Source organism: Symsagittifera roscoffensis, chromosome 9 (assembly GCF_963678635.1).
Source record: "Symsagittifera roscoffensis chromosome 9, txSymRosc1.1, whole genome shotgun sequence".
Lineage (NCBI taxonomy): Eukaryota > Metazoa > Xenacoelomorpha > Acoela > Convolutidae > Symsagittifera > Symsagittifera roscoffensis.
In genome coordinates, this window is record NC_087070.1 from 26,851,095 (window position 1) to 26,995,273 (window position 144,179).

General features: G+C 35.8%; 6 protein-coding genes across 6 annotated transcripts; 3 read left to right on the top strand and 3 right to left on the bottom strand.

Annotated features, from left to right (window-relative positions):
• Positions 1-2,352: 2,352 nt before the first annotated feature.
• Positions 2,353-5,170, top strand: LOC134854568 (bifunctional heparan sulfate N-deacetylase/N-sulfotransferase 1-like). The gene has a single exon (XM_063870874.1). The coding sequence runs from the start codon at positions 2,355-2,357 to the stop codon at positions 4,938-4,940; it is 2,586 nt and encodes an 861-aa protein (XP_063726944.1). The 5' UTR covers positions 2,353-2,354; the 3' UTR covers positions 4,941-5,170.
• Positions 5,171-28,388: 23,218 nt separating this feature from the next.
• Positions 28,389-31,869, top strand: LOC134854477 (DNA replication ATP-dependent helicase/nuclease DNA2-like). Its single transcript, XM_063870738.1, has one exon. It carries the CDS (start codon positions 28,513-28,515, stop codon positions 31,741-31,743), a length of 3,231 nt encoding a protein of 1,076 aa, XP_063726808.1. The 5' UTR covers positions 28,389-28,512; the 3' UTR covers positions 31,744-31,869.
• Positions 31,870-32,114: 245 nt separating this feature from the next.
• Positions 32,115-34,381, top strand: LOC134854100 (cyclin-D-binding Myb-like transcription factor 1). The gene has a single exon (XM_063870209.1). The coding sequence runs from the start codon at positions 32,122-32,124 to the stop codon at positions 34,270-34,272; it is 2,151 nt and encodes a 716-aa protein (XP_063726279.1). The 5' UTR covers positions 32,115-32,121; the 3' UTR covers positions 34,273-34,381.
• Positions 34,382-39,701: 5,320 nt separating this feature from the next.
• LOC134854142 (uncharacterized) lies at positions 39,702-44,803 on the bottom strand. Its single transcript, XM_063870266.1, has 4 exons — positions 43,307-44,803; positions 42,576-42,728; positions 41,643-42,260; positions 39,702-40,325 (listed from the first exon to the last, which is right to left on the bottom strand). Exons 1-4 carry the CDS (start codon positions 43,497-43,499, stop codon positions 40,192-40,194), a joined length of 1,098 nt encoding a protein of 365 aa, XP_063726336.1. The 5' UTR covers positions 43,500-44,803; the 3' UTR covers positions 39,702-40,191.
• A 2,791-nt stretch (positions 44,804-47,594) lies between these two features.
• Positions 47,595-53,006, bottom strand: LOC134854913 (uncharacterized). Its single transcript, XM_063871313.1, has 4 exons — positions 51,214-53,006; positions 50,483-50,635; positions 49,549-50,166; positions 47,595-48,232 (listed from the first exon to the last, which is right to left on the bottom strand). Exons 1-4 carry the CDS (start codon positions 51,404-51,406, stop codon positions 48,099-48,101), a joined length of 1,098 nt encoding a protein of 365 aa, XP_063727383.1. The 5' UTR covers positions 51,407-53,006; the 3' UTR covers positions 47,595-48,098.
• Positions 53,007-53,841: 835 nt separating this feature from the next.
• On the bottom strand, positions 53,842-83,988 carry LOC134854789 (protein sax-3-like). Its single transcript, XM_063871147.1, has 20 exons — positions 83,142-83,988; positions 77,955-78,443; positions 72,196-72,327; positions 71,735-71,914; positions 70,941-71,495; positions 69,403-69,515; positions 68,916-69,087; positions 68,275-68,601; positions 67,898-68,060; positions 67,270-67,433; positions 65,454-65,623; positions 62,538-62,700; positions 62,218-62,376; positions 61,647-61,829; positions 59,975-60,140; positions 59,486-59,706; positions 58,746-59,145; positions 57,746-58,117; positions 54,363-54,679; positions 53,842-53,915 (listed from the first exon to the last, which is right to left on the bottom strand). Exons 2-20 carry the CDS (start codon positions 78,049-78,051, stop codon positions 53,842-53,844), a joined length of 4,128 nt encoding a protein of 1,375 aa, XP_063727217.1. The 5' UTR covers positions 78,052-78,443; positions 83,142-83,988.
• Between the last annotated feature and the right edge of the window lie 60,191 nt (positions 83,989-144,179).

Below are 144,179 nucleotides of genomic sequence, written 5' to 3' on the forward strand. Positions count from 1 at the left end.
TAGCCCTTTTCCTTCCGCATCAGTACAAAAATTCAAAAACTATCAAATAGATATTTCCAGATTTAGCTGGTCTTTAGTAACAATTTTCTGTTGGCTATCTTTATAACCTCTTTTCTAAGGACACTTCAGCTCTCTTAGCTGTTAAACCATTTTAAAGTGGTATGGATTTCTTGTGTACAAAAGCATTGCTGATACATGTTTTGCTATTCACCGTGGTAAAGCTGCCGTTCAGATATGATGTGTTTTCTTTTGTAGCCAGCGTGTTTTTTGTTTCCAGAAAGTTTTTTTCACTTCAAAGATAATATCTTTTCACTTGTAATTGTAATCAAGATTTAGAATTTTTTGCGACAACAATTTTTTCAAATTTCTAAGTAATTCCTTCTGCTTTATGAAACAGTATCTTCCAGGCCTTTTTCGCTTGGTCTAGGGATAAAACACGCGCCTTTGTGTCATAAGGTCTTAAGTTTGAGTCGTAGCGGGACCTTGTTTTTTTCTAATATGTAGAAATTTGAAAAAGTTTTGGAAAACTTGAGTTGCCGACTATCGTTTTTATATCTGCGTACTTTCTTTATTTTTTCGCTCAAATGGTTTCCGCTAATGTTATGTCGGCTTAATTATCTCATTTTGCGTGGTTTGGAAGACGAAAACATACTGCTATGATCTTCTGTCAGGAGTAAAGATGCGTAAAGAGGTCGAACTTCAAAAAACTTACAGCTCAAAGATTTTCTTTGTCATAATTTTGTTTTCGGCTCAAGTGGCCTGTATTCAATTTTTGTCGGATTAGTTGCCGCACTTTAATAAATTTTGCATGCGCATTCATTCTCTGTGAATATGCTTTTCGCCTCGTCGTGCGAGATGATCATATGTATTTTTTCATAGATGTAGCTTATTTTATATGTTTCTACGACACAGCGGCTTGTATCTCATGTTCTTTCCGCTAGTTTGCAATGCAAGGTTTGTTTGTGTTCTATCACGAGTTTCGCGGAGCTTCGCTTCTGCAGTTAAAATGATCTCAATCATTTGCTATATGAAACGCAAACTAAGCTCTCCGATAAAAAAAGTGCTAGTCGCCGAAACGATTTTCAAAAGGGGTTTCAGTTTTGTAATATCAGGCGAACAACATCAACTATGGATACTGTTTTCTCAATTTGGCTAATTATATCAAAAAGTTTCAATCCTAAAAGATTCTTTAAATGCAAAAGTTTAAGATCGTACATTTTTTTAGAAACTCTAAAATAACAATTTGAAATTTATTTAGTTTTTTTTTTAGAATAAACGAATCGAGTTTATATTTGCGCCGTGATTTTTCTTCAGAAACAAAAATCTTTAAAACTGTTCACGCTTCAGTTTGATTGTTTGTCGCTTGAATTCTGATTTCTTGAGTTCTTTTGACGCCCGCTGATTCACTCAAATTAATCATAGTTTGATCCCATTTTCCAAATTGAGTAAGTTTTTCAGAGAAATAACATTCATGAAATTCCTTATTTTAATGCTCCTTAGGTAATTGTTGATTTAATTTCTTAGTTATTGTTATAGAGCGAAGGGTTGATGAAAAGCGAAGACCAATTTTGTTAAAATATATTGAAAATATCATTTAATACTGTCATTAAGCTGCTACTGAATTGGTCAAAAAGATGAAAAAACTTGAAATCCACGATTTTTTTGAATTGCTTCTTTCGTCTAATCATATGTTTCTGCCATGTTACGACATCCTGTTTTTAGTTCGTGGTGTGAAGAAAAGATCTAAGCGAAAGCCTAGAATCTGCTACAAGTTTTGTTAATTAGGCATATTCTCCAGGGGTCTTCATCGAAAAGTTTTTTCGTTCCCATGAAAGCACTGAAAAATTTCTAATACAAATATTACTGGAATGGAATAAATTTTCGCGACTTAAATGAAAGCTTATCGCCCGTTATAAGCCTGCTCGCTTGATGTATTTGCTCGAAATTAGAATAAGAATCAAAAATCTTAAGCCGGTTTTTCTCGGCTTTGAGAAAACTTTTTAGGTATTTTAATGTCTTTCGATTCACGAGTGAAAGGGCTTTTATATTGTATATCACGCTACTCCTTCCGATTGTTCTTTACTACCTAATTTTGCGTAGAAAAAAGTTTTAAAAAACTATAACTCCCGAATTCATAAATCCTCCCACTTCTAGAATGTTTTAGAATAACGCTTTTGAAAATACGCGTGATGCGTGAAAACAATCAGAATGCTAACACCGCTGGTCGAAAAATTGAGCTTGCGAGTTAAACAAAAAAAATGAGCACTGGGAAGTAAGTGGCTCGCACGTTTCTCTTAAGATGTCAGATGAATAGAAACGTTACCTGAGCATAAACTGAAAATTCTCAGTTTCAGATGTTTAATGTTAGCAGGCGCTTCAAGCGTCTCCTCTACCTCTTATTCTTCCTTCTATGCATCCTATATGTTAAATACCTTCACTCTGTATACCTTGAAAATGAATCATTCAGTAGCGTAGACGTCGACTTCTCGGAACTGAGACGGTCCACCAAAGAAAATTACATCTTATCTGCGGATTATATTCTACTTGTAAAACGATGCACCACATCGTCCAAATCGGCAAGTCACGCCCTCTTGGCGTCACTAAAGCTACAAGTAAAAGTCAAGGAAATATCAGATGATGATGATTCATTCACGCTTAGTAAACCTCTGCCTTACTTGATAATTCTCGACGATAACACAATTGTGCATTTTCTGAAAGAGCCGATCTATCAAATTGCACGAAATGTCATTATAGCCAATTCTGTTCCAATTGTTGCGATATGTGCGAACTTTGAGCAGTGCAATTATCATGCTCGAGCGCTTCCACCCGCAATAGCTTACTACAAATCTTACGTGCGCACTTCAGATCATGAACTACTGGAGATACTGAAGCAGAGATTCGTGTACGAGAACATTAGCTCTACATCGCTAGTGTTTAGTTTGAGCCCGCAATCTAAGGAAACAGTAAATGGGATCCAGCCTCTAGTTGAAATTCCAGCTAACAATGTTGATCTGAATAAAATTCCGGAAAATATGCGAAGTGAGGTTAAGAAATCAAAGCTCATTTCAGCGTATTATGACTCGGGGAAAGTTGACTCGATTCCCAAAGTTGTGCTTGGGAATGACTTGAAGGGCAACGATTGGCTTTACAAAGTACTGTTCCTTGAAGCTTGCAATTACGTCACAAAAAGGAAACTATCTTTTGGATTGACTCGCTTAATTCAAGTTGATATAGATGATGTTTTGATGCCGGCAAAACTACGAGAGAATGCTCTCACAAAAACGGATATCAATGAATTGATTAAGTTCCAAAAAAGTGTGAGTAGTTTCATCCCAAATTTCGGTTTGAAGCTCGGGTTTTGTGGTGATTTTTTCACACGTGGCAGGCACCCTGAAGAGATCGAGGCCTTCAAGTACCTCGCAAGGAGTCGCAAAGATGAGTTCACATGGTTCCCCCATTTGTTCAGACATTACCAACCTCATAATCTGACCTTCAACAAGCTGCGTGAAGAGATGCTAGAAAACAAAAAGTTCGCTGCAAAATACGGCATAAAAGTGGACGGTTCTTACGCTGTGTCACCTCATCATTCTGGAGTTTACCCTGTAGTTCACATTTTGTACCAACTTTGGAAGGATATCTGGAATGTTTCAGTCACTTCCACAGAACAATACCCACATTTGAAGTCAAGTCATGGGAGAAAGGGTTTCATTTATAACGATATTTCAGTGTTACCTCGGCAGGTGTTGGGTCTCTACACAAGAACTTTGAGGTTCAATGATTACCCGGGTGGGATATTAGGCCTGGAAAGAGACGTCAGAGGGGGTGATTCTTTCATGACCATCCTTCTAAACCCAGTGGCTATCTACATGACTCATATAGGCAACTATGGAGCAGATCGCTTAGCTCTCTATGCATTGAGAAATCTGTTCCATTTCGTGGCCACAAACACTAATTTGAAGCTCAGATCTGCGTCGCCAGCTCAGATGGCACAATACCATTTCAATGTGTTCCCTGAACAGACTTTACCTGTGTGGACCATGCCGTGCGATGACAAGCGACACATGGAAATTGTACCCAAGGGATTCAAGTGTGACTCATTCCCGCAGATGATAATAGTGGGTCCTCAGAAAACGGGAACCTCGGCCTTTCAGTTTTTCCTCTCAGCTCATCCAGACTTCTCTACCAGTCTTCCCAGTGACCAATCATTTGAAGAAATCCAATTTTTCAACAATGATGGCTACTATTTGAAAGGAATAGACTGGTACAAAAGTCGCTTTCCAATAATGGCTCGTAGCAGCCAAGTTAATTTCGAAAAAAGTGCCAGTTATTATGATAAATATAAAGTTCCACACCGCATCAAAAGCCTCTTGCCTAATGTCAAAATCTTGATGCTCCTGCGAAATCCTATCGATCGAGCCTACTCGTGGTATTTGAACGAAGTTTCTAAGATGGAAAAAGTGTCTTTAACTTTTTCAGAGCTGATTCGTTCCAACCTGACAGATCCAGACGCGCCTGATTTCATTTTCAGATCCAAAGTTTTGACTCCTGGCTTCTATTTCAAACACATCAGAAGGTGGCTGGAAACTTTCGCGCTCAAATCCGTTTACTTTGTAGATGCAGACTTCTTTGCTGAAAAACCCGCGGAGGAACTTCAGAAGTTTATAAAGTGGTTCAGACCTGAAGAAAAGCCCGTTTTCAATTTCTCAACTATTATTGAGTTCAACAAAGAGAAGGGCTTGTACTGTCTTAAAAAGTCGGTGTCAGCTAAAAACTGCTTGGGGGCTTCAAAAGGGCGTTCCTTTAGTCAGTCATATGACAAGCTTCTTCCAGTTGATCGAGAGTTTTTGAGAAATTTCTACATGGCTGACATGCAAAATTTGAAACTTATGTTCGAAAAGAAGAATATTTCAATACCCACGTGGTTGCGAACTTGGCGTTAATTTTTAGTTAGAGCTAAGTTCTCTTTTAAAATGTTGTCTGATAACTTACTATTTTTATGCAACTTTTGGCTTTCGAAAGTTTGAGATACTACTATTGAGATACTAATATTGCTATTGTTGAAAAATTATCAGGAGCATTTTCATTTTGATTATTCTTAATTGCAGTTTCAAGCAAGTTTTGCAATAATTCTGTCAACTTTTTTGTTTAGTTTTTCTATTTTCACTTTGCAGCGTGTCAATTTCTTTTGATTTAATTTGATTTAAATTGATTTTATTTTTTGCAGTGTCAAACCTTTTATCGATTTTCTACTTTTATAAATATGTTTTTGTAATAGTCTTTTAACATAAATTGAAGCAAAATGAGCATTTAGGAATTGAAATGTCGGTTCGGTATATATTTTGGTTCGGTTCGGTTCGCATGGGATGGGTCTGCTAGTCGCAAATTTTTTACCCGTTAGAAAATTTTTCCATCCTGATTTTGTCCCTGATATTAATCCGAAGCTGAACAAGAATAACAGTTTGCTATAAACGACATGCAGAATATTCTGATCACAGCCACAGCCGAAAAAATGAGAATGATGAAACTTCCAGTTTTCCTTTTTTTCGGATCGCAAACTTAGTTTTTTTTTTTTTCATTTCAATCTATCTATCTATCTATCTATTATTTAATTGGCGTTTCACGTGACACATGTTTAAGAAATCCCTATGTTCACATGTTTAAGAAGTCCCTATTTTTGCATGTTTAAGTTTTTCAACGTATTATTTTTTGCATATTTAATGAAAATGTTTTTGCACGTTTAAGCTATACGGTTAAAATGCTTAAGAAATTTCATTTGGCTCATGTTTAAATCTGTTGGTCTGTTAAAAGGCCAAAAAATTGCAAGATTTGAAAATTTTATATATACATATAGTTCTATACATTCCTATATAGTGGGGTGCTGTTAGGGTATATTTAGGGGTTGCAAATCTGGCGTTCAAGTATGACTGCTCAAATCCTTATATTGTTCGAGATATGGCGCTTTTATGATTTTTGAGTTTTTTTTCGAAAAACCTAGAAAGAAAAAACCAACTGAACTTGAATTTCTCAACCCTATAGTGGGGTGCTATCAGGGTATATTCAGGGGTTGCAAATCTGGCGTCCAAGTATGACTGTTCAAATCTTTTTGGTTTTTGAGAAATTGCGTTTTTTATGATTTTTTTTTTCAAAAAAAATTAAATATAGAAAAAATTAACCTAACTTTAATTTATCAACCCTATAGTGGGAGGCTGTCAAGGTACATTCAGAAGTTGCAAATCTGGCGTCCAAGTGTGACTTCTCAAGTCCTTTTGGTTTTCGAGAAATGGTGTTTTTACGATTTTTTATTATTTTTTTTCTTCAAAAAATCTTATATATAAAAAATCAACCGAACCCCGAACTTCAATTTCTCAACTCTATCGTGGGATGCTGTCAGGTTACATTCAGAGGTTGCAAATCGAGAGTCTAAGTATGACTGCTCAAGTTTTTTTTTTTTTTTTTTTCGAGATATGGCGTTTTTTATGATTTTTTCATAATATTTTTCAAAAATCTTAGATAAAAAAAAATAACCGAACTTCAATTTCTCAACCCTATAGTGAGGTGCTATCAGGGTATATTCAGGGGTTGCAAATCTGGCGTCCAAGTATGACTGCTCAAATCTTCTTGGTTTTTGAGAAATTGCGTTTTTTTTTTATTTTTAATTTTTTTTTCAAAAAAAATTAAATATAGAAAAAATTAACCTAACTTTAATTTATCAACCCTATAGTGGGAGGCTGTCAGGGTACATTCAGAAGTTTCAAATCTGGCGTCCAAGTGTGACTTCTCAAGTCTTTTTGGTTTTCGAGAAATGGTGTTTTTACGATTTTTTATTATTGTTTTTCTTCAAAAAATCTTATATATAAAAAATCAACCGAACTTCAATTTCTCAACTCTATCGTGGGATGCTGTCAGGTTACATTCAGAGGTTGCAAATCTAGAGTCTAAGTATGACTGCTCAAGTCCTTTTGGTTTTCGAGATATGGCGTTTTTTATGATTTTTTCATAATTTTTTTCAAAAATCTTAGATATAGAAAAAAAACCGAACTTCAATTTCTCAACCCTAAAGTGGGATACTGTCAGGGTACATCCAGGGGTTGCAAATCTCGAGTCCAAGTATGACTGCTCAAGTTCTTTTGTTTTTCGAGAGTTGGCGTTTTTTATGATTTTTTTCATTTTTTTTTTCAAAAAATTTAAGATATGAAAAAATCGAACCGAACTTGAAATTCTCTACCGAATATTGGGTTGCTGTCAAGGTACATTCAAGGGTTGAGAATCTGGCGTCCAAGTATGACTGCTTAAATCCTTTTGATTTTCGAGATATGGCGTTTTATGATTTTTTCATTTTTTTTTTCAAGAAAACTTAGACATAAAAAAATAATCGAACTTCAATTTCTCAACTCTATAGTGGAATGCTTTCAAGGTACATTCAGCGGTTGCAAATCTGGCGTTCAATTATGACTGCTCAAATCTTTTTTTGCTCGAGATATGGCGTTTTTTATGTTTTTTTCATGTTTTTTTTTTCAAAAAAAAATTAGAAATAAAAAAATAACCGAACTTGAATTTCTCAAGCTTATAGTGGGTTGTTGTCAGGCTAAATTCAGGGGTTGCAAATCTGGAGTCCAAGTATGGCTGCTCAAGTCTTTTTGGTTTTCGAGAAATGGCGTTTTTTATGATTTTTTCATAATTTAAAAAAAAAAGCTTAGAGATAAAGAAACTTAGATACAAAAAACTAACCGAACTTGAATTTCTCAATTCTATAGTGGGGTGCTGTCAGGCTATATTCAGGAGTTGCAAATCTGGCGTTCAATTGTGACTGTTCAATTTCTTTTGGTTTTCGAGAAATTGCGTTTTTTGTGTTTTTTTTTTTCATTTTTTTTTCAAAATTTTTTTTCAAAAACTTCAATTTCTCAACCCTATTGTGGGGTGCTGTTAGGGTACAATCAGGGGTTGCAAATCTGGAGTCATGGTATGACTGCTCAAATTCTTTTGGTTTTCAAGAAATGGCGTTTTTTATGATTTTTTTTTCAAAAAAAATAAGATATAAAAAAATCGAACCGAACTTGAAATTCTCTACCTTATATTGGGTTGCTGTCAAGGTACATTCAGGGGTTGAGAATCTGGCGTCCAAGTATGACTGCTTAAATCCTTTTGGTTTTCGAGATATGGCGTTTTATGATTTTTTCAAGAAAACGTAGATATAAAAAAAATAACCGAACTTCAATTTATCAACTCTATTGTGGGGTGCTTTCAAGGTACATTCAGGGGTTGCAAATCTGGCGTTCAAGTATGACTGCTCAAATCCTTTTATTGCTCGAGATATGGCGTTTTTTAGGTATTTTTTCATGTTTTTTTTTTCAAAAAAAAGTTAGATAAAAAAATAACCGAATTTGAATTTCTCAACCTTATAGTGGGTTGCTGTCAGGGTAAATTCAGGGGTTGCAAATCTGGAGTCCAAGTATGGCTGCTCAAATCCTTTTGGTTTTCGAGATATGCCGTTTTTTATGATTTTGTAATTTTTTTTTCAAAAAAACCTAGATGTAAAAAAAATTAACCGAACTTCAATTTCTCAACCCTATTGTGAGGTGCTGTCAGGGTAAATTCTGGGGTTGCAAACCTGGAGTACAAGTATGACTGCTCAAATCCTTTTTTTTCTAGATTTTTGGTTTGTCTGTTTTGTGAAGACTTGGTTTTGTAGCACGGAGTTGCGATTGACGCGCTAGTTATTATTTACCTACGCAGTTGATCCTCTTCTACATATATGTGGGTTGCGACAATGGCTGACCACTTTTGTTCCGAGAACTGAAAGAGGGAAGGAACTTTGTCTTGGGTGTGGCATAGTTTTGTATGGGTTTTTAAATGCTTAATAACCGAAGTGGTTTATCATTTAATTAGGTCGCGTGATTTTTTTTTCAGGAAAAGTCATCTTTCTATATATCTATCTACACATTATTTAATTGGTGTTTCAGTTGACATTTGTTTAATAAGTCCTTTGTTTAATATTGACATGTTTAAGCTTTTTCAACGCATCATTTTTTGCATGTTTAGCTAAAGATTTTCTTGGATGCTTAAGGTATATTGTATATTGTAATGCTTAAGAAATTCCCTTTGCACATAAGTAAGAAATCGCTATGTTGGCCTGTTAAATGGTCAAAACAATGCAAGGGTTGAAATGTTAACTCAAGTCGACGTTTTAAAGTCTATTGGAGGGCGAATAACTCCTACTTTCGCAACGTATAATATTTTTTCTTCTTTCGCAACGTAAAACTATCACTATTTTTGTTTCACAATTTATTTAATTAAATTTCATTTTTTCAACCTTATAGGGCGGTGCTATCAGGGTACACTCAGGCGCTGCAAATCTGGCGTCCAAGTATGAGTACTCAAGTCCTTTTGGTTTTCGAGAAATGGTGTTTTTACGATTTTTTATTATTTTTTTTCTTCAAAAAATCTTATATATAAAAAATCAACCGAACTTCAATTTCTCAACTCTATCATGGGATGCTGTCAGGTATCATTCAGAGGTTGCAAATCGAGAGTCTAAGTATGACTGCTCAAGTCCTTTTGGTTTTCGAGATATGGCGTTTTTTATGATTTTTTCATAATTTTTTTCAAAAATCTTAGATATAAAAAAAATAACCGAACTTCAATTTTTCAACCCCAAAGTGGGATACTGTCAGGGTACATTCAGGGGTTGCAAATCTCGAGTCCAAGTATGACTGCTCAAATACTTTTGTTTTTCGAGAGTTGGCGTTTTTTATGATTTTTTTCATTTTTTTTTTCAAAAAATTTAAGATATGAAAACATCGAACCGAACTTGAAATTCTCTACCGAATATTGGGTTGCTGTCAAGGTACATTCAAGGGTTGAGAATCTGGCGTCCAAGTATGACTGCTTAAATCCTTTTGGTTTTCGAGATATGGCGTTTTATGATTTTTTCATTTTTTTTTCAAGAAAACTTAGATATAAAAAATAATCGAACTTCAACTTCTCAACTCTTTAGTGAGGTGCTTTCAAGGTACATTCAGCGGTTGCAAATCTGGCGTTCAATTATGACTGCTCAAATCTTTTTTTGCTCGAGATATGGCGTTTTTTATGTTTTTTTCATGTTTTTTTTTCAAAAAAAATTAGAAATAAAAAAATAACAGAACTTGAATTTCTCAAGCTTATAGTGCGTTGCTGTCAGGCTAAATTCAGGGGCTTTTTGGTTTTCGAGAAATGGCGTTTTTTATGATTTTTTCATAAAAAGTCTTTTTGGTTTTCGAGAAATGGCGTTTTTTATGATTTTTTCATATTTTTTTTAAAAAAAAGCTTAGAGATAAAGAAACTTAGATACAAAAAACTAACCGAACTTGAATTTCTCAATTCTATAGTGGGATGCTGTCAGGCTATATTCAGGAGTTGCAAATCTGGCGTTCAATTGTGACTGCTCAAATTCTTTTGGTTTTCGAGAAATTGCGTTTTTTGTGTTTTTTTTTTTTCATTTTTTTTTTCAAAATTTTTTTTCAAAAACTTCAATTTCTCAACTCTTTTGTGGGGTGCTTTCAAGGTACATTCAGCGGTTGCAAATCTGGCGTTCAATTATGACTGCTCAAATCTTTTTTTGCTCGAGATATGGCGTTTTTTATGTTTTTTTCATGTTTTTTTTTCAAAAAAAATTAGAAATAAAAAAATAACAGAACTTGAATTTCTCAAGCTTATAGTGCGTTGCTGTCAGGCTAAATTCAGGGGCTTTTTGGTTTTCGAGAAATGGCGTTTTTTATGATTTTTTCATAAAAAGTCTTTTTGGTTTTCGAGAAATGGCGTTTTTTATGATTTTTTCATATTTTTTTTAAAAAAAAGCTTAGAGATAAAGAAACTTAGATACAAAAAACTAACCGAACTTGAATTTCTCAATTCTATAGTGGGATGCTGTCAGGCTATATTCAGGAGTTGCAAATCTGGCGTTCAATTGTGACTGCTCAAATTCTTTTGGTTTTCGAGAAATTGCGTTTTTTGTGTTTTTTTTTTTTCATTTTTTTTTTCAAAATTTTTTTTCAAAAACTTCAATTTCTCAACCCTATTGTGGGGTGCTGTTAGGGTACAATCAGGGGTTGCAAATCTGGAGTCATGGTATGACTGCTCAAATCCTTTTATTGCTCGAGATATGGCGTTTTATAGGTCTTTTTTCATGATTTTTTTTCAAAAAAAAGTTAGATAAAAAAATAACCGAATTTGAATTTCTCAACCTTATAGTGGGTTGCTGTCAGGGTACACTCAGGCGCTGCAAATCTGGCGTCCAAGTATGAGTACTCAAGTCCTTTTGGTTTTCGAGAAATGGTGTTTTTACGATTTTTTATTATTTTTTTTCTTCAAAAAATCTTATATATAAAAAATCAACCGAACTTCAATTTCTCAACTCTATCATGGGATGCTGTCAGGTATCATTCAGAGGTTGCAAATCGAGAGTCTAAGTATGACTGCTCAAGTCCTTTTGGTTTTCGAGATATGGCGTTTTTTATGATTTTTTCATAATTTTTTTCAAAAATCTTAGATATAAAAAAAATAACCGAACTTCAATTTTTCAACCCCAAAGTGGGATACTGTCAGGGTACATTCAGGGGTTGCAAATCTCGAGTCCAAGTATGACTGCTCAAATACTTTTGTTTTTCGAGAGTTGGCGTTTTTTATGATTTTTTTCATTTTTTTTTTCAAAAAATTTAAGATATGAAAACATCGAACCGAACTTGAAATTCTCTACCGAATATTGGGTTGCTGTCAAGGTACATTCAAGGGTTGAGAATCTGGCGTCCAAGTATGACTGCTTAAATCCTTTTGGTTTTCGAGATATGGCGTTTTATGATTTTTTCATTTTTTTTTTCAAGAAAACTTAGATATAAAAAATAATCGAACTTCAACTTCTCAACTCTTTAGTGGGGTGCTTTCAAGGTACATTCAGCGGTTGCAAATCTGGCGTTCAATTATGACTGCTCAAATCTTTTTTTGCTCGAGATATGGCGTTTTTTATGTTTTTTTCATGTTTTTTTTTTCAAAAAAAATTAGAAATAAAAAAATAACAGAACTTGAATTTCTCAAGCTTATAGTGCGTTGCTGTCAGGCTAAATTCAGGGGCTTTTTGGTTTTCGAGAAATGGCGTTTTTTATGATTTTTTCATAAAAAGTCTTTTTGGTTTTCGAGAAATGGCGTTTTTTATGATTTTTTCATATTTTTTTTAAAAAAAAGCTTAGAGATAAAGAAACTTAGATACAAAAAACTAACCGAACTTGAATTTCTCAATTCTATAGTGGGATGCTGTCAGGCTATATTCAGGAGTTGCAAATCTGGCGTTCAATTGTGACTGCTCAAATTCTTTTGGTTTTCGAGAAATTGCGTTTTTTGTGTTTTTTTTTTTTCATTTTTTTTTTCAAAATTTTTTTTCAAAAACTTCAATTTCTCAACCCTATTGTGGGGTGCTGTTAGGGTACAATCAGGGGTTGCAAATCTGGAGTCATGGTATGACTGCTCAAATCCTTTTATTGCTCGAGATATGGCGTTTTTTAGGTCTTTTTTCATGATTTTTTTTCAAAAAAAAGTTAGATAAAAAAATAACCGAATTTGAATTTCTCAACCTTATAGTGGGTTGCTGTCAGGGTAAATTCAGGGGTTGAGAATCTGGCGTCCAAGTATGACTGCTTAAATCCTTTTGGTTTTCGAGATATGGCGTTTTATGAGTTTTTCAAGAAAACTTAGATCTAAAAAAAAAAATAACCGAACTTCAATTTCTCAACTCTATTGTGGGGTGCTTTCAAGGTACATTCAGGGGTTGCAAATCTGGCGTTCAAGTATGACTGCTCAAATCCTTTTATTGCTCGAGATATGGCGTTTTTTAGGTCTTTTTTCATGATTTTTTTTCAAAAAAAAGTTAGATAAAAAATAACCGAATTTGAATTTCTCAACCTTATAGTGGGTTGCTGTCAGGGTAAATTCAGGGGTTGAGAATCTGGCGTCCAAGTATGACTGCTTAAATCCTTTTGGTTTTCGAGATATGGCGTTTTATGATTTTTACAAGAAAACTTAGATCTAAAAAAAAAATAAACGAACTTCAATTTCTCAACCCTAAAGTGGGATACTGTCAGGGTACATTCAGGGGTTGCAAATCTCGAGTCCAAGTATGACTGCTCAAATACTTTTGTTTTTCGAGAGTTGGCGTTTTTTATGATTTTTTTCATTTTTTTTTCAAAAAATTTAAGATATGAAAAAATCGAACCGAACTTGAAATTCTCTACCGAATATTGGGTTGCTGTCAAGGTACATTCAAGGGTTGAGAATCTGGCGTCCAAGTATGAATGCTTAAATCCTTTTGGTTTTCGAGATATGGCGTTTTATGATTTTTTCATTTTTTTTTCAAGAAAACTTAGATATAAAAAAAATAATCGAACTTCATTTTCTCAACTCTATAGTGGGTTGCTTTCAAGGTACATTCATCGGTTGCAAATCTGGCGTTCAATTATGACTGCTCAAATCTTTTTTTGCTCGAGATATGGCTTTTTTTATGTTTTTTTCATGTTTTTTTTTCAAAAAAAATTAGAAATAAAAAAATAACCGAACTTGAAATTCTCAGGCTTATAGTGCGTTGCTGTCAGGCTAAATTCAGGGGCTGCAAATCTGGAGTCCAAGTATGGCTGCTCAAGTCTTTTTGGTTTTCGAGAAATGGCGTTTTTTATGATTTTTTCATAATTTTTTATAAAAAAGCTTAGAGATATAGAAACTTAGATACAAAAAACTAACCGAACTTGAATTTCTCAATTCTATAGTGGGATGCTGTCAGGCTATATTCAGGAGTTGCAAATCTGGCGTTCAATTGTGACTGCTCAAATTCTTTTGGTTTTCGAGAAATTGCGTTTTTTGTGTTTTTTTTTTATTTTTTTTTTTCAATTTTTTTTTTCAAAAAGTTCAATATCTCAACCCTTTTGTGGGGTGCTGTCAGGGTAAATTCAGGGGTTGAGAATCTGGCTTCCAAGTATGACTGCTTAAATCCTTTTGGTTTTCGAGATATGGCGTTTTATGATTTTTTCAAGAAAACTTAGATCTAAAAAAAAAATAACCGAACTTCAATTTCTCAACCCTAAAGTGGGATACTGTCAGGGTACATTCAGGGGTTGCAAATCTCGAGTCCAAGTATGACTGCTCAAATACTTTTGTTTTTCGAGAGTTGGCGTTTTTTATGATTTTTTTCATTTTTTTTTTTCAAAAAATTTAAGATATGAAAAAATCGAACCGAACTTGAAATTCTCTACCGAATATTGGGTTGCGGTCAAGGTACATTCAAGGGTTGAGAATCTGGCGTCCAAGTATGAATGCTTAAATCCTTTTGGTTTTCGAGATATTGCGTTTTATGATTTTTTCAAGAAAACTTAGATCTAAAAAAAAATAACCGAACTTCAATTTCTCAACCCTAAAGTGGGATACTGTCAGGGTACATTCAGGGGTTGCAAATCTCGAGTCCAAGTATGACTGCTCAAATACTTTTGTTTTTCGAGAGTTGGCGTTTTTTATGATTTTTTTCATTTTGTTTTTCAAAAAATTTAAGATATGAAAAAATCGAACCGAACTTGAAATTCTCTACCGAATATTGGGTTGCTGTCAAGGTACATTCAAGGGTTGAGAATCTGGCGTCCAAGTATGAATGCTTAAATCCTTTTGGTTTTCGAGATATGGCGTTTTATGATTTTTTCAAGAAAACTTAGATCTAAAAAAAAAATAACCGAACTTCAATTTCTCAACCCTAAAGTGGGATACTGTCAGGGTACATTCAGGGGTTGCAAATCTCGAGTCCAAGTATGACTGCTCAAATACTTTTGTTTTTCGAGAGTTGGCGTTTTTTATGATTTTTTTCATTTTTTTTTTCAAAAAATTTAAGATATGAAAAAATCGAACCGAACTTGAAATTCTCTACCGAATATTGGGTTGCTGTCAAGGTACATTCAAGGGTTGAGAATCTGGCGTCCAAGTATGAATGCTTAAATCCTTTTGGTTTTCGAGATATGGCGTTTTATGATTTTTTCAAGAAAACTTAGATCTAAAAAAAAAATAACCGAACTTCAATTTCTCAACCCTAAAGTGGGATACTGTCAGGGTACATTCAGGGGTTGCAAATCTCGAGTCCAAGTATGACTGCTCAAATACTTTTGTTTTTCGAGAGTTGGCGTTTTTTATGATTTTTTTCATTTTTTTTTTCAAAAAATTTAAGATATGAAAAAATCGAACCGAACTTGAAATTCTCTACCGAATATTGGGTTGCTGTCAAGGTACATTCAAGGGTTGAGAATCTGGCGTCCAAGTATGAATGCTTAAATCCTTTTGGTTTTCGAGATATGGCGTTTTATGATTTTTTCAAGAAAACTTAGATCTAAAAAAAAAATAACCGAACTTCAATTTCTCAACCCTAAAGTGGGATACTGTCAGGGTACATTCAGGGGTTGCAAATCTCGAGTCCAAGTATGACTGCTCAAATACTTTTGTTTTTCGAGAGTTGGCGTTTTTTATGATTTTTTTCATTTTTTTTTCAAAAAATTTAACATATGAAAAAATCGAACCGAACTTGAAATTCTCTACCGAATATTGGGTTGCTGTCAAGGTACATTCAAGGGTTGAGAATCTGGCGTCCAAGTATGAATGCTTAAATCCTTTTGGTTTTCGAGATATGGCGTTTTATGATTTTTTCAAGAAAACTTAGATCTAAAAAAAAAATAACCGAACTTCAATTTCTCAACCCTAAAGTGGGATACTGTCAGGGTACATTCAGGGGTTGCAAATCTCGAGTCCAAGTATGACTGCTCAAATACTTTTGTTTTTCGAGAGTTGGCGTTTTTTATGATTTTTTTCATTTTTTTTTTTCAAAAAATTTAAGATATGAAAAAATCGAACCGAACTTGAAATTCTCTACCGAATATTGGGTTGCTGTCAAGGTACATTCAAGGGTTGAGAATCTGGCGTCCAAGTATGAATGCTTAAATCCTTTTGGTTTTCGAGATATGGCGTTTTATGATTTTTTCAAGAAAACTTAGATCTAAAAAAAAAATAACCGAACTTCAATTTCTCAACCCTAAAGTGGGATACTGTCAGGGTACATTCAGGGGTTGCAAATCTCGAGTCCAAGTATGACTGCTCAAATACTTTTGTTTTTCGAGAGTTGGCGTTTTTTATGATTTTTTTCATTTTTTTTTTCAAAAAATTTAAGATATGAAAAAATCGAACCGAACTTGAAATTCTCTACCGAATATTGGGTTGCTGTCAAGGTACATTCAAGGGTTGAGAATCTGGCGTCCAAGTATGAATGCTTAAATCCTTTTGGTTTTCGAGATATGGCGTTTTATGATTTTTTCAAGAAAACTTAGATCTAAAAAAAAAATAACCGAACTTCAATTTCTCAACCCTAAAGTGGGATACTGTCAGGGTACATTCAGGGGTTGCAAATCTCGAGTCCAAGTATGACTGCTCAAATACTTTTGTTTTTCGAGAGTTGGCGTTTTTTATGATTTTTTTCATTTTTTTTTTTCAAAAAATTTAAGATATGAAAAAATCGAACCGAACTTGAAATTCTCTACCGAATATTGGGTTGCTGTCAAGGTACATTCAAGGGTTGAGAATCTGGCGTCCAAGTATGAATGCTTAAATCCTTTTGGTTTTCGAGATATGGCGTTTTATGATTTTTTCAAGAAAACTTAGATCTAAAAAAAAAATAACCGAACTTCAATTTCTCAACCCTAAAGTGGGATACTGTCAGGGTACATTCAGGGGTTGCAAATCTCGAGTCCAAGTATGACTGCTCAAATACTTTTGTTTTTCGAGAGTTGGCGTTTTTTATGATTTTTTTCATTTTTTTTTTCAAAAAATTTAACATATGAAAAAATCGAACCGAACTTGAAATTCTCTACCGAATATTGGGTTGCTGTCAAGGTACATTCAAGGGTTGAGAATCTGGCGTCCAAGTATGAATGCTTAAATCCTTTTGGTTTTCGAGATATGGCGTTTTATGATTTTTTCAAGAAAACTTAGATCTAAAAAAAAAATAACCGAACTTCAATTTCTCAACCCTAAAGTGGGATACTGTCAGGGTACATTCAGGGGTTGCAAATCTCGAGTCCAAGTATGACTGCTCAAATACTTTTGTTTTTCGAGAGTTGGCGTTTTTTATGATTTTTTTCATTTTTTTTTTCAAAAAATTTAAGATATGAAAAAATCGAACCGAACTTGAAATTCTCTACCGAATATTGGGTTGCTGTCAAGGTACATTCAAGGGTTGAGAATCTGGCGTCCAAGTATGAATGCTTAAATCCTTTTGGTTTTCGAGATATGGCGTTTTATGATTTTTTCATTTTTTTTTTCAAGAAAACTTAGATATAAAAAAAATAATCGAACTTCAATTTCTCAACTCTATAGTGGGGTGCTTTCAAGGTACATTCATCGGTTGCAAATCTGGCGTTCAATTATGACTGCTCAAATCTTTTTTTGCTCGAGATATGGCGTTTTTTATGTTTTTTTCATGTTTTTTTTTTCAAAAAAAATTAGAAATAAAAAAATAACCGAACTTGAAATTCTCAAGCTTATAGTGCGTTGCTGTCAGGCTAAATTCAGGGGCTGCAAATCTGGAGTCCAAGTATGGCTGCTCAAGTCTTTTTGGTTTTCGAGAAATTGCGTTTTTTGTGTTTTTTTTTTTTTCATTTTTTTTTCAAAATTTTTTTTTCAAAAACTTCAATTTCTCAACCCTATTGTGGGGTGCTGTTAGGGTACAATCAGGGGTTGCAAATCTGGAGTCATGGTATGACTGCTCAAATTCTTTTGGTTTTCGAGAAATGGCGTTTTTTATGATTTTTTTTTCAAAAAAAATAAGATATAAAAAAATCGAACCGAACTTGAAATTCTCTACCTTATATTGGGTTGCTGTCAAGGTACATTCAGGGGTTGAGAATCTGGCGTCCAAGTATGAATGCTTAAATCCTTTTGGTTTTCGAGATATGGCGTTTTATGATTTTTTCATTTTTTTTTTCAAGAAAACTTAGATATAAAAAAACTAACCGAACTTGAATTTCTCAATTCTATAGTGGGATGCTGTCAGGCTATATTCAGGAGTTGCAAATCTGGCGTTCAATTGTGACTGCTCAAATTCTTTTGGTTTTCGAGAAATTGCGTTTTTTGTGTTTTTTTTTTATTTTTTTTTTCAATTTTTTTTTTCAAAAAGTTCAATATCTCAACCCTATTGTGGGGTGCTGTCAGGGTAAATTCAGGGGTTGAGAATCTGGCTTCCAAGTATGACTGCTTAAATCCTTTTGGTTTTCGAGATATGGCGTTTTATGATTTTTTCAAGAAAACTTAGATCTAAAAAAAAAATAACCGAACTTCAATTTCTCAACCCTAAAGTGGGATACTGTCAGGGTACATTCAGGGGTTGCAAATCTCGAGTCCAAGTATGACTGCTCAAATACTTTTGTTTTTCGAGAGTTGGCGTTTTTTATGATTTTTTTCATTTTTTTTTCAAAAAATTCAAGATATGAAAAAATCGAACCGAACTTGAAATTCTCTACCGAATATTGGGTTGCTGTAAAGGTACATTCAAGGGTTGAGAATCTGGCGTCTAAGTATGACTGCTTAAATCCTTTTGGTTTTCGAGATATGGCGTTTTATGATTTTTTCATTTTTTTTTCAAGAAAACTTAGATATAAAAAAAATAATCGAACTTCAATTTCTCAACTCTATAGTGGGGTGCTTTCAAGGTACATTCAGCGGTTGCAAATCTGGCGTTCAATTATGGCTGCTCAAGTCTTTTTGGTTTTCGAGAAATGGCGTTTTTTATGATTTTTTCAAATTTTAAAAAAAAAAAGCTTAGAGATAAAGAAACTTAGATACAAAAAACTAACCGAACTTGAATTTCTCAATTCTATAGTGGGATGCTGTCAGGCTATATTCAGGAGTTGCAAATCTGGCGTTCAATTGTGACTGCTCAAATTCTTTTGGTTTTCGAGAAATTGCGTTTTTTGTGTTTTTTTTTTTTCATTTTTTTTTTCAAAATTTTTTTTTCAAAAACTTCAATTTCTCAACCCTATTGTGGGGTGCTGTTAGGGTACAATCAGGGGTTGCAAATCTGGAGTCATGGTATGACTGCTCAAATTCTTTTGGTTTTCGAGAAATGGCGTTTTTTATGATTTTTTTTTCAAAAAAAATAAGATATAAAAAAATCGAACCGAACTTGAAATTCTCTACCTTATATTGGGTTGCTGTCAAGGTACATTCAGGGGTTGAGAATCTGGCGTCCAAGTATGACTGCTTAAATCCTTTTGGTTTTCGAGACATGGCGTTTTATGATTTTTTCCAGAAAACTTAGATCTAAAAAAAAATAACCGAACTTCAATTTCTCAACTCTAATGTGGGGTGCTTTCAAGGTACATTCAGGGGTTGCAAATCTGGCGTTCAAGTATGACTGCTCAAATCCTTTTATTGCTCGAGATATGGCGTTTTTTAGGTCTTTTTTCATGTTTTTTTTTCAAAAAAAAGTTAGATAAAAAAATAACCGAATTTGAATTTCTCAACCTTATAGTGGGTTGCTGTCAGGGTAAATTCAGGGGTTGCAAATCTGGAGTCCAAGTATGGCTGCTCAAATCCTTTTGGTTTTCGAGAAATTGCGTTCTGTATAATTTTTTCATTTTTTTTCAAGAAAACTTAGAGATAAAAAAAAACTAACCGAACTTCAATTTCTCAACCGTATAGTGGGGTGCTGTCAGGATACATTCAGAGGTTGCTAATCTTGAGTCCAAGTATGACTGCTCAAATCCTTTTAATTTTCGAGATATGCCGTTTTTTATGATTTTGTAATTTTTTTTTCAAAAAAACCTAGATGTAAAAAAAATTAACCAAACTTCAATTTCTCAACCCTATAGTAAGGTGCTGTCAGGGTAAATTCTGGGGTTGCAAAACTGGAGTCCAAGTATGACTGCTCAAATCCTTTTTTTTCTAGATTTTTGGTTTGTCTGTTTTGTGAAGACATGGTTTTGTAGCACGGAGTTGCGATTGACGCGCTTGTTATTATTTATCTACGCATTTGATCCTCTTCTACATATATGTGGGTTGCAACAATGGCTGACCACTTTTGTTCCGAGAACTGAAAGAGGGAAGGAACTTTGTCTTGCGTGTGGCATAGTTTTGTATGGGTTTTTAAATGCTTAATAAACGAAGTGGTTTATCATTTATTTAGGTCGCGTGATTTTTTTTTCAGGAAAAGTCATCTTTCTATATATCTATCTACACATTATTTAATTGGTGTTTCAGTTGACATTTGTTTGATAAGTCCTTTGTTTAATATTGACATGTTTAAGCTTTTTCAACGCATCATTTTTTGCATGTTTAGCTAAAGATTTTTTTGGATGCTTAAGGTATATTGTATATTGTAATGCTTAAGAAATTCCCCTTGCAGTTAAGTAAGAAATCGGTATGTTGGCCTGTTAAATGGTCAAAACAATGCAAGGGTTGAAATGTTAACTCAAGTCGACGTTTTAAAGTCTATTGGAGGGCGAATAACTCCTACTTTCGCAACGTATAATATTTTTTCTTCTTTCGCAACGTAAAACTATCACTATTTTTGTTTCACAATTTATTTAATTAAATTTCATTTTTTCAACCTTATAGGGCGGTGCTATCAGGGTACACTCAGGCGCTGCAAATCTGGCGTCCAAGTATGAGTACTCAAATCTTTTTGCTTTTCGAGATATGGCGTTTTTCATATTTAAAAAAAAAATTTTTTTCAAATAACTTGGATTAAAAATCTAGCCGAAAATGAAATTCTCAACCCTCTGGTGGGGAACTGTCAGTGTACACTCAGGACTTGCAATTCTTTCGTCCAAGTATTATTGCTCAAATTCTTTCGGTTTTCGAGAAACGGCGTTTTCTATAACTTTTTTGTTTTTTTTTCTCGAAAAACTCAGATGTAAAAAATTAATTTCGAATTTGTAATTCGCCATCCAATAGTAGCGTGCTGTCAAGGTACCTTCTTTTACTTAGGAGTTAAAAATCAACAGTCATTTTATCATTGCTCAAATTCTTTTGGTTTTTGTGATATGGCGTTTTTTAAGACTTCATTGTTTTTTTCAAAAAACTTAGATTAACGGAATTTGAAAGTCGCAATAATATGGTGGTGTGCTGTTAGATTACACTCAGGAGTTGCAATTCTTACCTTCAAATGTGGTTGCTCAAATTCTTTCGGTTTCCAAGATAAGGCTTTTTTTAAAATATTTTTTCAAAAAATTTTGATGTAAAAAACTAAAAGAGCTTCAAGTTCTCAACCCCAAGGCGTGGTCCTGTCAGTCACACATTGGCATTGCAAATATGCCCTCTAAATATAAGTGATCAAATTCTCTTGGTGTTCGAGATAGGGCTAAAAAACTTGAATTAAAGGAATAACCGATCTTGAAATTCTGAACCCTTATGTTGCGGTTCTGTCGGGATGCATTCGAGAGATACTGTCAGGTCACAAATCTGGCATCCAGTTTTTACTGCTCAATTTGTTACTGCTTCTGAGAAAGGGCGTTTCTCATAGTTTTTTAAATACTTTTCAAAAAAACTTCAAAAACAAGTAATAGAATTTAAAAAAAAAAACAAGTAATAGATTTAAAAACAAGTAATAGAAATTCTTAACTGCATGATGGGATGCTGTCAGTTAACAACATAGGGTAGAAAATCTGCTCAATTTATTTTGGTTTTTGAGATATGGCGTTTTTATGAAAAAGAAACCCCTGATATTGTAGGAAGCTCAACGAAATAGTCAAGTGTGCCCTAGGCTCCGTCCACATTCCAGCAACCCTGGAGCCCCCCGGCCTCCTAAGATCCGACAACAAACGCCCAGATGGCATGTCACTTCTCAGCTTGTCCCGAGGTCAGTCAGTTGTATGGGACGTAACCGTCGGGACGCCTTGGCACCCAGCAGAATATCCAATTTTGCACCAGGAAAAGCCGCCGAAGAAGCCGAATCGAGAAAACGATCAAAATACACCGAGGTAATCCAGGCAGGGTACAACTTCATTCCCCTCGCCTTCGAAGCTCAAGGTCAACCAGGGCCCGACTCTAATAATTTCATCAAAGACCTGGGAAAACGGCTCATCGTCGCCACAAAAGAGCCACGCGCGGCTATGTTTTCAAAACAACGGATATCTATTGCTATTCAAACTGCCAATTCCGCCTGTATTCTGGGCACAATCCGAGAAGTTAAATCCCTAGAAGAACGTTTCTTTACTATATAACTCCTTCATTTACATGACCTTATATGACCGCGTATTTAATTTACTTTTTTTGAAGTTTGAGGAAGCTCTTTTACGTTTTACGATCTGTTTGAGGCACCGTAGTTGTGATTCATGCGCTAATATTTTTGATCGCTCCAATCTAATTTTTCACAGTTTGATTTTCGGTTTTTTTTAGCGCAAGTGGAACTAACGCAAAAACAACGTGAATGATTTTGTGTCGAAAGTGATTTCAATTTCAGAATCCCCTGCGGAATAAAAAATTACTTATTAATCCAGTTTTTCTCTAATTGGGTTAGTTTCATTTACCTTTGCGATCACGAAGGTTTTTGCAACCGGGTTTTGGACTTTTTCCCGTTAATAACTTAGTTCGCAGAACAGTCAATTATGTAGAATTGGTAACTTTCACGTGCAGAATTGGACTGCTGACATGCTAAATTTCTTGAAACATTAAATAATACTACCGTAATTTAGATTATTTTTAGGTGGTAAATAATTTTTCAAATAATTTTCCTGATGAAAAAAGTTTTTTTTTTGGATTCACGGTTTTTGTCCTAGCTCTTGTCGGTTCATTTTCCAATGCAGTTTGTCTTTTCAAAATAATATGCCGTAATCATTGAAATACCATTTATTGCTCGGAAATTTTTTGTTCGCTTATTTTCTAAACTAGGTTTTTTTTCTGTTCTTTATCTTAGACCGCATAGTTTAAGAGTACGGAATGTAGTGAAGACTCTTAAATAGGTCTTGCTGACTTTGTTTTTGTTTTGTCAGGAAAAAGTTTTAAAATGTGCATAAAAGTCTCTAATAATTACAGATGTGCGTTCATTTTTATTGATGCATTTATGAATGCTATTAGGTATATATTATGCAACGTAAAACTATCACTATTTTTGTTTCACAATTTATTTAATTAAATTTCATTTTTTCAACCTTATAGGGCGGTGCTATCAGGGTACACTCAGGCGCTGCAAATCTGGCGTCCAAGTATGAGTACTCAAGTCCTTTTGGTTTTCGAGAAATGGTGTTTTTAATTAGGTCGCGTGATTTTTTTTTCAGGAAAAGTCATCTTTCTATATATCTATCTACACATTATTTAATTGGTGTTTCAGTTGACATTTGTTTGATAAGTCCTTTGTTTAATATTGACATGTTTAAGCTTTTTCAACGCATCATTTTTTGCATGTTTAGCTAAAGATTTTTTTGGATGCTTAAGGTATATTGTATATTGTAATGCTTAAGAAATTCCCCTTGCAGTTAAGTAAGAAATCGGTATGTTGGCCTGTTAAATGGTCAAAACAATGCAAGGGTTGAAATGTTAACTCAAGTCGACGTTTTAAAGTCTATTGGAGGGCGAATAACTCCTACTTTCGCAACGTATAATATTTTTTCTTCTTTCGCAACGTAAAACTATCACTATTTTTGTTTCACAATTTATTTAATTAAATTTCATTTTTTCAACCTTATAGGGCGGTGCTATCAGGGTACACTCAGGCGCTGCAAATCTGGCTTCCAAGTATGAGTACTCAAATCTTTTTGCTTTTCGAGATATGGCGTTTTTCATATTTTAAAAAAAAAAATTTTTCAAATAACTTGGATTAAAAATCTAGCCGAAAATGAAATTCTCAACCCTCTGGTGGGGAACTGTCAGTGTACACTCAGGACTTGCAATTCTTTCGTCCAAGTATTATTGCTCAAATTCTTTCGGTTTTCGAGAAACGGCGTTTTCTATAACTTTTTTGTTTTTTTTTCTCGAAAAACTCAGATGTAAAAAATTAATTTCGAATTTGTAATTCGCCATCCAATAGTAGCGTGCTGTCAAGGTACCTTCTTTTACTTAGGAGTTAAAAATCAACAGTCATTTTATCATTGCTCAAATTCTTTTGGTTTTTGTGATATGGCGTTTTTTAAGACTTCATTGTTTTTTTCAAAAAACTTAGATTAACGGAATTTGAAAGTCGCAATAATATGGTGGTGTGCTGTTAGATTACACTCAGGAGTTGCAATTCTTACCTTCAAATGTGGTTGCTCAAATTCTTTCGGTTTCCAAGATAAGGCTTTTTTTAAAATATTTTTTCAAAAAATTTTGATGTAAAAAACTAAAAGAGCTTCAAGTTCTCAACCCCAAGGCGTGGTCCTGTCAGTCACACATTGGCATTGCAAATATGCCCTCTAAATATAAGTGATCAAATTCTCTTGGTGTTCGAGATAGGGCTAAAAAACTTGAATTAAAGGAATAACCGATCTTGAAATTCTGAACCCTTATGTTGCGGTTCTGTCGGGATGCATTCGAGAGATACTGTCAGGTCACAAATCTGGCATCCAGTTTTTACTGCTCAATTTGTTACTGCTTCTGAGAAAGGGCGTTTCTCATAGTTTTTTGAATACTTTTCAAAAAAACTTCAAAAACAAGTAATAGAATTTAAAAAAAAAAACAAGTAATAGATTTAAAAACAAGTAATAGAAATTCTTAACTGCATGATGGGATGCTGTCAGTTAACAACATAGGGTAGAAAATCTGCTCAATTTATTTTGGTTTTTGAGATATGGCGTTTTTATGAAAAAGAAACCCCTGATATTGTAGGAAGCTCAACGAAATAGTCAAGTGTGCCCTAGGCTCCGTCCACATTCCAGCAACCCTGGAGCCCCCCGGCCTCCTAAGATCCGACAACAAACGCCCAGATGGCATGTCACTTCTCAGCTTGTCCCGAGGTCAGTCAGTTGTATGGGACGTAACCGTCGGGACGCCTTGGCACCCAGCAGAATATCCAATTTTGCACCAGGAAAAGCCGCCGAAGAAGCCGAATCGAGAAAACGATCAAAATACACCGAGGTAATCCAGGCAGGGTACAACTTCATTCCCCTCGCCTTCGAAGCTCAAGGTCAACCAGGGCCCGACTCTAATAATTTCATCAAAGACCTGGGAAAACGGCTCATCGTCGCCACAAAAGAGCCACGCGCGGCTATGTTTTCAAAACAACGGATATCTATTGCTATTCAAACTGCCAATTCCGCCTGTATTCTGGGCACAATCCGAGAAGTTAAATCCCTAGAAGAACGTTTCTATACTATATAACTCCTTCATTTACATGACCTTATATGACCGCGTATTTAATTTACTTTTTTTGAAGTTTGAGGAAGCTCTTTTACGTTTTACGATCTGTTTGAGGCACCGTAGTTGTGATTCATGCGCTAATATTTTTGATCGCTCCAATCTAATTTTTCACAGTTTGATTTTCGGTTTTTTTAGCGCAAGTGGAACTAACGCAAAAACAACGTGAATGATTTTGTGTCGAAAGTGATTTCAATTTCAGAATCCCCTGCGGAATAAAAAATTACTTATTAATCCAGTTTTTCTCTAATTGGGTTAGTTTCATTTACCTTTGCGATCACGAAGGTTTTTGCAACCGGGTTTTGGACTTTTTCCCGTTAATAACTTAGTTCGCAGAACAGTCAATTATGTAGAATTGGTAACTTTCACGTGCAGAATTGGACTGCTGACATGCTAAATTTCTTGAAACATTAAATAATACTACCGTAATTTAGATTATTTTTAGGTGGTAAATAATTTTTCAAATAATTTTCCTGATGAAAAAAGTTTTTTTTTTGGATTCACGGTTTTTGTCCTAGCTCTTGTCGGTTCATTTTCCAATGCAGTTTGTCTTTTCAAAATAATATGCCGTAATCATTGAAATACCATTTATTGCTCGGAAATTTTTTGTTCGCTTATTTTCTAAACTAGGTTTTTTTTCTGTTCTTTATCTTAGACCGCATAGTTTAAGAGTACGGAATGTAGTGAAGACTCTTAAATAGGTCTTGCTGACTTTGTTTTTGTTTTGTCAGGAAAAAGTTTTAAAATGTGCATAAAAGTCTCTAATAATTACAGATGTGCGTTCATTTTTATTGATGCATTTATGAATGCTATTAGGTATATATGCACTTTTTGAGTTCAATTGAAATTCATCTGCCCTAAATTTCAATTGAAATTCAAAGTGACTTAAATAGCACCTTCCAAATACTAACGTGATCCAAATGGCGCGGAAAAAACGTGAACGATTTCTAGTTTCGAAAGTGGAGTTTATTTTTTCTAAGATTTACCAGCGGAAGAAAAACTTTACCGATTGATCCAGTTTTCTCGAGTTGGGTTAATGTTATCAAAAAAGCGCCAATCATAAATCGTTCTAGAACTTCAAAGAGCTTTAAGGGCATCTATTTTTTCTTTGATTTTCAAAAGGTGAGATTATTTCACCAAAGTTTTTTCATGTTTACTTGGTTCATTACTCTTTTCATCTTCGATTGGCTATGTTTTTATTGTATCGCAAGTGTTGCGAATCTTCGCTTCGCCTTTTCATTCAAAAATGTAATTTATAAAAGATGCCTTATTTTGAAAGAGCTTCAACGTGATATGTTTTGCCTTTGAAACTCGAAAATAGTTGAAATGTCTTTTTTTTCGTTTTCCTTCTATAATGACATGAGTGATTGACATGAATGGTTTGAGTGATATATCATATGAAAGCCCTTTCAATCGTGATTAGAACGACTTTAAAATTTCTAAAGAATTTTCTCAGTGTCCTTTGAATTTTTTGATTTTTAGTCTAATTTCGAGTGGGTAAAGTGATTATCGAGCAGGCTCACAATCGCTTGTTTATGCTTAGTTTAAGCCATGAAATTGTCGTTTTGCTCGAGTAAAGCTTGTTTTTGTAGTTTTTCAGCGCCATTTTGGGAATCAAACATTCAAACAAATTCTGCAAAAAAATTAAAAGATTTTTGATTTTTTCTGGTTTTGATTTTTTCGGCTTTTCTACAAAAACTGATTTTTTTCTTGTTTTTCTTTTTTGATTTTCTACAAAAACTGTTGTCGGATTTGCCTATTTTAAGATGACTGTCGAATATGTTTAAGTTCTAGTTTTTTTGTTAAGATCCTTCATCATATCACGCAGAGAAAACTACTCTAATTTGAAATAAAAAATAAATTTGTTAGGTCCTCTCCCTTCTACAACGCGCTCAGAATTTTTTGAAATTTCCAAGTAAGTGTGGTTGAAGAAAGTTCTGGCTCAGCAGCCGGCTACTCTTGTATTTTTTTTAAACCATTTTTTTACAAATTCAAAATTAAATGTTAATTGGAAAATTAAGTTGAGTATTTATTTCAGGTTTTTTTATTGAGGAATATAATTAGTTTTGAGATGCTGTTAGCCTGTATTTTCTGGGTATGTATTGCTGTAGTGATATCACGATGCCCCCAAAAAAATGGTTTTTAAGGAGACATTATCTTTCGTGTAAATATTTTAAATTTTTGATCGACTCGAAAAAAAAACTCATTTTTGTAGTTTCGACCACTACACGAAGTGGGAAGAAACCATTGCATATAAGAGTGTGTTTCTTTTCAGACGGATTTTAACTTCTTGAAAGAAAACTTGACGGTGGTTATGTTTTTTATCTGATTAAAGCGCTATTGCCTGTGATTTGGATTTGTTTATCGGACTAATTCGCATGCACGAAATTTACGGTTGATTGAACTCTCAATTTAATTCTACAGCGTTTTAACTTTAACTTAGCTATTTCCTCTCATTTTTGCAGCCTACCTCATTTATTTAGCCTTTAACTGAAAGCAAACAACAGGAAGTTAGGCGTAAAAATAAAAGGAGTTTCAATTTTTGTAAGATTTTTTCTTAGCTTTTATTGGAATCCTTACGAAGTGACGCGAATGAACTATCGATTAGCCTTTTTGCGCCTGATTTCGCCTACCTCAAAAACAGTCTGTACTTAATCGACTGTGGCATTTTAAAGTCCTTTCAGCTGTGATTTGGATTCTTAAAAAACAAAAAGTTGTCTCAGTTTCTCATGTTTACGTTTCTCATGTCTCAGTCTCGCAATGTTTACGTTTTACAGACTAAATGACACGAAGTTTACGAAATGGCACAACTCTCAATTCAATTTTCTAAAAGATTTTTACATCAAGTTAGCTATGATAACCTCTCTTTTTTGCAGTATTTTAAAGAAATTTTGGGGCTAATTAAAAGTTTCCTTAGTGAAAAATTAACAGACGATTTGCGCATAAAATTTTTCCAGTTTTTAATACAATTTCTCAGACTTTTGATTTTAGATCTTTGTGGTTTGCAAACTGACTATGATTTAAAGAAATTTCAGGGCTCAATAATCTGTTTTGAAGTACTGAAGGTGTGAGTCAGGTGCTAGTTGTTATCTGTGATTTTTTCAGTGCAATGTAATATGTCAGTTGATTTCAACCTGAAGTAGATTTAGTATGTTGTCCAATCAAAAAAGACCAAGAGAAAATGTGGACAACGATAACTGTTATGCATGGAAAGAAAACATGACGGAGAGTCACAAACGACAAAATATCGAACCTGGTACTTCAAATCATTTGAAAGATACTCTTTCAGTTCTGAAAGATCTCGTAAATTTAACAGATGCCGAAACTTCTGATGTTGAAATTGGTCAGGAAATTCGACACACGCGGTTCAAGGTTGAGAAATGTGACATTTTGTCGTATTATCATTTTGTGTTAACCTTGAAAAATGATGCAAACAATAATGATGACTTAGAATATACATTGGATGTTAAAGGCAGATGGTGCGACGGCATTTCATACGAACCCGGTGCTACAATATCTTTCCATCCTTGCAGTACACTTTTGAAATACAGAAAAGATTGCATTTCTAATGAAGAGAAAGACAAAGTTTTGATTTTATATCCCAACTTTTTAGTCAGTGGAACCACTATTGTATCAAGTCTCAGATGTAAAAGGCAGACTGTTTTAAACGAACTCTTCAAGAGGTCGGGTTTTGCCAAGCCATTACTGCTTGGGAATATTATGCATCAGATTTTTACTACCTGTTTTCAAAATAAAAACTTTTCGCGAAGTTTTTTCCTCGAAACTTACAAAAAGGTATGCCAGAATATTTCACACCTCGAAGCATTTTTTGCTCTTGATATGTCACCGGACTTTTTGGGAAAAGAAATTGAGCAATATATATCACCAGTTGCAAGATTAGGGGGAGCTTTAATGGGCAAATTTCCGAACAATTCACTTCAGGCGATGGGGGTTGAGAAATTATCTTGTGAACAGGTTGAACGAAATATTTGGTCGCCAACTTTGGGGTTGAAAGGAAAAATGGACATAATAACGGGAACCCAAAATTCTGACGAGAAAGTTGTGTTAGAACTGAAGACAGGTCGTGATACGAATTCAATCGAACATCAGGATCAAGTTAGACTTTATAATAAAATTTTAAAGTCTGAGGGTATTTTCAATTCGGCCAAAGGAGCTTTAGTGTATTTAAAAAGCGGAAAAATTTACCCGGTTAGCGATCAGTCGTTGTCAATTCGAGAATTGATCATAATTCGTAATACTTTAGTTTACTTTTTGACTCAATCTGGCTTAAAAATCAATCGACAGAAAGAATTTAAACCACAGTTTTGTATGAAACTTCCTGATTTAGAAGAAGATCAATTTAATTGCTCAAACTGTGATCAAAGATTTAATTGCGGGCTGTTGTCTCGGATTTCGGAAAGCAAGTCGACCGAACAAACCCCAAAGCTGACCGAACTTCATGCGGATTCATTTGTAGTTTCTCCAGATCATTTGAGATTTTTCTCCAAGTGGTACAATTTGTGCTTGCTTGAGTTTCCAATTTTACCAGAACCGGATTACTCGAAAATGTGGATGCAGACTTTCGAAGAAACCCGTGCAAAAGGAACAACAGAAGGAAACTTCGTTATCAAAACGCAAAAGCTATCGGAGCTTGATTCTTGTGTAGTTAACTTTGAGAAAGATGCTTCTAGTAATGAGTTGGTTTCAAACTTGATCTCTGGTGAGAGAGTTCTAATTAGTACTCAGTGTTTATCTGCAATTAATGTTGCCGCAGGAGTAGTTAAAAACGTCACTCAACGCTCAGCCGATGTTGCTATTGATCAACCTATTACCATGGACCAACAAAAGGTTAATGAAGATATGAAATGGAGATTGGACAAAGCGAACCAAGAAACAACAACGTCTTCTACTCTAAGTTTGATGCTTTCAAATTTGTCCCAATTAATGTCACAAAGCGGAAATAGCCGCGTGAAAAGATTACGTCAGCTTATTTTAGAAAACGAAGATGCTCTTTTTGAAGACACCGATAAACATTTAATTCCAATTGATTTGAGACAAGAAGCCAGAACTATACTTATGGTTTTGAATGGTCAACAAAAATTAGCTGTGAGAAAAGTTTTGATGTCGCACGATTACACTATAATACGAGGAATGCCAGGCAGCGGAAAAACAACTGTAATAGTCGCAGTGATTAGACTTCTCGTTTTATGTGGGCATCGAATATTACTAACTTCATTTACAAATGCAGCAGTTGATAATGTGCTTCTGAAACTGAAGAGCCTTAACGACAGTAGTATTAAAATAGTTCGTCTGGGGGTCAAATCTAGAGTTCACGCCGACTTGGTCGAATACCTGCCAGGTTCGAATGGACTCAGTTATGATAATGTTAACTCGCAGTTTATGACAGCAAATGTGGTAGCCGGTACTGTCTTTAACGTCAACCATCCTATTTTCAGCGGATCTAAAAGAAAATTCAACTTTTGTATTGTAGATGAAGCTTCGCAGATTCTCTTACCTCTGTGTATTGGGCCACTCTTCGCAGCTCAGAGATTCGTTTTAGTCGGAGATGAGAACCAATTAGCACCTCTCGTGTCCAATGAAAAAGCGAAACAAGAAGGACTATCAGAAAGTCTATTCGAATACATTGCCACGCGGAACAACAAGGCCGTGTTTTCTCTGTGTGAACAATACCGAATGAATTCAAAAATCATGGAGTTGAGTAACAAATTGAGTTACAGAGGTCAAATGAGAGCAGCTAACCAAAAGGTAGCGGAAAGAATTCTAGATCTGAAGCTTAAAATGAGCTGCACTAAATCTTGCTGCAGATGGCTAAATTCTAGTTTTGACCCAAAGAATGCTGCAGTGTTTATCGACACGTCGAAATGCGATTCAAAGTTTGAACAGCAACGAAACAATAGCTATTTCAATCTTTTAGAGCTAGAGGTTGTCCGACTTCTGCTTAAAATTTTGAAAAAATGTGGTCTTTCTATGGATAATGTGGGAGTAATTTGTCCATACAGGCAACAACTAGTTCAGGCCCAAACTAAACTTTGTTCAGCCGGAAGTGAATTTGCAGGTTTAGAAATACACACAGTTGACAAGTTTCAAGGTCGCGACAAAGAAGTCATAATTTTGACCTGTGTTAGAAGCAAAAGCGAATTGATTCAAAATTCTGAAGAAATTGAAGGTAAAAACCCGAATACTGAGTTATTGAACGATAACAAACGAGTTAATGTTGCGGTATCCCGTGCGAAGAGCAAAATCATCATCATTGGTGACTTGGAAACTTTGAACACTTACCAACCCTTGGCTGTGATAATTACTATTTTGACTTCTAAGAATTGTGTGTTTTCTTATAAGGAACATGAATCTGATCATTAGATAATTTTGCTACCGTTTCTTATTTGTTTAATTTTTAAATTTGTTTGTAAATGATTTTTGACTGTGATTTCTTTTTTTGTAGTGTTGATTGTTATTATGTGTTTCCTAATTGGATAAGTTTTTCAATTTTTTTTGTCCTCAAAAGTCAAATTACCTAAACAAAGAAAGCAATTTATCAGTAAGTTTGGAAAGCTGAAAATTTACGTTTTTTGTTAAATTAATAAACAATCGAAGGAATTGATGATAATGTAGCTGATAATAAAGGTGATAATATACTATTCCAGGCGGAAAATCTATTACATGCGAGATCACCTGAAATCAAAATCTTCATATATGGGAAGTTTTAAATTCAAATATTTTGTTTCAGTTTTGTTGATAATGAAAAGGAAATCGACTTTGGTTTTGAAGAAAGAAGCTTCATTGTTAAATCAAATAGATGAAGTAAACCATCAAACAACGTCTTCAACGTCAACGGCAACCGCCCCAGTCAAAAATATCCGCAAGAGAAAACATCCAAATTGTAGTATAATAACTCCCTCAGCATCGTCGAAGAAACGCATCAATCACGCACTGCCTGACATCGAAACACTGTTACTATGTCCGTCGGAAGAAATACAAAATGCATGTGAAGATTCAAATTTCGCAGAAGTGAACGAATCGATCCCTTCGAGTTCTCTAGGTGGACCACTATACGAATCGGATCTATTCTCACTGACAGAAGAAGAGCTATCAACTATTCAGAGTCAAGCTGCAGAAGTGGGTTTTCTACAACAAGCTGAACCTTCAGATGAAATCGAGATTTTAGGCACCGATTCCAATATCGACAGTTGTTATAATGTACACCACAACTGCAACAATCAAGTGACATTAGATTTGAGTCAAAATTCCAGTTCAGCTTTTGGTGTCGACTACTTTGCACAGAGTCTAATATCCGAATCGGTGATTATAGAAGAAGGACAATTAAGTCAGCATGATTATGTGCAATTGGCGTCTACTGAAACTGATCAAATTTCAGCTAAAGATAATTGCCATCAGAGTCTGGCAGATATGTCAAAATTAAATCCAGAATCTGAAACAGTTCGAGTTACAGGTGAAACGCAGACTTCACGCGTACCTTACGTTTTGATGGTGGAGTCGGATCCTTTAAGTGGCGTCTTGCCTGTAGCTCTAATAGATGAATCATCCAATATGCTGAACTGTGACGTAACTTTACCGCCGGCACCTCAAAACTTCTCGGAAGAATCGGAAGATCTTTTAGAGAGGTTCGAGTCCAGTGCAAACAATAGCAGTGTAGACATGACGCTAGGTAGTAACAGGGACGAACGTCAGGCTAGAATCACATATCTCCTGGAACCCTCTGAGCGACAGCGAAGAAAAGGAACAATCAGTGATCAATGGGAAAAATGTCCTCGTGGCCGAAAAACCCAGGGTGCTGAGCTAGGCGATAACCGAAAACCGAAAACATTCACGTCTCAATGGTCAGACGCTGAAGTGGAATTACTAAAGGCTAATGTTGAGAATTGTGCTGAAATTTACAAGTGCACTCCGGAAGAAATAATCCATTCATGGGAGAAAGGAACAAGAGGCGATTTCTACAAAATAGTTTCAACTGGTCTGAATAGACCTTTGAATTCAATATACAGGAAAACATTGCGACTTTTTCCGAAGAAGAAGGGAAAATCGACCAAATTTACAGAAGCTGAGATTGATCGTTTAATTGAATTGCACAAGAAGTTTGGAAATAACTGGGTCAAAATAGGGAATGAAATGAATCGAGAATCTGAATCAGTTCGAAACAAGTTTAGGTGTCTGAAGTTAACCAATCATAATTCAGGACATTGGGCCGATGATGAAACAGAACGACTGAAGGACGCCATTAGCTCGATATATGGTTCTGATGAAATTCCGAGTTTGAAAATGGACTGGACCAAAATTTCAAAACGAGTCAAAAGTCGAACCTCAAGGCAATGTAGATTCAAATGGATACATGGACTGTACTCTAAAGTAGCAAATAGTGAGAGTTTTCCCAAGTGGTCGATTGATGATACATTAACGGTGCTAGAAAGTTTGATAAGCAGCGGTGCTAATAACGAAGATGAAGTCGACTGGTCCAATTTATGTTCCCAGCTGAAGTTCAAAAGAACGCCTCAATGGTTGCGTAGGTTTTGGACTGTGAGTTTAAAACGCATGATCAGCAACGGAGCAAAAATTCAGTTCCAGGAAGCCGTGAATAAATTGCAGAAGTTTTTCCGAGAGTGTAATCAATTATTTCAGTCGGGCTTAGATGTGAGCGAAGAAGATTTAATATCCAACTACACTTCTTCGATTCTAGATTACGAAAGTCTAAATGAAGTTTTGCTCTCCACTTCAATCGAAGAGCAAGAGTGTTCCAGCATAGATGTTTCCAGCCATACGCGGAATGGTTCGATTGGGGTGACTGAAAATGAATGCGAACTTCAGCTCATGATGTACTCTGTGGACGGTCATTCTGAAGAAATCATTCCCTGTGAAACTGTAAACTCCATTTAAAGATTTCTAATTTTTTAATTGCAATTTATTGTTTCCTGCTTGGTGATGTATTGAAGCAAATGTAGTGCGAAACGAAACTCTATTTTTGATATAATAAAAAAGGTCACTACTTTTGTTTTCACCGGAAAGATATACAGGGGAGGATCTAGTAGAATGCAAGCACATCTTCAACTTGCGTGACTACAGAGGATGTAAGAAGGCATTTTATTGTTCCGCCCATTTCATTCGAAACTTGATCCATGATTCTTGAATTGTCAGAGTTAATTTTCCTGATTTTGAGCCATGAGAACAATGGACACGCTATGGAAATGCTTTTCTCTGAGTGGTATTTTGTATATTAACATTTTAGGATTGTGTTATGTTTGTTCTGGTCATCGAAAATGGGGAGGAACTTATCTTCGGGTGTGATTTAGTTTTTCTTTCCAATGGGATGCTGTCAGGGTCTCCCCAGGTGTTGCAATTTCGGCATCCAATTACGAATAACCAAATCCTTTTGGCTTACGAAATACGACGGTTTTTAATTTTCAGAAAGCTTTTTAAACAAATTCTTGGAACCTCAATTTCCCAACCCTGTAGTTTGCTACTATGAGAGTAATCTCGATAGTTGCGAATATTGCCTCCAAATATGACTGCTTAAATCCTTAAAGTTCTCCAGATATGATTTTTTTATATGATATTCAAACTTTTTCAAAGAACTTATATATACAAAATGTCACACAGTTTGAAGTTTCTATCTCTATAATGAGGCACTGTCAGGGTATTCTCACACGTTGCATGTGAATGCTCAACTTATTTCTAGTTTTCGAGGTACTTTTATTTGATTTCAAAATTTTTCAGATAAAGTAGATTTGCAAAATTTCTCAGAAGTTGAATTTCCCAGCCCTTCAATTAAGACATTTGAAGTTTCTTTCTCTATATTGAGGCACTGTCAAGGTACTCTCAAGCGTTGCATATGAATGCTCAACTTATGTTTCGAGCTCTTTTTTTAATGATTTCGAAACTTTTCAGAAAACTTAGATTCGAAAAATTTCACAGAAGTTGAATTTCCCAAACCTGTAGTTGGGAGTTGTCGAGGTACTTTTAGGAGTTGCGATTCTTACCGTTAATTGTGGTTGCCCAAGTTCGTTTAGTTTCCAAAACATGGCATTTTTCAATATTTTTGAAAAGTTTTTAAAGTTTTATCTAAAAAAGTTTAACAAAGTTTGAAATTCTCACTACTATGCGCTGACAAGTTTTTCCACAGGAATTTTGTATGTGGATTCAAAATTTGACTGCTCAAGCCTTAAGTTTTTCTAGATATGACATTTTAATGATTTTTGAAGTTGTTTTAAAAGTGTTATATTTCATCGAAAAAAAAATCTTTTCGAAATTTGAAATTGTCGAGTCATTAGCTGGTTGAATTCAAATTACTGCCTGCAGTTGTACATGCGGCCTCCATCCTAATATCTTTGCAGGAAATGTTATGACGAAATTGACGTTTTTCTGATTTTCCAAAGTTTTTCAATCACTCAAAAAGTCTGTTGTTTTTAATTTATTTACGGTGGATATATCTATTGATGGCATCAAATGGTATACTTTCGGGCTCATGGAAAGAAAGAACAAAGTTCAAAAAGAGTTTCAAGAAACTTTTTTCGTGCCTTTACTGAAATAGAAAACCGCTGTTAGATGCCCCCGTCTTTTGTTGCAGTTGCGCTCACTTCGTGTTTTGATTAATTATATTTAAGCAGTTTCCACGTTTAGTAATCTGTTTGAAGCAGCAGAGGTGCATTACATGCTGATATCATATTAAAGCCCTTCCAGCCGTGATTCGAACCACATTTGAAAATCCCTAAAAAATAATTTTAGTGTCGAGAAAAACTGGTTCGAAATTTCTTATTTGTCTAATTTCGAGCGAGTGAGCAGGCTTACATTAGTTTGATTAGGCTCAATATACGCCTTGAAAATTTAGTTTTACCTAAGTATAGTAGTCTGATATAGTCAAAAAGATCAAAAATTTGAAATTTTATGTCTTTTTCCGTTTTTTTTTGTTTTCTTAGTACCATTGTTTCCTTCTTTGTGATGTAGTGAAGCAACTCAGTGCAAAATAGTTACTCTGTGCGAAACTAAACTCTATTTTCGATATAATAAAAAATGTTACTACTTCTGTTTTCATCGGAAAGTCAGAAAGGGTGGATCTAGTAGAATGCAAGCACATCTTCAGCTTGTTTGACTATAGAGGAGTTAGAAAGCATTTTATTGCTCCACCCATCTGATTCGAAGCTAGATTCATGACTCCTGAATTTTCAGAGATAACTTTCCAGATTTTGAGCCATGAAAACAATGGACACGCTATGAAAATGCTTTTCTCTGAGTGTTATTTTGGATGTAAACATTTTAGGATTATGTTATTTTTGTTCCGACTTGAAAATGGGGAGAAACTTTGTATTCGGGTGTGTTTTAATTTTTTTGTTTTCCACGCAAAATAAGGTGCCGCAAATAATCATTGGACTGAGTTGGGTGATATACCATATTACACTCCTTTCAGTCAAGATTCGAACCATATTTAAAATTTTTTTCTAGTTTCGAGAAAAACCGGTATGAAATTTTTGATTTTTTTATCAATTTCAAAAATCAAAAAATGAAACTCAAGTATCAAAAATTTTAAAATTGAAGTTTTTTACAATTTTTTTCCGTTTTACTAATAGTTTTTCCACAAAAACTGTTTTTTAATTTGCCTGTTTAACTATGACTGTCGAATATGCCTAATTTTTAGTTTTCTGTTCAGATCCTTTTATCACACCACGCCGAAAAAAATACAATAATTTGAAAATACAACTTTTTTCGTAGTTTTTTTCAAAGACTATGATCTACTTGCACAGTAACCGGTTATCCCTGTTTAATGTTGTATTGTTTTTTTTATATCCAATCTGAATTTACCTCTATCGCATGGCGAAATCAAGAAACAATGAAGTATCTAAAATAAAGATGGTACTTATTGAAAAGTTAATGACTATCAAAAAATATATTTGCAATAGTTTAGTTGCGTTTTTGAAAGTTTTGTTAAAATTGTGGATGTTGTGGGTGGTTTTTTATTTTTCATTCGTGCTTTTTCTAGCGACCCAAATAACATTTTTAAACTCAAATTTTATTAGGATGCTATTTTGAGTTTATGCTCGTAATCAGATGGCATTGGCCTATGTGATGATATTGCTCTAGTTTTCAGTTGAACACCTATTTCAATTTCTGCTGAGAATTTAGTTTGTTTCTGTTCTGCACCTCAATTGTTGCGGTTTAGGAGGAGGAGTGCCCCTCAGAGACTCGACCTTTTCGTCACACGAGTCGATTCAAAGCTTAGATTGATCGTTCAGCTGAATTGCATAAGAAGTTTGGAAAAACTGGGCTAAATTAGGAAAACTATGATACTATTTTACCAATCTATCTATATCTATCTATCTATATCTATCTATCTATCTATCTATCTATCTATCTATCTATCTATATCTATATCTATCTATCTATCTATCTATCTATCTATATCTATCTATCTATACTATATTTAAATGCTAGTGACAGCTATCTCCCATGTTTAAGCATATAAATTTTGGATGTTTAACGAAAGAATTTTTTCATGTTTAAGCTATATCATATATTGCCATGCTTAAGAAAACTTTTCATTTAGTTTTCCGCAAGGTCATTAATTTTTCAGTAATTTTTTTCGAGGCCAAATTAAGTCTGTCTGTCTGTATACCTGCTGTTTTAATTAATTTGATTATGTCTGTCTACCCGTCTCCTATTTTTTTTTAAACTTTCTTCTATCAAATCTATTATCTATTATATATTTAAATGCGGGCTTCACTATCACGACATGTTTAAACTTTTTCAACGTATTTTTTGCATCTTTAACAAAAGAATTTTTTCACGTTTAAGCTATATCGTATATTGCAATGGTTAAGGTTTTTTTTCGATTTTCCCGTTTAAATTCAGTTTTTATTTCATCAAGTTTGTAATTAGCAACCCAATAGTTGGATGTTGTCAGAGTTTTCCCAGGTTTTGCTATTCTGACCTTTATATTGAATAACAAAAATTTTTCAAAAACTTAGATTTTAAAAAATTCCAGTACGTTGAAATCATCAGTCCTGTTGTTGGTTTTTGTGAGGGTACTCTTAGGAGTTGCAATTTTTGCCTCCAATTATGACTGCTCAAATTCTTGTAGTTTTCGAGATATGACGTTTTCTATGATTTTCTCCGAAATTTTCAAAAAAACATGTTAAAAAATTCCAAAACGTTGAAGATCTCAATCCTGTTATTAGAATCTTTTAGGGTACTCTCGTGGGGTTGCAAATCTTGCCTCTGAAAATGTCTGCTCAAAACCTTGTAGTTTTCGAGATATGACGTTTTTTAGGATTTTCTCAAAATTTTTCAGAGAACTTAGGTATAAATTTTTTTTTATAAAACTTGAAATTGCTATCTCTGTAGTGAGGCTCTTTGAGGGTACTCCCAACTCCCAGGAGTTGTGAATTTTGCCTCTAAATATGACTGCTCAAAACCTTGCAGTTTTCCAGATATGTTTTTTGTGATTTTTAAAAAAAAGTTCTATGAAAATTAAATTAGTTTTTTTTTTCAAAGTTGAAATACCTAACCTGTAGTTGGGGGCTGTTAGAGTAATCTCAGGAGTTGCAAATTCGGTCTCCAATTAAGAATGCTCAAGTCTTTTTAGTTTAAGAAATACGACGATTTTTGTGATTTTTTTTGGTTTTTTTCTGAAAACTCAAATTACAAAATAGTTCACTAAAGTGAAATTCCCAACCCTGTAGTTGTGTGCTGTCAGAGTACTTTCAAAGATTGCAATTTTTGACATCTAATAAGACTGCTCAAATCTTGGTAGTTTTCGAGATGTGAAATTTTTTCTGGTTTTCAAAAAAAAAATACCTCTTTTTAGAAAACTTAAGGTGAAGTTTCTCAATTTGAATTTCCCAACGTTGTAGTTGGGTACTGTAAGAGTAATCTCAGGAGTTGTAAATCTTGCTTCCAAATGCGGCTGCTCAATTGTTTTTAGCTTCCCAAATGTGACGTTTCATAGTTCATTTTTCGAAGAACTTATATAAAACTTCACAAAATTTTATGGTTCATCAAAATTCGAATAAAAAACTTGAATAAAATCTTTGCAAAATTTGTAATTACGAACCCTGTAATTGGGTGCTGTCAAAGCACACTAAAAAATGCAGATCTTATTTCCAATATATGCGGTTTATCATGAGTACCGGAGGTGCGTTTTACGCTAGTCCATTTTAAGCCGAACTACCTGAAAGTTTTTCTAAAAGAGCCATTATAATCTTGTTTTGACTCACCAGCTACCCCCTCTCTCTCGAGAAAATCTGCAATCCTCCCCTGCATAAAATCTTTAAAGACAAATAAAAGTTGCGCGGGTTTAAATAATATATTATCTTGAATCCTTTTCAGTTGTGACTAGGCCCTTTATTTTTTAAGCTCTTCAATTCTTTACAATTACATATATTCAGACTTCAAGTTTGCATGTTTCTTAGACTTAAATGTCCCAAATCAGGAAATGAAATAAAGCATAGAAACACCACATTGTAAACGTCTATGGATTTCCATCTTTGAACAAAAAACATGAAATTGGTTCTCGCGTATTTTTTTTAAATTCTTTTTGATTATTGACTGCACAACTCATGAAAGACTGCGGTCGCAATAGCAAATGTTAAATACTATGTTCAGAAAGCTTCAAAAATCATAAATCTGTTTTGTTTTTAAAAACTTAAATCAATTCATTGTTTACATTTGATAATTACCTAAATAGAAACATAGTTTCGGCTCTGCAACTTCACGAATTTGAACGGCTGTAAATAGTTTCGTAGCTTAAAATAGTTCTTCAAATGATAGAAATTGAACTGCATTTGCGCCTGCATAGCATAATGTCGGCTAGCACACGTTGCCGGAGAACATGACTGCGCTTTTTGCGTTTTTGGCCTTGACGTCGACCATGTATTGGTTCTCGTAGCAGTTTTCACTGTGGATACTGGACTTCGGATGCCCATTAGCATGATAGTCAGATGCTAAAAATAGACGAAACTCTCAAATCAGGAACTTGCTCTCAATTGCGCGTTTTGAACCGGAGATCAGATTTTTTCCCTTAAATAACTGTTCAGAATAGCTAAAATTAGAAATTTAATATTTACGCATGTACAACCTTTATAGGGCTTGTGAGCGCTTGCTAAATAGGCGGTACATGTAAGATCTTACAACCTTTTTTCTACTTGTAAGCAGTTTTGGTTAATGTTCAGCCATTGAAAATAGGCTTTAATTCTGTCGTCGTAGGTACCTAATATTTTTTTTTTCTGCGGAGCGGTGGTTACATATAGTTCAAGTTTTTGTTTTTATATACAAAATTTTGGTAGTGAAAAAAAAAATGAAATATTGCAGGTCTCTCAGTATGTTAGGTTGATTGGAATTAGTTTCTAGCATCTAAGCATCCAAATTCTGTTGATAGTTGAGATAATTTGTAAATTGATTTAATGCAGGCAATGGCGCATCGAACTTTTTAAAATATCGGTAAAGTTTTTCAAAATAAATCAAAAGCTTCTTAAAAACATGTATATGAATTTCCATTGAACTAACATTTTTCTGTCAACAGGTATTTGGCGAGCAGATATTTTGTGACTCGCGATAAGCTAGCATTATTAAATCGGAACTTGAATGTTTTCAGGCTAACAATTTGCTTAACAGAATCAGTGAAGCATTTTACCCTTTTTTCAATTCAATGTTTTAAGCCAAGAGGTAACGCCCATTAAGCCAAGAGGTAATGGCAATGCTTGGTCATACAAGGCCTGATAGTCTAGTCTGGGTGAGACCTGTTTTTTTTTCGCGTTTAAGAAATTTTCTGCTTTTGGAAAATCTTACTTTATTATCATGTATTTGATTTTTTTCCGACCAAGTTAGTGACCAAGTTAGGGATATTTGAAAGAAAGCCAACTTGAAGTAAGCATTAAGGCAAAGTTTTGGAGATATTATGAGTTTCACATTTGAAATTTATTTTCGCTTTTCGAAGCCGTACTTCCCGATACAACTAACCGGATATAACAATAGAAACTGTTCAAAACACGAAACTTTTAATGCGAAAAAAATATGGCAACTTGGAACTCAGTTAGCTGCACCATGGAAAAATACTAAATTTGGCTTTCTAAATTGTTTAACAGCTTAAATTTCCAGCAAAGAGTGTGTTGAGGGAACTTGGCCGGCAAAAGATTAAATACATGATAGTGATGTAAGATTTTCCAAAAGCAGAAAATGTCTTAAAGTTGATTTCAAGTTTGGCTTTCTTTCAAATATCCCAATTTTTTAATGACCTAGTTGCAACAAGTTTTAGCTCCTACATTGGTGATAAAAGCATGAGCAACTATTGCATTGTTCCTCCAGGCCATGAACTGCTGCTGGTGCAGTCCCATTGGGCAAGGTATGAGGAGACACTTTCTCCACATCTGTCACGGACTTCACACTGTTCGAATTTGAATTTCCCACTATCGGTTTCATCACCTTCTTCGGAACACATTTGCTTTTCTCCCTTGGGGCCAAAATGGGTTCGAATCCGTTCAAGGGACTGTCCACTTTATTGGAGCGATCTGATTGGCTAGAATGGGGACTGCTGTTACTCAGTTTCGATTTGTTCACGCCGTTAGGCGAAGGCACAAACTTGGGCGGATGAGTTGCTACGACTGGTTGGTGTTGTATCGGACATACGTGTCGAGATGAACTGCTCTTAGACGAGGTTCTCGTATCGGCGGCATTTCGAAGATTGTCGCTGAGACATGGTTGTAAGTTGTCGTCGCGTGGAAACGCGGTCTCGTAGCGGTGGTTAGCACTGACACTGCTGCACGTAGACGCCATGAGTCCCTGGTCGCCGGCGCCTGAGAAGTCGTAGTCGTTGATGAAGTCTTCCTCTCGACAGTCGTACTCTGGCTCTGTTATTTTGTCTCGAGGGTCACTTCCACATACTGAAAGAACTATTTAGTTTTTCATAATTCATCAGCTCAAATGTAAACCAATCCTCTGCTCTGAATGCCTGTAGTCGAACGGTTTTCAATGGTAACCCAAAAAAAAACGTTCAAAAATACTTGAAATATTGCTCATAACTTGTTTTGAGTGGGATTTGAACGACAACTTGACCCGCTTTAGCACAGTTAAGTTAGTTCAAATTAAACACATAGCGGGACGCTTTTGCCCTTTGTGCGTTCATCTTCCCTTTCAGACCGTGCTTTCCTCGCAATATCACAGTAAACCGTAATTTCTGCGACAGATATTCTACCGACCTGAACTGAGTGCGATAGTTGATGCCTCATATAAGGACTCTATATCTGAAGAGGGGGGCTCTCCGAGAAGGGGAGGGGCTGCCACCCCACACGTGTTGTCCTCTCCGTCACTCAAGTTCACACCACCGTCTAGAGGGGGCGCCGACCCACTGCCTAAAATTACAATCTGTGTAAAGTTTGCCCAAACTTAGGACTTAGCTCTGTTGTTGGTTATTGCTTTAGTTAAATCTTTAAGCTCTAGTTAAAGCTTTGGTTGTTAGTTTAGGATTCTTTTCGGCGTCCAAAAAGCATTAAAGTCAACCCCACAATTCGATCTCTAATAACTCCATAGATAAACTTAAACACATTTATATCTGCCATGTAAAGGTTGAACTCCAATTTATGTTTTAGCTTAATTTAAATTAAGTAAAGCGAAACTTTTTTTCGACCTAGTTCATTTAAAAAGAAGCAAGCGAACATAGCCAACAGGCAGAAATTTGAAAATTAATATGCACTGTCAAAATTAGAAGTCGATCTTGTTTTTTGTGACCTTTACATCCGATAGTGGAGTTTGCCTTCCTTTCAACAAAGGAAATGAGCTGAACTTTGAAAAAAAATCATAATTGAAACCGCGAAGAACCAAATTTGAGCCTGAACAAATCTTAAGACTTTCTGAAAAAAATCATCGCGACCTATATAAGAGTCTGCACTACGTTCTTCGACTGTTAAAACTGGTCTTGCAAGGAACTTACTGTTACAGTGGTCTTGCAAGTGGGGGTTGGAAATTGCACTCTGCATCTGAAAAGAGCCACCGGGTGATCTTTGTGTGTAAGACCCCGCCCCCGATGGGGGTGTGGTGCGAGGGGGAGGGGTTGTCCTGGGCTTGGTGAGTATTGCGATTGGACATCCGAAATTGCGAAGGTTCTCCTCTTGGGATAATATCATGACCCTGTTGTTCTTGGGCTGTGGGGAAGGTCCTTTTCCCCCTTTTGACCCCGAGGGGCTCACGTGACCCTGGCCCTGTCCTTGTAGTTGATTTTGGTTGAAGGGTATTTCTGCATAGGAGTTGCTGAATTGAGCAGATTTTAAAATTAATTTACTTCTAATGAAACACGTTTCAGATAACGATCAGTCTGTGCATATAAGGCAGAGAAGTAGTTGAATAAAATATTAATAAAAACAATCAGAACATTTCTACCGTCAAAAATCAACAGCCAATTCGAAAACATGCAACCAAGTCGAATTTAATTTTCATAAAAAAACAAGACAAACATAAATTACATTTTCATGCGTTTTTACATAGCGCCCATAAATTGCTCGAGATGACACTTTGGTCCTGGACCATCGGAAACTGTCTTCGCTTAAGAAACACTTGAACCCGGCTTGAACTCAGAAGTTATCGGAAACCTCCTTGACTACTGGTCATCGGAAACCTCCTTGTTTTAAGATCATTACTGATGCCATTTTTTTGTGCCCCGAGAGGGCATGCATCCATGCATATGCATACAACCACCTAATTTCAACTAGAGTAATTGTAATCCAGCGCAGACCACGCACCTCGTGTTTTTTATTTTGCTCATCGCAATATGAGGCAGGATGTTGCCTATCATCACTTGCACATTAAACATTTAGAACATTTCTACCAACAATATTCAACAACCAATTCGTAACATCAGTTGAACCAAGTGACTTGTGATCATAACGCAATAGTGTCAGAGTTCCATAAAAGATTATTCGGATAGCTTTTCTATTGACCTTAAAAAAGAAATGAGATAAGCTCAAAATCTGCTATCTTTCATAGTATAGTGCCCATGAAATTGCTCGAACTCGCAGAACAAGCCCGTGCAAGAAAACTGTCTTGACTTAACTAAAGGATGATCATCTTAACCCATCTTGAACCCAAAAAATATCGAATGCAGCCTTGATTCTAGATCATTGGATCTGGCAGGATTTCATGTTTACTGGTTAAAGCGTTAACTGCAGTCGTCACAACCCGCCTTGGTATCTGGAACTACCGACACTATATTTAAGGCTGCGAGGGGGCATGCAACCATTCACATGAATGCTACCAATGCAATGTCAGTTGGAGGAGTTCCAATCCAGGACAGCACCTAATACTTTTTTTGCTCATCGCAAGTTGAGGCGTGCTGTCAAGTATTCCAAATAAGCAATCGCGTTCAACAAAAGCAATCCGATAATTTCTATAGCCAAATGTCAAAAACAAATTCGAAACATCAGTTGAACCAAGATTCTTGAGATCATGAAAGCAAAAATCGTATTATCAAAAAAGCATCATATTATCAAAAAAGATGTTTTTTAATTTGCCTGTTTAACTATGACTGTCGAATATGCCTAATTTTTAGTTTTCTGTTCAGATCCTTTTATCACACCACGCCGAAAAAAATACAATAATTTGAAAATACAACTTTTTTCGTAGTTTTTTTCAAAGACTATGATCTACTTGCACAGTAACCGGTTATCCCTGTTTAATGTTGTATTGTTTTTTTTATATCCAATCTGAATTTACCTCTATCGCATGGCGAAATCAAGAAACAATGAAGTATCTAAAATAAAGATGGTACTTATTGAAAAGTTAATGACTATCAAAAAATATATTTGCAATAGTTTAGTTGCGTTTTTGAAAGTTTTGTTAAAATTGTGGATGTTGTGGGTGGTTTTTTATTTTTCATTCGTGCTTTTTCTAGCGACCCAAATAACATTTTTAAACTCAAATTTTATTAGGATGCTATTTTGAGTTTATGCTCGTAATCAGATGGCATTGGCCTATGTGATGATATTGCTCTAGTTTTCAGTTGAACACCTATTTCAATTTCTGCTGAGAATTTAGTTTGTTTCTGTTCTGCACCTCAATTGTTGCGGTTTAGGAGGAGGAGTGCCCCTCAGAGACTCGACCTTTTCGTCACACGAGTCGATTCAAAGCTTAGATTGATCGTTCAGCTGAATTGCATAAGAAGTTTGGAAAAACTGGGCTAAATTAGGAAAACTATGATACTATTTTACCAATCTATCTATATCTATCTATCTATATCTATCTATCTATCTATCTATCTATCTATCTATCTATCTATCTATCTATCTATATCTATATCTATCTATCTATCTATCTATCTATCTATCTATATCTATCTATCTATACTATATTTAAATGCTAGTGACAGCTATCTCCCATGTTTAAGCATATAAATTTTGGATGTTTAACGAAAGAATTTTTTCATGTTTAAGCTATATCATATATTGCCATGCTTAAGAAAACTTTTCATTTAGTTTTCCGCAAGGTCATTAATTTTTCAGTAATTTTTTTCGAGGCCAAATTAAGTCTGTCTGTCTGTATACCTGCTGTTTTAATTAATTTGATTATGTCTGTCTACCCGTCTCCTATTTTTTTTTAAACTTTCTTCTATCAAATCTATTATCTATTATATATTTAAATGCGGGCTTCACTATCACGACATGTTTAAACTTTTTCAACGTATTTTTTGCATCTTTAACAAAAGAATTTTTTCACGTTTAAGCTATATCGTATATTGCAATGGTTAAGGTTTTTTTTCGATTTTCCCGTTTAAATTCAGTTTTTATTTCATCAAGTTTGTAATTAGCAACCCAATAGTTGGATGTTGTCAGAGTTTTCCCAGGTTTTGCTATTCTGACCTTTATATTGAATAACAAAAATTTTTCAAAAACTTAGATTTTAAAAAATTCCAGTACGTTGAAATCATCAGTCCTGTTGTTGGTTTTTGTGAGGGTACTCTTAGGAGTTGCAATTTTTGCCTCCAATTATGACTGCTCAAATTCTTGTAGTTTTCGAGATATGACGTTTTCTATGATTTTCTCCGAAATTTTCAAAAAAACATGTTAAAAAATTCCAAAACGTTGAAGATCTCAATCCTGTTATTAGAATCTTTTAGGGTACTCTCGTGGGGTTGCAAATCTTGCCTCTGAAAATGTCTGCTCAAAACCTTGTAGTTTTCGAGATATGACGTTTTTTAGGATTTTCTCAAAATTTTTCAGAGAACTTAGGTATAATTTTTTTTTTATAAAACTTGAAATTGCTATCTCTGTAGTGAGGCTCTTTGAGGGTACTCCCAACTCCCAGGAGTTGTGAATTTTGCCTCTAAATATGACTGCTCAAAACCTTGCAGTTTTCCAGATATGTTTTTTGTGATTTTTAAAAAAAAGTTCTATGAAAATTAAATTAGTTTTTTTTTCAAAGTTGAAATACCTAACCTGTAGTTGGGGGCTGTTAGAGTAATCTCAGGAGTTGCAAATTCGGTCTCCAATTAAGAATGCTCAAGTCTTTTTAGTTTAAGAAATACGACGATTTTTGTGATTTTTTTTGGTTTTTTTCTGAAAACTCAAATTACAAAATAGTTCACTAAAGTGAAATTCCCAACCCTGTAGTTGTGTGCTGTCAGAGTACTTTCAAAGATTGCAATTTTTGACATCTAATAAGACTGCTCAAATCTTGGTAGTTTTCGAGATGTGAAATTTTTTCTGGTTTTCAAAAAAAAATACCTCTTTTTAGAAAACTTAAGGTGAAGTTTCTCAATTTGAATTTCCCAACGTTGTAGTTGGGTACTGTAAGAGTAATCTCAGGAGTTGTAAATCTTGCTTCCAAATGCGGCTGCTCAATTGTTTTTAGCTTCCCAAATGTGACGTTTCATAGTTCATTTTTCGAAGAACTTATATAAAACTTCACAAAATTTTATGGTTCATCAAAATTCGAATAAAAAACTTGAATAAAATCTTTGCAAAATTTGTAATTACGAACCCTGTAATTGGGTGCTGTCAAAGCACACTAAAAAATGCAGATCTTATTTCCAATATATGCGGTTTATCATGAGTACCGGAGGTGCGTTTTACGCTAGTCCATTTTAAGCCGAACTACCTGAAAGTTTTTCTAAAAGAGCCATTATAATCTTGTTTTGACTCACCAGCTACCCCCTCTCTCTCGAGAAAATCTGCAATCCTCCCCTGCATAAAATCTTTAAAGACAAATAAAAGTTGCGCGGGTTTAAATAATATATTATCTTGAATCCTTTTCAGTTGTGACTAGGCCCTTTATTTTTTAAGCTCTTCAATTCTTTACAATTACATATATTCAGACTTCAAGTTTGCATGTTTCTTAGACTTAAATGTCCCAAATCAGGAAATGAAATAAAGCATAGAAACACCACATTGTAAACGTCTATGGATTTCCATCTTTGAACAAAAAACATGAAACTGGTTCTCGCGTATTTTTTTTTAATTCTTTTTGATTATTGACTGCACAACTCATGAAAGACTGCGGTCGCAATAGCAAATGTTAAATACTATGTTCAGAAAGCTTCAAAAATCATAAATCTGTTTTGTTTTTAAAAACTTAAATCAATTCATTGTTTACATTTGATAATTACCTAAATAGAAACATAGTTTCGGCTCTGCAACTTCACGAATTTGAACGGCTGTAAATAGTTTCGTAGCTTAAAATAGTTCTTCAAATGATAGAAATTGAACTGCATTTGCGCCTGCATAGCATAATGTCGGCTAGCACACGTTGCCGGAGAACATGACTGCGCTTTTTGCGTTTTTGGCCTTGACGTCGACCATGTATTGGTTCTCGTAGCAGTTTTCACTGTGGATACTGGACTTCGGATGCCCATTAGCATGATAGTCAGATGCTAAAAATAGACGAAACTCTCAAATCAGGAACTTGCTCTCAATTGCGCGTTTTGAACCGGAGATCAGATTTTTTCCCTTAAATAACTGTTCAGAATAGCTAAAATTAGAAATTTAATATTTACGCATGTACAACCTTTATAGGGCTTGTGAGCGCTTGCTAAATAGGCGGTACATGTAAGATCTTACAACCTTTTTTCTACTTGTAAGCAGTTTTGGTTAATGTTCAGCCATTGAAAATAGGCTTTAATTCTGTCGTCGTAGGTACCTAATATTTTTTTTTTCTGCGGAGCGGTGGTTACATATAGTTCAAGTTTTTGTTTTTATATACAAAATTTTGGTAGTGAAAAAAAAAATGAAATATTGCAGGTCTCTCAGTATGTTAGGTTGATTGGAATTAGTTTCTAGCATCTAAGCATCCAAATTCTGTTGATAGTTGAGATAATTTGTAAATTGATTTAATGCAGGCAATGGCGCATCGAACTTTTTAAAATATCGGTAAAGTTTTTCAAAATAAATCAAAAGCTTCTTAAAAACATGTATATGAATTTCCATTGAACTAACATTTTTCTGTCAACAGGTATTTGGCGAGCAGATATTTTGTGACTCGCGATAAGCTAGCATTATTAAATCGGAACTTGAATGTTTTCAGGCTAACAATTTGCTTAACAGAATCAGTGAAGCATTTTACCCTTTTTTCAATTCAATGTTTTAAGCCAAGAGGTAACGCCCATTAAGCCAAGAGGTAATGGCAATGCTTGGTCATACAAGGCCTGATAGTCTAGTCTGGGTGAGACCTGTTTTTTTTCGCGTTTAAGAAATTTTCTGCTTTTGGAAAATCTTACTTTATTATCATGTATTTGATTTTTTTCCGACCAAGTTAGTGACCAAGTTAGGGATATTTGAAAGAAAGCCAACTTGAAGTAAGCATTAAGGCAAAGTTTTGGAGATATCATGAGTTTCACATTTGAAATTTATTTTCGCTTTTCGAAGCCGTACTTCCCGATACAACTAACCGGATATAACAATAGAAACTGTTCAAAACACGAAACTTTTAATGCGAAAAAAATATGGCAACTTGGAACTCAGTTAGCTGCACCATGGAAAAATACTAAATTTGGCTTTCTAAATTGTTTAACAGCTTAAATTTCCAGCAAAGAGTGTGTTGAGGGAACTTGGCCGGCAAAAGATTAAATACATGATAGTGATGTAAGATTTTCCAAAAGCAGAAAATGTCTTAAAGTTGATTTCAAGTTTGGCTTTCTTTCAAATATCCCAATTTTTTAATGACCTAGTTGCAACAAGTTTTAGCTCCTACATTGGTGATAAAAGCATGAGCAACTATTGCATTGTTCCTCCAGGCCATGAACTGCTGCTGGTGCAGTCCCATTGGGCAAGGTATGAGGAGACACTTTCTCCACATCTGTCACGGACTTCACACTGTTCGAATTTGAATTTCCCACTATCGGTTTCATCACCTTCTTCGGAACACATTTGCTTTTCTCCCTTGGGGCCAAAATGGGTTCGAATCCGTTCAAGGGACTGTCCACTTTATTGGAGCGATCTGATTGGCTAGAATGGGGACTGCTGTTACTCAGTTTCGATTTGTTCACGCCGTTAGGCGAAGGCACAAACTTGGGCGGATGAGTTGCTACGACTGGTTGGTGTTGTATCGGACATACGTGTCGAGATGAACTGCTCTTAGACGAGGTTCTCGTATCGGCGGCATTTCGAAGATTGTCGCTGAGACATGGTTGTAAGTTGTCGTCGCGTGGAAACGCGGTCTCGTAGCGGTGGTTAGCACTGACACTGCTGCACGTAGACGCCATGAGTCCCTGGTCGCCGGCGCCTGAGAAGTCGTAGTCGTTGATGAAGTCTTCCTCTCGACAGTCGTACTCTGGCTCTGTTATTTTGTCTCGAGGGTCACTTCCACATACTGAAAGAACTATTTAGTTTTTCATAATTCATCAGCTCAAATGTAAACCAATCCTCTGCTCTGAATGCCTGTAGTCGAACGGTTTTCAATGGTAACCCAAAAAAAAAACGTTCAAAAATACTTGAAATATTGCTCATAACTTGTTTTGAGTGGGATTTGAACGACAACTTGACCCGCTTTAGCACAGTTAAGTTAGTTCAAATTAAACACATAGCGGGACGCTTTTGCCCTTTGTGCGTTCATCTTCCCTTTCAGACCGTGCTTTCCTCGCAATATCACAGTAAACCGTAATTTCTGCGACAGATATTCTACCGACCTGAACTGAGTGCGATAGTTGATGCCTCATATAAGGACTCTATATCTGAAGAGGGGGGCTCTCCGAGAAGGGGAGGGGCTGCCACCCCACACGTGTTGTCCTCTCCGTCACTCAAGTTCACACCACCGTCTAGAGGGGGCGCCGACCCACTGCCTAAAATTACAATCTGTGTAAAGTTTGCCCAAACTTAGGACTTAGCTCTGTTGTTGGTTATTGCTTTAGTTAAATCTTTAAGCTCTAGTTAAAGCTTTGGTTGTTAGTTTAGGATTCTTTTCGGCGTCCAAAAAGCATTAAAGTCAACCCCACAATTCGATCTCTAATAACTCCATAGATAAACTTAAACACATTTATATCTGCCATGTAAAGGTTGAACTCCAATTTATGTTTTAGCTTAATTTAAATTAAGTAAAGCGAAACTTTTTTTCGACCTAGTTCATTTAAAAAGAAGCAAGCGAACATAGCCAACAGGCAGAAATTTGAAAATTAACATGCACTGTCAAAATTAGAAGTCGATCTTGTTTTTTGTGACCTTTACATCCGATAGTGGAGTTTGCCTTCCTTTCAACAAAGGAAATGAGCTGAACTTTGAAAAAAAATCATAATTGAAACCGCGAAGAACCAAATTTGAGCCTGAACAAATCTTAAGACTTTCTGAAAAAAATCATCGCGACCTATATAAGAGTCTGCACTACGTTCTTCGACTGTTAAAACTGGTCTTGCAAGGAACTTACTGTTACAGTGGTCTTGCAAGTGGGGGTTGGAAATTGCACTCTGCATCTGAAAAGAGCCACCGGGTGATCTTTGTGTGTAAGACCCCGCCCCCGATGGGGGTGTGGTGCGAGGGGGAGGGGTTGTCCTGGGCTTGGTGAGTATTGCGATTGGACATCCGAAATTGCGAAGGTTCTCCTCTTGGGATAATATCATGACCCTGTTGTTCTTGGGCTGTGGGGAAGGTCCTTTTCCCCCTTTTGACCCCGAGGGGCTCACGTGACCCTGGCCCTGTCCTTGTAGTTGATTTTGGTTGAAGGGTATTTCTGCATAGGAGTTGCTGAATTGAGCAGATTTTAAAATTAATTTACTTCTAATGAAACACGTTTCAGATAACGATCAGTCTGTGCATATAAGGCAGAGAAGTAGTTGAATAAAATATTAATAAAAACAATCAGAACATTTCTACCGTCAAAAATCAACAGCCAATTCGAAAACATGCAACCAAGTCGAATTTAATTTTCATAAAAAAACAAGACAAACATAAATTACATTTTCATGCGTTTTTACATAGCGCCCATAAATTGCTCGAGATGACACTTTGGTCCTGGACCATCGGAAACTGTCTTCGCTTAAGAAACACTTGAACCCGGCTTGAACTCAGAAGTTATCGGAAACCTCCTTGACTACTGGTCATCGGAAACCTCCTTGTTTTAAGATCATTACTGATGCCATTTTTTTGTGCCCCGAGAGGGCATGCATCCATGCATATGCATACAACCACCTAATTTCAACTAGAGTAATTGTAATCCAGCGCAGACCACGCACCTCGTGTTTTTTATTTTGCTCATCGCAATATGAGGCAGGATGTTGCCTATCATCACTTGCACATTAAACATTTAGAACATTTCTACCAACAATATTCAACAACCAATTCGTAACATCAGTTGAACCAAGTGACTTGTGATCATAACGCAATAGTGTCAGAGTTCCATAAAAGATTATTCGGATAGCTTTTCTATTGACCTTAAAAAAGAAATGAGATAAGCTCAAAATCTGCTATCTTTCATAGTATAGTGCCCATGAAATTGCTCGAACTCGCAGAACAAGCCCGTGCAAGAAAACTGTCTTGACTTAACTAAAGGATGATCATCTTAACCCATCTTGAACCCAAAAAATATCGAATGCAGCCTTGATTCTAGATCATTGGATCTGGCAGGATTTCATGTTTACTGGTTAAAGCGTTAACTGCAGTCGTCACAACCCGCCTTGGTATCTGGAACTACCGACACTATATTTAAGGCTGCGAGGGGGCATGCAACCATTCACATGAATGCTACCAATGCAATGTCAGTTGGAGGAGTTCCAATCCAGGACAGCACCTAATACTTTTTTTGCTCATCGCAAGTTGAGGCGTGCTGTCAAGTATTCCAAATAAGCAATCGCGTTCAACAAAAGCAATCCGATAATTTCTATAGCCAAATGTCAAAAACAAATTCGAAACATCAGTTGAACCAAGATTCTTGAGATCATGAAAGCAAAAATCGTATTATCAAAAAAGCATCATATTATCAAAAAAGAAGACAAGCATAAACTCTACTCTCTTACTTGATTCTTTTTCTCTCAAAACTCGATGATTTGACGCCTTGCTACAAACGCATGTTATGCTGGATACATATGATGAGCAACGCTTACAGTAATATAAATTGAACTAAACCTATATCACACACAGGTGAAGCAGAGCTCCGCGCCACTGGCAATATAACTCAAGCGTCACATAGCAAGCTAGCGAATAGAAATTGAGACAGAAAACACTAGGTCGAAAAAAATTCTTAAAAATTGAAGTTTGACAAAATGAAAATTTCAATTTGAAAAAAAAAAACAGTAAAGAAACCGAACCACCGTTATTAATTAAGCTTTTATCTTCAATTGCCAATCAGCCGCTGCGCCGACAATAATTGAGAAGACGCACATAGAGCCGAAAAAAAGCCGTAAGAAATTGTTTTGACAAAAATTTTGAGATTAAATTTCATAACTTGAAACTTTTACAGACAACCGTTCTGGACTGTCTTTAAATAAAACTTGCAATTTTGCTTTTAAAATTTGAAACGACACTAAAAAGTGACTGAATCGATAAAACGTAATCCAAAACCATTATTATAAAAAATAAAAACAGAAAATCTTATTCAGAACCCGAGTTGGAAAGTTGACGAAATAACAAGACGACTGTCAAAAACAGTAAAAACTGTTTAAATCAGAAAAACTCCATCATTGCTCATTAAGCCGATAAAAAGCAGGCAAAAGAAAATCCGACAAGTCAGTTTCGCCTAGGAAAAATTTCAATAATTTATACTGAAAAAAACAAGGTCAGACCGCGACTCGAACCTCAGACCTAGGGTGAAAGGCAATGTGACACCTCTAGACTAAGTTGGAAGGAGCCTGGCATTTGTTAAAGTTCAATAACAAATAAAATTCAATTTCCTCCAGTTAGCATTTTTAACACAGAGGTGAAGCTGCGCTTCTCAAACATTTGCGAGAACACGACAGAAAAGCAGCTTTTAAGTGAAAAAAGAAAAAATAGAAATAAGCCTTGAGTTAGTAAAACGTTGCTTCGAATCGGATTTGGTCCTTCAACCTCGAGATTTCGAGTCTCACGGCCCACTCGCTAAGCCACGGACTCTTAACACCACACAATCGCTAGTCACAAATAAAGCAGCTACATATGCTAATAAATTGCCAATGCTCAGCTGGAAAAGTGGATAAACTCAGCTGATAAACTTAAACACATTTATATCTGCCATGTAAAGGTTGAACTCCAATTTATGTTTTAGCTTAATTTAAATTAAGTAAAGCGAAACTTTTTTTCGACCTAGTTCATTTAAAAAGAAGCAAGCGAACATAGCCAACAGGCAGAAATTTGAAAATTAACATGCACTGTCAAAATTAGAAGTCGATCTTGTTTTTTGTGACCTTTACATCCGATAGTGGAGTTTGCCTTCCTTTCAACAAAGGAAATGAGCTGAACTTTGAAAAAAAATCATAATTGAAACCGCGAAGAACCAAATTTGAGCCTGAACAAATCTTAAGACTTTCTGAAAAAAATCATCGCGACCTATATAAGAGTCTGCACTACGTTCTTCGACTGTTAAAACTGGTCTTGCAAGGAACTTACTGTTACAGTGGTCTTGCAAGTGGGGGTTGGAAATTGCACTCTGCATCTGAAAAGAGCCACCGGGTGATCTTTGTGTGTAAGACCCCGCCCCCGATGGGGGTGTGGTGCGAGGGGGAGGGGTTGTCCTGGGCTTGGTGAGTATTGCGATTGGACATCCGAAATTGCGAAGGTTCTCCTCTTGGGATAATATCATGACCCTGTTGTTCTTGGGCTGTGGGGAAGGTCCTTTTCCCCCTTTTGACCCCGAGGGGCTCACGTGACCCTGGCCCTGTCCTTGTAGTTGATTTTGGTTGAAGGGTATTTCTGCATAGGAGTTGCTGAATTGAGCAGATTTTAAAATTAATTTACTTCTAATGAAACACGTTTCAGATAACGATCAGTCTGTGCATATAAGGCAGAGAAGTAGTTGAATAAAATATTAATAAAAACAATCAGAACATTTCTACCGTCAAAAATCAACAGCCAATTCGAAAACATGCAACCAAGTCGAATTTAATTTTCATAAAAAAACAAGACAAACATAAATTACATTTTCATGCGTTTTTACATAGCGCCCATAAATTGCTCGAGATGACACTTTGGTCCTGGACCATCGGAAACTGTCTTCGCTTAAGAAACACTTGAACCCGGCTTGAACTCAGAAGTTATCGGAAACCTCCTTGACTACTGGTCATCGGAAACCTCCTTGTTTTAAGATCATTACTGATGCCATTTTTTTGTGCCCCGAGAGGGCATGCATCCATGCATATGCATACAACCACCTAATTTCAACTAGAGTAATTGTAATCCAGCGCAGACCACGCACCTCGTGTTTTTTATTTTGCTCATCGCAATATGAGGCAGGATGTTGCCTATCATCACTTGCACATTAAACATTTAGAACATTTCTACCAACAATATTCAACAACCAATTCGTAACATCAGTTGAACCAAGTGACTTGTGATCATAACGCAATAGTGTCAGAGTTCCATAAAAGATTATTCGGATAGCTTTTCTATTGACCTTAAAAAAGAAATGAGATAAGCTCAAAATCTGCTATCTTTCATAGTATAGTGCCCATGAAATTGCTCGAACTCGCAGAACAAGCCCGTGCAAGAAAACTGTCTTGACTTAACTAAAGGATGATCATCTTAACCCATCTTGAACCCAAAAAATATCGAATGCAGCCTTGATTCTAGATCATTGGATCTGGCAGGATTTCATGTTTACTGGTTAAAGCGTTAACTGCAGTCGTCACAACCCGCCTTGGTATCTGGAACTACCGACACTATATTTAAGGCTGCGAGGGGGCATGCAACCATTCACATGAATGCTACCAATGCAATGTCAGTTGGAGGAGTTCCAATCCAGGACAGCACCTAATACTTTTTTTGCTCATCGCAAGTTGAGGCGTGCTGTCAAGTATTCCAAATAAGCAATCGCGTTCAACAAAAGCAATCCGATAATTTCTATAGCCAAATGTCAAAAACAAATTCGAAACATCAGTTGAACCAAGATTCTTGAGATCATGAAAGCAAAAATCGTATTATCAAAAAAGCATCATATTATCAAAAAAGAAGACAAGCATAAACTCTACTCTCTTACTTGATTCTTTTTCTCTCAAAACTCGATGATTTGACGCCTTGCTACAAACGCATGTTATGCTGGATACATATGATGAGCAACGCTTACAGTAATATAAATTGAACTAAACCTATATCACACACAGGTGAAGCAGAGCTCCGCGCCACTGGCAATATAACTCAAGCGTCACATAGCAAGCTAGCGAATAGAAATTGAGACAGAAAACAGTAGGTCGAAAAAATTCTTAAAAATTGAAGTTTGACAAAATGAAAATTTCAATTTGAAAAAAAAAAAACAGTAAAGAAACCGAACCACCGTTATTAATTAAGCTTTTATCTTCAATTGCCAATCAGCCGCTGCGCCGACAATAATTGAGAAGACGCACATAGAGCCGAAAAAAAGCCGTAAGAAATTGTTTTGACAAAAATTTTGAGATTAAATTTCATAACTTGAAACTTTTACAGACAACCGTTCTGGACTGTCTTTAAATAAAACTTGCAATTTTGCTTTTAAAATTTGAAACGACACTAAAAAGTGACTGAATCGATAAAACGTAATCCAAAACCATTATTATAAAAAATAAAAACAGAAAATCTTATTCAGAACCCGAGTTGGAAAGTTGACGAAATAACAAGACGACTGTCAAAAACAGTAAAAACTGTTTAAATCAGAAAAACTCCATCATTGCTCATTAAGCCGATAAAAAGCAGGCAAAAGAAAATCCGACAAGTCAGTTTCGCCTAGGAAAAATTTCAATAATTTATACTGAAAAAAAACAAGGTCAGACCGCGACTCGAACCTCAGACCTAGGGTGAAAGGCAATGTGACACCTCTAGACTAAGTTGGAAGGAGCCTGGCATTTGTTAAAGTTCAATAACAAATAAAATTCAATTTCCTCCAGTTAGCATTTTTAACACAGAGGTGAAGCTGCGCTTCTCAAACATTTGCGAGAACACGACAGAAAAGCAGCTTTTAAGTGAAAAAAGAAAAAATAGAAATAAGCCTTGAGTTAGTAAAACGTTGCTTCGAATCGGATTTGGTCCTTCAACCTCGAGATTTCGAGTCTCACGGCCCACTCGCTAAGCCACGGACTCTTAACACCACACAATCGCTAGTCACAAATAAAGCAGCTACATATGCTAATAAATTGCCAATGCTCAGCTGGAAAAGTGGCAACAAAAACAAGACATAATTTGGCATGTATTAATTTGGAATGTAAAAAACTGAAGGCATCCACGCTAAATTGGCATGTAAGATGTAATAAATTCGAAACATAAAGCCAAATTTTTGGTTCATTTGAACAGTGAGATCTGCATCAACTGTGTTAACTTATAACTAATCGAATATCAAAGCACATGCCATCAAAAAGCTGTTGTAGGTCAGAAAAAAATAGTGATACTAACTATAACACTACCGCTTTAAAGTTGGCTAGTGTAAAAAACGGAAACGGAAAGGAAATAAACCCACAAATCCTATTTTTTTAGAGTTTTTAATCAGTTTTTATTCAAAAAATTTTCTAGGATGGTGTATAAAAAACGTTGTCATATCAATGCTGCTATATGACCTTTTGGAAAGAGCATGTTTCTTACTGATTTGTAAGAAATTTTTGTACTGGAAAAACATGTCTATTCCCCGATTACAAGAAACTCCCACAAATGTAAAAGCATTTATATAATATAGAAAATACAAACATACTCACAGTGAATACGAAATTAATTAAACAATAGTGAATAAAACTGGTTTGAGAGGTAACCAACAAACATTTTGTCTTCAATCTACCTAAACATGCAAGTAGTGTGAAGTTTCAGCCGCTACAAACCGTTGATCTGTTGAAGATTCAGACGAACAACAGTAATACACACTGTGCCGGTACTCGCCACTACTTCGCGACGCAGCCGAAGTTCGCGGACGCGTCCCAATGGCACTGCCACTTTGCGAGTTATTAATTGCATCTTCATCGCTAATAGGGGTTGTATAATTGCCCTCGTGAACTAACGAGAGACGTCGTGACTTTTTGGATCCCCGCGAGTAAGATGAACCGAGAGTGTTGTTTAGGGTGTATAGACGTTGGTATTTGTTTTCGGTTATCTGACATGGGTCTTCGTATAGATTGGTCTGTGGTGTTTCGACTATGGGGTTAGTGGTGAAGTCGACTTTGCTATGAGAGCGTGTTAGGTACTCACGAGTCCAGCTGCATGTTAATGGGACCAAACATTCATTAGAAGCAAATATTTGGTTTTTAAAAAGTGATAATGGTTTTGTTTTAAGAAGTTAATTGCACTCGAACACTCTGAATATGTTATACATATGCGAGCAAGATTAGATTGAATGGTTCATTAAAACTTTTCCGCGTATTAAACTTTTTTAATGGTAAGATGGGATATTTTGTTGACCTTTCTGATTGTTGTATACATTTTTTAAAATATTGTATAATAAATTAAACTCATGAAGTGCTTAATAGCGCGAGATCTAGTTTGTTGCGATAGCATCTCTTACTGCTTTGCTTTCTATAGAATAAAGAGCTGGGATCTACTTAATAATTTCCCCCTTTCTAGAAAGGGGAGGGAGGAGATTGTAAGGCAGATTAAATTAGTCGAATTTTCAAGTTATCAGAATGCTGCAAAATTAGTATTTTCAATGGAAAGCTATATTGCTAATTTACTGTATTTATTCATAGGGGTGGAGTTTCTTTAGAAGATACCATAGAGGATTGTTGAAAAGCTTTTTTGGTTACTTAACGGTTTTCCTAAGGTGAAACTGCAGCACCCGATTTGTCCGCATAAGTTAAGCTGGATTGCTTCTAGTAAGGATGTACTCACCCGAAGTTTGGATGTGACACTGTGTTTATTCTCGGGTGGTGGAAGTGCATTATGCTACTGTCGCTTGGACTCCCGGTTCCGGAAGATCCACGACTAGCCTGGCCGATGAGAGCAGAGGCAGAATTGTGGGGGTGAGGTATCGGATTAGTGGGGGAGTATTGGAAATTGTAGTTGCAGTTGTTCGGTGGTGTAGAGGTTCCGTTGTTGCGCACGACTTGGTTCGTTTTGGAGGAGTCACTGTACCTGGGAAGTGTCATGTTTCCCCCTCCCTCTCCCCCGGAATTGGATCTCCCTGTTAAGAAGGCAGTCGTTTGCAGCCCCCCTTGATGGTGGTCGTGTTGATGAGGGTGAATGTGGGGCGAGTGGTTTGTTTTCACTCCTTGTCGCAATAAATCGGGACCTGGAAAGTTCGTCAATTCAATAGAAGTCATATGAACTCAAGGTGTGTTTTTATCAGTGGAGTGGCTTGACTACAATCAATATCAATGCACTTAAAAAGGAAAGTCACCGAAAGATAACGCCGTTTTCTGAATAGCTTACTTCATTAGAACTCCAAGATAATGTAAAGCTGCAACTACAAAAAACCTGTAAAGGACACAAAAAATGTTTTTAAGTTGTCTTTAAGAGGCAAAATTATCGAAAAAGTACAGAAAATTAATGTCATTCAAAACGTGGATAAAAACTAAAGGTAAGTTAATTAGGTTCTCTGTGAAATCTTGAATGGGAAATAATTCACTTACAGTTCTGCATGTTCTGAGTGTTATGCTGTGCCACATGACCCCCGCATTGTGAGCAGGGTCTAGTACCTCCCCAATGAACAGATCCAGTCGAAGACAACTGGCCCCCTCCGCCCACTACCCCTGCACCCCCTAATAGTCTGACTCCATTGCTGTCCCTGCTATGCTCCCCTTCTGGTCCATGAAGGGCAAGTCTGTGTATGGAGCCAGACATGTCGTTGTTCCTGTGAACAGTTTTTCGTTTTTTGAATATATCTATATTTTAGGAAACACAGATGGTGTTGTCAAATCCATGAAAACAAATCTTACGAAAACACTGCCCTTCAAGTGATTTGTCTTTTTGTTAGTTTTCGTTTTAAAAGTTTATAGGAATTAGTTTTTTTAATTTTGGCAGCGAAGGCGTTGTTGCAAAACTTTTCTAGCCGGTCAGGCAAAAACTAACCTCGTAAAGCTATACTTAGGCTTCTTTTTGATTGCATAAAAGCAACATACTTGTTGGCGGCATTTGCAGAGTGACACTCGCTGTAGTGTAAGTATCTGGCCCTGTGGAACCTCCTGTAGAGCCAGAAGGCCACTACCATCAGTACAGTCCATAGTATGACCCCCACTGTGGCCACGAACCATGTCTCACTCCAGAACCCACTCTCCTCACCAAGTCCTAATGAAACAAGGATAGCTGGTTAATGTGCAAGTAACACAGAATGTTCCGACCATAGTCGTAAAAAATACCAAAAAAAAACAATTTTTTAGAACTTGGGCATATTCGACAGTCATTATAAAATAGGCAAATCGGAAAACTGTTTTTGTAAAAAATTGAATAGAAAACTAAAAACCATCATACAAAAAATCAAAAGGATGCTGGTACTTTTTGAAATTGAAAAAAAAATTTCTTATGTTTTTGATTCTCAAACTGGAGGAAACAAAACCAAAAATAAACGTTATTCGAGTAAAATTAACTTTTCACGGCTTAAAATAAGCATAAATAAGCTATTTTAAGCCTGCTCGGTTACCTTATTTGCTCGACCATAAATCAGACCAAAATTTCAATGTGTTGTTTTTCTCGACACTGGGAAAAATTTCTCAAAATTTTCAAATGTTGCTTGAGTCACGACTGAAAGAGCTTTAATATAATATCTCTCGACATTTTCTGATGATTATTTGTGGTGCCTGATTTTGCGTGGAAAACAACAAAAAAAGAAAATAAGGATAGCCGGTTAATGTGCACGCAGCAAAGAATGCTCCTATTATAGTCTAAGAAATACAAAAAAGTGTTTTTTTTTAATTGTGTCATTTTTTTCTGCGTGGTGTAATGAACGGATCTGAACAAAAAAACTGGAAGCTAGGAAAATTGGACAGTCGTAGTTAAATAGCCAGACTGTAGAAAAATGGCTAACAAAACAAAAAAAAATGTCAAAAAAACTTCAAAAAATAATTTTTAAATTGGTTTTGCAGAACTTTTTTGGAGTCCATTTACAAATGGCGCTAAAAAACTCTGAAAACAACTTTACTTGAGTAAAACTAAGTTTTCACGGCCTAAATTTAAAAAAAAATAAGCTATTGTAAGCCTGCTCGCTCGCATTGTTCGCACGAAGTTGGACTAAAAATCAAAAATTTTAACCTTGCTTTTCTCGATACTGGGACATTTTTATGGAAATTTTTAAGGTCCTTCGAATCACGAATGAAAGGGTTTTAATATGATATATCTCTCGACCCATTCCCGAAAATATTTGTGCTAGCTGATTTTGCGTGGAAAACAAAAAGAAAAGAAAAAAGAAAGAAAAAAAAACTAAAACCCACCCGAATACAAAATTTTTCCCCATTTTTCAGATTGTCAAAAAACTTAAAAGGATAACAATGAATTTTTTTTTCAAAATCTGGAATCCTTGAATCACACTTTTCAATACTCTGCAGCAGGATATCCTATCCGTCAATCTATTTACATGCGACTTTCATTTACTGTGATTCACTATGATTGTACAAAATCTGTTTATACGCACAAAACCAAATGTTGAATAGAAATAACTAACAAATCTGGTGATACCTATATTTAAAAAGTTTATTTTTTTTGTTGAAAAACTATTTTTTTGCGATTAATATGCATGTTATAAATGAGCTGATGTGTTTTTGAATTTTCTAAGGAGTTACAGAGTGAGGTATTGTTTACCAATGTTGACTTTGACGATGGGGCTCTTGAGTCCGTGGCCAGGGACCTGGTTGAGTGCGGCTATCTGGAACCAGAGGTCGTCTATCTTGGGCAGCATCTGGTACGTGACCGAGTTGGTGTGGTTGTCCACTGTGTGGTTCTTTATGGTCTCCATCTCACTCGTGAACACCCAGATCTGGTAGCCTACACGCAAATGAATCATTTAGCACACGAATACTAACAAGGGAGTACTCAGTTACTGTACAAGCACCTTATAATATACCAATCTTATTTTTATGAAGTTTTTTTAAAATTCAATTAATATCCTTTGTTTGAGTTGTTGCTTTGACTTTCTAAAGAAGTTATGGAACAAAATTTGTCAAGTATCATAAATTATTCAAAACAAAAATAAAACATAGTTTTTCATTATTAGATTGGGGAAAATTGCATTGGGGAAGATTGGGGAAAATTGCAATAAGTCATCATTTTGCATATTTAGGCTTATTAAAAATATCTTTTTAAACGGTGTATTGCTCTCTTAAAATAAATCACGATTAATTTGAAACAATAACTAGATTCAATAATTAACTACCTGTAAGAAAATCTGAATTCCAGTACTGTTTCGGAGGCGGAGACCACGTGACCAGCAATGACGTCCGATTCTTACTCAGCACTGTTTTGATTTGAGTCGGCGACTCCGAGGGCAAGTCGGGAAGAGTCCTTGCATACACAGTTCGGGTTTCTTTTCCGACTGGAAAAGACTAGTGTTTTGTTCATCATTTTAGTCAAATTATTCATGGGTTGTAGAATAAAAAGATTGGCAAATTATAAATCAATCAAATTATCATGAAATATAGAATCAAAAGAAAAAACTTGAATTCGATGGTTTTGAAGTCAGTAGATCAAAGGAACCTGAATGATGATGAAGCATGGTGAAGAAAGCCTGCACACTTAGTTCATATTCTGTGAATGGTCTGAGGTTTCCGAGCACGTATGCCCTGATTATGCTGTTGTCCACGTGGGCTATTGACTTGGAGAAAGCACTGCTTTTTTCCTTGTACATTATGTAGAATCCCTGAAAATGAATCAACTTGTCCACCTGGAAATCCATTTCAACCAGTGAAGTGGTCTTCATTTTGATTCGTAAAATGACTGAAGCTTCCCATTAGTATTATATTTTAATCTCAAGATTAAAACTTTAATCTAGCTAGAACTCTGATTAAAATTAAATTGAAATCCTTCAAGTTCTTTGATTAGCGTTATATGATGAATAATTATGATCAAAGATACATTTCTAATTTGGCTTATAGTTTCTTCCACAACTTTCTAAAAAGTTTATTAAGTTTTTTGAAAATTTTGCAACTTCGCAAACGTTAGCGAGAAAGCGGCAAAAGGAGCTTTAAAAATTTAAATGCACAAAAAAGTTGCCAGTAATCATTTGGAGAGTAATAAACTAAAGGCAAAAACAATATCTTATTTGCATGTAATAAACTGGATTATATAAAAGCCCTTTGTGTATAAATTGTGGAGTTCAAAAGTCTCGCTAAACAGAATAAATTATGAAGAAAATTTTCTGATATGGAATTTTCATTCCGACCGTTAAAAAAGGGGGAAGAACTTTGTGTTCGGGTGTGTTATAGTTTTTGATCCGACCATTGAAAATGGAGAAGAATTTTGTATTCGGATCTGCTATATTTTGTTCTTTTTGTTTTCCACGCAAATCATGTACCAAAAATAAACCACATTAAAAAAACTTCAATTTTTATCTCATTTCGAGCGAATAAAGCGAGCAAGCATTCTTCTTTTAATTGCTTGAAAGCTTACAATAGTTAATTTAAAACGTAAAAACTTAGTTTTACTTGAGTAACGTCCGTTTATTTAGAGTATTTTAGCAACTTTTCAGAATCAAAATGTTCAAAAAATTCAAGAAACTGCAAAAATTTGTCGATATTTTTTTTTGATTTTTTTGGTTTTCTTGTAATTTTTCTACAAAAATTGTTTTTCATTTTGCTTATTTTACTATGAATGTCAAATATAGCTACTCTCCACTTTTTTTTGTTCATCTCTTTTTTATCAAACCACACCGAGAAATAAAAAGACAATAATTTGAAAAAAAAAACTTTGTATTTTCTGAAGACTAAGGTCGGAACATTCTACTACAAGTATAACAGCAACCGTCTATCATTGTTTCTCTTTTTGTTTGTTTTTAATTTCCACGCAAACTCAGGTGCGATTTTTGATTTTTCGTCTAATTTTGAGCGAGCAGGCTTATGATAGAAAGATAGTCGCAAGCTAGCATTAAATAAGCCATAGTTTTTTCTCACTCATGACGTAAAAAATTTTACAAAATTAGTTTTCAAAAATTTTTAGCGCCATTTTGGAAATTAAAATTTTTGAAGGAGTTTATTTTTCAATATACCTAATTTTACTATGAAGAACGGAAATGCCTAACTTTTTGTCTTTCATTCAGATCCCTTCATATCACTACGCACAAAAAAAACTGAAATAATTTTAAATTTTTTTTTCGTAGTTTTTCATCAATATCGTCAGAACATTCTGTGCTACTTGCCCAGCAACGTGCTAATCTTGTTTTTTATGTTAATGTAAAAAGCAAACGCTTTTTTTGGTTCAGTTAATGAATTAAAAGGCGTCATCTGTGTTAAATGCTTTTTCGGTTGAATCGAATTTAAAAAAAGCAGAGCCTGCTATAAAATTTTACTGCATATGAAATTAAATTGCCAATGCTGCATGATCTGCAGAAAAGACACCAAAAGCAGACAGCTAGAATTCGCGACTTAGGTTGGGAAAAAGTTGCCATGTATTTTTAAACTACACTTCACTTGTGTAAACCTTAGTCGTTTTATCTAGAACTTTTTTTAAAGTCTTGAAATAAAATTCAGAAAATTTAGAAGTTTCGTCATTGTATTTAGAATTTTTTACGCTTGCGATTAGTAAAATTTATCAAATTGGAACTTTTTATGTGAGCAAATTGTTTGAGCAAACCTCCGAATCATTTCGTCAACTCTTTTGTCCGGTTTCGTCAATTCCGAACTTTGGCAACTCCGATTTTGTAAAATTTCATTTTTAATCGCTTCAAAAAGTTTATTCGACCTGAACGGTTGCGGTGTGAAAAAAATCGGCTCAATTACCTCATTTTCCTCTTAAAGGGTAAAAAAAAGAGCTTCTTTTACATGTATGTGATCTTCGAAAAACACTCAAAACTTTTTAAACTCGACGCGTATGTCTGCCCAACTATTATCGGCTTCGTTTCTTCTGTTTTAATGCTAATTCTAGCTGGCAATTAATCTCCTTGAAAGTATTTTCTCGGTATAAACAAGACAAACAAAGTTCAACTTCTGAAAAAAAGTTGGTTTTTTGACACTTTGCAAAGTATTTGTCCGATTAAGCGGCTTTATCTCCTGTTTCTGTTGGCTAGATTGCCATTGCCATGATGTATCTTTACTGCATCAAACTGGTACCAAGCTCTGATTCGCTCTCTGCGTATAATCTTGGTGTCTATCGGTGAGCCAGTGTGAATGCACCTTTTTCTTCCGGTCGCGTCATTGAAAGTGACCGGAGAAACTATGGATTAGTTTTTTTCGTTCAATTTTGACTAGCGCAAAAAGAGCTGCTAGGGGTTCAAATGAAATATCATTTGCAATTTTTTTTGATATTGATGTCGAATCGCATTAAAAATTTCAAAACCGTTGTCTGATTGTAAAAACATTTGAATGGAATCTTTTTCATCTTTAAACTTTTTGGTTCAATGTTCTGTGCAATTTGCACAACAACCGGCCATCCTTCATCCGAAATCATTAATTCGCATACCGTGATGTATTGTGTGTTCCTGGCCACATCCCAGGCCAGTCTGACTGCGGTGGAGTTGAGTGGGAGTGGTTCTTGTAGTTCCACCCCCGCAGACAGAATCTGTTTCTGCACCAGTGCTGTGTTGTTGTACATCTGGTGCTGACCCAACTCCGCCTCCGACTGCGGGATGTCTAGAAAAGTTTCAAAATATGATAAAATGTGCCAAAAACTTAGTCGACAAGGCGAATTTAAGACAAAAGTTTTCGTTGTTAACAACGTAAAAAACGCTCAGTTCAGTTGACGCATCTTGTTTACCCTTGCGATAAACAAGGGTATTGCAACCGGGTACTTGACTTTTTCCCCGTAAATAACTTTGTACACAGGACTCTTTTCATCTGGACTCATTTTCTGGAAGAATCTTAGCTACAAATTTACCATGCTAAAAATATTTTGTGCTTGTTGTCATTTTAAATTAGTGTCATGTTCAAAATTATCTTTTTATTTAGTTAGTAACTTTACCAACTCGACTTGTTAAATTTTTTTCTTTATTGTTCTTTTCCTTTTTTCCGGCTTGATAGATTTCGGCTTATATTATATCGGCTTAGTCGCCTCATTTTGCTTCGTTCGATGAGCAATTTTTTTTGAATTTTCTGCAGCTTATTTTATATATTTTTCTGGCTTAATAAGTTTCACCCTATATTATATCGGTTTTGTGCCTCATATTGCGTCGGCTGAGAAGCGAAAAAGCTTTTGTCTGTAAGTGGGTGGCTTTTGAGGGTGAAGAGGACTTAATAACTTTTTATTAGTCTTAATCTTTTTGAATGTTTTTTTTTTGGCTTTTTGTTTTTCTTATTTTTTTGGCTGAATAGGTTTCGTCCTTATGCTTAGTGGTCTCATATGATTTTAATTTTCTAAAAAGTGTGTGTGTGTCTATTGAGGGTGAGGGGAACATATTAAAGTTTTATACGCCTGGGTCAATTTTTTCCAGCTTAAAGGGTTTTTGCTAAGGTATTTTCGGCTTTGTTACCGCTTGGTAAATTTTTTTCCTAGCTAACTTTACATCTTATTGTCTTGGCACGTTTTTTGTTTCTATATTTTCCGATTTTTTTTACTTAGCGACTTTCTTCTTTTGTATCACAAGTGGTGCGAAGCTCAGCTTCGCTTCTGTGTGAATCATTTATTTTGTCATTTGTCATTATTTTGTCTTTCTCACGGGTTTGAACCTCTCACCAACCAAAGGGTCCCCCTTGGTATTATGTTATGACATCAATTTCAGACCGAACAACGCAAAAATTTTCTGAAGACGCCTTCGGCGTCAATATATACAAACTTTGAAGGCGAGTGTGCTGAATTTTTTTGGTCAAAGTTTTCCAAAAAGTGCTCAAAAACAGCTTTTCCGAAACAGCTTTTCCGAAAAAACAGCTTTTACGAATATATATTTTTAAACTAATTCTGCAGCTTTAAATCATTTGGACTTTTTCCCTTACATGTAAAAATACAACTTGAATATAAGAAAACAAATTGTAAAAAAAAATCAATATACCTTTCGGTTTTTTCTTGAAGAGATTTTTTATTAAGTGCGCAAAAACTTTTGCACAGGGTTCTGATTTATTTAATTGTTACAAGTGTGGTCGGAGCATTGTCTCCACACCCGCACAGCAACCGGTTACTCTCGTATTGCAATTGAATGGTTGCCTTAACTTTGAACATGCGCTTCGATGTTTTCTTCGGATTTTCACCTTGCATTGTCATTTTTACTCGTGGAATGATTTTAGACTCCCCTTACAAAACTCTGTTTGAGGAAACCTTATTTCTTGTACAAATTGTGATTGCTTACGAGCGAGGAACAGTCCCTCAGATATCTTGCTGGGTGTGCCCACTCCGAATCTGTTCTGTGCCCTGACAAGGAAGAAATACTTCCTGTTGGAGGAGAGGTCTGCCAGAATGGCCCTGGTAGAAGGAGAGTCAGTCTCCACCACCTTCCACGAGTCAAGCTCATCACTGCATAAACAAAAACAAACATGAGAGGGTTGATTTAACTTTAATTATCTTAAGTTGTTCTGTAGAGCTTATCATTCTTTTTAACTTTGAGATATTGTTCCTAGCTCAATATTGCTAAGGGTCACATCCAAGTAAGACTCTCAGTAATGTCACTAATGCTTCACTTGGTGAAATATGAAGTTGGATTTCAAGATGAACTTGCATCTAAATTTCTTACTGTGTCTAAATTCTCGAACAGCAAGAAGTCTAAGCTATTATTCATAAATCACTGCTAATTTATGGTTGTCAGGCTTAGATCATTTATCCAACATATCCAATGGTCCAACATATTTTTCAGCTTTGAACGGAGAACCGCTGCTAAAAACGGTTGGATCCTTTTTTTATTAGCTGCGTTTTTGGTGATAAATGGTAAATGATGGTAACAATTGTATCATTTGGCAGTTGCCAATGATGATTCTACTCACTGATAGTATTCTATCCTGTAGATGGGGGGCTGTGAGACGATGATTTCATTTGGGGAGGGAGGGGGTCTGTTCCACTCCAATAAGATGGCACTGCTGTTTATCACTATCCCGAGGGGGGCTGACGGCTCCCCAGGCACACGCGCAACAGGGGGACTGTAGCGGTCTGAAAATTTACTTTAACCAGAGATCAGAGACTTTGAGTTACAAATAGAAACTTTACAGAACCGGCTGTTGTGTTAGTCATGTGGTGATTTTGGTATGTTCAAATACACAGGAAAAAAATTTTAACGTAAGTTTTAAGAAGCTTTACATTAAAGCATTTAAATATTAATTGAATTATCGCAAAGTTTTGATCGAAAGTGTACAGTTATACTAACTGAGAGGCGAGTACTTGATGGTGGCACTGCATTCGGCATGTCCATATTCAGTTGTCGCACGACAAGTATAGACCCCATCATCCTCGCCCGTCTTCTTGAACCGAAAGATGCGCAGTTGGCTGCTCGTTTTGTTATTGGACACGAGAAAGCGCATGTCAGTGGGCGGAAGCAGCTTTCCGTCTCGTAGCCAATCAAATTTCACCTCTGAGTCTTGGTGTTTGGGCTGCTGCACGAGTGAACAAATGGACTCCCAGTAGCTGAGCTGGCTGGAGGTTAAATTCGCATTCGTGGGACACACTTTGAAAATCGGTGGGAAGTTGGGCATCTCTGAAATTATGCAATGGTTCATTATCATAGGAGAACTCTGAGCATCAATGATTAAAATTTCCTATAACAAACGTTTTGATTCAGTCCAGATATCAAGTCGCTCTCGTTTTGATCAAATGCTGTAAACCTTCGTCAACTTGTCTGATTGGACGATAAACATTGATAGTCAGAATTATTTTTAAAAAAATAGTTAATTAAACTCTTCGTGCAATTTTTTCCAGTCGTTTGTAGCTGAATGGTTTTAACAGCAGAGAAATGAATTTATTTTTTCTACTGAAAGTAGTGACTGACTGTAAAGGAAAGTAATTACTCACTTTTTACAGTGACCTGCACAGTGGCTGTGAGTTGTCCGTGTCCATTATTGCCAACACACTTGTACTTGCCCATGTTGTTGGGTTGGAAGTGGGAGATGTGAAGAGTACCGTCTGCATCCACTCTCCTGTTCCCTGCCTCCTGGTCCATGAAGATGATACTGCCCTCGTTGTCCTGCAAACAACCACGCAACCCCCCTTTAAATAACAGACTATTTATGCCAATTAATCCTTCTACAAATCAATTTCAGAACAAAATAAACGTTTTCTAGATTTATTACATATATCAGAAAATTAATTGCCAAATTTGACACTTTTCAATTTTCAATTGACAGGAAAGGATCCAAGAACGGAGCATTTGATCCATATAAATTAATAGGATCTTTATATTTCCAGGCAGCGGTTATCTCGAATACATGTTATTGCAGCTCCTAAAACTAAAAGCATTTGAGCTTTCAGAAAACTGAAAATTCTCAAAAATGATGCTTGCCTCCCAGAAGACATTCACGGTTGGACTGCCCTCCATCTTGCACGGGATCCTCACTGACTCATTCACTGACAACTCTTCAGAGGCAGGTGGCTCAATGATGAATCTAGGGGGCTCTAAACAATCCAGATATTAATTATTCGGCCACAGCCTGGCCGATTTCGGCTGCTATAATGGTACCACGTCAAAGTTTTAGAACGACAACGACTTTGTGTCGCAAAAAAGCATCGAACATCAAATTGACTCACTCTGGAATAAAGGGAAAAGAGAAAAGACAAAATCACCTACCACAATGATTGGACTGGGTTGAGTGATATATCATATTAAAACCCTTACAGTCGTGATTCCAAGCACATAAAAAAACTTTCAAATAAATTTTCCCAGTGTTGAGAAAAACCGGTTTGAAATTTTTGGTTTTTTGTTTTATTTCGAGCGAATAAAGCGAGCGAGCAGCCTTATTTTAATTCCTTGAAAGCTTACAAAAGCTTAATTGAAAACGTAAAAATGTAGCTTTACTTGGGTAACGTTAGTTTACTTTGAATACTTTAGCGATTTTTTATAACCAAAATTTTCAAAAATTCAAAACAATGCAAACAATTTTTTGATTTTTTTGTTTTTCTAATTTTTCTACAAAAAATGTTCTTCAATTTGCTTATTTTGGCATGACTGTCGAATATAGCTAATCCTCAGTTTATAGTTCAGCTCCTTTCATCACACTACGCCGGAAAAAATGACAAACATTTGAAAAAACTTCGTTGTATTTTTTAAGACTATGATGGGAACATTCTGTGCTACTTGCACAGTAACCGGCTATCCTTGTTATTATTGTTCCGACTTTCGATACGAAAGTAACCGAATATTTGTGCTCGGGGTGGGTTTTTTTTCTTGAAACAAATTTCGACTTTTTAGTTTGCCATTTTTGACGGAATTTTTTTTATATCGATCGAAAGGTGTTGTTGTCCTGAGCTTAAATTTGAAAAGATACTTTACCTGTGATCATTTTTCCAAACGTTATGGGGGTTTAAAGATTGGCATTTTGGCCAATTTGGGACAATTAACGCGCGATAAATTTCGCGCTATTAACGCGTCTGCGGAGATTTAATCCGTTCTAGAAATCGTTCCAAATTGGTTGAAATAAGCTTAATTGATTGTTACTAGCAGCAAAATCTATTCTTTTGTGTTTTATATGGCGTGTGGGGGGATGATTTTCATAAAAAAGTTCAAATTTCAGAAAAAAATTTCATTTTGTTTTATTCAATGTTTTCATGTTATTACTGCTCCATAAACCTTAAAAGGCAGTCGGAACATTCAGGGCTTCGCCATGATACGAGCAGTCTTGTTAAGTATTCGGTAAGATATCGTTATTCATTGCATTTTATTCCTTATCAATTCCGCAATTTCTGCTATTAAGTCGATTTTTTCAGCATTGAATTGAAGTTTTCTTTTGCCAGAACTATCTACCGTGGAGAGGTCAGTGAGTTGAAAAAAGAGTTGAAAAGGAAATATGGCTTAATCGTTTTGGATTTGAAAGTGCAGTTTACCTGATACGACTATCTCTATTTCGATTGTAGCTTGGCCGACAGTGTTGTTGGCATAGCAGATGTACTTCCCATTGTCACTCTTGTCAGCATTGTCTATCTTCAGAAGAGCATGTCTGTCTTTGGACCCAATCAGAACCCTCTCCTCATTCTTCCTCTGCCACCACACTTTTGGTTCTGGTCTCCCATTACCCAGACAAAACACTTCCAGACTTGATCCTCGGTCTAAGTTAAACCCACTCGGCGGGTCCAGCACTATTTCCGGTGACTCACCTACTGTGATTTGCGCGGGACCATTGACGTATTGACCGACACCACTATTTACGACACATTTATACGAACCGGCGTCCGATTCCTCAATGTCGGAGATCAGAAGCGCTCCGTCGTTGAGAACCTTGAGTCTGGGATCTTTCCCGAAGTTCATCGGTCGGCTGTCTTTGAACCAGTTTCTTCGGGTGTCCAGGTCACCGTCGTCCGGTGAAGTGCAATGCAACCGGGTGTGTCCTCCGAGAGGTATTGCTTGGTTTTGCAAAGACGAACGGAAGTTTTTGACAGGTCCTAAGCAAAAGAATTATGATGCTCAAATAAGGACATGGAAAAAAACTAATCATAAAACAATAGTTATTTTCATATCATTTTGTGGCCTAAAGCAGCAGCAGCAGACAATTTTAAGTTTTGCGACCCAAAAACTAAGGAAAAAAGTATGAATTTGCTCAATTGTATTTTGAGCATGTCTGAATCCTTAAAAAACTAATTTGATGGAAGTTCTAATTAAGCAGAATATGAGTTGAACTAACCGCTGAGTGAGACATGTGCCACTTGTGACCTGTGGCTGCCGTGTTTGTTACTGGCGATGCAGAAGAACTCCTCTACCGTCTCCTCCGCTGCTCCCCCTCCCACCCTGGGAATCACAAGGGTCTGCCAGTTGGGGGCATCGTCCACCAAGTCCAGTCGGTAGAACACAGACGGGAAAACAACTGAAAGTACAAAAGTATATTTTTCTCCTGACCATAACTGAAAGAAACGCAGAAATGCTCAATTGCTTTTCTTCAATAGGATTGACAACACAAAAAATGGTGGAATAGATCATTGCAAACGTTTGTACTCTTCAAACAGTTTTTATGAGTATGAGGCTACACAATACATTCGGAGTATTGTGTTATTATTCAACTGGACTAATTTGGTGACTCAATATCTTTGGTTCAAAACAATCAACGTTTAGAGCGAAAACCGTGATTATAGAATCCGGTGTTCGTACTTCTCTGCTCGTTTCTGAACCAGACGAGGGTGGGTATGGGTTGTGCATCTGCTCGGCATTCCAGGGACACTCTGGATCCTTCTAGTGCACTCACATTCTGTGGTTGGATCACAAACACTGGAGTGGTACCTTCTGAAACTAAAAGGTCGAACTAAAGGGGCAGTTGTCAAAGTGAAGACTTGCGCAAACGAAGATGCAATTAATGATTGGTCAACTTCATTATTTTTTTTCAAGAAAAAAGCGTTTACCACAAAAATTCAGATACTCTTCGCCAAAATTCAACATTGGCTTCTACTATTTATTATTAACCAATTTATATTGCTCAAATGAGGAATTAGCTAGAACTGTTAGCGTGTCTCAATTAAATTTGATTATTTGGATAGATTTCAGAAAACATTTCAACGCTGCTTTAGCGTCTTTCAAAAAACTGTCATTCAAAAAACCAATGAATAGCCAATTTTCTTAGATTTTTTTTCAGAAGCTCATAACGTCTTTTACCATAATACTACAAACTAGAGAGTCATACTACTATCTAACGATATTCAATAATATTTTTGCTGAAATTTATTAATTCAAAGCTTTTGCGTTCAAACTTTCCGAAAGAATGAGAAACCTAACTTTGATTTTTTTCTCAAAGCAGCTTTGAATAAAACATTAGCTCTTCACGATAGTTTTGCCGGTGACACTTTATGATGATTTGAGTTCATTTTGCAAGCCTGATTTAAGCAATTGGGGGAAGGAATAAAAATGGACACTTTCAACGCGATTTCCTACATCGTTTCGGCATTACACAAAAAGTGATCGACTAGAAACAAAAAGTTGCTCAAAACTTCACGAGAATTGATATGATGCAATTACTTTTATAGAAACTGAAAACAAAATTTCACCCCAATGCTGAGCCTCATATTTAGCCCAATAAAATAAAAAAGTGATTATCTTTTAATTTTTGTGTAAATAAGTATATTTTTGTTTGATAGTCAAAACATAGCCAACAGACAGTTGGAAAAGAGTCAATGAACGCAAGAAAGCAAATTTGGATTTACTTTCAACTTAGGATTTATAAAATGAAAAATAAATGGCCTTAAATTTCTTAGAATTTCAAGAACTAATTATCATAGCATTTTGTTTGATAAAGTTAACCTAATTTGAGAACACTGGATTATTTGGTAAAGGTTTTTATTCCGCTGGGAAATCCTAAATTTAAATTCTTTTTTTTTCGAATCTAGAATTCGATCACGTTTTTGGTGATCCTTACTCTTTTGCTATGTGATAGTGGAGTTTGTCTTCTTTTTACCAAAGGAAATGAACTGAACTTAAAAGGAAATCAAAAGTCAATTCGCGAAAACGTAAGTTTGAGCCTGAAAAAATTTAAAGATAAATTTTAAGCCCGAACAGATTTCTTTCCTGAAAAGAAAAACAAAAAAAAGCGACGATTTAAGAGTCTGAACTAAGTTCGTCAACTCTCAAAAACGTCATCATCACTAATGACTGCGCAATTCTTTTAAAATTCTAACCTGGTTTAACCTTGGTGGGGAAAAGAGGATTGGCTTTGACCGAATAGATAGGGGTAAATCTCGATTGATTGAAAAAGCCAAAAATGACCCAATTTTAGGAGTATATTGGATCCAAATTTTGCAAAAAAAAACTTAATCATATCAAATCAGCTGAAATTTTTAGCAACTTTGTGTAGACTTGAGGCAATTTTGCTGCAATATTATATTCGCTCAACAAATCTGGTGGATTTAAATTAACCTTAAACTGCTTATTTTGGATACTGGTTCTAGCAAAACGAACTGGTTCGAAATTTTCACAAGCCTAAAGCGCACTCGCTATGTTATGGCTGATTAGGAAGCTCAAGGTTTTCGATATTGTCAGTAATTTGGTTAGAGCGTTTTTGGAAAGCTATTGTTTTTAACATCGCTTATTGGCACCAATTAAATGGTGAACATGGATTATTTCTTTTTTTTTATCTTATTGCAAGGACTAAAAATAGCAATAGCCCCTGAGCAAAAAAGGATGTGTCGTATGAGAAATAATGGACTGAAGTGTGGAACCACCGGAGAAGCTACTACTAGTTATGTGGTCGATTAGAGACAACATAAATAGTCTCTTGGCGAGGAGTGTGGGGAGTGTGGTGAAACGTGAAGTGTGTTTGGTGTGAATATGTCCAAGAGCCTCCGGCCGCTCAATCGCCCATAACGCTCATTGAATGACCACATTCTTCAAATCAGTTTAGCCGACACTTGATTTAGACGAATTTCGTGACCAAGTATAACGCAAGCAAAAATAATAATATTTTCGAAGAAGGTTTCCGAGCGACTTCAGTTTACCCTTTTAGGCCTAATTACGAGTCTGCACTGTCAAATACTAATCGAGACCACAATAATCAGACTAAATAAACTTTGCGTTGTTATCACAAACAGCCTCTAGCCAGCCAGGAATGATTTGACTGAAGTTTATGATGGGAGAGTAGGCATTGTGAGGGTGGGGAGGGGTACAGAGGAAGAATTAGAATCTCGTGGGGGCCGACTGAACAGCGTCTGGTTTGTTCTTTTGTTTACAGCTGTTTTTTCAAAAAATGCTACTGACCACAAACTGAACTCGCTTTGAAAGGTCCGAGAGAGTAGAGGAAAACAGCTTCACATGCGATTTGTAATTTCACCATTTACGGAAATGAAAAGATAAATCGGGAAAATTAATTTTTTGTTTGGTCTGACTAATTTTTTAACTACCCAAGAAAGTGTCCGAGGAGTACAAATGAAGAAGCATTTGAAGCCGTTCAATTCAAATTTGGATTCTAGAAAGAACCCAGCCGTTTCCTACTACACCAATCGAAGAAACATTCAAAAACCAATTTGTTTAAACATTTCGTTATTTTTTTTTAAAAAACGAGGAATTGGATTTGATGAAATATGCCACGAATAAGCAGTAAATCATAGCTGATTTCACGTTAATTTTGGACTACAAGTAAGTTTAATTTAAAGGTCAGCAATTTAATTTAAAAGTCAGCCATAAATTCAGACCATTTTTTTTGACACTGAGACAATTTGTTGCATTTTGAAAAAATGGAAATCACGATTGAAATATCTCGCATTAAGACAAAGTTCTGATGGTTCGGACTGCGCTTTTACGTAATTAGTTAAGTATTTGGCAATAAAAGAAAAAATGCTGCACATAATGGTTTCTTTCCTAAATGTACCTACACCCTCTCCCCCACACAATGTCATATCCAAAACGATAAGCTAAATCAATATTTGTATAAATTAGCTTGCTTCCAGTCAAATTGCATAGATTTCTGACACATTTTAATCTGCTGCTTATGTTACGCGGTAATAGCGTGGCAAAGTTTTCCGCGCTTAAAGTTTCTGCGAAATTGGTTTGAGACAAATTAATTGGTCATATTTTTCCCTGTACGAGTCAGATATGCAGCCTTTACTTTTTCAATCGGCTGTAGAAGGAAAATCAATTAGGGTCAAAACACATAATCTTTTTGCAAGGTGTTTTCAAAACGCGACTTTTTATGAATACCATCTTTAATTTGCAGAAGTGTCAAATTGGAGACTAATTCGCAGAACCATGAAATTGAATCAAAACAAAGAAACAAGGAAAATTCTACCACGGCAATATAGTAAATCAATTTTAAAAGAAACAAAATTTAGTAGAAAACATAAAAAATATAGTTTCTTTTCTTTTTTCTTGTTTTTATCTCAAGTTTGTGCTAGTTGGTTCACTTAAAGAAAAACCTATCTGACAAACTTAAATGTTTGTGGCTGGAAAAACGATGGAAAATAACTGCAGGAGTATAAACAGCAGAACTCAATAGGATGTCACCAATTGAATCATTCCAATCAAAGTGATTTTAGCGAAAGTTGGTCGAAAAATAGAACAACTCAACTCACATTTTCTCGAAACTGAGAAAATTGTTTAATTTACTTAGCAGTCCAAATTAAGACTAATGTAGTTATGAAATCATACCACACTTAACCCCCTGACGAGCTGTCTTTGAGGTAGTCCATTTGCGTTGAGAAAACACACTCTAAGCAATAGTTCCTTCCCATTTTTTGGAAAACTGCAGACACCAAAGAGAGAGAGAGAGAGAGAGAGAGAGAGAGAAAGAAAGTTACAGGGACAGAGAGAGAGAGAGAGAGAGAGAGAGAGAGAGAGCACAAAAACAAACAAGACAGCTCGTACCCCGAATTTTTTTTACTCCATTTTAAGGTCTAGGGATCAGTAATAACATGAAAAAATTAAATAAAAAAAGTAAAGAGGATTTTTTTTAACTTTAGATTTCTAGTGAACATATCAATTATGGCAAATAAGCTTCATTCAAACAATTTGGAACAATTTCTAAGACGGATTAAATCTGCGCTTAAGCGTTAACAGCGCGAAATATATCGCGCGTTATTTGTCCCAATTTGGCCAAAATGGCATTTTTAAAACACAAATAATTTTACGAAAAATGATCACCGGTGAAATATATTTTTAAATTCAAACTCAGGACAACAATACCTTTTGAATGATATAAAAAATGCCGTCAAAATGGCTAGTTAAAAAGTCGAAGTTCGTCTGAAGAAAAAAAGTCTACCCCGAGTACAAATATTCCGTTACTTTCGTAACAGAAGTCTGAACAAAAAGTAAAATGCCTCATACTTTTATATGTTTTCCTCTTGCATCATAAAAAAAACTTTTTTCTCCATAAAAACGGTCGTTATAACAATAGTTAAATTGGTAGTTTTTTAGCGAGCTAAAGCAAAATGTATTCTAAGAACTCCAGCATAATTGTCAAACAACATGAAAACAAAAATACTAAAGCTCAAAAGTAGTGAAAGGAAATCTATTGTGAATAGAATTTTTAGACAAACATTTTTTGAGACATTTTTTGAGACATTTATTCTGCATGTGCAGCAATTTCTCAAACAATGCTGTCAAAAAATTATCGAAAAATATATTAGAAAATACACAGAACGATTTCAAAATTACTTCTTAGATAATTGAACTGCGGCCACTTTTCAGTAACAACCAATTGTCGAATGGGAAATAATTATGGCGCAAAGTTTTTTCACCTGACTTTAGGTACATCAAAAACATTTTAGAGGCCATTGCTAGTATGATTATTACAAAAGTATTCTCTTAGTAATCAGAAAAATTAATGGTAATCAGAAAAACTAACAGACTTTAATATTAACAGCGTAAAAAAGCGACATTACGATACGATGATTCAAAAGCAACAAAAACACACCTTATGTTTGTCAAAAAAATTTAAGAACAACCGCACTACAATGAGAAGCACCAATTCTGAAGAAACAAGTGGAAAAATTTTTAGAAATTTTGCTTCTTCGGAATTGTTGCTTTTTTATTGCAATGCGATACTCTTTCGAAAATTTTAGAACAGGGGTATTCGGTGTTTGCTTAACTTTTTTCAAGAATTAAGAATTAATTGAATTGATATCATAAGCAACAGTTCTGAAGAAGTGAAGTGCAAAATTTTCTGCATATTTGCAAAACGGGGCTCAACAAAGACGTTTTCAAGCCGAACATGATTTTAAGAAATTCAAATATTTAAAAAAAATTTTTTAACGTCGATCAAATTGATTTATACGTTTTATGGCAATTTTTGAAATGCATTGACTAAATTTTGCACTTTTTGGCGTGAACCCCTAAAGGTTCTTAAATTTGGGCGCAAAACCCAAAAAGCGTTTTAGTATATTTTTTGCCAACCCACCTCCGTCTGATTTTAAAAATGTGACGAATAAACTAACCTGACAATGTGCTTTGAAAAATGACCAGAGTCAAAACCAAGGTTCTGCACCAAAACTCAAATGTCGTCATTTCCATTAATGAATTGAATAAATGCATAGTTTGTTCACGATATCGTTCGATTCGGTTAAAACTGCATTTGGGCGATGACCTTCAGCTGAGTAATGATAATAATAGGTGCAAGTTAACTGTCTTTATTTTATATCTAATAGATGATAAGAAAGATAAGCAACTGTCCCGGATGATAAACTGTGAATCATCGGAGTGTTCTGTTGCTAACAGTCTCGCTTCGTTCGAATCGTTGTCTTCTAGTTACGCATTTCCAATTCCAGCTTCAAAGTAATTAACCAGAAACTGTTGCTATATTTTTATAACCAACTAGGGAAATAATAGACTATACAAAAATGTCACCACATTTGCTAATAGGAGTTCGTAGGGAGCCCAGAACTGTTTTGTAGTTGACTGTTCCCGCATGAAAATCCCCTCAGAACCTGTAATAAATATGAGCTAATTAATTTACACCAGGTAGTCAGTCAAGTTTTGTGATGTCAATATTTTGAAAGATTTCAATTTCAAGTATGAGTTTTATATCAAAAAATCAAAGAGTTACTAAGTTAAAATCTCAAATAAGTGAAAGTTATGTAAACACGATTTCACTGGCAAGTTTTATTGTAACGCATAATTTAAAAGGTATTTTATTTTGCGATGGAACACCTTTTTTGGTTTACAAAACGGGTGTCGCTAATTTATTGAGCAAGAAACTTTTATTGGACACAACTTATGGCTACCAACTCCAAATCGGAGGCATTTGTATTTGTGAATAAAATTCAGATATGATTTGTTCAGTAGGACAAGCTACAAATTCATAATATCTCCAAAATTTATTGGAACTACGCTTACTAAAGGGCCAGTCTTTTTGGCGCAAATCAAGAAAGCCAGGCAAGCTGGATCTAGCTGGGCAAATTCACGTCCCTTTACAGTGACCCCTCCCCTTGAGTTTGAATTTTACACTTTGCCCACTTTTGGGCAATAATTCGGGGGCCTGATCGCTAAACCGGGCGGCAAGGAATGGCGCTGTAAATTGTATAAAAGTGTTAAAATTATTACAAGTCACTTGGTTGAGAGTATTACTTCAACTCTTGTTCTCATGTTTACCTAATTGTGTTACATTGAACCCCTTTTTATGAAGGACGGGGCTTAACTTCAGTAAACCACAAGTGTTTAAAATTCAGTACCCAAGTCGCTTCAAAGATTATTCCCAAAATAGTGGAGTAATTCCAGCGACTTAGAAAACTGAAGAATCCCGATTTTTATCCTGTCTGTACTGACTTGTAATAACTACAAACCAAGTTGTAATAAAGGGATTTGTGAGATATTGTTTACAAGTACAACACAGTTATTAAGTTTGTTTGTTAATAAATACCCCCTCGGGGCGAAAAAGTAAGGCGACAGGTATGGTTATAAATTTTAACACCTTAGCCGAGGAGGGATATAGTGATAACTATGGAATTGAATTTACAATGGTATGAAGAGATTTTAATCACTCCTAATTCTCCCCCAGGAGGCTAATTTCAACAGGGGCTACACCAGTTTAGACTTGTGACTAGTGACAGGGGCGGATCTAGGATTTTCACGCTCGAAAATTATGTCGATCTTTTTTTTAGGTCGACCGAATTGATTTTTTGAGCTCTCTCCCTCAGCACGGTTTAGTCCCTGTTTTGGCCAAATTTTCTGCGCCGTAGGCAAAATTTTGAAAAAATTCCAAAAAAGGCGTTTTTGAGCACTTTTTGGAAAATGTTGACCTAAAATCGCTTTTTTTTCGGCGCGCGCTCCCCCCTCAAAATTGGTATATATTGGCGCCAAAGACGCCACTAGAAAATTTTTAAAGTCGGTTGGCCAAAACTTGGATTTCTTAAAAAGTACCAAAGGGGGGACCCTTTGGGTCGGCAGGGGATCGAATCTCTGAGGGGTCGAATCCCCCTAAATCCGCCCCTGACTAGTGATACTTATGACAGGCTCATTTATAACTGAACTGTAGACTGGTCTCAGTGGTAATTAGAATTTATCCGAGTTTTGTTATTTTAATTTACCGGATCAAAAAGATCGCCGAAATTGTGGTGAATTTTGTTTGGCAAAATTTGAACAAAATTCAGCGGACAAAACCAAGGTGTAGAACTAACTGTTACCTGATACAATACATAAGATTGGCAGAGACAGATAAATTTGCGCAAACTGCTGACTTAATATTGCTGCCCAATAAAAGTGTCTCTATAAATCTCCTAGTGCATTTGTCTCAGTATCTGAAGATTTTGGCAGGGAGATACCAATTTAGCTTCATAAGTTTTTGATCTGTCTGATGAAAAATCAAAGAGTTTTATAGTCTATGATATTGGATGTTTGTAAATAAATTTATAAATAATTACTTGGCAAAGTTCTAGGAAAAACAGTCTGCTACATGTTTAGAATACGATCAGTTATCTGCTGGTAAAAGTTTGCATATCTGCTATCGAACAAATGTTTTAGTTTTGACCAGGTCTGACCATCGCTTAACATTAGTCTACAGTCTTGGCCACTCTCGAAAAAATATTATTTTTTCATGGAAGTTAATTCACGCAAAATTAGGTACTTCAAAGAACTTTTGCATGATCGTTTTTGCAGTCATGATTCGTTTCTCAAATCAAACTTTTAAAACGTTATCTCACTGTCAAGAAAACGTGGCCCGAAAATTTTCAGGCTCTGGGCTTATTAAAACAGTCACTCTCATTCTGTTTTGAAACATGTTGAAGTATTCTTGAAATCATTTGAAGCCAGTCTTCCGAAATAATTTCAGCTGACCAGGTAAACTTCAGACTTTAGAAAAAAGTAAAATTAACAAATTAGTTCCCCGATTATTTGTGGATTAGCATTGAACTCATCTGTGGTGCTACTTGAACTCATGTCCCATTTACGTGTCGGTAACAAGTGATACAAATATATAGTTCAAGGGAATGGTCACTTTTAGCTATTTTAGTAAGACAATTAGAATTCAACGCGTATAGCCCAAAAAGTTAGCCAAAAAAAAGTAATTTTTAACCACAGGCATAACGACGGGCAAGAGCTGATTTGCTCATATTTTGGTCCTTCTCCTTGTGCGTAAACCATCGCAACTAACTGCATTACTGATATCTAACTAATCTTCGATATCTTTTGTGTATAACTGATTGGATTCAATATTCAGAATTTTTTAAAAATAACCATGAAACATGAAAATAGATTATTGATTGAAAAAACTCCGACAAAAAACAAATGTACATCGTTCGAAGACTAGTTATCAAACCTCCAGAGTTTTGCGAAAATTATTGGAGGTAAAATAAATTTTTAAACGTGATTTAAGGGAGTTGATATCCGTATGGGGTAAAAAATTGTTTGTTAAAAACTATTTTTTTCGCCTCGTACAACCGATTCGATAGCCGAGAGAAACATTGACTGAGATCATGCTGCACTGCGGTTGCCAAATATTTAGGAAGGCAATTTCACTTTGTGTTTTTGTCATAAACATTGGAAATGGATTTTGGCAATTTGAGTGTTTTTTTTTCACCCGAAAACCAATATTCTAGATCAAATGCTTATTATTTTATTTGAATACTACTATAAGAACAAGGCTATGTATCTGCATCTAGTACGTATCAATCAAACCAATTAAACTGCTGCCCATTCAAACTGTGCTGATTTCCCAGCTATACTAATTCACTGTATTAAGGCAAAATATATTAATCGTCAATTATTCCGTAAAGATACTCAGAAATTGTTCAAATTCAAAAAAAATCTACCAAGTACAAATTTTTGTCATTTTTGTTTGGTAAATGAGCCAAAAAAAATTAACTTTATCAGTTCAATTTTGGAAACCTGTGTAATAAATTTTTTATTCAACATCAGTTTCAAGCGAAAAAAAAATGAATGTGAGAAAAAGGTTTCATCTCAACTGTCCAGAAAAGAACATTGTAGTTGAGCTCGGCAATTTTTTTCGTTCTGACAAACTTTGACTTTTTTAATGATATTTTTGCCAAAATTTTTTATGTATTTTCAAATCTTGAGATGTCAACTTAGCAATTTGAAAACTGCCAATTTGACCAATCCAGTTTGAAATAATTAACGTGCAATTTTTGTGCTAATTTTATCATTTCGACTTTTCATTTCGCCTTTGAAATTGTTCTCATTTTGAGCATGCTGTTTGGTCTTATGAACACGCTAAATGACATTTATTAATTCCCCTGAACTTGAATTTTCTCTAAGTTCAAAGCTTTGCCGTGATGAGTAGTCATCTTTTTCTAGAAAGACGATTGATTGTAAGATTGCATTTTAGTTTCTCAATAATCAAAGTGAAGGTCTTAAACTTTTCATTTATTTTATATGTTTCTCAATCTAAGCGTTTAAAATTGCTTGAACTACAGTATATGCCTTGTTTTAGACAAAAAATTTTAATAAAAAAATCAACTTCCAGAGAAAATTTGTTGCCTTTGTATTTCAAATTAGTAATGTAAAAAGTGCAATAATGAGAGGAAAGTGAGTTTTTTCAGCATCAAGATCCCTAAAATGGCACGAACAGATTGCAGTAGAAACTTTTATTAGGGCTGTCAAACTATTTAAAAAAACATTGCGCACGTTTTTTTGAGGGTCGTTGCAAAAAAGCGTTCAAATTGTGACACTGTGTTAAAACTAAAATGTCAAAATGTCAAAATAGTCAAAAACCTTCAGACGCTTTAAAAACTCTATTTTGATACCTTTTAACCAACTATGAAACTGATCTTCAAAAAAGCAACCTATTTGGCTATGATTGTCTCACAACACAGGTACGTACAATTGATAGAAAGTTTTGATCTGCATCAAGAACAATTATGAGAGGAGCAGCAAAACATGCTATGTCTAAGCAAATACAGCACTTAAATAAACTAATGAAATTCTCTAGATCCTTTTTGAATTTTTTTAAACGCTGTTAACTTGCCTCATTTGCGCTAACATAATTGGATTCTTCATTTGACATAAACTATTTGTACTTATTTGAAAAAAATGAGGCACTATTCATATTAGGTTACCTGTTAGTTTTTGAATTTTGTTCATCAAAACGTCTGAACAAAATTTAAAATGAAAATGGACATTTATAAATTGCATTAACCGTGTCAAATTTAAAAAAATTAAGCTTTTGTTTTTACCTGGGTATAACGGAGACTTCTACCTGGTAAGTTCGTAATAATAAACCAACTGAGGGAATCTCGTTATTCAATTGTCTTCTAAAATCAATTTGGAATTTTTCTATTCCTGTGTAGCCCAGGGAGAAGTGACGCTTTTGTTATATTTTCAGGTAGGGGATTCAATCACAAAATATGACAGGCAAGATTTGTGGTGAGATGAACATTGTACCATGTGTTTAGTGTGGTATTATTCCCCACACTTACGTAACAGTTAACCGGGGTTAATCCTTTACCAGGGATAGGTTAAACCCAATAATTGTCTGTCCAAAGTCTATACTTCCAGGCTCCGAATAACTAATGAACATTTTCAAGTACACAAATGAAAAGGCTGTAGTTCAGATCGAATAAGTCTTCATTTAGCTGGAGAAAAGTAACTTGCATGGATGTTTGGAACAAGTATGAATGAAGAGTATATGTAGTTCCTTCTTGTGAATCTAAACGATGAAGCTATATGCATAATTTAGCAACATGCCGAAACAATTGTTTTTCTTCATGATGTGGAAGAGTTATCTCATTGTAAGCACAAATTGGCGGAAATTGGACGCATGTGTGTGTCAAATGTCTTCTCACTTACAGAAATTAACCGAGGGAGCAATTATATCAGTTCAGGCCTAATTTTTATAACTGACTCCATAAATGTTTTCTGTGCTTGAAGATTTTTTCCAACTGATACTCTTATGTATCTCAGGGAAAAAATATTTTGCGGCAACAGAATCGATTGAATTGTGACGGAACGGAATATCTGAGTGGATTCATTCGCTGCTTTGCTCTCAAATTCACCGCCTTTATTTGGCTTAAGCTTCAACGAAAACAAGGGATTTACTTATTGTTCAGACAGGGAGAATAAATAATCTTGGTCAGGTGTAAATTTATGCCTCATTCATAGATCAATTGGCTTAAAGGCGCGGCCGCCGGACCACACTACACCACGTGAAAAACATACCTTCATGTGTGAGATGTCTTCATTCCGGTCGTTTGAAAAAATCCTTTTTTATGAAAAGCAAAAATTCCTCATAAAAGCGGCGGAAAGCAAAAACAGTAAAAGTGAATAGTGTTTGTTTTTGTCGATTTGTTGTTATGTTTGATGTTGTCGGTAAATCAGCTTTATCAACTGATTTTTTTTTAAAAAAAGCAAAGAAAAACGTCTTCAAGAATCTAAAAAACCGAAGACATATTCAGTGCACCAAATCATCAAGAATACACGCATCAATGTGAGCAAAGCGGTTTTTGTCAAAATACTTTTATCAGATGTGCAAAACTTGAGATTTTGTAATCAATTTAGATCTAATAATTAAACGAGTACCGCCAATCGAAACAAAGCTTCCATCTAATTCCAACAAAGCTCCAATCGAAACGAATCAAGTGGTTAATCAAAAAGAAAGTGGAGTCTTTTTATCAAAAATATCCATATTCAAAAACAGGGAAATCCTGAAATAAATCATTTCCACGTTCAGTTCCCAAGTAGATTTTTATCTGTCTAGACAAGGGTCTGAATTGAGCAGATAATGGGAGAATGGTGCGATTTTCGACACGGTCACTAACTACCCCACATTTCATGAATATAACGCAAGTAAAACAATTTTTATGACTGCGAAGCTTTTGGCTGAAAGACTAGCATTTTTCCATGGGTGAAAATCCAGTTAATTTGAGGAAAAAACAGATCAGTACCAGTTCTAAGTTTTATCAGATTTTTTTGTTAAAAAAGTGTCAAAAAGTTTTTGCAATTTTTTGCAAGAAGATTTTTATCAGTTCTTATGATTTATTCGTTTTCCATGAGAACAAAAAAAACAACCTAGAATCCATTATTTAATTTTTTTCAATCAAACTTTGCAGTTTTATTGATTAAATAGCCGTAACTTTAAACACTAGCTTCGCTCACACGAATAGAGATTTCTTTTGCATGTGTAAGTATCTCCATCTGACATAAATGAATGACAATCACCACTTGTAGATGAACCGACAAACACAAGTTAAAAACAACTTTCCTCTCAAAAAATTATAAAAGATTGCAGACAAATCCGAAATTTTGGAACTGAAATTGCCTGAACTTAAAAGAATTTTAGCAGCACAGAGACAAAACGAAGCTTCGCCCTATTTGTGATACAACATATGACTTGAATGACAAACTAACCAAAAAAAATAGAGATGGAAGCCCAAAATCGATAAAAGAGAAAATCAAAACAAACTGGAGCTGGTAAATTTGCAATCATCATAAATACCGAATTTCGAATTGAACGGGCATTCAAAATGCAAACCTACTCAAAAATTGTCTGTTCGTTGACGAAAGTAAGGATTGAGATGAACACTGGTTTCAATCATCCTCTTAACAAGGTAATTAAAGAAAAAGTCTAGCACCCTATTGCAAGGATTATTTGACAGCGCAATAGCACAACATTTTTTGTTATTCGGTCAAAATGGAACATACTCCACATATCTAGGACTGAAACAAGACTGCTCGTATATCAGGATAAAGCCCTGAATGTAACGACTGCCCATTAATCCATATCAAATAGTTTATGGGAAAAGAAATATTAAAAAACTATCAACATTGGACAATGTCGAAAAACAAGTGTGAAAATTCAAGATCCGAAATAAATCCGACTTATTAGATTAGCTAGCCTCCATTTCATTCGGAACGATTTTGTTGTGCGGGATAATTCTTCACGAATAAATTGTTCGCATAAGGCTTTCAGCATTATGAATAAAATCTTCAAAGAGCACATAACTTAGTCCAGAGCATGGTCAAGTTGACAATTGTCAAACCTCCAGAATTTTGCAAAACGATTGGAGGTGAAATAAATTTTTAAATGTGATTTGGGGGATGTGATATTTTTCATGGGGCAAAAAAATTGTTTATTTAAAACTATTTTTTCGACTCGTACAACCGATTCGATAGTCGAGATAAACATTGACTGAGGCCTGAGATCATGCTGCACTGCGGTTGCCAAAAATTTAGGAACCCAATATTACATTTGGGTTTTTATCATAAACATTGGAAATGGATTTTGGCAATTTGAATGTTATTTTTTCAGCCAAAAACCAATACTCTAGATCAAATATTTATCATTTTATTTGAATACTACTATAAGAACAGTGCTATTTATCCGCATCTAGTACGTATCAATCAAGTCAATTAAACTGCTGCCCATTCAAACGATGCTAATTTCCCAGCTTAACTAATTCACTGTATTAAGGCAAAACATATTGCTCATCAATTATTCCAAAAAGATACATAAACTCGAAAACTCGACCAAGTACAAATTTTTGTCATTCTCGTGGTATATGAGCTATAAAAAAACTAACTTAATCGGTTCAATTTTGGAAATCTGTGTAAAAAGTTTTTATTGAACATCAGTTTCAAGCGAAAAAAAATGAATCTGAGAATAAAGTTTTATCTCAACTGTCCAGAAAAGAACATTGTAGTTGAGCTCGGCAAATTTTTTTGTTCTGACAAATTTCGAATTTTTTAATAAAATTTTTGAAAACAGCTTTTTATGTCTTCTGAAATCTTAAAATATTATAAACTTAGCATTTTGAAAACTGCCAATTTGACCAGTCCAGTTTGGAATAATTAACGTGCAATTTTTGTGCTAATTTTATCGCGTTGCGGCTTTTCATTTCGCCTTCGAAATTGTTCTCTTTTTGAATAAGCTATTTGGTCTTATGAACAAGCAAAAAGACATTTATTAATTCCCCTGAACTTAAACTTTCTCTAAGTTCAAAGCCTTGTCCTGATGAACATTAATTTTTTGTTAGAAAGACGATTGTACAATTGTATTTTAGTTTCTCAATAATCAAAATAAAGTTTTTCAGCTTTTCATTTATTTTATAGGTTTCTCAATCTAAGCGTTTAAATTCGCTTAAACTATAGCATATGCCTTGTTTTAGACAAACAATTTTGATAAAAAATGAAATTCCAGAGAAAATTAGTTGCCTTTGTATTTCAAATTAGTATTTTAAACAGTGCAATAACGAAAAGAAACGGAGTTTTTTTTTCAGCATCGAGATCCCTCAAATGGCACGAACAGATTGCAGTAGAAACTGTTATTAGGGCTGTCAAACAATTTTAAAAATTATTGGGCACGTTTTTTGAGAGTCGGTGCAAAAAAGGGTTCAAATTGTGACTCTGTGTTTAAACTAAAGTGTAAATAGTCAAAAACCTTTAGTCGCTTTAAAAACTCTAATTTGATACCCTTTAACCAACTATGAAAATGATTTTTAAAAAAGCAAGCTTTTTGGCTATGATTGTCTCACAACACAGGTACGTACAATTGATAGAGTGTTTTGGTCTCCATCAAGAACAATTTTGAGAGAGGAGCGGCAAAACATACTATGTCTAAGCAAATACAGCACTTGAAAAATTTAATGGAATTCTCTAGATCCTTTTTAATTTTTTTAAACGCAATTAACTTGCTTCATTTGCGCTAATATATTTTGATTCTTCATTTGACATAACCAAAGCACTTAGTTGAAAAAAGTTGAGGCACTAATCATATTAGGTTACCTGTTAATTTCTTGATCACACTTGTGCCTACAGGAAGTCAAGAAGGTGCATAACAAGAAATCTGTCTCTCGATATTTCGTGCATTGGTTTTTTCTACTACTTTTTGCTTTCTCGACAATTCATACAAACGACTGAACAAAATTTTCAATGAAAAAAGGCATTTATAAATTGCATTAACCGCGTCAATTTAGAAAAGTTAAGATTTTCTTTTTACCTGGGTTAACGGAGACTTCTACCTGGTAAATTCGTAACAATAAACCAGCTGAGGGAATCTCGTTATTCAATTGTCTTCTAAAATCAATTTGAATTTTTCTATTCCTGTGTAGCCCAGGGAGAAGTGACGCTTTTGTTATATTTTCAGGTAGGGGATTCAATCACAAAATATGACAGGCAAGATTTGTAGTGAGAAAAACATTGTACCATGTGTTTAGTGTGGTATTATTTCCCACACTTACGTAACAGTTAACCGGGGTTAATCCTTTACCAGGGATAGGTTAAACCCAATAATTTTCTGTCCAAAGTCTATACTTCCAGGCTCCGAATAACTAATGAAAATTTTCAAGTACACAAATGAAAAGGCTGTAGTTCAGATCGAATAAGTCTTCATTTAGCTGGAGAAAAGTAACTTGCATGGATGTTTGGAACAAATATGAATGAAGAGTATATGTAGTTCCTTCTTGTGAATCTAAACGATGAAGCTATATGCATAATTTAGCATCATGCCGAAACAATTGTTTTTCTTCCTAATGTGGAAGAGTTATTTCATTGTAAGCACAAATTGGCGGAAATTGGATGCATGTGTGTGTCAAATGTCTTCTCACTTACAGAAATTAACCGAGGGAGCAATTATATCAGTTCAGGCCTAATTTTTATAACTGACTCCATAAATGTTTTCTGAGCTTGAAGATTTTTTCCATCTGATACTCTTATGTTTCTCAGGGAAAAAATGTTTTGCGGCAATAGAATGGATTGAATTGTGACGGAACGGAACATCTGAGTGGATTCATTTGCTGCTTTGCTCTCAAATTCACAGCTTTATTTGGCTTAAGCTTCAACGAAAACAAGAGATTTACTTATTGTTCAGACAGGGAGAATAAATAATCTTGGTCAGGTGTAAATGTATACCTCATTCATAGATCACTTGGCTTAAAGGCGCGGCCGCCGGACCACACTACACCACGTGAAAAACATATCTTCATGTGTGAGATGTCTTCATTGAAAAAAAATTTATGAAAAGCCAAAACTCCTCATTAAAGCGGCGGAAAGCAAAAAACAGTAAAAATGAATAGTGTTTGTTTTTGTCGATTTATTGTTGTTTTTGATGTTGTCGGTAAATCAGCCTTATCAAATGATTTTTTTTAAAAAAAAGCAAAGAAAAACGTCTTCAAGAATCTATAAAACCGAAAACGTTTTCAGTGCATTTACATATTCATGGGTGAAAATCCAGTCAATATGAGGAAAAAACAGATAAGTACCAGTTTTAAGTTTTATCAGATTTTTTTGGTAAAAAAAGGTCAAAAAATTTTTGCAATTTTTTTGCAAGAAGATTTTTGTCAGTTCTTATGATTTATTCGTTTTCCATGAAAACAAAAAAAAATAAACCTAGAATCCATTATTTAATTTTTTTCATTCAAACTTTGCAGTTTTATTGATTGAATAGCCGTAACTTTAAACACTAGCTTCGCTCGCACGAATAGAGTTTTCTTTTGCATGTGTAAGTATCTCCATCTGACATAAATGAATGACAATCACCACTTGTAGATGAACCGACAAACACAAGTTAAAAACAACTTTCCTCTCAAAAAATTATAAAAGATTGCAAACAAATCCGAAATTTTGGAACTGAAATTGCCTGAACTTATAAGAATTTTACCAGCACAGAGATAAAACGAAGCTTCGCCTTATTTGTGATACAACAAATAACTTGAATGACAAACTAACCGACAGAAATAGAAATGAAGGCCCAAAGAAGTTTTTTTTAATGAAACGCATGGAAAAATTTGATCTATCAAAACGGTAACAAAGCCGTCAACTATTGAGCAGACAAACGCTGTGCCAAAAAAAAACGTTTAACAACTTAAAAACTCAAAAACATCTCAGTACATCCCCAAAACATTTAGAAAATCATTTTTTACTTGTCAAGCTGCTCAAAAACGGGACTGTAACTAGATAAATTATAAACCAAAACCTTATAAAAATCGATTAAAGAGAAAAAAATAGAACACCAAAACAAACTGGAGCCGGTAAATTTGCAATCAACATAATTACCAAACTTAAAATTGAACGGGCATTTAAAACGCAAACCTGCGCAAAAATTGCCTGTTCGTTGACGAAAGTAAGGATTGAGATGAACACCGGTTTCAGTTATCCTCTTAACAGGTAATTAAAGAAAAAGTCTAGCACCCTATTGGAAGGATTATACGCTGAAACTACCTAGTTACCTGAAATTACCTAGCATGAGTTAGGACCCCGACTACTAGCTGGTTTTTGACTGGGATGGAGAAGATGTTTAACTTATTAAAAAGTGTAGTTGACAGACTACGGCTGTGCTTTCAAATGACAGTAATACAAAAAACAAGCCGGCATCCCGGCAGGACACGTTTTTGAATTTAAGCGATAATTAAACTACAAGCATTTCCCTGGAAGACTTAAAACGAAACTGGCTTGACAAGAATTTTGAGAAAAACAAGAGATTAATATCTGTTCCATCTATATAAAACAAAAAAATGAGTCTGAAGAAGGGAAAAAAGAGAAGGAGAAGCGAATGAAAGCTCGTAGAAGTATAGTCACTGACAGCTTATTTAGCATGCAAACAATATTCTAGAATCAAATTTAAAATTGAAATTTCCATGGATCAGCCTCGCATTCGAGATTATGTGCTGGCTGAGAGCTGGATGGATAAGACATCAGATCCATTTTATTTTAGATAACTGATAATCCGGCTCCTTAGAAAAAAAATTAAAGATATTTTTCTTGATTTCGGGCAGATTTTTAGATAGCTTCGTGGAGCAAACTAAAATTTACCTGAAGTTGAATTACATCACTTAACTTTCCACCATGTTTTTTTCTAGCACCTGACTTTCTTGAAAAAAGGCAACCTTTTTTCGCTTCGTAGAAATTTCAATCTGAATATACCGTGTCAACAAAGACACCAAATAATCAGTGCCACTCTTCAAAAGATACAGTTTGAGCTGCAGAGCCATTTGAACAAAAATCTACGAAAGTTTCTATCCAAAAAAAATCAGGAGTGTGAGTTAGGCCCTTGAGGTTAACTCATAGAGTAATTTCGGATAGGGTACACCGTCTGCTCGTCACGCTATCTTATTTTCGGCCGGATAGATTCGTACAACTTCTATGTCTAATACCAATCCTAATCTTACTCTTATATCTACTAGTCTCAGGGTGTTTAACTAGTCTCTGCTAGGCTCAATAGATCTGGAGTATACTGTCTTATTGCAACTGCTGAAGTTCTCTTGGAGAGGTAACTAATTTTTAAGTTAAATTCAAATCTCTCTGGTGCTGAAATTACAAGTAATTTCAGTACTTACAAATAAGTGGGTTGTTAGTTAGATGGATTATGATTGGTTAATATTAAATACTTTACAGTGGTAAAATATCCAATTTATCCAATCATAGAATATAGTTTAGATCAGGTTCCAGGTGTTTGGAAGGGATGCCTTGTAACTCGGATCTGTACGTATACTTGAGCATCGAGGTGGTCATTGGTCTAGTTCAATGAAGTCCTTTTCTGCGAAGTCAAGTCGTACTCTAAATACTTTGAATCGTGATTGTGGACGGCATGTCGGTTGTGTTTAGCCATTCTTTTGTTGTTCGAGTGTGATGGGATCATTTAGTCTTTGGATGTTGGTCTTTGTTGTTGTGTATCATCTATATACTGCAAAGTATGATTTACATTTTATAAATTTATGTTAATTCGATTTTTTAATCATGAATTCAGTTAGTCGTTTTCACAAAAGCGTTTTGTTTTAGTTAGGTTATTTTGAAGAGTTACTCACCCTTGAGTACCTCTTATTAAAAATAGGAGTGTGGTCACAAAGCGTGGATGTAGCGCGGTGGTTTAGGCCGGCTATAAGCATGCTCAGGACGTCCTTCTCTGGTGGGTGGGAGTGGGAGTATGATTGCATGCTGTTTCTTTGAGAGGTCCTGTTATGTGATAACGTTTTAAGTTGGTTTTTTCTGGTCTTACTTATGTTTTTTTGGTTGTGTCCTTTTTTTCAAAAATCAAATTGTTTTTGGTTTGGGTTTGTCTTGCGACTATTTCGTTTTTTTTTTAAATTTCTTTCTTAGACTTTATAATAGTCTTCAAAAGAATAAATTATCCAGTTTTAAACTGGGTTAATCCGGTTTGGGTACCGTTGGTTTTCTTTTCTTAGTCATGCTGTTATTTTATGATTTGTGGTGTTTAGTAAGCTGCGTTGGTTAGTTTGGTTTAGTATATAATTCCTTTCCAACCGGGTTAAAGGAAAGTTTGAAACTTGTTATCGTGTGTTAGAGTTGTTGATAGTGAAAGCTTGAAACTTAAAATCTTTATTTAAACAATTCTTCGTGGGCCAGCTGTGCGAGTTTGGATAGAATTCTTGTGCGAATGAATGAAAATATTGAAAAGGTTAGTACTGCTTTCTCATTTTATCAATTTATTGCATAGAATTTGAATTTTACTGTGTTTTGGGGAAGTTTAAAATTATCAATTTTTATCGTATTTCAATTTTACTGCTTCATGGGGAAATAATTATTAAATAAAATTACTACATTTGTTATGAATTTTACTACATTATTTAGTGCAAGAAATTAATGACTTTTAAGATAATTTAACAAGTTTGTATTTTTATTTGTCTTTTCTGTTTTGTAGATGATTGTGGTGTGAAGACTAAAAGAATGAATCAAACATTGATAGAAAATGGTTAGTACAAATTTAAATTTATTAGTTAAAAGTATTTTAATTGATTTTTACCTTAATCTTCTGGGAAAAAGCCTTGGGGGAAGATGTCGTGAATCATGTCTGATGTTGTTAGTAACTTGGCTAGTATGCGTATGATATTTTTAGTTTGTAGCAGTGGCCAAAGCAATTGAAGTGCTTGGATGGTGTTTAGTTCTTCTGTGCCTACTGCGAACTCTTAAGGTGTGTTTTGGATGAGGTTATAGATTTTATGATTATATTTAGTATTGTGAATGAATTCTAATATGGGTAGTTCAATAGGTTGGATAAATTCATGTGGGATAAGGAAGGGTCTTGATTCTTCAGCATTGAAGGTCTTTGTGATGGGACAGAATATATACATTTGGGTAACTGGGTCATAGTTGCGGAGGATGCCGTGAAGGTTAGTATCTTTAATGCAATATGTAAAATTAAGAAAAAATGGTGACGTGTATTTTGAGTTAAAAAACTGAAAACGATGGTGAGGTTGTCTTGATGGAGTGTGTAAATCAAAATGATTTTGTATAAAACGATAATTTGTATATGTGTGCGTTTGTTCAGTGTGTAATATAATATTGTGGGAACAGTGCAAAACGCGTTCCTGTGGTGAAAGAAAGTGAAAGGTTAGTGAAAATAACTGAAATTTATCCTAGAAGCTTTCGTATGCTTGAATATCAACTAGTGATTCTGAAATAAAATGATCATGCTTTCTATCAAAAATATTAAGTTTAAATACGTATGATGTTTTAATGAAAAATTTGTCTTTTAGTTGCGGGTTTGCGAAGCGGTCTTCATCTAAAAATTGATCTTGATTAGGGCGGATGATATTATGATCGTAGTATTCTATTGCAAAATCGTTAGCTTGGGGTGCGGTGAATGTTTTTAATAATTTTTTATATCCAACGTAAGTAAATTGTCGAGGTGTTAGTGTTATGGTGAGTCTTTATAACATGTTTTTGTTTTTCTCGATACTTTCAGTAGTACTAGCTAATTGTAGGCAGAGGGGGTTAGTATAATGATAATAAGCTGTCCAATGAAGTGTTGGCATTAAAACGTGCTCATCAACAAAAGTGCGCGTGTCGTTAGCAATGGTGGGTGTATTTAATGTATATTGCGGAAATGAGGGTAAAGTGATTTCGAGAAAATTTTTCGTGTTTGTGTGTTTCGGGTGATTGATATATTCGCGGGCTGTTCCGGGTTTGGTTGGGAATGGGTGATTTGGAAATTTTCGTTTAAAAGTGCGATAAGCTTGGTGAGTACTGGTAGGTGTTTCGGTGGATGTGGATGATTGTGCTAATGATGGAGTGTAAGCTGAGGAGGGTGTGGGGGTAGGTGGATTTGAGGATGTTATTGTGGATGATAGTTGATGTATTGTATGGGTGTTGGGGTGAATTAATTTTTGTTGTAAAGTAATAAAATTTTCAAGTTCTTGGGAAATTTGGGGGGTATCTGGGGAATTATTATAGGATATGTCGGAATGAAGTGGAGAATAGGTTGGGGTTACTTGGGAAGCATAAGAAGGAGTGGAAACGGATGGGAGTGGATGACTGGATGAGATGGGTTGAAAAGGGGGTTCTGAAAAAACTGAGGAGTTGGTCTGGGTATAGGTAGAGGGAGATGGTTCGGAGTCTGAAAATTCGCCGGGGGTTTCTACATTAGAGTTATTAAATTGTGAGATAGTATGAAAAACTGAAATATCTGAGTTAGTACCAGAATTCGTGCTTGATGGTATATTAATAATTGGAAAATCGGGTGGTGGGAAAGCAAAAAGTGGGATTATTGGTATTTGAGTTTGGAGGTTGGCTGGGTGGGAATTTGAGCGATGGAGGGATCCAAGTTGTCGGCTCATTGTTGGCTAAAAAAATGATTATTTTGAGATTGAAAAGTGGTGGTGTGAGGTTGTTCTATAATTTGTTCGTATGTATTATCATTTTGTGAATGATGTGTCATTATGTGTTGGATGGGACTTTGTGTTGTATTCGGTCTAGAATTTGGATTATTTGTGATTGCTAGGTTTCGGAAATTACGGGGAACTTATGATAATGGATGGTTTTGTGGGAAGGGTGGCAATGTGGTGCGGTAGGTGTTATTTCTATATTGTTATGTTCTTCGTCGTATGTGTTTTGTCTTGTTGATTTTTCTGTGTAATATTCTTTTATTTGTGCATCTAGAAGTATTTTGTTAATTGATGATGAAAAAGTTCCAAAAAATCCTGCAAATAGTATACGTGCTACACTTGCTTGTCGGTTTACTTGTGTGTGTATAGTGCATGTGTTATAGATTCCTTTTAACAGTCCGTTTAACCTTTTAATGAAACATGTTTAATCATTCTCGAATCATGATTTGCTTCTTTGTCAAATTACACAATTCTTGGACAGTAATTGCTTGTGGTTGCTCCATCAATTTTGATCGCAGCCAGTTTGGCATTCCTTTTATGAACAATCGTCTAATTTGTTCATTGCGATTATCATTTACTGCATCTATTCTTTCTTGTCTTTGTGCAGTTTCTCGATGAAATATCGCCGTGTCTGCTACTAATGGTGCTCCGTTTAATGCAACATCGATTGGGTCGACAGCTGGCAAATCTGGCGTTGGATACGCTCGTTGCGCTTTATTCGTTGAGTTCACCAAGAAGTTCTCGGGTGAATCGGTTTTGGGGTCGTACCGGAGCTGTTCTAACTTCAGTACGTGGACTTCCTGGAGCTGCGGATTGCAAAAGTGATCCCTTAGAGCTGTGAGGCTGTTCTCCACGTTCGCTCTGATTGCTGCTGGCAACGTCTGGTAAAACCGTAGTGCCGCTTCTCGTAGATGTAGTTGTAAGAAGTTCGCTTGTTGGCCAGGGTCGATTCCCGCTACTCCGATGTATCCTCGGAACAATTGCTCAAACTGCTGAAAGTCATCTGTTTCCGTTCCTCCGTAAGGTTCGACCAAAATTTGCGCGTGTGCCATTTTATTACAGTTGAAGGAATAACAAGTTTATGAAACAGTTGATGATAAAGCACAGCACTTAGTCAATTTAAGGGGAACACACAAACATTTTGCTAGACTTTCGCAATTTTGGATTATTTATACTTTACGCAGCTTTTGCTATTCTGTTTTTAGTTATAAGTGCTATCAGGTTTGCTAATATTTCCGTTACTTCACTTTTTTTTTGGTTGGTGAACTTATTAGTTACAATATCAACTTACTGCAATTGAGAGTTTTGAGTTTATCTGTTTTACTAACTATTTTGGCGTTGAAAACCTTTCATCTACTTCCTTTTCTGCCTTGGCATAAGCTCGCTTGACATACCATCTGACTGGAGCCAAAAGTGTTATGAAGTGTTGGCATTAAAACGTGCTCATCAACAAAAGTGCGCGTGTCGTTAGCAATGGTGGGTGTATTTAATGTATATTGCGGAAATGAGGGTAAAGTGATTTCGAGAAAATTTTTCGTGTTTGTGTGTTTCGGGTGATTGATATATTCGCGGGCTGTTCCGGGTTTGGTTGGGAATGGGTGATTTGGAAATTTTCGTTTAAAAGTGCGATAAGCTTGGTGAGTACTGGTAGGTGTTTCGGTGGATGTGGATGATTGTGCTAATGATGGAGTGTAAGCTGAGGAGGGTGTGGGGGTAGGTGGATTTGAGGATGTTATTGTGGATGATAGTTGATGTATTGTATGGGTGTTGGGGTGAATTAATTTTTGTTGTAAAGTAATAAAATTTTCAAGTTCTTGGGAAATTTGGGGGGTATCTGGGGAATTATTATAGGATATGTCGGAATGAAGTGGAGAATAGGTTGGGGTTACTTGGGAAGCATAAGAAGGAGTGGAAACGGATGGGAGTGGATGACTGGATGAGATGGGTTGAAAAGGGGGTTCTGAAAAAACTGAGGAGTTGGTCTGGGTATAGGTAGAGGGAGATGGTTCGGAGTCTGAAAATTCGCCGGGGGTTTCTACATTAGAGTTATTAAATTGTGAGATAGTATGAAAAACTGAAATATCTGAGTTAGTACCAGAATTCGTGCTTGATGGTATATTAATAATTGGAAAATCGGGTGGTGGGAAAGCAAAAAGTGGGATTATTGGTATTTGAGTTTGGAGGTTGGCTGGGTGGGAATTTGAGCGATGGAGGGATCCAAGTTGTCGGCTCATTGTTGGCTAAAAAAATGATTATTTTGAGATTGAAAAGTGGTGGTGTGAGGTTGTTCTATAATTTGTTCGTATGTATTATCATTTTGTGAATGATGTGTCATTATGTGTTGGATGGGACTTTGTGTTGTATTCGGTCTAGAATTTGGATTATTTGTGATTGCTAGGTTTCGGAAATTACGGGGAACTTATGATAATGGATGGTTTTGTGGGAAGGGTGGCAATGTGGTGCGGTAGGTGTTATTTCTATATTGTTATGTTCTTCGTCGTATGTGTTTTGTCTTGTTGATTTTTCTGTGTAATATTCTTTTATTTGTGCATCTAGAAGTATTTTGTTAATTGATGATGAAAAAGTTCCAAAAAATCCTGCAAATAGTATACGTGCTACACTTGCTTGTCGGTTTACTTGTGTGTGTATAGTGCATGTGTTATAGATTCCTTTTAACAGTCCGTTTAACCTTTTAATGAAACATGTTTAATCATTCTCGAATCATGATTTGCTTCTTTGTCAAATTACACAATTCTTGGACAGTAATTGCTTGTGGTTGCTCCATCAATTTTGATCGCAGCCAGTTTGGCATTCCTTTTATGAACAATCGTCTAATTTGTTCATTGCGATTATCATTTACTGCATCTATTCTTTCTTGTCTTTGTGCAGTTTCTCGATGAAATATCGCCGTGTCTGCTACTAATGGTGCTCCGTTTAATGCAACATCGATTGGGTCGACAGCTGGCAAATCTGGCGTTGGATACGCTCGTTGCGCTTTATTCGTTGAGTTCACCAAGAAGTTCTCGGGTGAATCGGTTTTGGGGTCGTACCGGAGCTGTTCTAACTTCAGTACGTGGACTTCCTGGAGCTGCGGATTGCAAAAGTGATCCCTTAGAGCTGTGAGGCTGTTCTCCACGTTCGCTCTGATTGCTGCTGGCAACGTCTGGTAAAACCGTAGTGCCGCTTCTCGTAGATGTAGTTGTAAGAAGTTCGCTTGTTGGCCAGGGTCGATTCCCGCTACTCCGATGTATCCTCGGAACAATTGCTCAAACTGCTGAAAGTCATCTGTTTTCGTTCCTCCGTAAGGTTCGACCAAAATTTGCGCGTGTGCCATTTTATTACAGTTGAAGGAATAACAAGTTTATGAAACAGTTGATGATAAAGCACAGCACTTAGTCAATTTAAGGGGAACACACAAACATTTTGCTAGACTTTCGCAATTTTGGATTATTTATACTTTACGCAGCTTTTGCTATTCTGTTTTTAGTTATAAGTGCTATCAGGTTTGCTAATATTTCCGTTACTTCACTTTTTTTTTGGTTGGTGAACTTATTAGTTACAATATCAACTTACTGCAATTGAGAGTTTTGAGTTTATCTGTTTTACTAACTATTTTGGCGTTGAAAACCTTTCATCTACTTCCTTTTCTGCCTTGGCAGAAGCTCGCTTGACATACCATCTGACTGGAGCCAAAAGTAGAGAAGTTGTAGGACACAACCCACATATCTGCTTCTGTAGATTGAGGAAATTGTCAGCCCAGAGATGTTGAAAAGTTGTGAGTGTCTTCTTTTTCTTTCTTTCTCTGTTAGTTGTTTAATTATTGTTGCTCTGCCGCCAACATCTGAGTATTGCTGTGCTGATCAAGCTGTTTTTCGCTGTTCTGCGTTAGCAAAGTTGTTGTCACTTTCTGCTTGAGTTATGATGTTTGGAATTGCCGATGACTGTTTTGAATCCAGAAGTAGAAATTCCCGCGAGAGTCACCATATAATATACCGTATCTGGCGGATGGATAATACGGGTATATTGTAGTTTGTGTAATGCGAGCTGTCCAATTGGTAATTTTATTTAGCGCTTTTGGCTATCAATTGTATTTAGATTGGATTCATTATTTTAGATATGTCTCGAGCGGTTAAGACCTATCTTGCTTTAAAGGATGCTGGTTCCGATTCCTAGCTTCTGAAATCTCGCAAGCTGATCGGCGCAAGTAAGAGCATAATTAGAATATTTTATTCAGTTGATTTGTCTGCAATTGATTTCTAGCTCGATATAAGATTCCAATAATTGTTATTAATTACCATCAAAGTTTACATAGTTAAATAAATATATGATGCAGCTCTATTTTATCATCAAGGTGAAATATGTAATCTATTTGGTTCAACTGATTATTTAGAATGAATGACATCATGAAGCGATGTCACGCAACCTCACAAAAAGAAGTCGGGTGGTTGAAGTGTTTCATCAGATACATTTACAATAATTCACATAATAATTTAAGACTACTTTTGATAAAAAAAAATATACGTTTATCAATAAGATATGTATCTATCGAAGGTTATTTCACATTAATCACAATAAGTTAGAAGATCTCATAGTAGTAGGAGCACAGGTTATTACTTCAATTTATAAAATGAGAGGAAACAAAATTCAATTTAATGGGAAGATAATTGAGTCGGGGTTTGGGAGTTAAAGTGATATATGATAAGGATAGATTAATGATATCATGATGTATTAAATTGTCAGCTGTAACTAAATTTGCACGGCAAGTACTGTCGCGTGGAGTAGCTGACTAGTTTTGGTCGTCGTTTCATTTCACATCTTGGTATCGCTGTCTTCGTTCGTTCGTTGCATGACATTCGTGTTGCTCTGTCGATGCTGAGGTCGGTGTTTGAGTTAAGATGAGGCTGTTAAGTTCTTCTCGTATCCTCAATAAATGCGAATTTGTTTTCAACAACTTAACATTGATTTGTTTTATTGAAATATTCACTTTGTTTTTGAAGCTTTTTAACTAGAAACGCAATTTGTACTCTGTTATACATGCTTATAATTTGATGCTTCGTCTTCTACTCGTTTTTTATTTTTGTTCCCTCAGAAGTCTTTTTGTCTTCTTCGTATGGGTGTTTTGTGCCTTTGTTGGCCTTACTCCCTGAATGAAGGTGATCGACTTTTTTATTTGAAAAAGTCAAAATTACACGTTTCAACGATGTTTTGCATTGGTCGCGATCATCGTATTTTGTGCAGTGTCTGGCTGTTTGTGTTTTCAATTCGTTTCTTCTACTGTAGCTGCACTTCACTCCAATAGGCTATTCAGGCAATTTGCTGGTTCGCCTGAGCAAAATTTGGCATCAGTTAGAATTAAAATTGATGAATTTCAGCTTTTCATCAAATTTGTTGATATTTATGATGTTCTAATTAGCTTTTAAAGTTCGCGTGTTGTTTTCCAGCATTGCTTGTAACCTTTCAAGGTTGTCCTAACAATTCCGTTGGTTATTTGCTGGCACATTATGTGTTGGATGGGACTTTGTGTTGTATTCAGTCTAGAATTTGGATTATTTGTGATTGCTAGGTTTCGGAAATTACGGGGAACTTATGATAATGGATGGTTTTGTGGTGAGGGTGGCAATGTGGTGCGGTAGGTGTTATTTCTATATTATTATGTTCTTCGTCGTATGTGTTTTGTCTTGTTGATTTTTCTGTATAATATTCTTTTATTTGTGCATCTAGAAGTATTTTGTTAATTGATGATGAAAAAGTTCCAAAAAATCCTGCAAATAGTATACGTGCTACACTTGCTTGTCGGTTTACTTGTGTGTGTATAGCGCATGTGTTATAGATTCCTTTTAACAGTCCGTTTAACCTTTTAATACCTGTTCATTGCCATTATCATTTACTGCATCTATTCTTTCTTGTCTTTGTGCATTTTCTCGATGAAATATCGCCGTGTCTGATACTAATGGTGCTCCGTTTAATGCAACATCGATTGGGTCGACAGCTGGCAAATCTGGCGTTGGATACGCTCGTTGCGCTTTATTCGTCAAGCTCACCAAGAAGTTCTCGGGTGAATCGGTTTTGGGGTCGTACCGCAGCTGTTCTAACTTCAGTACGTGGACTTCCTGGAGCTGCGGATTGCAAAAGTGATCCCTTAGAGCTGTGAGGCTGTTCTCCACGTTCGCTCTGATTGCTGCCGGCAGCGTCTGGTAAAACCGTAGTGCCGCTTCTCGTAGATGTAGTTGTAAGAAGTTCGCTTGTTGGCCAGGGTCGATTCCCGCTACTCCGATGTATCCTCGGAACAATTGCTCAAACTGCTGAAAGTCATCCGTTTCGACCGAAATTTGCGCGTGTGCCATTTTATTACAGTTGAAGGAATAACAAGTTTATGAAACAGTTGATGATAAAGCACAGCACTTAGTCAATTTAAGGGGAACACACAAAAATTTTGCTAGACTTTCGCAATTTTGGAATATTTACACTTTACGCAGCTTTTGCTATTCTGTTTTTAGTTATTAGTGCCATCAGGTTTGCTAATATTTCCGTTACTTCACTTTTTTTTTGGTTGAGGTACTTATTAGTTACAATATCAATTTACTGCAATTGAGAGTTTTGAGTTTATCTGTTTTACTAACTATTTTGGCGTTGAAAACCTTTCATCTACTTCCTTTTCTGCCTTGGCAGAAGCTCGCTTGACATACCATCTGACTGGAGCCAAAAGTAGAGAAGTTGTAGGACACAACCCACATATCTGCTTCTGTAGATTGAGGAAATTGTCAGCCCAGAGATGTTGAAAAGTTGTGAGTGTCTTCTTTTTCTTTCTTTCTCTGTTAGTTGTTTAATGATTGTTGCTCTGCCGCCAACATCTGAGTATTGCTGTGCTGATCAAGCTGTTTTTCGCTGTTCTGCGTTAGCAAAGTTGTTGTCACTTTCTGCTTGAGTTATGATGTTTGGAATTGCCGATGACTGTTTTGAATCCAGAAGTAGAAATTCCCGCGAGAGTCACCATATAATATACCGTATCTGGCGGATGGATAATACGGATATAATGTCGTTTGTGTAATGCGAGCTGTCCAATTGTTAATTTTGTTTAGCGCTACTGGCTATCAATTGTATTTAGATTGGATTCATTATTTTAGATATGTCTCGAGCGGTTAAGACCTATCTTGCTTTAAAGGATGCTGGTTCCGATTCCTAGCTTCTGATATCTCGCAAGCTGATCGGCGCAAGTAAGAGCATAATTAGAATATTTTTTTCAGTTGATTTGTCTGCAGTTGATTTCTAGCTCGATATAAGATTCCAATAATTGGTATTAATTACCATCAAAGTTTACATAGTTAAATAAATATATGATGCAGCTCTATTTTATCATCAAGGTGAAATTTGTAATCTATTTGGTTCAACTGATTATTTAGAATGAATGACATCATGAAGCGATGTCACGCAACCTCACAAAAAGAAGTCGGGTGGTTGAAGTGTTTCATCAGATACATTTACAATAATTCACATAATAATTTAAGACTGCTTTTGATAAAAAAAAATATACGTTTATCAATAAGATATGTATCTATCGAAGGTTATTTCACATTAATCACAATAAGTTAGAAGATCTCATAGTAGTAGGAGCACAGGTTATTACTTCAATTTATAAAATGAGAGGAAACAAAATTCAATTTAATGGGAAGATAATTGAGTCGGGGTTTGGGAGTTAAAGTGATATTTGATAAGGATAGATTAATGATATCATGATGTATTAAATTGTCAGCTGTAACTAAATTTGCACGGCAAGTACTGTCGCGTGGAGTAGCTGGCTAGTTTTGGTCGTCGTTTCATTTCACATTTTGGTATCGCTGTCTTCGTTCGTTCGTTGCATGACATTCGTGTTGCTCTGTCGATGCTGAGGTCGGTGTTTGAGTTAAGATGAGGCTGTTAAGTTCTTCTCGTATCCTCAATAAATGCGAATTTGTTTTCAACAACTTAACAATGATTTGTTTTATTGAAATATTCACTTTGTTTTTGAAGCTTTTTAACTAGAAACGCAATTTGTACTCTGTTATACATGCTTATAAATTGATGCTTCGTCTTTTACTCGTTTTTTGTTTTTGTTCCCTCAGAAGTCTTTTTGTCTTCTTCGTATGGGTGTTTTGTGCCTTTGTTGGCCTTACTCCCTGAATGAAGGTGATCGACTTTTTTATTTGAAAAAGTCAAAATTACACGTTTCAACGATGTTTTGCATTGGTCGCGATCATCGTATTTTGTGCAGTGTCTGGCTTTTTGTGTTTTCAATTCGTTTCTTCTACTGTAGCTGCACTTCACTCCAATAGGCTATTCAGGCAATTTGCTGGTTCGCCTGAGCAAAATTTGGCATCAGTTAGAATTAAAATTGATGAATTTCAGTTTTTCATCAAATTTGTTGATATTTATGATGTTCTAATTAGCTTTTAAAGTTTGCGTGTTGTTTTCCAGCATTGCTTGTAACCTTTCAAGGTTGTCCTAACAAATCCGTTGGATATTTGCTGGCACATTTGAGTGTTTTATTTCCGCATTTCCGCAAAGACATCCCTCGAAAGTTATTTTTCTTGTTTTTTTTATACCAATACATGGGAATGTTGAGAATTGATGTACGTCACCAAATTTTGGTCTGCTAGTGGACCAACTTCGTGCCTGTTCGTCATTGGTGATTCAGTGAGCCCAAAAATTTTGAATTTCCTTCGACTCGTTGATGGGGGGCGAAAATTTGTTATCCCTAATGTTAATACATGGGCAACAAGTGGATTTTTCGAGATCTTCATGAAGATGTTGCCTCCTAGTGGACCCACTTCGTACAGATTCCTCATTTGGGCACTGGCGATGAATGGCGTCAGAATTTTCAAAATCTACTCACAACTTTGGTGGGGGCACTAAAAGTATTTTATTCCTAATGTTAATACGTGGGCAACAGGTGGATTTTTCGAGATCTTCATGAAGATGTTGCCTCCTAGTGGACCCACTTCGTACAGGTTCCTCATTGGTGATCTAATCATCGCTGACAGTGCCGTAAGTTCGTTTAAACATATATGAAGACTTTGGTGTCACTTTTTCGGAAGATGTCGTAAGATGCTGTTAAAAACTGAATGTTCTTGTAATTTATCAAGTCCACATCCTATCTTGGGAAGTACGATTTGCCTTTTCCCTTGCGCGATTAGCTGCTTCTTCATGCAGTGGAGGCTGCGTGTAAAATCATAATATGACTGTTTTTTGAAATATTGCGATTTGGTCACTAGATTGAATATTGATTTGTTTTGAATAGGAATGCTCATTGATACTGAAGCTCCGACTTGTGGTGTTTCAATCGACCTCAACGTGGGCTGTAGTGGCAAATGTTTTGAACGCATGCATGAACGGTACTATCTGATATCCGGATTTTTCGTCATACATAAATAAAGATTTTGATGTTCGTTTTTTCTAAAATGTCGCAAATTAGGCTGAAAACTCTACTTTCTTTCAATTTATCGAGTCCACATCCAATTTTTGGCATGGCTATAGCGTTTATTCCTTTCTGCAAAAGCTGCTGCTTCATGCAAGTGAGGCTTCTTGACAAATCGTTGTATGATGGCTTGTCAAAGAATTGTGGTTTAGTGACTAAATTGAAGATTGACTTATTTTCCCAAGGCAGAGATACTGAAACTGATGATCCAACTATCGGTGTTTCAATGCTTTCAAGGGTTGGTCTGATACATGGGTATGCGCTGTTGATCTGCTTTGCTACTCCTTTGTTGATCTGCTTTGCAATTTGAAAGTCACTTGAGACGCAGTAAGCTATAGAGCCAGGGAACTGTAAAACATCACCTTCTCCAACAAAGATATTTGGCTCATAGATTGCATTTACCGAATCTTTGCTACTGCCTGGTCCATCTTTTCGTTTAATCAGTTGTTTCGCTCGCACACGCTGTCCTTAATAATATGCTTTTCGCCTCTCGTGGAGGAAAGTCTTCATTCGCCTCCTCCGCTTTCTCTCGTATATTTGCTTTATTGTCATTCTGCGCTGATCGTGGACTGAATGTAACTGGAGCCACTTCGTGTCCGTCAACGGTTCGGAGTCCATACCTTCGCGGTTGTTTTGTGCGGCTGGGTATTGAATGATATCGAACATCATTACTGAACCGAAGTTGGGCGTGAATTCGTTCTCTAGCTTCGGCTGCTGCTTTTCTTCGAGCAACTGGCTGTGTTTCGCGAAAGAATTCGTCGAGGTTGTATCCCTCGGGATCAGAGTCATTGTTGGGTAGTTTTTCATGAACCTGCTAATTAATGACAACCAGTGGTGGCGCAGCTGGTAGTTCAAATGGTGGTAACTCCGGCACGTGTATTGCTCCTGGGATTGGAGGTGGATCCGGCGGTGGTGGTATTACTTGTACTGGGACCGGTAGTGGTGCCACTATTGGTGCTGCTGGAATTGGCTCTGGAGCGGGTGCTGCTCCAACTGCTGGCGCTCCAAAGTGTACTGACAGTCTGATTCTAGCTGGTGCGGCTGGTTGATCGTTTTCGTCGATATTATCAGGAGTTTCTCATCTAAGAGTTTCGGCAAGTTTTCGTCGAAAAGTCCTGGTTCGCTTCGGTATTTCCCGAGTGAGGGATCCGTTTGGACTTTCGTTGGATCTATTGGATCGACATCATCTGGCTGAGGCTGTGGATCAACTGGTCTGAGACGAATTCGATGCACACATTGAGTGTAGTTAGTTCCAACTTTCCGAATTATGTAGTTCGAATTTGTTAACACTTTCTCAACTCTGTACAGGGGTATCCAGACTTGCATTGAATTGCTTCCAAAGTCTGATTGAGTAGTCAACAGAGGATTTAGTAGTAGACAAAATGATTCAACTTTGAGGGGCTGCGGAAGTGCCTTTTGATCGTAATAACCTCGATACTTGTGGTACGAAGAAAACAAGTTCTTTTTTGTTTCTTTGAACTTTTCTAGCATCGCATCTTGCATTGCCGTGACGAAGTCTGATTCTGCTATTACTGCTTCCATTGCTTTTGTCGAAAAGCGATGATCAAGTGATTTTGTCGGTTCTCTTCCATGAAAAATTGAGCTTGGGCAGCATCCAATTGATGAAGAGTATGACGTATTGTGAACAAATGTTGCCAATGGGACATATTTGTGCCAGTCTGACCATTGTTCATTAGTATTCAGCTTTAGGATCCTTTTTAGAGGTCCATGAGATCGCTCGACAAGACCAATTAATTGTGGATGTTTCAGCGTTCCATGGTTGATTTGGACTTCTAATAGAGTTGTCAATTCATGCATTAGCTCCGACGTGAATGTCGTTCCGAGATCTGCGATTATCTTTTTCGGTATGTAGCTGTGCATGAAAAAAATTTTCGTGAGTTCCCTTGCAACTGTATCGGCGCTAGCGTTCGTCAATGGTGCTGCAAACAAGTACTTGTAGAAGACATCGATTCCAGTTAATACAAATTTGTATACTGGGGACTTCAATGGTCCAACAATATCGATTTGCATCATGTCTCCTGGAAAACATTGCAGCGACGAGATTGGCTTCAATGGTGGAATTTGATATTTTGCAGATGCTCTTTTGAGTTGCAAACATGTTAAGCAATTTTTGATTGTGTTAGTTAAGAATTCAGTGAATCCTGGAAGGTAGAATCGTTTTCTGAACTCTTCTGTGGTTCTTGTCATTCCCAGATGTCCACCGGTTCGCGAAGTGTGTAATCGATACACGACCTCGTTCCAAAGATGTTTTGGTAAGCAGTATTGCTTATGTTTCACCTGTCCCGTGTCATCCTAGAAATTTCGATAAAGAACTTCGTCGTCAATTACCAGCCGATTGAATTGCTTGGCATACTTCTTCTTGCGGCTGCTTTCGTACGTGAGATTTGAAAATTGTTCATTGCGTTTCCAATCCTTAACTTCTACTATATCAGGATCTTTGTCTTGTTCATTTTTCAAGTTGAGTAATTGGTGACTCATATTCAGGTCACTGAAAACATCAGCAGGATCAGGGTATTGTACTGCTGCGATGATTGGTCTCGTTATTCGGACAAAATTTTGCGGTTGGATGGTGTCGCTAGCTTCCTGCGAGCTTAGCTCTCTCATAACGTTTTCATACAGTCCGAGTTCTAGCAATTGTGCTCTGAGGTTGTCATCGATCTTCTTCTTTTCGGGAAATGCCTCATCCATTGAAATGCCTTTTCGGGAGATGCATCCGGTACTTTCGCTGTGGCTTCGATCTGTATTTCTCGCACTGATATTTTGTCCGTTTATTTCAGTGACAGTGAAGCTGATGGGTCAGTTTGCATTCGAGACAAAAACTCTGCTGCAAAATTCGCTTTTCCAGGTATATGTGCGATAATGATGTTGAATGCCATGACGCGATCCAAGAAAATCCAGACTGAAGGTGGAATTGTCTTCGCTTGGAAAAACTGTGTTAAGCTTTGATTGTCAGTCAGTATTATCACAGACTTTGATGATCCCCAGATGAAATGAGAAAAATGATCGAGAGCGAAGTATAGTGCTAAAAACTCTTTATAGTAGATGGAGAACTTCATTTGTGCTGTATTGAAGAGTCTTGAACCAAATGACACTGGTGCATATGTTTTCATTTCGCCTTTATTATCAGTTTTCACATAGTCTTCAACCATTCGCAACGAAACCTGTTCCATGATAGCTTGCATCACAGAGTATTACGTATTGTAATCCTGGTTTTGGTAAGCGGAGCGATATTTCCGTTGCCTGGATTAGATCATGTTTTAGCACTTCGAGACTTTTCTGATGCTCCTCATTTGTTTGAAATGCTATATATTTTCTGAGTAGGCGATAAAATGGTATCAGTTTTTCACCTAAGCTTGGCATATAATTCCGGAAGAATTGAACAAATCCGATTAGTCGTTTAACCTGTTTTACTGTTTGCGGCATTTTAATTTTCTTAAGGAACGTCGAAATTTTCTCTTGTTCAGGTGATATTCCTGCTGGTGTAATTATATTACCAAGGAATTTCATTCGTTGCATTTCTATTTCGCATTTATTCGGTGATAACTTTAATCCCGATTTCCTTACACATTCGAACATTTTTGAGAGAGTCGGTATTAGTTGATCGAAATTATTCACTGCACTTCCGATATCATCCATGAACTGTGTACATAAGTCGGCTGCTAAGCATGAGTCAAGATAGTGACGTATGAATGAGCTGAAACCGGTGACTGATTTGCTTAGACCTTGAGCTAGACATTTGTATGCATTAAATCGTGAACCGAAATTAAATTCCAAAAGTTGGACTGAAATGTCATCTGCCATTTGTACACAGTGGTATGCTTGCGAACAATCAAGTTTGGTAAACAAGCTTTTTCCTGCAAAGTGGTTTGATGCATCGGTCATGTTTGAGATCGGAAAGTTGCAGTTGATATAGTCATTCTGTACTGAATGATTTATTCTTCTGAGGTCAATCAACATCCGCAATTTACCAGATGGTTTTCGATGCACAAACAATGGGCTGCTATATTTTGAATGTGACAATGTTGTTATAAGTCCATAATAGTGCATTAGGGCAAGTTCCACTGTCAATTCTTGACGCAAATGTATCGGCGTAAGTGGGCCTTGTGTGTACAAAGGTCGTGTGTGTTCCGGCTTCAGTTTGATTTTGAGATCGGAATTATAACCAACATCAAATCTATGTTTGGCGAAGAAGTCCGAAAATTCAACCAGCAAATCTTCTACTTTTCACCTTTGCTCTTAAGTCAACACCGAATTCTCCCACTTAAAATTCTTGATAAATGTCAATCGATCTTGAAAGTTTATTTTCGGTTCAATTTTTTCGAGATCTTGAAAATTAAGAATTTGGTCGTAAATGTCACGCTGGATTTGTGGAAGTAATTCAGGGTTTTGACATGTTTCAGGTGTAGGAAACCAAAATTTTTCATACTCGGGTTGGCGTTGCTGTTGAGACTGCTGATTATCACAACTTTGCTGAATTAGCTCGTTAATGCCCATTTCAATATCGTCTGGATTATTCATTTTTGCAAAAGCAAGCATTTCTGCATCAATTGGTATGAGATTTTTGGCTTCTTTTAGGGTCAGAATTGAAAATTGTCAAATTTCAGTTTTGAAAGGCAATACCACGTGGTGATCAGTGATGTTAAATGCAGTGATGTTCAGCAGGTTATTTTTCAGAACTTCACTAATTGAGGAAGTAAATGCAATTTCGCAATTTTCTTCAAATTCTTTCGATGGTATTACGATTCCGGTTGTTTTTGCCATGTCCTGGCATGCGTCCTTTAAATGACATTCTACAAGAAATGTTTGATGGGGAGCTATTTTTTGACGTTTTGTTAGAGTCAGAGGGAATTTTTTCACTCGATTAATTCTTCTAGGTTCGTTGGGAGGTTTTATCTCGTTAATTTGTAGAGTCAGGTCTGGGAAATGAAGTAAATTATAATTGGCACAGACATGAATGTGGTGTTTTTTGTAGAACAAATTTCCTAGAATTATTGAGTTGGCCGTGTGTAGAACGAGAAAAGATTCTACAAATGTCATATCTGCCGATCTAAATTCTATTGTTATTTCTGTTTCAATTGGCACGAGTTGTCCTCCTGCCATTCGTACTCTCTTAAGTTTCGATTCACTTATTTTCAGAGGGCGGTATAGAGATTTTTCATCTTTTAAGTCGTCGAATGTCTGTTTTGATATGACATTTGCGCAGGCTCCTGTATCAACCAGGGCTCTTCTTTGTAATCCCGATGAGAATCGTAATTTTGTGTACGTCAAAACTGTTCCTTCCGCTGGAATTATTGCATAAAGGTTGAATATCTCATCGGGTTGAATTGATTGTTTTGATGATTTAGATGATTGAGATGATTTGGGGGACTGACTCGGTGGCTTTATCAGTTTTTTTGGCTCATTTGGAAACATGAGCGTTGAATCTTGTCCTTGTGTTTTTGTCCCCACCAGCATTGATTTGCTGTGCGATAAAACTTTCCACAGATGTCGCAGCGTTTTGCTGTTGGTCGAACCCTTGGTGCAAAAGGTCCACCGGGAAATTGAATTTCAGCTTGCGCTGTCTGATTTCCAGTGAAGTGTTGTTGTTGTTGCAGGTAGTTCGCGTTTGGCTGTACCTGTGCTGGTTGGATTTGCACTATCGGTTGATTCTGCTGCATATTTTGATACTGTTGGTATATGTACCATGGAGGATATTGCTGAGGTGCAATTGGTCCCGTGTTTTGGAAATAAGGCTGATTATTGCTAAATCCAAATTGATTTTGCCAATTATTTCTGTTTTTTCCTTTCCTGCCACTTTGTTGCTGTCCAGGCAAATTATTTTGATTTTGATTACCACTAAACTGACCATTTTGGTTGGTGTTGTTCTTGTTTTGTTGAAAAGGCGGATTCGATTGTTTCATTGACTGCTCAGCTTTTTGTGATCTCATTTCGTTGATCTGCTTCTCAATTTGATCCTGATTTGTGAACAATTTTGTGAGAGCACTGATTAAATTTTCTGAGACTCTGTCATTTACTTCATTAAATCCGTCTTCCGGGTAATCTTCTTTTAGGCATACTTCTCGAATCATGATTTGCTTCTTTGTCAAATGACACAATTCTTGGACAGTAATTGCTTGTGGTTGCTCCATCAATTTTGATCGCAGCCAGTTTGGCATTCCTTTTATGAACAATCGTCTAATTTGTTCATTGCCATTATCATTTACTGCATCTATTCTTTCTTGTCTTTGTGCAGTTTCTCGATGAAATATCGCCGTGTCTGATACTAATGGTGCTCCGTTTAATGCAACATCGATTGGGTCGACAGCTGGCAAATCTGGCGTTGGATACGCTCGTTGCGCTTTATTCGTCAAGCTCACCAAGAAGTTCTCGGGTGAATCGGTTTTGGGGTCGTACCGCAGCTGTTCTAACTTCAGTACGTGGACTTCCTGGAGCTGCGGATTGCAAAAGTGATCCCTTAGAGCTGTGAGGCTGTTCTCCACGTTCGCTCTGATTGCTGCTGGCAGCGTCTGGTAAAACCGTAGTGCCGCTTCTCGTAGATGTAGGTGTAAGAAGTTCGCTTGTTGGCCAGGGTCGATTCCCGCTACTCCGATGTATCCTCGGAACAATAGCTCAAACTGCTGAAAGTCATCTGTTTCCGTTCCTCCGTAAGGTTCGACCGAAATTTGCGCGTGTGCCATCTTATTACAGTTGAAGGAATAACAAGTTTATGAAACAGTTGATGATAAAGCACAGCGTTTAGTCGATTTAAGGGGAACACACAAAAATTTAGCTAGACTTTCGCAATTTTGGATTATTTATACTTTACGCAGCTTTTGCTATTCTGTTTTTGATTATTAGTGCCATCAAGTTTGCTAATATTTCCGTTACTTCACTTTTTTTGGTTGGGGAACTTATTAGTTACAATATCAATTTACTGCAATTGAGAGTTTTGAGTTTATCTGTTTTACTAACTATTTTGGCTTTGAAAACCTTTCATCTACTTCCTTTTCTGCCTTGGCAGAAGCTCGCTTGACATACCATCTGACTGGAGCCAAAAGTAGAGAAGTTGTAGGACACAATCCACATATCTGCTTCTGTAGATTGAGGAAATTGTCAGCCCAGAGATGTTGAAAAGTTGTGAGTGTCTTCTTTTCCTTTCTTTCTCTGTTAGTTGTTTAATGACTGTTGCTCTGCCGCCAACATCTGAGCATTGCTGTGCTGAGCATTCGCTGTTCTGCGTTAGCAAAGTTGTTGTCACTTTCTGCTCGAGTTATGATGTTTGGAATTGCCGATGACTGTTTTGAATCCAGAAGTAGAAAATCCCGCGAAAGTCACCATATAATATACCGTATCTGGCGGATGAAAATTACGGATATATTGTCGTTTGTGTAATGCGAGCTGTTCAATTGGTAATTTTATTTAGAGCTACTGGCTATCAATTGTATTTAGATTGGATTCATTATTTTAGATATGTCTCGAGCGGTTAAGACCTATCTTGCTTTAAAGGATGCTGGTTCCGATTCCTAGCTTCTGATATCTCGCAAGCCGATCGGCGCAACTAAGAGCATAATTAGAATATTTTATTCAGTTGATTTGTCTCCAATTGATTTCTAGATCGATATAAGATTCCAATGATTGGTATTAATTACCATCAAAGTTTACATAGTTAAATAAATATATGATGCAGCTCTGTTTTATCATCAAGGGGAATTATGTAATCTATTCGGTTCAACTGATTAATTAGAATGAATGACATCATGAAGGGATGTCACAATGGGTTTACTTGTTCGTATGGAAGTGATTCTATAAAATATTTTTCATGAAATTTTATCATTCGAGCGTGTATTTTTGCTACTTGAAATGTTGTGCAAGAATCTTCGGGAAACCAAACATTTGTTGCTTGGGTTCTTGTTGTAGGGTCACAATAATCTTGATCACTTTTGCAAGGCAACCTAATTCTATATTTTGAGTGTGATTTCAATTTTAATTGGAGACTATTTTGTTGAAGTATATGAATATTGTGTTCTCTCGAATATCTTCGTGGATATCTTGTCTATATTGTAATCTATTGAGTGCCCAACTGTGGAGTCGGTTCCTATCTTGATGTTGTCCAAATAATGGGGGGAGGTGCTACGAATGTATTCCAATCTAGTCGTAAAGGGGTATTTGATGATGATTGTTCTCGATATCTAGCGTCGAGGTTATTTGGAAAATTTAGAGGGAAAAGCGTCGGTGAAATTTGACTCAATGATGGTGTTGATGGGAGTGATAATGTTTCTGGTAGTGATGATGGTGTTGTATCCGCAGAAATACCTATTGGTTTTTTTACTATGTTTGGTTCACCTTGTGTATATGAGTGTGTTGCCCAATATGGTAGTCGTGCGGTGGGATTGGGGGGGGGGGGTTAAAGGGATTTTCACGTATTTGTTCAGATGTCGGTGTTGAACCTAAGTAATCTGAGGGTAACCTTGAGGTGCTACGTTGTAAAAGGAGTGTGGGAGTTTCTAGCAATGTACTACTTGAATTTTCTGAAGTAGTTGGTGTTGGTGATTGGGGTTTATCAAAATGAACTCTAGGGGTTTGAAAATTTCTTTTTCTTCGTGGAATATATGTTGGTTCACTTAGGGATGCCTGTCGCTGAACTGGTTCCAGTGGTTCGGATAAGCGAGCGTGTCGTTCTTCAAAAGTGTATGGGTTATGTTGAAAAGAAATTCGTGTGGATGATTGGGGTTTTGGGTAGTTGTGGGTATGGCTGGGTATGGTTTTTCTTGGGATGATGTCGGTGAAAACTGATTTTGTGATTGTTGGTTAGCAATTTCGGAAATGTGTCCGATTGATATTTTCTAGTGGGAAGAATTATGTTTATTGTAATATTCTTCGATGAAAAGAATTAAAAGGATTGTTGCTAAGGCGAATGTGAATATTGCCTTTTTTTACACATTTGCACATTGTCATTATTAGGGATGATAAAAATGTGATGAAATTTACGAATAGTAAAAAAATATCTGTCCCACTAAAAATTGTTCGTATCATTTAAATAGACTTTGAATTATCGTACCTGTGAATTTGGTCAATGATTTGGGAAAGTTGGAGATATATTTCAAATAGGGAGCAAAAAATTTTAAAAATATTGCAAAAAATTATTAAAAGGATGATTAAAGCTTCAAAAGTATCAATAAGAAATATGAACAAAAGTTTGATTAGTATGAAAAATTTTATGAAAAGATTTAAGAATGTATTTTTTAAGATATTGACTGTTTGAGAGAAAAGCATTTAAGAAATGATTTGTTCGTCGAATATTTTTTGTTGTTTGGGGCGAGATTCAAGTGTGATCGGATTATTTATTGGTTTTTTGACAAGTGGGTTTAGTTTTGTGAAAAATTGTTGGGGGCTACTTTTATGGTGTTCGAGAGGTCGTATTTGCTTTATTTTTATTTGTTGGGTGATCTGGGGTATTTTTGAAATATTTGTACTGTAGGCCAAATGATTATGGTCCTTTTTTACTTGAAGCTAATTCGCCATTTTTGGTTGGAGGGTTTTTGAGGTCTGAGTCGGAAAAATTTTGTTGATCTTTGCGTTATTAGATAGTGGAGGGTTGTAATATTATGGTGGTATTTATTTTAGTTGTCAAATTTTAGCGAGTTGCTTATTTTTGTTCTGGAGGTTGTAAAGTTATAGTTATAGATATGCCTGGAGCTTAATATCTATCGGCTAATAGGTTGGTGTTAGAGATATAGATGGTGGCGGGTTTGAGTGAATCCTATTGGCTGAATCTGAACTAGAATTTTTGCGTATGTTTCAGCATGTTATCTTGAAAAAATGAAAGTTCAAAAAGATTTAGAGGTGTAAGAAATATTGATCCTAAAATCAAAGTTGTTTTTGAAATTCAACTTTCTTTAATACTTTAGATTGTGGGATGAATGTTTTGTAATTTTTGCGTGGTTGATTTCTAAGTCGTGATGATTCTCTATGTTCTGATTTTTCTACTTTTTCTTGTGGTAAAATGTTTTCTATCTTTTTCCTGTTTTTTCTTTCTTTTTGAGATATTTTTGGGTCTGGCGTTTTTGTATTGTTTTGAGTTGTGGTTTGTTTTTGATTTTGTTTTTCATTCTCTTGTTCAGGTGATGTTCCTGCTGGTGTAATTATATTACCAAGGAATTTCATTCGTTGCGTTCCTATTTCGCATTTATTCGGTGATAACTTTAATCCCGATTTCCTTACACATTCGAAATTTTTTGAGAGGGTCGGTATTAGTTGATCGAAATTATTCACTGCACTTCCGATATCATCCATGAACTGTGTACATAAGTCGGCTGCTAAGCATGAGTCAAGATAGTGACGTATGAATGAGCTGAAACCGGTGACTGATTTGCTTAGACCTTGAGCTAGACATTTGTATGCATTAAATCGTGAACCGAAATTAAATTCCAAAAGTTGGACTGAAATGTCATCTGCCATTTGTACACAGTGGTATGCTTGCGAACAATCAAGTTTGGTAAACAAGCTTTTTCCTGCAAAGTGGTTTGATGCGTCGGTCATGTTTGAGATCGGAAAGTTGCAGTTGATATAGTCATTCTGTACTGAATGATTTATTCTTCTGAGGTCAATCAACATCCGCAATTTACCAGATGGTTTTCGATGCGCAAACAATGGGCTGCTATATTTTGAATGTGACAATGTTGTTATAAGTCCATAATAGTGCATTAGGACAAGTTCCACTGTCAATTCTTGACGCAAATGTATCGGCGTAGGTGGGCCTTGTGTGTACAAAGGTCGTGTGTGTTCCGGCTTCAGTTTGATTTTGAGATCGGAATTATAACCAACATCAAATCTATGTTTGGCGAAGATGTCCGAAAATTCAACCAGCAAATCTTCTACTTTTGACCTTTGCTCTTGTGTCAACACCAAATTCTCCCACTTAAAATTCTTGATAAATGTCAATCGATCTTGAAAGTTTATTTTCGGTTCAATTTTTTCGAGACCTTGAAAATGAAGAATTTGGTCGTAAATGTCACGTTGGATTTGTGGAAGTAATTCAGGGTTTGGACATGTTTCAGGTGTAGGAAACCAAAATTTTTCATACTCGGGTTGGCGTTGCTGTTGAGACTGCTGATTATCACAATTATGCTGAATTAGCTCGTTATTGCCCATTTCAATATCGTCTGGATTATTCATTTTTGCAAAAGCAAGCATTTCTGCATCAATTGGTATGAGATTTTTGGCTTCTTTTAGGGTCAGAATTGAAAATTTTCCAATTTCAGTTTTGAACGGCAATGTCACGTGGTGATCAGTGATGTTAAATGCAGTGATGTACAGCAGGTTATTTTTCAGAACTTCACTAATTTTCTTCAAATTCTTTCGATGGGATTACGATTCCGGTTGTTTTTGCCATGTCCTGGCATGCGTCCTTTAAATGACATTCTACAAGAAATGTTTGATGCGGAGCTATTGTTTGACGTTTTGTTAGAGTCAGAGGGAAATTTTTCACTCGATTATTTCTTCTAGGTTCGTTTGGAGGTTTTATCTCGTTAATTTGCAGAGTCAGGTCTGGGAAATGAAGTAAATTATACTTGGCACAGACATGAATGTGGTGTTTTTTGTAGAACGGATTTCCTAGAATTATTGAGTTGGCCGCGTGTAGAACGAGAAAAGATTCTACAAATGTCATATCTGCCGATCTAAATTCTATTATTACTTCTGTTTCAATTGGCAAGAGTTGTCCTCCTGCCATTCGTACTCTCTTAAGTTTCGATTCACTTATTTTCAGAGGGCGGTATAGAGATTTTTCATCTTTTAAGTAGTCGAATGTCTGTTTTGAAATGACATTTGCGCAGGCTTCTGTATCAACCAGGGCTCTTCTTTGTAATCCCGATGAGAATCGTAATTTTGTGTACGTCAAAACTGTTCCTTCCGCTGGAATTATTGCATAAAGGTTGATTATCTCATCGGGTTGATTTGATTGTTTTGATGATTTAGATGATTGAGATGATTTTGGGGACTGACTCGGTGGCTTTATTAGTTTTTTGGCTCATTTGGAAACATGAGCGTTGCATCTTGTCGTTGTGGTTTTTGTCCCCACCAGCATTGACTTGCTGTGATGTCGCAGCGTTTTGCTGGTGGTCGAACCCTTGGTGCAAAAAGTCCACCGGGAAATTGAATTTTAGCTTGCGCTGGCTGATTTCCAGTGAAGTAGTGTTGTTGTTGCAGGTAGTTCGCGTTTTACCTGTGCGCGCTGTACCTGTGCTGGTAGTTCGCGCTGTACCTGTGCTGGTTGGATTTGCACTATCGGTTGATTTTGCTGCATATTTTGGTACTGTTGGTATAGGTACCATTGAGGATATTGCTGAGGTGCAATTGGTCCCGTGTTTTGGAATTTAGGCTGATTATTGCTAAATCCAAATTGATTTTGCCAATTATTTCTGTTTTTTCCTTTCGTGCCACTTTGTTGCTGTCCAGGCAAATTATTTTGATTTTGATAACCACTAAACTGACCATTTTGGTTGGTGTTGTTCTTGTTTTGTTGAAAAGGCGGATTCGATTGTTTCATTGACTGCTCAGCTTTTTGTGATCTCATTTTCGGTTCAATTTTTTCGAGACCTTGAAAATGAAGAATTTGGTCGTAAATGTCACGTTGGATTTGTGGAAGTAATTCAGGGTTTTGACATGTTTCAGGTGTAGGAAACCAAAATTTTTCATACTCGGGTTGGCGTTGCTGTTGAGACTGCTGATTATCACAATTATGCTGAATTAGCTCGTTAATGCCCATTTCAATATCGTCTGGATTATTCATTTTTGCAAAAGCAAGCATTCCTGCATCAATTGGTATGAGATTTTTGGCTTCTTTTAGGGTCAGAATTGAAAATTTTTCAATTTCAGTTTTGAACGGCAATGTCACGTGGTGATCAGTGATGTTAAATGCAGTGATGTACAGCAGGTTATTTTTCAGAACTTCACTAATTTTCTTCAAATTCTTTCGATGGGATTACGATTCCGGTTGTTTTTGCCATGTCCTGGCATGCGCCCTTTAAATGACATTCTACAAGAAATGTTTGATGCGGAGCTATTGTTTGACGTTTTGTTAGAGTCAGAGGGAATTTTTTCACTCGATTAATTTTTGTAGGTTCGTTTGGAGGTTTTATCTCGTTAATTTGCAGAGTCAGGTCTGGGAAATGAAGTAAATTATACTTGGCACAGACATGAATGTGGCGTTTTTTGTAGAACGGATTTCCTAGAATTATTGAGTTGGCCGCGTGTAGAACGAGAAAAGATTCTATAAATGTCATATCTGCCGATCTAAATTCTATTGTTACTTCTGTTTCAATTGGCAAGAGTTGTCATCCTGCCATTCGTACTCTCTTTAAGTTTCGATTCACTTATTTTCAGAGGGCGGTATAGAGATTTTTCATCATTTAAGTCGTCGAATGACTGTTTTGAAATGACATTTGCGCAGGATTCTGTATCAACCAGGGCTCTTCTTTGTAATCCCGATGAGAATCGTAATTTTGTGTACGTCAAAACTGTTCCTTCCGCTGGAATTATTGCATATAGGTTGATTATCTCATCGGGTTGAATTGATTGTTTTGATGATTTAGATGATTGAGATGATTTTGGGGACTGACTCGGTGGCTTTATTAGTTTTTTGGCTCATTTGGAAACATGAGCGTTGCATCTTGTCGTTGTGGTTTTTGTCCCCTCCAGCATTGACTTGCTGTGTGATAAAACTTTCCACAGATGTCGCAGCGTTTTGCTGGTGGTCGAACCCTTGGTGCAAAAAGTCCACCGGGAAATTGAATTTCAGCTTGCGTTGTCTGATTTCCAGTGAAGTGTTGTTGTTGTTGCAGGTAGTTCGCGTTTTGCTGTACCTGTGCTGGTTGGATTTTTACTATCGGTTGATTTTGCTGCATATTTTGGTACTGTTGGTATAGGTACCATTGAGGATATTGCTGAGGTGCAATTGGTCCCGTGTTTTGGAAATTAGGCTGATTATTGCTAAATCCAAATTGATTTTGCCAATTATTTCCGTTTTTTCCTTTCCTGCCACTTTGTTGCTGTCCAGGCAAATTATTTTGATTTTGATAACCACTAAACTGACCATTTTGGTTGGTGTTGTTCTTGTTTTGTTGAAAAGGCGGATTCGATTGTTTCATTGACTGCTCAGCTTTTTGTGATCTCATTTCAATGATCTGCTTCTCAATTTGTTCCTGATTTGTGGACAATTTTGTGAGAGCACTGATTAAATTTTCTGAGACTCTGTCATTTACTTCATTAAATCCGTCTTCCGGTTAATCTTCTTTTAGGCATACTTCTCGAATCATGATTTGCTTCTTTGTCAAATTACACAATTCTTGGACAGCAATTGCTTGTGGTTGCTCCATCAATTTTGATCGCAGCCAGTTTGGCATTCCTTTTATGAACAATCGTCTAATTTGTTCATTGCGATTATCATTTACTGCATCTATTCTTTCTTGTCTTTGTGCAGTTTCTCGATGAAATCTCGCAGTGTCTGCTACTAATGGTGCTCCGTTTAATGCAACATCGATTGGGTCGACAGCTGGCAAATCTGGCGTTGGATACGCTCGTTGCGCTTTATTCGTCAAGTTCACCAAGAAGTTCTCGGGTGAATCGGTTTTGGGGTCGTACCGTAGCTGTTCTAACTTCAGTACGTGGACTTCCTGGAGCTGCGGATTGCAAAAGTGATCCCTTAGAGCTGTGAGGCTGTTCTCCACGTTCGCTCTGATTGCTGCTGGCAGCGTCTGGTAAAACCGCAGTGCCGCTTCTCGTAGATGTAGTTGTAAGAAGTTCGCTTGTTGGCCAGGGTCGATTCCCGCTACTCCGATGTATCCTCGAAACAATAGCTCAAACTGCTGAAAATCATCTGTTTCCGTTCCTCCGTAAGGTTCGACCGAAATTTGCGCGTGTGCCATCTTCCTGCAGTTGAAGGAATAACAAGTTTATGAAACAGTTGATGATAAAGCACAGCACTTAGTCGATTTAAGGAGAACACACAAAAATTTTGCTAGACTTTCGCAATTTTGGATTATTTATACTTTACGCAGCTTTTGTTATTCTGTTTTTGATTATTAGTGCCATCAGGTTTGCTAATATTTCCGTTACTTCACTTTTTTTTTGGTTGGGGAACTTATTAGTTACAATATCAATTTACTGCAATTTAGAGTTTTGAGTTTATCTGTTTTACTAACTATTTTGGCGTTGAAAACCTTTCATCTACTTCCTTTTCTGCCTTGGCAGAAGCTCGCTTGACATACCATCTGACTGGAGCCAAAAGTAGATAAGTTGTAGGACACAACCCACATATCTGCTTCTGTAGATTGAGGAAATTGTCATCCCAGAGATGTTGAAAAGTTTTGAGTGTCTTCTTTCTCTTTCTTTCTCTGTTAGTTGTTTAATGACTGTTGCTCTGCCGTCAACATCTGAGCATTGCTGTGCTGATCAAGCTGTTTTTCGCTGTTCTGCGTTAGCAAAGTTGTTGTCACTTTCTGCTCGAGTTATGATGTTTGGAATTGCCGATGACTGTTTTGAATCCAGAAGTAGAAATTCCCGCGAAAGTCACCATATAATATACCGTATCTGGCGGATGGATAATACGGATATATTGTCAATTTTGTAATGCGAGCTGTTAAATTGGTAATTTTATTTAGCGCTACTGGCTGTCAATTGTATTTAGATTGGATTCCTCATTTTAGATATGTCTCGAGCGGTTAAGACCTATCTTGCTTTAAAGGATGCTGGTTCCGATTCCTAGCTTCTGATATCTCGCAAGCCGATCGGCGCAAGTAAGAGCATAATTAGAATATTTTATTCAGTTGATTTGTCTGCAATCGTTTTCTAGCTCGATATAAGATTCCAATGATTGGTATTAATTACCATCAAAGTTTACATAGTTTAATATATATATGATGCAGCTCAATTTTATCATCAAGGTGAATTATGTAATCTATTCGGTTCAACTGATTAATTAGAATGAATGAAATCATGAAGGGATGTCACAATGGGTTTAATTGTTCGTATGGAATTGATTCTATAAAATTTTTTACATGAAGTTTTATCATTCGAGCGTGTATTTTTGCTACTTGAAATGTTGTGCAAGTATCTTCGGGAAACCAAACAATTGTTGCTTGGGTTCTTGTTGTAGGGTCACAATAACCTTGATCATTTTTGCAAGGCCATCTAATTCTATATTTTGATTGTGATTTCAAATTTTAATTGGAGACTATTTTGTTGAAGTATTTGAATATTGTGTTCTCGAATATCTTCGTGGATATCTTGTCTATATTGTAGTCTATTGAGTGCCCAACTGTGGAGTCGGTTACTATCTTGATGTTGTCCAAATAATGGGGGAGGTGCTACGAATGTATTCCAATCTAGTCGTAAAGGGGTATTTGATGATGATTGTTCTCGATATCTAGCGTCGAGGTTATTTGGAAAATTTGAAGGGAAAAGCGTTGGTGAAATTTGATTTAATGATGGTGTTGACGGGAGTGATAATGTTTCTGGTAGTGATGATGGTGTTGTATCCGTAGAAATATCTATTGGTTCTTTTACTATGTTTGGTTCACCTTGTGTATATGAGTGTGTTGCCCAATATGGTAGTCGTGCGGTGGGATTGGGGGGGGGGGGGTTAAAGGGATTTTCACGTATTTGTTCAGATGTCGGTGTTGAACCTTAAAAAATCTGAGGGTATACTTGAGGTGCTATGTTGTGAAAGGAGTGTGGGAGTTTCTGGCAATGTACTACATGAATTTTCTGAAGTAGTTGGTGTTGGTGATTGGGGTTCATCAAAATGAACTCTAGGGGTTTGAAAATTTCTCTTTCTTCGTGGATGTATAATTTGTCTATTTATTTCAACTGTATTTTGATTTTGACTAATGCGTCTTATTCTATTTCAGTCTTGTGGTAATGGGGGGTATAAATTATATGTTGGTTTACTTAGGGATGCCTGTCGCTGGACTGGTTCTACTGGTTCGGATAAGCGAGCGTGTCGTTCATCAAAAGTGTATGGGTTATCTTGAAAAGAACTTCGCGTGGATGAATGGGGTTTACACTCGAGGATTTTTACATCCGAGAATTTTGCTTTGCATGGACTGATTCCTGGTTCAAACAAATTTACGAGTAAGTTTTTACAAAATTGTGTTTGTCCTCTATCATCGAGTGAATCTATAAGAAAGGGAAAAACTGCTTCTTCATCTGGACTTTCGTCACTTTGAGTGTGGCTAATTTTTTCGTTTGATGACTGTTAATATATAATTATCAGTATGTCTAATTGGTTGATTCCATTTATATAGGGGTACTGGTTTGTGTTTTTATTGCTTTTTTATTCTCCTTTTTCCTCTTTTTGATGAGTTTGAAGTTGTTTCTGAATCGGAAAAATATAATTGGTCATGGATGGGGCAATTTTAAAACATTGATTCTTTTAATTTGTATAGTTTGTCTAAACTGCTGACTTCTGATTCGGAAAAAGCGTTTCTATTTTTCGAAAATCTTTTTCGGGTTATTTGTCTTTGTTTGCTTATAATTTTTCTTTTTATTGTTTGTTCGAATGTATTCAACTGTTTGTGTATGTGGGGTTATTACAAGATCGTATTTTTGGTGGTCTATTTCATAATTGTGTAAAACGATTGTTTGTTTGTTTCCTAAACTTTTGAATGACATAAGGTTTAGGATGAGGGATGCAAGAAGTTATTAGTGATTTTTATTTTCCTAGACTGTTAGTCCTTACGATTTTTTGGTTAGCTCAACCTGGGTCTTTTTGTTCAGGGTTGGAAAGAAAAGTATATCGATTCCGGAGCATAATTTTTACTTTCTCGTGGCTAGTCTAAGTTAAGGTGATAACTTACTTAATCTTACTTAGGGGTAGTGATTGTGTTCAAGGGTTGGAGAATAGTTAATCGATCCACAAGGTTCAGGTATAATTAGAACGCAAGTAGTTCGTTAGATACTATTTTAAACTTACTAAGTCTAAGATCTATCCTGGGTTTAGTAAGAGGAGGGTTCAAGTGAAGGATGAATAACCGAAGTTCTTCACTGTTTAGCTTAATTTGAATGGTTAGTGTTGATTAAAAATTTCCATTAGTCCTGGGTCTTTTGAAAAGGTTGGGTAGTGAATCGACGTTTGAGGTCGTTAGACACTTGTAAAAGGGTGGGGGAAAACAAAATTGTTCTTTTTGATCCAAGGATAAGCCTTGATGATCAGAATTTAAAATTAATGAGAAAGAAAATTTATTAAGATCCAAGGATAAGCCTTGATGATCTAGTTTAAAATTAAGTAAATTTAAGTTTAAAATGGTTTAAATTTATTTGATAAAAAATTGTAGTTTTTCATGATGTTAGTTAGCTTATGATTGCTGTTATGTTTAGGTCATGAAGCTGGAACAACAGGATGATTTATAATTACTAACTATTTATTGTCATGCTACTTATTTTTATTTTTATTTTCAATAAATATGTTTCAAATATGTTTTATTTAATACTGCACAAGTTGAGAAAACGATTTGAGATCTTTTTATCAATTGCTACTGTACATTAGTTATTTTTATTAGCGCCTGAAATAATCATGAAGGTTTACTTCAAAATTTTATGTTTGCAAATGAAAATCTAAATTCATTGCTAATAAGATTCTAAATAGAAAAGTTTGTGTTGGCTTTTGCCGTACAACCATGAAACTAAATGGTAAGTTTCTACGTGGTCGTATATCGTCTCTTGTCCGAGGTCTTCTTCCAATACCGGGTAGTTCTAGTATTGTGCGGAATATCGGCTCTGATCTATTGAGTCGTAGAGACATTTTAATTAAATTATTATCGTGTAACATTTTGAAAATGTTTTGTCTATGTTCTTATCTATATTTGGTTAATTCTAAGCTATTAAGGTCTTATTCGAGACTTATGGTCGCACCAGATGAGTTAGGTCCTTGAGGTTAACTCATAGAGTAATTTCGGATAGGGTACACCGTCTGCTCGTCACGCTATCTTATTTTCGGCCGGATAGATTCGTGCAACTTCTTAGTCTATTACCGATCCTAATCTTACTCTTATATCTACTAGTCTCAGAGTGTTTAACTAGTTTCTCCTAGGCTCAATAGATCTAGAGTATACTGGCTTATTGCAACTGCTGAAGTTCTTTTGGAGAGGTAACTAATTTCTAAGTCAAATTCAAATCTCTCTGGTGCTGAAATTAAAGTATTAAAGTAACTTCAGCACTTACAAATAAGTGGGTTGTTAGTTAGATGGATTAGGATTGGTTAAAATTAAATACTTTACAGTGGTAAAATATCTAATTTATGCAATAATAAAATGTAGTTTAGATCAGGTTCCAAGTGTTCCAAGAAGGTGGTAATTTACAACCGCGATAGAGAATGAGTCATAGAATGTCATCAATAAAGGCATGCGCCTGCGGAAATTCCGAAAGGATCGTATCCATCACTCTCTGAAATTCCGCTGGCATGGTTGTATGGCCGTAGAAACCCGTTGATTTTCCTCCCACCAGCGAAAAATTGCATTGAACCCTCGTTTCCGGGCTAAGTGGTAATTGACCGTACGCGTACGTAAGATCCATAGTAGAAAAATATACGTCTCCTGGTTTCCGTTCGCTTATCGTTTGTCCTACTGTATCCATGAGCTCTTCAATATTCGGCATTTGGTACTTATTCTTGTGGACTTGCTTGTTCAACTCCCGGGATTCTAACGCTAATTTTACTGATCCGTCCTTTTTCACCGTTATTACAATCGGAGAAACAAAATACTTATCCGAACATTCATTCAGCTTTTCAATGTGTCCTTGTCGTTAAAGTTTATTAATTTCTTTATCGACCTTATCCTGCAATGTGATGGGCACTCTACGTCCTTTTTGTTGAATCGGCGTTAATGTTTCGAAAAAATCCGCGTGTACCCTATAATTCTTAATTTTTCCGACTCTGTTAAAAAGGTTTTCAAATTGCTTACTGAAATAGGTCTGCCAATGGTCTAGTGAGTCCTCCACCTCTGTTGCCTCGGCCCCAGATTGATCGTTCTGTACTGACATCAGATTCTCCTCCGGTGCCTTCTGCACTATCTGCAATCCAAGATTTGGCATTAGGTCTCTCCCAATAATTGATGGTCTGCTTCCTCCAATCACTCTGATATTCGCGTTAGTCACCCATCCGTTCGATTCCAACAAGACGTCCATCGTTCCTAGTAGTCGTAAAGGATTGTTTCCGTAATCCCTGAATTCATCGTCCTCCGGTGCCCAAAGTCCGTTTCAATTCTCCAATGGTGAATATTGAAATCGGTGATCCACTATCTATCCAGACATTCGTTTGCTTACTATTTACCTTAATTGGTAGTCGGGCGCCGGCCACTTTTATTTCCGTTTATCTCCGAGATTTGATAGCCATGACAACATAATCTCCTGAGCTATCCGAATCCCACGATCGTTGCTTCTTTTCCGGTGTATTAACCCAGCCAACGGAATTTCTCATGCTGCGAATAAGTATCCTCAGCGTCGCGTATTTCACTAGCTTCCATATCCTCCTGATTTTGTGTCTGATTTGTTTTTATGGATCAGACCAGATCTTTTCATTAAAGCAAAGCTTTGGGTTGAAATTTTTTATATGGCAAATCAGTTATTCAATGGTAAACTTTAGTAATATCAAACAGCAAAGAGAGTTGTGTGATGTACGAATACAGTATGTAAGACTCCGCAATCAAAACTGCTTCTATGTCATTTTCAGCTATCAATTCATCACTATCGTCAGATATCACGGCCCTATTTTTATCATATGGTGAATCAGCAAAATCGAAATAGTTTTGCAACAATTTGTAGGAACTACACATCAAAACAGCTTGCGAAAATTGGATGTAGCGGTGAAACTTTCTAAAAACTTTGTTCGTCTGGTAATCAAAAGTTGTGTTTTGTTTTGATCACATACGAGTTGACGCCAAAACTACTAGAGCGCAGGGTGTGCATTTTTCCGACAGTATAACATCAAGAAAAACTGACGGGATCAATTGTGGTATCAAATTGAAACTTTAAAAAAAATTGTCAAAAATAGTTAAATCAACAGTTCACTTTGATATAATTAACGTCAAATTTTTTAGATACTGAAAATAGTCAATTTTCAAAGACATAAAAAATGTACATTATTAAATAATTTTTTTAAGTTTTGATGACGAGGACGTCTTGAAAAGCTCAAAATAAGGAAATGAACAGTAGGTCTAAAAAGAGACTCGAGACTTAAAAGCACAATGAAATTATAACGGATCAGGCCATATCTTTTCAGGATTTGGATGCATCGGATGAATAATAGTATTATGGGAACAAATTCATTCAAAAAAATATCGAGATTAAGATTAAAAATCAAGTTGTGTTGTGAGATGAGCAAGAACATTAGGTACGGCTCCGTAATCCAACTGAACAGTAATCCCACATTTTTACCCGATATCAAAATATGGTTATTGTCAAACATCACATTCAACATCAAGACTTATACCATATTATTATTCAAGAATATATTCACGTTAGTGTCAGATGTTTCAACGCTCATTATCATCAGACGGTAAATCTAAAAACTCCAAAAAGATTTTGGGACATATTAAAAAACAGATGAGATTAAAAAAATTGGATGTAGTGAAAAATTTTCAATTTTGAAGAATCATTCAATAGTTTTTGATTAAGAAAAGGAAATTAGAATGGAAAAAATTTTGCTGGATGGAAAATCGATAAAAAGGGGACTCAACTACTTTTAAAAAACAGATATTAGTTCTTTAAATCGTTAGTTGTGTTTTTGTTTCGACCACACAAAAAACTACGCAAAAAGAACGAGAGCTTAGGATGGGCTTCTTTCAAATTTTAGTACCTCAAGAAAAGTCAACGGGATCAACTGTGTATCGTGTATCATTTCCATTAATGATACATCTAAGATATTCTTGTAATGAACGGTTCATACCTTCGACTATACCATTTGTCCAAGGTGCATGAGATGTACGTTGTTTATGTTTGATGTTATATAAGTGGCATAGTGTTATGATTTCATTATTTATAAATTCTGTACCGTTGTCTGTAACTAGGATTTCGGGTAATCCGAATTTGGCTATCCAATGTTCATAAAGTGTTGTGTAAGCATAATAAGCATTACAATGTGGTACTGGGTTGAGTGCTACATAATGTGTGAATGCATCAACATGGACCATAATGTAGGAGTTTCCTTCAGAGGATGGTGAAATTGGTCCTTTTGTGTCGAATGAAATGCGATGGTTGAAATATAGACTTTGTCCTTTAAAATCTTGTTTCTGTGCTATTTGTTTTTGATTTGGATAGGGTTTGTTCAGTTGACAAAGTATACAATCATTGCATAATACTTTTATCCAAATTGGGGCATTTGGGAAATAAAAACATTGTGTAAAGTTCGAGTATGTTTTTTCTGATCCTGAGTGTCCTTTTGTACTTTGAGTATGGGAGATGTTAAAAGCTATTAGTATCATACTTAAAGGTAGACAGGGAACTTTAGAATCGTTTAATTGATATTCTAAAAGATCTGTATTTTCATTAATTGTTGTGTTATTAAATTTTCTGAAATATCGGAGGAGTGTTTTGTTTCCTAAAATTGTGGTATCAGCTTTTACGGGCTTAGTTTTGTATTTGTGCCATGATTTTAGTGTTCTAATTACAGGATCGAGATTTTGACATTGTTTTAAAAGTTCAAGTAAAATTTTATCTGTTGGGGGGAGAAAAATATTGTCAATTTCTAGTTTTGATAGGGGAATTGTGTCAAGTGGGTCATGGAGGTCAAAAACTTGATTTATTGTGTATTTTGAATCATTTGTTTGTGGTCCTGATAAAGTTATTTTATCAGTCAAATTTTCTTTTTCAATTAATGGAAAAAGGTCTTTTTTATGAGAGTGTTGTTTTTTTCTCTTTTGTTGAGTATTATTTTTTATCCATTGTGAGTATGGAATTGGTTTAAAAGTAGATGTGCCTAATAAATCAACTTCATAGTGATTATTTTGGCAGTCTAAGTAGCGTGGAAAGTGTTGTAGATTACTTATTTGTGATTGATCAATGTCAGTTTTTACTGCGTATTTGCATTCTAGTCGGGGTGATGTTTTATCTTTTGCGAGATAGAAATTAATATTTTGTGGTATTTCAACTGTAGTTTTTCGTGTAAGTAATTCAGGTGGCGTATTTTGACCTAATGTATCTGGTAATGCAAGGTTTTTTCCTGCTGTCAAAACTATATGTAAGTTTGGGAATTTCATTAGAATTAATTGAAATCTATAAACTCTATGATTAGGCTTTGATTTTTGTGTAAAAAGAAATATAATTGGTTTGTGGTCTGTAAATAGAACTGTTGGGTGTTTTGATCCAAGTATCAGAAATTCAAATTCTGTAAGTGTATAAATTATAGCTGTACATTCTCTCATTAGAGTTGAGAGTCGTAGCTCTGCTTGTGTGAATAATCGTGAATTTGCTGATATAAGATTCATTTTATTTGTTCCACTATGTGATTGTAGCAATGCTGCACCAATGCCAAAATTTGAAGCATCGCACATTTGAAGCATCGCAGAATGGTTGATTTGGATCTAGAATTGTGTTTGAAATTTGTTCTGTCAAAAGCTTTTTAATTTCTTCAAATCGTGTTTGATGTTCAGTTGTCCATTCAAATTTATTTTGTTGTCTGAGGATGTTATAGAAGGGTCTTAAGTATAGTTGCATTTTGTAAACATATTTACTTAAGAAATTAAACATTCCAAGGAATTCTTGGATTTTCTTCTTATTTGTAGATGGTTGAAGTTTCTGGATTGCATCAATGCGTGATTTTAATGGAGTGATAGTATTTCGTTCAATATTATGTCCTAAAAATTTAACGCGTGTTAAAAAGAATTGTGATTTATCAGGGGCTGCTTTCAGATTTTCGTTCTGAAGTATTTTATGATATTGTTCTAAAACTGTAAACATTTCTTCTTTGGTTTGTGATTGCATAAAAACATCATCTAAATAGGTGATTGCATTTTTCTTGAGCAATAATGGTCTAAAAGTTTTACTCATAAAAGCTGAAAAAACTGCTGGTCCTGGGTATTCCATAGAATAAGCGATTAATTTCATATTGTTGATTCTCAAAAACAAATTGTGTTAAACGTCGTGATTGTTCATCTAGTGGCACTTGATTATAAGCACTATTCATATCTGCGGTTGTGAAATTTTTACCATTTATCTTTATTAAGATTACTTGTATGGGTTCAAGAGGCCAATTGCATTTTGATTCGTCAATTAGTGAATTGAGATATCTGGCGTCTAAAACTATTTTTAGTGATTCACGTTTTGCCAGAATGATAACAGGGTTAATGAAGGTGTTACCTTTTGGGTCCCAAACGTAATCTGATTGTTCTGCAATGACAGTGTCGTCATTGGTACTTTGGGGTCTGAAATTTTTTCTTGCTTGTGAAATTAAATCTAGGTTGTGGGTAAAATAATCTATTATAATCCATGCTAAAAGTTTTTCCAAATCATGTTTAGTGTTCTGTGAGACATCATTATTGGTGAAATTTTCGCGGATTATATGTAAAAATGTTGAAAATAGTGTGATTTCGTTTCTTACTTTTGTATGTTTGGATGTTTCGGTGGGTGACGTGCTTTGAACTTCTGTTTTTTTTAATATAGATATATAACTATATATTATTGCAAAAACTTCGTTAGTGAATATGGAATTATGATATTGTATGCTTTTGATATATTCTATGAATACTTTTGAAAATTCTAAATCAATATCGTCTGTTTGAATTACATATTTATTATGAGCTGTTCGTTGTGTGCTGAATTCTATGGTGTAGATTCCGTATTGTTGTGTTAGATTACATATGTCTTTCAAATAATGTTCTATAATCTTTCTTCTGATTTTTACATCCGGGAATTCTGCTTTGCATGGACTGATTCCTGGTTGAAACAAATTTACGATTAAATTTTTACAAAATCGTGTTTGTCCTCGATCATCGAGTGATTCTATAAGAAAGGGAAAAACTGCTTCTCATCTGGACTTTCGTCTCTTTGAGTGTGGCTCATTTTTTCGTTTGATAACTGTTCATATATATTTATTAGTAAGTCTAATTGGTTGATTCCAATTATATAGGTGTGCTGGTTTGTGTTTATATTGCTTTTTTATTCTTCTTTTTCTTTTTTTTGATGAGTTTGATGTTGTTTCTGAATCGGAAAAATATAATTGGTCATGGATGGGGCAATTTTTATTTATTGATTCTTTTAATTTGTATAGTTCGTCTAAACTGCTGACTTCTGATTCGGAAAAAGCGTTTCTATTTTTCGAAAATCTTTTTCGGGTTAATTGTCTTTGTTTGCTTATAATTTTTCTTTTTGTTTGTCGTTTTGTTCGAATGTATCCAACTGTTTGTGCATGTGGGGTTATTACAAGATCGTATTTTTGGTTGTCTATTTCACAATTGTGTAAAACGATTATTGTGTGTTTCCTAAATTTTTGAATGACATAAGGTTTAGGATGAGGGATGCAAGAAGTTATTAGTGATTTTTATTTTCCTAGACTGTAAGTCCTTTTTTTGGTTAGCTTAACCTGGGTCTTTTTGTTCAGGGTTGGAGAGAAAAGTATATCAATTCCGGAGAATGATTTTTTACTTTCTCGTGGCTAGTCTAAGTTAAGGTGTTAACTTACTTAATCTTACTTAGGGGTAGTGATTGTGTTCAAGGGTTGGAGAATAGTTAATCGATCCACAAGGTTCAGGTATAATTAGAACGCAAGTAGTTCGTTAGATACTATTTTAAACTTACTAAGTCTAAGATCTATCCTGGGTTTGGTAAGAGGAGGGTTCAAGTGAAGGATGAATAACCGAAGTTTTTTACTGTTTAGCTTAATTTGAATGGTTAGTGTTATTTAAAAATTTCCATTAGTCCTGGGTCTTTTGAAAAGGTTGGGTAATGAATCGACGTTTGAGATCGTTAGACACTTGATAAGTGGGTGGGGGAGAACAAAATTGTTCTTTTTGATCCAAAGATAAGCCTTGATGATCAGAATTTAAAATTAATGAGAAAGAAAATTTATTAAGATCCAAGGATAAGCCTTGATGATCTAGTTTAAAATTAAGTAAATTTAAGTTTAAAATGGTTTAAATTTATTTGATAAAAAATTGTAGTTTTTAATGATGTTAGTTAGCTTATGATTGCTGTTATGTTTAGGTGATGAAGCTGGAACAACAGGATGATTTATAATTACTAACTATTTATTGTCATGCTACTAATTTTTATTTTTATTTTCAATAAATATTTTTCAAATGTTTTATATAATACTGCAGAAGTTGAGAAAACGATTTGAGATCTTTTTATCAATTGCTACTGTACATTAGTTATTTTTATTAGCGCCTGAAATAATCATGAAGGTTTACTTCAAAATTTTATGTTTGCAAATGAAAATCTAAATTCATTGCTAATAAGATTCTAAATAGAAAAGTTTGTGTTGGCTTTTGCCGTACAACCATGAAACTAAATGGTAAGTTTCTACGTGGTCGTATATCGTCTCTTGTCCGAGGTCTTCTTCCAATACCGGGTAGTTCTAGTATTGTGCGGAATATCGGCTCTGATCTATTGAGTCGTAGAGACATTTTAATTAAATTATTATCGTGTAACATTTTGAAAATGTTTTGTCTATTTTCTAATCAATATTTGATTAATTCTAAGCTATTAAGGTCTTATCCGAGACTTATGGTCGCACCAGATGAGTAAGGTCCTTGAGGTTAACTCATAGACTAATTTCGGATAGGGTACACCGTCTGCTCGTCACGCTATCTTATTTTCGGCCGGATAGATTCGTGCAACTTCTTAGTCTAATACCGATCCTAATCTTACTCTTATATCTACTAGTCTCAGGGTGTTTAACTAGTCTCTGCTAGGCTCAATAGATCTAGAGTATACTGGCTTATTGCAACTGCTGAAGTTCTCTCGGAGAGGTAACTAATTTCTATGTTGAATTCAAATCTCTCTGGTGCTGAAATTACAAGTAATTTCAGTACTTACAAATAAGTGGGTTGTTAGTTAGATGGATTATGATTGGTTATTATTAAATACTTTACAGTGGTAAAATATCTAATTTATCCAATAATAAAATGTAGTTTAGATCAGGTTCCAAGTGTTCCAAGAAGGTGGTAATTTACAATCGCGATAGAGAATGAGTTATAGAATGTCATCAATAAAGGCATGCGCCTGCGGAAACTCCGAAAGGATCGTATCCATCACTCTCTGAAATTCCGCTGGCATGGTTGTAAGGCCGTAGAACCCCGTTTGGAAGCAAAACGTGCCAGTTGATTTTCCTCCCACCAGCGAAAAATTGCCTTGAGTGCTCGTTTCCGGGCTAAGTGGTAATTGACCGTACGCGTACGTAACATCCATACTAGAAAAATATACGTCTCCTGGTTTCCGTTCGCTTATCGTTTGTCCTACTGCATCCATGAGCTCTTCAATATTCGGCATTTGGTACCTATTCTTGTGGACTTGCTTGTTCAACTCCTGGGATTCTAACGCTAATTTTACTGATCCGTCCTTTTTCACCGTTATTACAATCGGAGAAACAAAATACTTATCCGAACATTCATTCAGTTTTTCAATGTGTCCTTGTCGTTAAAGTTTATTAATTTCTTTATCGACCTTATCCTGCAATGTGATGGGCACTCCACGTCCTTTTGTACTTTGAGTATGGGAGATGTTAAAAGCTATTAGTATCATACTTAAAGGTAGACAAGGAACTTTAGAATCGTTTAATTGATATTCTAAAAGATCTGTATTTTCATTAATTGTTGTGTTATTAAATTTTCTGAAATATCGGAGGAGTGTTTTGTTTCCTAAAATTGTGGTATCAGCTTTTACGGGCTTAGTTTTGTATTTGTGCCATGATTTTAGTGTTCTAATTACAGGATCGAGATTTTGACATTGTTTTAAAAGTTCAAGTAAAATTTTATCTGTTGGGGGGAGAAAAATATTGTCAATTTCTAGTTTTGATAGGGGAATTGTGTCAAGTGGGTCATGGAGGTCAAAAACTTGATTTATTGTGTATTTTGAATCATTTGTTTGTGGTCCTGATAAAGTTATTTTATCAGTCAAATTTTCTTTTTCAATTAATGGAAAAAGGTCTTTTTTATGAGAGTGTTGTTTTTTTCTCTTTTGTTGAGTATTATTTTTTATCCATTGTGAGTATGGAATTGGTTTAAAAGTAGATGTGCCTAATAAATCAACTTCATAGTGATTATTTTGGCAGTCTAAGTAGCGTGGAAAGTGTTGTAGATTACTTATTTGTGATTGATCAATGTCAGTTTTTACTGCGTATTTGCATTCTAGTCGGGGTGATGTTTTATCTTTTGCGAGATAGAAATTAATATTTTGTGGTATTTCAACTGTAGTTTTTCGTGTAAGTAATTCAGGTGGCGTATTTCGACCTAATGTATCTGGTAATGCAAGGTTTTTTCCTGCTGTCAAAACTATATGTAAGTTTGGGAATTTCATTAGAATTAATTGAAATCTATAAACTCTATGATTAGGCTTTGATTTTTGTGTAAAAAGAAATATAATTGGTTTGTGGTCTGTAAATAGAACTGTTGGGTGTTTTGATCCAAGTATCAGAAATTCAAATTCTGTAAGTGTATAAATTATAGCTGTACATTCTCTCATTAGAGTTGAGAGTCGTAGCTCTGCTTGTGTGAATAATCGTGAATTTGCTGATATAAGATTCATTTTATTTGTTCCACTATGTGATTGTAGCAATGCTGCACCGATGCCAAAATTTGAAGCATCGCACATTTGAAGCATCGCAGAATGGTTGATTTGGATCTAGAATTGTGTTTGAAATTTGTTCTGTCAAAAGCTTTTTAATTTCTTCAAATCGTGTTTGATGTTCAGTTGTCCATTCAAATTTATTTTGTTGTCTGAGGATGTTATAGAAGGGTCTTAAGTATAGTTGCATTTTGTAAACATATTTACTTAAGAAATTCAACATTCCAAGGAATTCTTGGATTTTCTTCTTATTTGTAGATGGTTGAAGTTTCTGGATTGCATCAATGCGTGATTTTAATGGAGTGATAGTATTTCGTTCAATATTATGTCCTAAAAATTTAACGCGTGTTAAAAAGAATTGTGATTTATCAGGGGCTGCTTTCAGATTTTCGTTCTGAAGTATTTTATGATATTGTTCTAAAACTGTAAACATTTCTTCTTTGGTTTGTGATTGCATAAAAACATCATCTAAATTGGTGATTGCATTTTTCTTGAGCAATAATGGTCTAAAAGTTTTACTCATAAAAGCTGAAAAAACTGCTGGTCCTGGGTATTCCATAGAATAAGCGATTAATTTCATATTGTTGATTCTCAAAAACAAATTGTGTTAAACGTCGTGATTGTTCATCTAGTGGCACTTGATTATAAGCACTATTAATATCTGCGGTTGTGAAATTTTTACCATTTATCTTTGTTAAGATAACTTGTATGGGTTCAAGAGGCCAATTGCATTTTGATTCGTCAATTAGTGAATTGAGATATCTGGCGTCTAAAACTATTTTTAGTGATTCACGTTTTGCCAGAATGATAACAGGGTTAATGAAGGTGTTACCTTTTGGGTCCCAAACGTAATCTGATTGTTCTGCAATGACAGTGTCGTCATTGGTACTTTGGGGTCTGAAATTTTTTCTTGCTTGTGAAATTAAATCTAGGTTGTGGGTAAAATAATCTATTATAATCCATGCTAAAAGTTTTTCCAAATCATGTTTAGTGTTCTGTGAGACATCATTATTGGTGAAATTTTCGCGGATTATATGTAAAAATGTTGAAAATACTGTGATTTCGTTTCTTACTTGTGTATGTTTGGATGTTTCGGTGGGTGACGTGCTTTGAACTTCTGTTTTTTCTAATATAGATATATAACTATATATTATTGCAAAAACTTCGTTAGTGAATATGGAATTATGATATTGTATGCTTTTGATATATACTATGAATACTTTTGAAAATTCTAAATCAATATCGTCTGTTTGAATTACATATTTGTTATGAGCTGTTCGTTGTGTGCTGAATTCTATGGTGTAGATTCCGTATTGTTGTGTTAGATTACATATGTCTTTCAAATAATGTTCTATAATCTTTCTTTTGATTTTTACATCCGGGAATTCTGCTTTGCATGGACTGATTACTGGTTGAAACAAATTTACGATTAAATTTTTACAAAATCGTGTTTGTCCTCGATCATCGAGTGATTCTATAAGAAAGGGAAAAACTGCTTCTCATCTGGACTTTCGTCTCTTTGAGTGTGGCTCATTTTTTCGTTTGATGACTGTTCATATATATTTATTAGTAAGTCTAATTGGTTGATTCCAATTATATAGGTGTGCTGGTTTGTGTTTATATTGCTTTTTTATTCTTCTTTTTCTTTTTTTTTGATGAGTTTGAAGTTGTTTCTGAATCGGAAAAATATAATTGGTCATGGATGGGGCAATTTTTATTTATTGATTCTTTTAATTTGTATAGTTCGTCTAAACTGCTGACTTCTGATTCGGAAAAAGCGTTTCTATTTTTCTAAAATCTTTTTCGGGTTAATTGTCTTTGTTTGCTTATAATTTTTCTTTTTGTTTGTCGTTTTGTTCGAATGTATCCAACTGTTTGTGCATGTGGGGTTATTACAAGATCGTATTTTTGGTTGTCTATTTCACAATTGTGTAAAACGATTGTTTGTGTGTTTCCTAAATTTTTGAATGACATAAGGTTTAGGATGAGGGATGCAAGAAGTTATTAGTGATTTTTATTTTCCTAGACTAAAAGTCCTTTTTTGGTTAGCTTAACCTGGGTCTTTTTGTTCAGGGTTGGAGAGAAAAGTATATCAATTCCGGAGAATGATTTTTTACTTTCTCGTGGCTAGTCTAAGTTAAGGTGTTAACTTACTTAATCTTACTTAGGGGTATTGATTGTGTTCAAGGGTTGGAGAATAGTTAATCGATCCACAAGGTTCAGGTATAATTAGAACGCAAGTAGTTCGTTAGATACTATTTTAAACTTACTAAGTCTAAGATCTATCCTGGGTTTGGTAAGAGGAGGGTTCAAGTGAAGGATGAATAACCGAAGTTTTTTACTGTTTAGCTTAATTTGAATGGTTAGTGTTATTTAAAAATTTCCATTAGTCCTGGGTCTTTTGAAAAGGTTGGGTAGTGAATCGACGTTTGAGATCGTTAGACACTTGATAAGTGGGTGGGGGAGAACAAAATTGTTCTTTTTGATCCAAAGATAAGCCTTGATGATCAGAATTTAAAATTAATGAGAAAGAAAACTTATTAAGATCCAAGGATAAGCCTTGATGATCTAGTTTAAAATTAAGTAAATTTAAGTTTAAAATGGTTTAAATTTATTTGATAAAAAATTGTTGATTTTAATGATGTTAGTTAGCTTATGATTGCTGTTATGTTTAGGAGATGAAGCTGGAACAACAGGATGATTTATAATTACTAACTATTTATTGTCATGCTACTAATTTTTATTTTTATTTTCAATAAATATTTTTCAAATATGTTTTTATATAATACTGCAGAAGTTGAAAAAAAGATTTGAGATCTTTTTATCAATCGTTGTACGTTAGTAATTTTTTTTAGCGCCTGAAATAATCATGAAGGTTTACTTCAAAATTTTATGTTTGCAAATGAAAATTTAAATTCATTGCTAATAAGATTCTAAATATAAAAGTTTGTGTTGGCTTTTGCCGTACAACCATGAAACTAAATGGTAAGTTTCTACGTAGTGGTATATCGTCTCTTGTCCGAGATCTTCTTCCAATACCGGGTAGTTTTAGTATTGTGCGGAATATCGGCTCTGATCTATTGAGTCGTAGAGACATTTCAATTAAATTATTATCGTGTAACATTTTGAAAATGTTTTGTCTACTTTCTAATCAATATTTGATTATTTCTAAGCTATTAAGGTCTTATTCGAGACTTATGGTCGCACCAGATGAGTAAGGTCCTTGAGGTTAACTCATAGACTAATTTCGGATAGGGTACACCGTCTGCTCGTCACGCTATCTTATTTTCGGCCGGATAGATTCGTGCAACTTCTTAGTCTAATACCGATCCTAATCTTACTCTTATATCTACTAGTCTCAGGGTGTTTAACTAGTCTCTGCTAGGCTCAATAGATCTAGAGTATACTGGCTTATTGCAACTGCTGAAGTTCTCTCGGAGAGGTAACTAATTTCTATGTTGAATTCAAATCTCTCTGGTGCTGAAATTATAAGTAATTTCAGTACTTACAAATAAGTGGGTTGTTAGTTAGATGGATTATGATTGGTTATTATTAAATACTTTACAGTGGTAAAATATCTAATTTATGCAATAATAAAATGTAGTTTAGATCAGGTTCCAAGTGTTCCAAGAAGGTGGTAATTTACAATCGCGATAGAGAATGAGTCATAGAATGTCATCAATAAAGGCATGCGCCTGCGGAAACTCCGAAAGGATCGTATCCATCACTCTCTGAAATTCCGCTGGCATGGTTGTAAGGCCGTAGAACCCCGTTTGGAAGCAAAACATGCCAGTTGATTTTCCTCCCACCAGCGAAAAATTGCATTGAACGCTCGTTTCCGGGCTAAGTGGTAATTGACCGTACGCGTACGTAAGATCCATACTAGAAAAATATACGTCTCCTGGTTTCCGTTCGCTTATCGTTTGTCCTACTGTATCCATGAGCTCTTCAATATTCGGCATTTGGTACCTATTCTTGTGGACTTGCTTGTTCAACTCCTGGGATTCTAACGCTAATTTTACTGATCCGTCCTTTTTCACCGTTATTACAATCGGAGAAACAAAATACTTATCCGAACATTCATTCAGTTTTTCAATGTGTCCTTGTCGTTAAAGTTTATTAATTTCTTTATCGACCTTATCCTGCAATGTGATGGGCACTCCACGTCCTTTTTGTTGAATCGGCGTTAATGTTTCGAAAAAAACTGCGTGTACCCTATAATTCTTAATTTTTCCGACTCTGTTAAAAAGGTTTTCAAATTGCTTACTGAAATAGGTCTGCCAGTGGTCTAGTGACTCCTCCACCTCTGTTACCTCGGCCCCAGATTGATCGTTTTATACCGTCATCACATTCTCCTCCGGTGCCTTCTGCACTATCTGCAATCCAAGATTTGGCATTAGGTCTCTCCCAATAATTGATGGTCTGCTTCCTCCAGTCACTCTGATATTCGCGTAATTCACCCATCCGTTCGTTTCCAACAAGACGTCCATCGTTCCTAGTAGTCGTAAAGGATTGTTTCCGTAATTCCTGAATTCATCGTCCTCCGGTGCCGGTGCCTTCACACTGACGCCTGCGGTGCCCAACGTCCGTTTCGTTGCAATTAGCGGTAAATGGTCCTCCGCGTCCGATTCTGAGTCCTCCACGATTTCCAAATTTTGGAATCGTGATTTCTTTCCCACGGTGCTATGGAAAGTTCCCCTGGTGCCTTTTGAGCTACTTGGTTGGCTACTACTCGTTAGTAACTTCCGTTTTAGGTCCCATGGCGTTGGTGGTGCCGCGATTTGTCCCGGCGCCCGTTTTTTTTTCAGAACCTTTGCTTTCTTTAGTGCTACTCCCGATTTTCTAAGCACAGCACTATTACTCATTTCAATAGTATGCTCACTTTGAGTATTTATATTGGAATTTAATGGTCTATACCTATTCATATTCCGCTCCCCGGTCCTCTGCATCACCACTGCCGGTGTTATTTCGACTGGGTCACTTGGTGCTCGCACAATTCCAGGCTCATCATCCTGGTTAGCAGCTTGGTCCTCGGCCAATTTAAGTGGTATCAGCCTGTTTATCTGGTCGTACTCAGTGTCCGATCGGATTCCCCAGTTGGTATCCATAGGCTCCGGCATTGCTTGGGCGATTGGGTCTCGTTCATCTGAACATGCAGGTTTCGATCGTATTACATTTTCCCAATTTAGATTCCGTAAAGTAGGCTTTTTAGTCAAATTTTTGAGAGCCGTGTTAGCTTCCCGGCCGTGGTGCGCTTCGAACGGTGTTGTTGAGGGTGGCGTTTTTAACAAATCTTAAAGCTCCGAGGGCTCTTTCGACCATCCGATCCAAGGGTTCCGGTTTATCCTCCCGCGCATACGTAAGAACTGAGTTCTTGATGCTGTCAATCGTGCGTTCGACACATCCTGTTGCCCTATGATCGTTCACTGGCGAGATGCGAAATTCAATTCCCTGTTCATGACAAAATGCCCTAACCTCCTTAGACATAAAGTTTGTTCCTTGGTCAACTCGAATTTGGCGCGGAACTCCGTGGGCAATAATGTATGCTTTTAGAAATTTAATTATTTTATCCGATCGGTTCGAATTACAGACCATAGCCGATGGCCAACGTGAGAACCGATCCACCGCCACCAAAACATACTTTTTAGACTCCTTCAAGTAGTTAATGGGCCCCCAAAAATCCAGTTGTACCGATTCATTCGGTTCTTTCGGCTCAGGTATTTTCCCTATATTATCTTTCGAACACATATTTTTCAAGTGCGTCGCGCAGCTGGCATAAATATACATATAGATCGCAAGTCAAAATGAAACTATGTTACATAACAGTTGGTTGAAAAAAGAACGTAGCTTGTGAAATAAATCGTAGCTGACAACATTCGTAGCTAAACCTGTCGGTGTTATGTTGAAGTAGAGTCTCAATGCCAGAGAAAATTTCAAAATAATTAGATCATAAAGTACTTATATAATGAACGAAATGAAGACTCATTGATAGCTCGCAACATAGCCAACAGAGTTTAAAAAATTCAATGAAACAGTGGAACTAAAAATACGAACTGATGTTTCAGCTTAACGAACTTTACCGAAAAAAAAACATGCCCCGAAAAGTACTTTTAGGATTCAAAATCTCTTCACAGGACCCAGCAATTATGTTTATAGGACTAACACAATTAGCGAAAACTGGTGAGCTATGTAATTTTTCCATTCCGGATATTCTTTTAAGTAACAACAACTTTCGCACCAGTTGTACCAAACATAAAGCCGCAAAAGACGAAGTTTGAAAAAATCGAACTAAATAAGTGGATTCACTTCGTTTTCACAAACTTAAAAGCTGCGGTATAACAGACCCAGATTGTATTTTCTCGCAGTGGCGAAGCTGTTTCTTCGCAAACGCAAGCAAAAAACGGCAAAAAGTGGCTCAAAAAGGGTCGGAAAGTGAAAAACAGAAAATAAATGGTAAAACTAACAAACAAAAAGCTATGTTCCGTCAGGAGTCGAACCCCAAATCGAGAACTTTAAAGCCACACATCCCAGTTTCTGCGCCATGGTTGCCTGAAAAACTTTATACTGCAGTCGGACATATCAATTGTTAATTATCCGCCAACTCCCGAATTTGCAAAATGTTTAAGAGGAAAGTCAGTTGCGGACTGCACTGAAATTCGCGTTCAATTTTTACCACTGATTACAAAAACTATGGTTAAAACCGTGTTCCTATGTTTTTGAATCGATGGTCGTACAAATTAAAATTCTTTGTATGATACTTACGATTGGTTGTTGCTGCTAGTGGTATATTAATATTTATTTCATATTTTCAAACAACTTGATAGATTTGCGAATAATAACCGCAGTTTTGGACAGAGAAAAAAGACGATTAAACACTTTTGAGTGTTGGTGGTTTTGACAAGCGAACAATTAGAGCATGATTAGCACAGTTCACCGTGAGACTCGTCAGACGTACTCGAGTGGTCAGGACGACTCTTGTTTCTGAGATGAAAACAGTAATCATCTTTTCTTTCTCACTTACTAATGCAGACTTTCTGGTTGCTGTTATACCAGCAAAATTATACATAGAGACGCGCAGCTATTACAATTAATTGTTTTATTGGATCCTGGCTAAAGGCAAACATGTTTTATTGTTCATTTTACAGGTTGTTTTGGCATCGCTAAACTTTTGTTTTATTTGGCTTCAACTTGGGTTTGGCATACACTTGCATGATTCCAAAGTCCGGGCATAAAAACTCTCACATAATGAAGTCCCAGAAACAATTGATAATCCAGCTAATTTCACTCCAGCATCCATTATTTTTACGTGAATGATTCCATGGAAGAAAACGCTATCTGAAATCATTCCTATAATACGAAAAAAATCCCTGTAATTTAAAAAAATGAAAAAGAAACCAGGTCTACCAAAAACTAAAATTTCGTATGTCACGATAGAAATTCATTCTAAGCAAATATGCCACACTTTTGAAAATTCAATTAGCAATGAAACAAAATAAACGAAGAAGAAACAAAGCAGACAATCTTTGAGCAGACACAAGTTGATCCAAGGAAAAAATAGCCTAGAAAGAATTTAGAATGAACATTTTGTTCTTGTAATTAAAATGAAAATTTCTTACAGCGCAAGACAAAACTTGAGCAGAACAACGAAATTCCAAAAGTTCAATTTTTACCGGAAAAAACTGCAAGTGCATACATGCTGAAAAAAAGATCTGGCCGAGACTCGAACCCGTTTTTAGGGTGCAAAGGCAACGCGTTACCGGCGACGGTGTTAATGGAAAGGCGACGACGCTACTGGAAAATGTTAAGAGAAGAGAAGAAGTGAATAAAAAAAATGTGTAAAAGTTGTTTACGGTAAAAAAAGTCTGGGTCCCGATTATAAGACATTTCAGGGGCTAATCTTGGGCTCTCTCGAGGGGGAGATGATTTTCAAAAAATTTTGTCTTTTGGTCGAGCAAATTGAATTTCCGAGCTCTCCCAAAGCATTAAAAAGGCTCTGTTTGGCCAAATTTTTTGCGTCGCAGGCAAAATTTAGAAAAAACAGACCAAAAAAAGCGTTTTTAGGCACTTTTTGGTAAATTTTGACCAAAAAATCGCTTTTTTCCGCGCTTGCTCCCCCTGAAAATTAGTATATATTGGCGCCCCTGAGACACTCCTAAACAATAGCGCCCCTAAATTCTCCCCTGAGACCAGGGGCGGATCAAGGGGGGGTGGCGCACAACCACCCCCCCCCCCCCCCCCTCCCCGGGCTTCGAACCCTTGCCGACCCAAAGGGTCCCACCTTTGTACTATTTTGAGAAATCCGATGTGGCGACGGAACCTGAAACGTTTCAATATATATTAATTTTGAGGGGGAGCGCGCGCCGAAAAAACGCAATTTTTTGGTCAAAAATTTCCAAAAAGTGCAAAAAAACGCCTATTTTTTTTCCAAAACTTTGCCTGCAGCGCAGAAAGTTTGACCAAAACAGGGAGGGTCCTTTTGGTGACTAGGGAGAGTTCAAAAAAGGTCGACATACCCTAGACAAGGGCTTTAATCTGTCTAGACAATGCCTAGATACCTGTCTAGACAATGCCTGAAATCTGCTGCTTTATGTTTATTCAAACCTGAGTACTTTTTTTCCCAATATTTTCTTTTAAGTTTTCAGATTTATATATTTTTCCTTGTCTTTGAAGATCTCAAATTTCGTCTTACATTTGATAAAACGGGCAATGCTCTGTAACCCAATTGGGTTCGTTAACTGTCCACTCACTGTTTCTGGTGCTTCATATTTAAATTCTCGTTGTATGTATGCATATTTACCATTAACAATGAGAAATAAATTCTTTCTTTCTTTCTTTATGTGTATTACGAGTAAACACGTCTTGCTAGATATTTTCTCAAAAGTTCTTGAATAAAAGAACAAGACGATTAATATAAAGTATACAAGAAGATTAATATAAAGCGTTTTATACACGACATAATTCAAGCAAACTATAACTTAGACGCTTTGAAACTAGTGTCAAATACTAACGTTAAGGTTGAATGAAACACTTAGCTAATCAAATATTACAATCAATAGCAACTTTATTTAGAGTTAGAGCTCTTGATGAATTTTCTAATCGAATTTTCTAATCTGCAGAACGTTCGAATAATTCCCCAGAAGCCCCAGGGAGCCCCATGTTCACAAAAAGATTTTTTTAAGAAATCAGGGCATATGAATTTAAAGGGAATTACTATACTGGCAAAGAGTTCTTTTTCAGTATTTCAGTAATTGTATTTCAGTTGTGCGGTGTCGTCGGTGTGTTTGAGGATCTCTGGCTTCTGAATGAAGAAGAGACCATTGGGGCATCTGCTAGAGTGAGGGTGTTGTAGAGGGACTGTTTGGTGACCCCTGCCACTCTAAGAGCCCAAGTGAGACTCACACAGAATATTCCGAGCACTACTGGGATAGACACGTAGTACAGCTCGAATTTGTTGAAGAACGTCTGCAACATTAAGTGATGGACTACGATTACAGGATCTTGTTAACTATTTCTCCCCTATTTCGATTTTCAGAAATTCAACTTTGGCTGTCTTATTTTCAATAGCTTAAAACAATTTTCAGAAAAAATATTTAAAAGTTTTTACGTGGGTATCACATAAAAAGTGAGTAATACAAATACGAGCGCGAAAACGAAAGCCCACTTGATTGTTGACATTTTTGAAAAGCATATTTTATACAGAAATGGTTGTCAAAAATAATACATGCATAGGGGGGAGGGGGAATAGTTAACAGGTCCAAAAGGGGGAGATTGTTAACAAGATCCCGATAACATCATGTACGAAAAAAGGCACCGCGCCAACTCGTAACAAAAACAACTCTCAACATAAGCAAAATTTAAGGAAAGCGAAAAATGGAAAAAATTTGAAACTTGGTTGAAAACACGACCTTGTAACGTAGAGACCGCGGTTCGCTTCGGAAACATAGCCAACAGAAAGTTGAAGAAGTGTCAATGAACGCAAGTAAACAAAAAATACTGACTTTGAAAAAACTTTCGAACTTCAAAGAACACGAAAGGTAATGCGACGTTACTGCTGGCCAGGTATTGATGTTAACAGTCCAACTCCTCACTGCACACTCACTATTTTCTCACCTGAATTTTATTAAATTGTGCAGTTACACTCGGGTTACTGATCTATAAAACTCAGGATACCTGATACTTTTTCGAATTAACTTCAAAAAATAGATGAATTTCCAGAACTATTTGTGGTGAATTGCCACTTTTTGACAAAATTCACCCAATATGAGAAAACAAGATCAATAAGTAAATATTACATTTCGCTGAGAAATCTGAAAATTAAAATCTACTTTCATAATAAAAAGTCGATCACGTTTTTCTTTACTTTTACAATTTCGATGTTCAATACTGAAATTTGCCTTCCATTCAAAAAAGGAAATGAAAAAAATTGAAGAAAAAAATCCCCGAAAAAGTGAATTTCAGCCTGAATATAAACAAAAAAAAAATCGTAACGACCTACAGGGCAACTTATAACCTATGACACTTTTTTGAAAAGACTGTCATTGCTAACTGAACTGACTTGTGAAATGATTTCTTACAGAAAGACATCTGAGACGTTCTTTTCGTTCTTTCTTGAAAAATTATTTGTTTTCGAGTTATCAAAACTGAACGTCTTAGATGTCTTTCTGTAAGAAATCATTTTCACAACTCGAAAACAAATAATTTTTCCAAAGAAACATAAAAAAGGGCGCCATTTTCTTGATTATTAATCAAGCTTTAAAGAATTATTCACGCTAATTTCTTAAATCTCGCAGATATGAAAATAACAGATGAAAAGCTAATTTATTTTTTGTCAGTTTGCTGAAGGATTGTCTACAAATGTAGCAAAGCGTACGTTTCTCGAAAAATACGCCATACTGGGGAAGCAAACAGGCAAGAGCAAGATTACTCTAGCAGATTTTCGACGCGAATGGGAACGTTTCCGAGACAGGTTACCAACAGAGGTGTGGGTCCAAAGTTTCTTAATGAAAATTCTCAGAGTTTCAAAAAACACTATGAAAACAACCCTAAATCAAGCCTGCTAAATAAGAAGTCGATCATGAAGAACACTCGACATCTCTCTCCTACACCAGTTTATGGCAGATTGTGATGCGAGATTTGAAGTTTTTTCCCTACAAAGTGTAGACTGCAGAAAATAACAGAACGGAATGAGAGAAACGTTTTATTTGTAATTTTTAACACAGTATCAAGATTTTAACTCCACACGGTCTCAAATTTTATCAGCTTTAGCCCGCGAACGCATTATAAAATGACAAGGAAATCGCAGAAAAAATTTCCAGCATCTCTTAAAATGATTATTCTTTTATGAATCATCAAATTTCTACATTTCTTCATGTTAAATTTTTATGGGTCTACGTCAATTCAGTTTCATAGGTTTTGGATCACCCTGTATATAAGAGTCTGAACTA

What these genes read in the sequence shown, in the direction of transcription:
- LOC134854568 (XM_063870874.1), top strand. Translation starts at nt 2,355, where the DNA reads ATGTTTAATGTTAGCAGGCGCTTCAAGCGTCTCCTCTACCTCTTATTC.
- LOC134854477 (XM_063870738.1), top strand. Translation starts at nt 28,513, where the DNA reads ATGTTGTCCAATCAAAAAAGACCAAGAGAAAATGTGGACAACGATAAC.
- LOC134854100 (XM_063870209.1), top strand. Translation starts at nt 32,122, where the DNA reads ATGAAAAGGAAATCGACTTTGGTTTTGAAGAAAGAAGCTTCATTGTTA.
- LOC134854142 (XM_063870266.1), bottom strand. Translation starts at nt 43,499, where the DNA reads ATGATATTATCCCAAGAGGAGAACCTTCGCAATTTCGGATGTCCAATC. An exon ending in CTTGCAAGACCACTGTAACA is followed by an intron (nt 42,729 to 43,306) that starts GTAAGTTCCTTG and finishes TTGTAATTTTAG; the next exon opens with GCAGTGGGTCGGCGCCCCCT. An exon ending in CTCATGCTTTTATCACCAAT is followed by an intron (nt 40,326 to 41,642) that starts GTAGGAGCTAAA and finishes GTCTATTTTTAG; the next exon opens with CATCTGACTATCATGCTAAT.
- LOC134854913 (XM_063871313.1), bottom strand. Translation starts at nt 51,406, where the DNA reads ATGATATTATCCCAAGAGGAGAACCTTCGCAATTTCGGATGTCCAATC. An exon ending in CTTGCAAGACCACTGTAACA is followed by an intron (nt 50,636 to 51,213) that starts GTAAGTTCCTTG and finishes TTGTAATTTTAG; the next exon opens with GCAGTGGGTCGGCGCCCCCT. An exon ending in CTCATGCTTTTATCACCAAT is followed by an intron (nt 48,233 to 49,548) that starts GTAGGAGCTAAA and finishes GTCTATTTTTAG; the next exon opens with CATCTGACTATCATGCTAAT.
- LOC134854789 (XM_063871147.1), bottom strand. Translation starts at nt 78,051, where the DNA reads ATGCATTTATTCAATTCATTAATGGAAATGACGACATTTGAGTTTTGG. An exon ending in GGCACATGTCTCACTCAGCG is followed by an intron (nt 71,496 to 71,734) that starts GTTAGTTCAACT and finishes TCTTTTGCTTAG; the next exon opens with GACCTGTCAAAAACTTCCGT. An exon ending in CATGCTTCATCATCATTCAG is followed by an intron (nt 62,377 to 62,537) that starts GTTCCTTTGATC and finishes AGTCTTTTCCAG; the next exon opens with TCGGAAAAGAAACCCGAACT.